The following is a 144,179-nucleotide window of genomic DNA, read 5'->3' on the forward strand; positions in this document are numbered from 1 at the left end:
ACAGGATATAATATAGCATGGAACAATAAAAAATTATAGATACGTTGGAGACGTATCAACCTCAAGAAAGGTTAAACCAAACAATGGAAAGGATAATAGGACTACCAAGTTAAATAGAGCAATGGAAAGGAAAATGTGTTTAAACACATATTTTAGGGGTATATCCTTCCCAAGGACAAGCAGAGCATTATATCCATGACAAGATATAACATAGAAAACCCTTTAGGAAAGGGGAGAGAAATTTCATGATATTACCCATACAACAGTGTTTGGATAATTGATAAAGAAAATTTAGCATTTTGAAGATCTGAGTACCACAGACATGCTTCGAGATAACATTGACAAGGCCTTCAAGAAAAGGTGAGACTTTGGATACACAAGGATCCATCAGGTACAACTTATAGAATAAGCCTTACAATTTCCTCATGAAAGAATGGCTAACCTTGCCAAAAATGAAACTATAACAATAGGTCCTCCGGCCAAGTGTGCTAGGCATGACATCACCTTACCAGGCTATATAAAGACCAATGTTATGACTCTTGGAAGATGCTCCAACCACCATATCTAACCGAGATTCAGATCTGATCGGTGTTAGGATACTTCAGACTCAGGTTGTCTGAGAAGAAAAGGTGCAACGCAAATTGACGAGATGACATTGCAAGATTCTCAGGAACTGAACTATGGAAGCAAGTTGCGAAACAAGAGTTCATCATTAAACCAAGGGGAGGATGAGGAGGTGGCTCATGGACTCGGCGACAACTCATCGAGATTTCCAAAAATATGGATTTCCTAAATCATGTGAACAAGGAGATAACATTTGTCAGATGAAATAATATAAAGATGTTTGCCCAAGGGAAACATACGCAATTAAACATTGCTTGAAATATGCACCCGAAATATGGCTTAGGTAGCACGATCAATGTTAGAATGGTGATCCAATAACCAATAGTTAAGAATGAACTGTTGTAAGTGCATCTAGTGCCCCTTAGTGATTTTGGTGTATTGAAGACTTATAGGTTAAGGGACTGATCCATTTGTGAGTGTACACATGTCTTTAAGTCTATGAGGAGTTTGATATTTACAGAGAAAGTCGACCCCTAGAAATGAAGTTCTTCGACCGAAGACTTTCTGAAGACTTTGAAAGTGAAGAAATTGGTGTGACCGTGAAGACTTGGTATTCATTCGAGGAACATGAAGCGTGAAGACTTTTGTTTTCGAAGTTTCATTTTCTCCTTCTTGAGTCATAGGAAACACCACACTGTTAAAGGGGGTCGAGGAAATACCAAGGAAAGGTTTCCAAGTGATGCTCAACTCAAAATCATACACCTACCAATCCCTTCGAGTGAAGCCATTAGAAATCTCATGCAGTTGAGTCAACTTCTTCAGTGACAGAGACGAAGTTCTTCTGATCTCTGAAGAATTTGTTCTAACTGAGGAGTTAGGAATTCGCCAGTGCGGATTTCCTACAAGTGAGGAACATGATATCCCTAAGGAATTTAATAGTCAAATTTCCGACCGTTGCTGTGCTATGCGCCAGCTGTCCCAAAATATCTTCCCACCTAACGGTCATATCATTGGAGGGCATTTATGTATTATCATGTCGGGCTACTCCCTAGGCTATAAATAGCCACCCCCTACAACCACTAGCTGGTTGGGTGCTCCGAGAGAAACTGACACTTGTCATTTGAGAGCATCCCATCCTCCGAGGACTTTGAGCGAAAATCATCAAGTGAGGAAAACCCAACTACAAACCCAAAGTGATTGAGCATCACTGAAGAGATTGATCCTGCGTGGATCCGACGCTTGTTACCTTTGAAGAATGTGCATCTTCCAAATGGTTAGGCGTCATGGTCTAGAGCATCCAAGAGGAAATTGTGGATCGCTGAGTGACTGAGTCTGTGAAGGTTTGGAAGTCACCTGAAGACTTACCACGAGTGATTGGGCGAGGTCTGTGTGACCTTAGATCAAGGGGAATACGGTGAGGACTAAGTGTCCTGAGCTGCGTGTTCAGGACTGGGTGTCCGGGACTGTGTGTCCTCAGGTTTGAATCCCTAGCTGCCCTAACCAGACGTACAACTGTCATAACAGTTGGAACTGGTCTACCAAATCATTGTCTTCACCAAGCCTACTGGTTCTATTTCCTCAACCCTTCCATTTCCTCATTACTGTGTTGTGTGCTTGTTCATATCTGTTTGAAGACCTTGACTGAAGACTTTCTCAATTTCCTCAGTTCAATTTCTTCAGTCTGTTTGTCTTCATTCTGTTTATCCTGTGTTTACGCCTTCTGTACTCTGTGCTTGTTTTTATTTCATCTTGATTACCATGATTAGGTTCTGTTATGTTTGCATCTGAGTACTTATTCCGCTGCAAGTAGTTCTTCGCTCAGGAATTTCCTCACCCTGAAATTCCTCAGTGAAGAATTCACAAAAATCGCCTATTCACCCCCTCTAGTCGACTTAACACACTTTCAACTGTCAACCATTAACTTCAAAGCAATAGGGTTGCTAGAAGTTTTGAATTCACACATTATAGTTAAATGGCTGGTATCCCGGTTAGAAACAACATGGGGACCAAGATATGAATGGAGATGGTGAGAAGTATTACTATATCAAGAATTCTAAAGAGGCGGTGAAATTCTCACAACATCCTTGATATAAAAGATGGTAATACTCCAAGGTAGAACATAACACAAACTGGATAAAAAGGAATGGAAGGTACTACACAAAACATGAACAAGTTGGTGTTGGAGGGAAGGCAATAAAGTTGCCAATGATAACACAAATCATCGAGGGGCAAGGATGGAATTTCTCATTAGGAACTCAATGTATGTCTTGGAAGAAGTTAAAATGTTGACGGTGATCACGACACATTTTCAGGAGGTTTGAAGATGTAATCAATCGGTGACGACATCAAGCCAAGGGAATGGTGAAGAAAAACGTAATTATAACCATAGATAAGATGCCATCTCAAAATCCATAGTTGACTCTCAAGACAAACAATATGATGTTGAAAGTTTGATGTAAGCTTAGAGCACTGCCGGGATTGTGTCTCGGGGATGAAGGACATAGGTAGAATGATCAAGTATTTAGCATGACGATGATGATGTAGCCAATCAGCTGGGAATGACATGATCGACTACAAACTCGTAAGCAATGAAGATTACTAAGAGTTCTTGAATTGCAGTGCAGACTCGATTCAGTTGTCGGTGTCCTTGAGGGGTTCCACTCAGAACCCGTGGAAAAATGGAATCGGTGAGAATATTAGTTGATGAAGAACTCATAAGAAGTTATGTAGTTCCATGATATTCTCGAGATACCAGATGGTAATACTCAAAGGTAGAGCAGAATAAAGGTTGAAGTGGTGTATTTATCTGCAGAAGACTAGTGCGTAAACTTGTCTAGGAAATGGAAGCGAAGGAGAACAATATGGTCGGAACCACATTTGTAAACGATCAAACCATAGATACAAGATGGACTTATAACAGAGGGGAAATAATTTTGTGAGAAGATTCAATGATAGGGTCTACAGCGTGTCCATGGGCATGAACACAAAGTTCAAGGTCGACTCCCACTTGTACAATGCATGACCATTCATTCAATGCTCTATTAAAAATGGTTTGAGTGTGTAAACCTACACGGTGAATTACCAGAGGGGTATAACCCGTGAAAGCTTTTGTGTTCAAAGAGATTAAGAAAGGAATAGGTTCAACCCATCGGGGCATCTTCGAAACATATAACACAAGCTTCAAGAGTAAATATCACCAGCTCGAAAGCAAAGCATAGTTGGACAATTCAGAGAATAGGATTTACCAAAGGCATTATGTATCAGGGAAGAACTTCTCGAGGTTTTTGTAGTGTCGGATGATAATTCAACTAAGGATCCGATGGTCCACCAGGGATCTGATGTGAGCATCGGTACTTAACTAGAAGAAGAAAGAATGCATGTGGATCATTTTACAGAAACATCTGACTAATTCCCAACTCAAATGCAAAGGAATTATGATTTCCAAAGCAGGGGACCAAAAGAAAACACTCTGATAAGGATGGGTAGGTTGAATAGACTTAGGGGTACAATCGACGACAATATAATTGGTCAAGATCCAGCTCATGTTAAGAGTGACGTTTGAGCAGGAAGGATGAATTCTAGGATCTGACTGAGGATTGCGAGCATTCGCAACATATTGAATCAACGGACTCAAAATGATAATGACAAGGGATGCCAATAAGATTACGAGACTTATGGGATCAACTATAATGCAAGCAAGCAAGAATTTCAAGATCAATAGGTTGCTCAGGATTTTCGGAAGGTAGAATGGTATTTTGAAGACTTATGTGAAACACATGAACAACTGGGAATGAGCGGATACTCGACAAGTGCAAGGAATTATCTGTAGGGTTTCCTTCTGGCAAAGAACTATAAGGTAGTAGGCACAAAGTATTCTCGGAACAATAGCGATAATTTTGGGGTATTAAGTAATAACAAGGGCAACTGGGAATGAAGGTATGAACGACAAGTGTAAGTAGTTATCCATAAGGATTTTATTGGTGCTCGGGAATAGCAAAAGCAGTGGGCACAAAGTCTCGAGAGAACATCAGAGAGTATCTTCGCAGTCTTCTGGTGCAGCAGGCGATCATCTGTAGTAAGGGGCTCTCCGAGTGGATGTGATCACGCGATCCTAATGTTAAAGTTCGTAAAACCATTTTAACCCGAATATAAGAGAGATCAGAGTCCCAGAGTATAGACGAGGAATAAATGATCCTACTACCACCCAATGGCGACGTGGGCCCGTAAGCCACACAACCATGTTCATAAAAGTTTCATAATGACTAGACTCGACTTCGGGCAAGGAGTTTGGAAGGGGGGTTCCTACAGGCAGTCGACTCTGATACCAATTTGTGACGCCCCTGATTTGACCGTACACTAATCATACACGCAAACGTGTACGACCAAGATCAAGGACTCACGAGAAGATATCACAACACAACTCTATACACAAATTAAAATAATACAAGCTTTATATTACAAGCCAGGGGCCTCGAGGGCTCGAATACATCAGCTCGAAAACACATCAGTCAGTGGAAGCAACAATATCTGAGTACAGACATAAGTTAAACAAGTCTGCCTTAAGAAGGCTAGCACAAAAGTAGCAACGATCGAAAAGGCAAGGCCTCCTGCCTGGGATCCTCCTAAACTACTCCTGGTCGTCGATGGCCTACACGTAGTAGTAGGCACCCTCGGTGTAGTAGGAGTCATCGTCAACGGTGGGCTCCAGCATCTGGTTGCAACATCCGAGAAGAATGGAAGGGGGGAAGGGGGGAGCAAAGCAACCATGAGTACTCATCCAAAGTACTCGCAACCAAGGATCTACACTACATATGCATTGGTATCAAGGAAATGGGTAGTATCTATGGACTGAACTGCAGAATGCCAGAATAAGAGAGGGAAAGCTAGTCCTGTCGAAGACTACTGAGGGAGTCCTGGATTAGGGGGTCTCGGGACAGCTGGACTATATCCTTTGGCCAGACTGTTAGACTATGAAGATACAAGATTGAAGACTTCGTCCCGTGTCCGGATGGGACTTTCCTTGGCGTAGAAGGCAGGCTTGGCAATACGGATATGTAGATCTCCTCCCTTGTAACCGACTCTGTGTAACCCTAGCCCCCTCCGGTGTCTATATAAACCGGAGGGTTTAGTCCGTAGGACAACACACAATCATACCATAGGCTAGCTTCTAGGGTTTAGCCTCTATGATCTCGTGGTAGATCAACTCTTGTAATACTCATATCATCAAGATCAATCAAGCAGGACATAGGGTTTTACCTCCATCAAGAGGGCCCAAACCTAGGTAAACATCGTGTCCCCTATCTCCTGTTACCATCCGCCTTAGACGCACAGTTCGGGACCCCCTACCCGAGATCCGCCGGTTTTGACACCGACATTGGTGCTTTCATTGAGAGTTCCACTGTGTCGTCACCATAAGGCTCGATGACCTCTTCGATCATCGGTAACGATGCGGTCTTGGGTGAGGTTTTCCTCCCCGGACAGATCTTCGTATTCGGCAGCTTCGCACTACGGGCCAATTCGCTTAGCCATCTGGAGCATATCGAGAGCTACGCCCCTGGCCATCAGGTCAGGTTCGGAAACCTAAACTACACTGTCGACATCTGTGGAGACTTGATCTTTGACGGATTCAAGCCCATGTCAGGTGCGCCGCACAATCACGACGAGCATGACGTAACTCTGTCGTCGGACAGTGTTCGGGAGATCGCATCTGCAACTACTCTGTCCTTCAATCCGGAGCAAATTGCGCCATCCAATGACGGAGGGATAGACCCCGCCATGGAGGCCGCATTCTCAGTGGCGATGGAGCCGGATACTGACTTCACCCCTTACGAGAGCCGTGTTGCCGAACCACTGGATTCGTCTCCAGCCACGGACTTCGAGCCGCCTTCATCCGTGCCTATCGAATCCGATTGGGCGCCGATCATGGAGTTCACCTCCGCGGATATCTTTCAGCACTCGCCTTTCGGCGATGTGCTAAATTCATTAAAGTCTCTCTCCTTGTCAGGGGAACCTTCGCCGAACTATGTCCGGCTAGAGTGGGATGCGGACGACGAAGAAATTCGTTGCCCACCCACTACCCACTTAGTAGCCTCTATCGATGACTTAACCGACATGCTCGATTTTGACTCCGCAAACATCGACGGCATGGATGACGATGCAGGAGAGGAACAGGAACTAGTGCCCACAGGGCACTGGACAACCACTTCATCACATGACATATACATGGTGGATACACCCAAAGAAATCGATGACGAGGAACGGGAGGAGACAGCGGAGGATGACCCCTCCAAGTAGCAAACAAAGCGTCGGCGTAGGCGCCGCTCCAAATCCCGCCTCGGCAAAAACAGCCATAACAGCGCAAGAGAAAATAACACTCCAGTTGACTCCAGAGGAAATGACGACCACATTGCCCCGGCGGCAGAGCACGATGAAGCTGCAAACGGCGAACACAGTACGGATCCGACGTCCAAACACGGCGATGCCGAGGATAAACCTGATCAAACCCCCTCTGGGGAGGAAAACTGTCCGGACGAAGATGAACACATCATCTAGGAAACGAACTTGGAGCAAGAGAACCTCCGCAGAAGGCTTATTGCCACAACGAGGAGTCTGAAGAAGCGGAAGCAAAGGCTTAAGGCCGAATAGAATACGCTCAACAGTAGGTGGAAAAAAGTGCTCGACAACGAAGAAAAGTATGGTGGAGGTTACCACACAAAGAGCTATCCAAAGCATAAGTTATTACCCAAATTCAACGATGAGGCCTTAGAGCCCATATAGCCGAAAAATAAAACGGCCAACCGACCGGATCAACCACCTTGTGACCGCGATAGAGCGGCTAACAAGGTCGCACATCAGTCAACACACGATCTACATGAGGACTTGCGCCAAAAATCCAGTATGACCAGATCCATCTATGGATCTAGGAAGCGCGCTCCGGCACAAAATCGAAATCGAACACTACAACTGTCCGAACACCATGATACATCCAAATACAGGGGTGCCGCACACCCCCTATGTTTCACCGATGAGGTGCTGGATCACGAATTCCCAGAAGGATTCAAGCCAGTGAACATAGAGGCGTACGACGGGACCATAGACCCTGGGGTCTGGATTGAGGACTTTATCCTCCATATCCATATGGCTCGTGGAGACAATCTCCATGCCATAAAGTACTTGCCCCACAAGCTTAAAGGACAAGCTCGGCACTGGCTGAAAAGCCTCCCCGGAAATTCATTTGGAAGTTGGGAGGAGCTCGAGGACGCTTTTCTGGCTAAATTTCAAGGGACCTATGTCCGACCTCCGGATGCAGACGATCTAAGTCATATAATTCAACAGCCCGGAGAGTCAGCCCGAAAGCTTTGGAACATGTTTCTCACTAAGAAGAACCAAATTATCGACTGTTCGGATGCCGAAGCCTTAGCATCTTTCAAACACAGCGTCCGGGACGAATGGCTCACCAGACACCTCGGCCAAGAAAAACCGTGAACAATGGAAGCCCTGACAAGCCTCATGACCCGCTTTTGCGCGGGGGAAGATAACTGGTTAGCCCGCAGTAGCACCGGCGACCCAAGCACATCCGAAGTCATGAATGGCAACGGAAAACCACGATGCAGTAAAAACAAGCGTTGAAATAAAGAAGACAGCCCAGATAATACGACGGTCAACGATGGATTCAGGGGCTCTAAACCAGGTCAGTGGAAAAAGCCTTTCAAAGGCAGCAGAGACGAACCGTCTAGCCTAAACAAGATTCTCGACAAACTATGTGAGATTCATGGCACCCTCGATAAACCTGCAAATCACACCCATAGAGAATGCTGGGTCTTCAAGCAGGCTAGTAAGCTAAACACCGAACACAAGGGGGGGGGGACACCAAGCGAAGACGAGGACGAACCTCGCGAGTAAAGCACTAGAGGACAGAAAAAATTCCCACCAGAGGTTAAAACAGTAAACATGATCCATGTGATGAAGAGGAGAAGCAAACATGCACTCCGAGACATACGCGCCATAGAGCCCGTCACCCCCAAGTTCAACCCCTGGTTGGCCGGCCCGGTCACTTTTGATCGCGGGGATCATGCGACAAGCATCCGGCATGAAGGATTGGCTACCTTCGTGTTAGACCCAATAATAAATGGATACCTCCTCACATGAGTCCTTATGGACGACGATAGTGGTCTAAATCTGATATATCAGGACACGGTCCGCAAAATGGGGATAGACCCGACAAAAATAAGCCACAGTAATACTACCTTCAAGGGAGTAATACCAGGCCCAGAGGCCCGCTGTACGGGCTCTCTATTACTAGAGGTTGTATTCGGTTCTCTCGACAACTTACGAAGCGAAAAGTTAACTTTCTACATCGCTCCATTCCGAAGTGGCTATCAAGCACTACTCAGAAGAGTGGCTTTCGCTCGTTTTAATGCAGTACCGCATTACGCTTCTCTCAAGCTTAAGATGCCCGGTCCACGTGGCACCATCACAGTTAGTGGAAATATTGAGCGTTCTCTACGCGTGGAAGAATGTGCGGCGGCCGTAACAGACGAGCACTAGACAGCCCCACCAAGCAGAATAAATGACAGGTCGTCAAGACCACGGACATGGTTAGACGAGTCCGGCACATCACTACATATACATGAGATTGGTTTGATGGTTAAACCGTCATCGACGGTACCAGGGGCTTCCTGCGTGTAATGAGGGCTAGTTCGGCTCAACTTGACTTATCTTGAATTTCAATGGTTTATTGATAAAACCAATTTTCTGGCACGACAACTTTCACCTAAGTTCTTCTTTTTATACAGATGACAATCGTGCTACACCCGTCCAGGACACGGCACAACGGAGACACATGCGCAGACGTGCAGCAGGGACCCGCTCAAAGGTTTCTTTTCAGATTAAGACCCTGCGTAAACCTTTTTTACTGTCTCTTGTTGTTCACATCCTCCAGATACTCAATACAACCGAGAAGGATGCTGACGTTATTGGCATGTGGCCACATCAGGATATTGCACGTACCTGGACACTCGAGGTTTATTATTAAGGGCATTGTTCAGCCCGACATATATTATAAAGACCGAATACCTTAGGGAGTGTTCGGCGTCGCGAGTTTGGCCTTATATGCATCAGCTCCGAATCATGTCTTTGGTCAAATGTTGGGTTTGCCTGGCTCCCGTGTTTTGCTACCTTATGTTCCGCTCTATCGGCTAAGGCGGCACCAGGAGAACTACTGCGATTGTGCCTTGGTTCATCCGGATGAGCACCTTAGTAGAGAAAGCCGAAAACTGACTGTCATGATAAAGCGTGAGACTGGAAAACCACTCGATGACTTAGCGGAATCTTCGGGATTCCTCCGCATTAACGAATGGCCGTTTCCCGGTCATGTATGTACGCGCCCCGTATTCGGACGAGCGCGGAAGTACCAGGGGCTATATAGTACTCCCACCGTCAAAATCCTATGGCTAAGTGAAAGTGTTAAAGCAATATAGTCCGATTGCCTCGTTCACTGCGCTACCACCTCCTTCAAGGACCAAGACGTTGGATCAAGTGTGAATACGCGTTTTTTGCAAACACCCCTGCATTATATGCGTGGGGGCTGAAGCCGACGACTGCAATCTTTCAGGTTATATACATATATACATAAACGGCCGCACATGAGGCATCATAATACTTTCAGGCAAAAGTATAAACACAGCCTTTATAAATCAAATAAAACATTGTTTTTACAATGGGAATACATGTCACTAGAACATAATATTCTTCGAGCACTGAGCCTCTATCGAACGAGCGCCTTCAAGGACTTCTTCAAAGTAGTGCTCGGCAGCTACTCGGCCTACGACCGAACCCTATGTTGCAATAGTGGTGGCCTCCATCTCTGTCCAGTATGTCTTGACATGGGAAAGTGCCATCCGCGCACCCTCTATGCACGCCGACCTCTTCACAGCGTCGATGTGCGGCACAACACCAAGGAATTGTTGCACTAAACTAAAGTAACTATTCGGCCTTGGCCCTTCCGGCCACAGATGATCCACAACAGACCTCATGGAAAGTCCGGACAACCTATGGAGCTTGGCCCACTCGGCCATTCGCTCATTCAACAGCAGCGGATGCACTGGAGCATGGAACTGTGACCAGAACAGCTTTTCCACTTCGCGATCTTTTTGATCCTTGAAGTACTCGGCCGCATCAGCAGCACTTACTGCCAAATCCACGTATGTGTCTACAGAACTCCATAGTTGATCAAGAGGGGCATATTCCGGATCTCTGAACTTCGTCCGCAACAAAAAGGGCTTCCTAGCTGCGATATCTCCAGCTTGATTGCTCGGCTTTCTTTTTCAAGAAGCTGGTATCGGTCGGCGGCATCTTTCAACTCAACGGCCATATTGGCTATTCTTTCCTTGCTTTGGCAATGCACGGCCTTTTCGGCCCTCAGCTCTTCGACCGCCTTTAGAGCGGCCGCATTGCTATTCCTGGCTTGTTCCTTGGCTCGGGCAAGTTCCGCCCGAAGGGTTTCAACGGCGGCATCTCCATCTACAGTCAACAACATATTAAAGATACTGGCATCATGCTCCTCTATGTGTTTATCATCGGAGAAATCACATACCCTGTGCCTCGTCGAGCCGCTTGTTGACAAGCACGATGTGGGCGTCTGCCGCATCAAATTGCCGCTTCAGCCAGGCAAACTCATCAGTCCGGCCAGCCACCAGACCTTCAGCCACCTGCACATGAAGGCGGTCTGATCATTACCTGGGACTATGATCCTCTATTCGCCGCCGTTCTCGACGGCAACCAGAGTCTGAGGGGCTACTATCTGCATAGGGCACACCTAACGTGTGCGGTACTATGAAAAACATACACTATTTCACGTACCTCAAAGCCTTTCAGCAGACTCATAAAAGCTTCATGCAACCCGCTTTCGGCGGATGAAATCCTTTCAATCACCGTACCCATTAGCGTATGATGCGCTTCTGAGATGGCCGCTTGCTCTAAAAGATCCTTCAGTGCGTCCGACCGCACACTGTACGGTTCCGGACTCTTTCTATTGCTCTCTTTAGGAGCCGAATACTGGGGACTGCGGGTGGGAAAAGGATTACCCTCTGGCCTTGGCGGATCAGGAGAAACCCTCCGCGACGACACTTCAGGGTCGCCCGCCTCATGAGGCGGGGTGGCAGGGGGAGGTGTTTCGCTCTCCATCATATCCGGAAGAAGATCCCCCGAAGACGAACTCTGTCGAGAAGGGCTACGATCCGAACTGCAAGATATATGTTTCGGTTATTATCTTCAGAAGCAATGTAAGATATTTTTACTATTAAGTACTTTTTGTTTACTTACATCTCGGTAGAGGGCTGATCCCCTTGCGGACACTGTGCGGCAAGAGTACCCTCCGAGGTAGGACCCTCTGGCGGAGATGTCTTCCCCCATTTGGAAACCTTTGTTTCCGGGTCTTCCGAGGTGGTCCTCTTCCTTCCTTGGAGAGAGGGAATTTCAGATTCTTCTCCCTGGCTATCCTCCTTCGCGGAGGCGCTAACTCCCCCGGTTTGGACAAATAGTGAGTGAGGCCTGCTTTCAGCCTCTTTATTCCCCCCTTTATCTTCCTTTGAGGGTGCTTGATAAGGCGCCGGCTCGAGCATTCTGTCTAGTACTGGATTGGCCAAGCCTTCGGGAAGGGGGGCCGAACACCTAATCATCTTCGCCTTTGTTATCCAGTCCTGATCAAAGAGCGACTTTTCATAACGATGTTATGATAAATAGAAAGACAACGTGTTCAGCCATGGGATTACTTACTTGGGTATCGGGGCGACTACAGCTCAGACCCGCATCCTCGGTGGTGTACGGACACTCTATTTGGGGTTCGAAGAACAATTTGTACATCTCTTCGAGCATCATGCCGAGGAAGTGCTGAATAGTTCGCGGTCCTTCCGGGTTGAATTCCCACATATGGAGGGGTCGATGTTTGCAAGGCTGGACTCGACGAACTAGCATGACCTGCATTACTATGACCAGGCTGGCATCTCTCTCAAGGAGATCTCGGATGCGACTCTGCAATATCGGCACATCATTTACTGGACCCCAGTTTAGCCCCTTGCTGATCCATGACGTCAGTTGTGGGGGGGGGGGGCCCGAGCGAAAGGCAGGGGCGGCTACCCACTTGGCACTTCGGGGAGCTGTGATATAAAACCACTCCCGCTGCCACAAACTGGACACCTCTGGGAAGGAACCCTCTGGCCATGGAGCATCAACGCTTTTGCTTATTACGGCACCTCCGCACTCTGTGTGTGTCTTGAGCCACAAGCCGAAGTGTGGGGTAATGCGGAGGAAGGCCTCACACACGACGATGAACGACGAGATGTGAAGGAGGGAATCCGGGGCCAGATCATGAAAATCCAGCCCATAATAGAACATGAGCTTCCCTAACAAAGGGATCCAGAGCGAGGCCTAGCCCTCGGAGGAAGTGAGAGATGAACACAACACTCTCGTTGGGTTTGGGAGTGGGGATGACCTGCCCTCGGGCAGGCAGCCTATGCGAGATTTCGGCGGTCAGATACCTGGCCTCTCTCAGCTTCTTGATGTCCTCCTCTGTGACAGAGGATGGCATCCACGACCTTGGAGGTTGGATCCGGACATGGTTGAAGGTCCAAAGCACTTGACCTGAGTTGTGGGTGTTGGAACTCGAGGCGGGGGAAGGATTTGACTGAGCATGAGAGGGAGAAAAGGACAGGCCTTGGCCTCTTTATAAAGAGGATGAATATCAAGCGTCCTCCTCGTGGTCGTTTGGGACTTGCCTAAAATCGAGGAGTAATACAAACAGGCACGATTGGGTTACCCACGTCCGTATTGATGAGAATCCCGTAATAAGGGGGACACAATCTCTGCTTTGACAAGACGTGTCAGGAAAACCGCCTTGTGATATGTGCAGTGCTGGTTGAGAAAAACGGTTCGAATAAAGACCGGGCCATGACATGATGTCATGCTGTCAAGACGTGTCAGCAGATTAGATTTGTGGAAATATTATTCTTTCTACGATGGTATGTGGAACTTGTTTTGCAGAGCCGGACACTATCCTTGTGTTCAAAATCTTCTGTGGAGTATTTGGAGGAGGAACTCGCCTTGAAATGCCGAAGACAAAACTGTGCGCCGGACTCATCGTCATTGAAGCTTGGTTTAGGGGCTACTGAGGGAGTCCTAGATTAGGGGGTCTCCGGATAGCCGGACTATATCCTTTGACTGGACTGTTGGACTATGAAGATACAAGATTGAAGACTTCATCCCGTGTCCAAATGGGACTTTCCTTGGCGTAGAAGGCAAGCTTGGCAATACGGATATGTAGATCTCCTCCCTTGTAACCGACTCTGTGTAACCCTAGCCCCCTCCGGTGTCTATATAAACCGGAGGGTTTAGTCCATAGGACAACACACAATCATACCATAGGCGAGCTTCTAGGGTTTTGCCTCTACGATCTCGTGGTACATCAACTCTTGTAATACTCATATCATCAAGATCAATCAAGCAGGACGTAGGGTTTTACGTCCATCGAGAGGGCCCGAACCTGGGTAAACATCGTGTCCCCTGCCTCCTGTTACCATCCGCCTTAGACGCACAGTTCGGGACCCCCTACCCGAGATCCGCCAGTTTTGACACCGACAACTACACTTCCGGTAGCCTCTATTTTGAAGCATATAGAAGAGAGTAGCTGGTAAGTTAACCAAGTGTCAACATATAGCATAATCCTAACCGGCGATCCTCCCCTCGTCGCCCTGTGGGAAAGCGATCACCGGGTTGTCTCTGGAACTTGTAAGAGGTGTGTTTTATTAAGTATCTAGTTCTAGTTGTCATAAGGTCAGAATACAACTCCAGGTCATCCTTTTACCGAGGGACATGACTATTCGAATAGATAAACTTCCCTGTAGGGGTGCACCACATTACCCAACACGCCCGATCCCTCTGGCCGGACACACTTTCCGGGGTCATGCCCGGCCTCGGAAGATCAACACGTCACAGCCCTACCTAGGTTCAACATAGAGGTCAGCACACCGGTCTAAATCCTAAGGGCGCAGGGGTCTGGGCATCGCCCGTTGCACACCTGCATGTTGCGTACGCGGCCGGTGAGCAGACCTAGCAACCTCCATTACAAAGGAAGTTGCGTTACGCGGTCCAACCCGGCGCGCACCGCTCAGTCGCTGGCATCAAGAAGGCTTCGGCTGATACCACGACGTCGAGTGCCCATAACTGTTCCCGCGTAGTTGGTTAGTGCGTATAGGCCAGTGGCCAGACTCAGATCAAATATCCATATCTCGTTAAGCGTGTTATTAGAAGTATCTGCAGACACCAACCAGGGACCAGGACCACCTGTCTCCTATTTGGTCACAACCTGCCCTGTCACTCCACCACAAAGTAAACATCAGGGGGTTGTCGAGAATCCAGTCCCATCACTACCTGGATGGAACCACCCGCCCATTCAGCCCCCCTCTCTGAACAGTAACATAATTATGCAAAAGTATATAGTATATGTACCCGTGATCACCTCCCGAAGTGATCACGACCCAGTAGTATAGCATGGCAGACGGACAAGAGTGTAAGGCCACTGATGATAAAGTAGCATCCTATACTAAGCATTTAGGATTGCAGGTAAAGGTAACAACAGAAGTAACAAGGACAGGCTATGCAGCAGAATAGGTTCATCCAAAAGCAGGAACTGCTACACTACTCTAATGCAAGCAGTAGAGGGAAAGAGTATGCGATATAGGGATGAACAAGGGGGGTTGGCTTGCCTGGTTGATTTGGCAAGGAGGGATCGTCGTTGATGTAGTCGATCACGGGGGTATTGGCAGCATCTCTGGGTCTACCGGAAAGAAGTAACGGAGGGGGAACACAATAAATAATAGAGCAATCAAAGCATCACAAAGCATAACATGGCAATACGCGGTGCTAGGGGTGACCTAACGCAGCACTAGGTGCTACTGAGGAAGGGGGAGAACATCCGGGGAAGTATTCCTGGTGTTTGACGTTTTTGGACAAATGAACTGGTGGTGGATTGTTTCATGTTCGCTATGCTAGGGACGTGTGGCAGACAAACGGACTGCGTATTTGGATTCGTCTCGTCGTTCTTAGCAACTTTCATGTACAAAGTATTTTCATCCTAGTTATGGTTTATTTTATATGAATTTACAAAGATTAAAACATTTTCTGAAATTATTTAATTTGAAAATTTAAGTAGAAAATCTTTTGTCACAAGGGGCTTTGCTAGACGATGTGAGTGGCTGTGGGGCCATAGGTTGGGTTTGTCCCAGTCAATTTGACTAGTCAACAGAGGGTCTGTGGCCCACATGTAATAGGAACATTAGTAACTAGGGATTAAACTAACAAGGTCCCACATGTCATTGAGTGGCCTTTGACTAAAAGGTTTTTAGTGCGTGAGACCACCTAACTAATCCTAACAGGTTAGGCTGAACTAAACCTAACTAATATAATTAGCACTAAGCAGTTTGGATAGGGCCGCCCTCTTGGACAGAGGCAATGAGGCAGCACCTACAGCCGCACAAGCCATGGGAGACAATAGCGATTAGCAGCTGCAGCGGCTACCAAGCAGACATTAGTGATGATTAGCAGCAACATCAATTTGCAGCAGCTAGCAAGCAGCGCAAGAGAGCAGCAGTAGGAAGCAGGCAACAACAGCAGGGCTTCAGCGATAGCAGCGGGCAGTGTTCATGTGCAACATCAGTTGCGGGCGCGCATGGCCAAGGGCGGCTGCGGGCACAACGCACAACGACGGAAGCAGCGGGGGTGCGATGATACGTCTCTGTCGTATCTACTTTTCCAAACACTTTTGCCCTTGTTTTGGACTCTAACTTGCATGATATGAATGGAACTAACCCGGACTGACGCTGTTTTCAGCAGAAATGCTATGGTGTTATTTATGTGCAGAAACAAAAGTTCTCGGAATGACCTGAAACTTCACGGAACATCTATTCGGAAATACTAAAAAATCCTTGCAAAAGATGAAGACCAGGGGGCCCACCACCTGTCCATGAGGGTGGGGGGCGCGCCTGCCCCCCTAGGGCACGCCCCTACCTCGCGAGCCCCTTGGAGCTCCTTCGACCTCAACTCCAACTCTATATATTTGCTTTCGGGGAGAAAAAAAATCAGAGAGAAGGATTCATTGCGTTTTACGATATGGAGCCGCCGCCAAGCCCTAAAACCTCTCGGGAGGGCTGATCTGGAGTCCGTTCGAGGCTTCGGAGAGGGGAATCCGTCACCATCATCATCATCAACCATCCTCCATCACCAATTTCATGATGCTCACCGCCGTGCGTGAGTAATTCCATCGTAGGCTTGCTGGACGGTGATGGGTTGGATGAGATCTATCATGTAATCGAGTTAGTTTTGTTAGGGTTTGATCCCTAGTAACCACTATGTTCTGAGACTGATGTTGCTATGACTTTTCTATGCTTAATGCTTGTCACTAGGGCCCGAGTGCCATGATTTCAGATATGAACCTATTATGTTTTCATCAATATATGAGAGTTCTAGATCCTATCTTGCAAGTCTATAGTCACCTATTATGTGTTATGATCCGTTAACCCCGAAGTGACAATAATCGGGATACTTACCGGTGATGACCGTAGTTTGAGGAGTTCATGTATTCACTATGTGTTAATGCTTTGGTCCGGTACTCTATTGAAAGGAGGACTTAATATCCCTTAGTTTCCATTAGGACCCTGCTGCCACGGGAGGGTAGGACAAAAGATGTCATGCAAGTTCTTTTCCATAAGCACACATGACTATATTCGGAATACATGCCTATATTACATTGATGAATTGGATCTAGTTCTGTGTCACCCTATGTTATGATTGTTACATGATGAACCGCATCCGGCATAATTCTCCATCACCGATCCATTCCCTATGAGCTTTCCATATATTGTTCCCTGCTTATTTACTTTTTTGTTGCTATTGCTATCATCACTACAAAATACCAAAAACATTACTTTTGCTACCGTTACCTTTTGCTACTGTTACCACTACCATCATATTACTTTGCTGCAGATATTAAGTTTCCAGGTGTGGTTGAATTGACAACTCAGTTGCTAATACTTGAGAATATTCTTTGGCTCCCCTTGTGTCGAATCAATAAATTTGGGTTGAATACTCTACCATCGAAAACTGTTGCGATCCCCTATACTTGTGGGATATCAAGACTATTTTCTGGCGCCGTTGCCGGGGAGCATAGCTCTATTCTTTGAGTCACTTGGGATTTATATCTGCTTATCATTATGAAGAACTTGAGAGATCCAAAAACCAAGATTTATCCCTCAACTACGAGGGGAGGTAAGGAACCGCCATCTAGCTCTGCACTTGATTCACCTTCTGTTTTGAGTAAGCTTGTGACACCTAAACCTGCTTCTGCTATTCGTTCTGATATGTCGCATGTTACTGATGATGCCACTTCTGCTATGCATGATACTTATGATGAAACTACTTCTATGCTTGATACTACTGTGCCACTTGGTGAATTTCTTGATGAATAACTTGCTAGGGTTAGACAGAATGAAAATATTGAATATGATAATATTGATGAAAGTGATAATGAAGACTTGCCCGTTATTCCTAAGGGTTATGTTTTTGATAAAGAAGCTTCTTTCGCTATTTTAGCTTGCAAAGATAGTTATGAACTTAAGAGGTTGTTAGCTAAATGGAATAAGAAATCTCTAAATGCCAGGATGAAACCTGACCCTGCTTTTGCTACTTCACCTATCTTTGTTACTGATAAGGATTATGAATTCTCTGTTGATCTTGATATAATTACTTTGGTTGAATCATATCCTTTTCATGGCTATGAATCTGAAACTGTTGTGGCACATCTTACTAAATTAAATGATATAGCCACCCTGTTCACTAATGATGAGAGAACTCGTTACTTTTATATCCTTAAAACATTTCTGTTCTCATTAAAGGGTGATGCTAAGATATGGTTTAATTCTCTTGATCCTAGTTGTGTGCGTAGTCCCCGGGATATGATTTATTACTTCTCTGCTAAATGTTTCCCTGCTCATAAGAAACAAGCTGCTTTAAGCGATATATATAATTTTGTGCAAATTGAAGAAGAGAGTCTCCCACAAGCTTGGGGGAGGCTTCTCCAATTACTTAATGCTTTGCCCAATCATCCTCTTAAGAAAAATGAAATACTTGATATCTTTTATAATGGACTAACCAATGCTTCCAGAGATTACCTGGATAGTTGTGCTAGTTCCGTTTTCAGGGAAAGAACACCGAATGAAGCTGAAATTCTATTGAATAATATGTTGACAAATGAAAATAATTGGACACTTCCTGAACCAGTTCCTGAACCAACTCCTGAGCCTATTCCTAAACCAACTCCGAAGAAGAGAGGTGTTCTATTTCTCAGTCTTGAAGATATGCAAGAGGCAAAGAAATCTATGAAAGAAAAAGGTATTAAAGCCGAAGATGTTAAGAATTTACCTCCTATTGAAGAAATACACAGTCTTAATTTACCATCTGTTGAAGAAACATATGACCTTAATCCATCTCCTATTGAAGAAACTCATGGTCTTGATAACCCGACACAGGTAGTAAAGGTAAATTCTCTCTATAGATATGATAAAGCTGAAATCCCATTTACGAAGTTTGCTAGCCCATGCTTAGATGAGTTTGATAAATTTATGGTTAAGCAAGAAGACTTCAATGCTTATTTTGGTAGACAATTGAAATAGAATTCAAATATGCTTGAACACTTGGGTAATTATATGGCTAATGTCAAAGGTGAACTTAAACTTATTAGTAAACATGCTTCTATGGTTACCACTCAAGTAGAACAAGTACTTAAAGCTCAAAATGATTTTCTCAATGAATTGAATAGTAAGAATAATGATTATGCTGTTAGAGTGGATACTAGAACTGGTAGAATGACTCAGGAACCTTTGTATCCTGAAGGCCGCCCTAAGAGAATTGAGCAAGATTCTCAGAGAAATAATATAGATGCACCTAGTCCTTCTAAAAGGAAGAAAAATAAAAACGATAGGACTTTGCATGCTTCTAGTGAACCTATTGCTCAACCACCTGAGAATCCAAATGATATTTCTATTTCTGATGCTGAAACACAATCTGGTAATGAACCTGAAACTAGTGATAATGTTAATGATAATGTTCATGATGATGCTCAACCTAGTAATGATAATGATATAGAAATTGAACCTGCTGTTGATCTTGATAACCCACAATCAAAGAATCAACGTTATGATAAGAAAGACTTTGTTGCTAGGAAACACGGCAAGGAAAGAGAGCCTTGGGTTCAGAAACCCATGCCTTTTCCTCCCAAACCATCCAAGAAAAAGGATGATGAGGATTTTGAGCGCTTTGCTGAAATGATTAGACCTATCTTTTTGCGTATGCGATTAACTGATATGCTCAAAATGAATCCTTATGCTAAGTATACGAAAGAAATCATTACAAATAAGATAAAGATACCGGAAGCTGAAATTTCCACCATGCTTGCTAATTATACTTTTAAAGGTGGAATACCTAAGAAACTAGGAGATCCTGGAGTACCAACTATACCATGCTCCATTAAAAGAAACTATGTTAAAACTGCTTTATGTGATCTTGGAGCCGGTGTTAGTGTTATGCCTCTCTATTTATATCGTAGACTTGATTTGAATAAGTTGACACCTACTGAAATATCTTTGCAAATGGCTGATAAATCAACTGCTATACCTGTCGGTATTTGTAAGGATGTGCCTGTTGTAGTTGCAAACGTTACTATTTTAACGGACTTTGTTATTCTTGATATTCCCGAGGACAATAGTATGTATATTATTCTTGGAAGACCCTTTTTGAATACTGCAGGGGCTGTTATTGATTGCACTAAAGGCAATGTCACTTTTCATGTTAATGGTAATGAGCATACGGTACACTTTTCGAGGAAACAACCTCAAGTTCATAGTATCAAATCTATTGGAAAAATTCCATCGATTATATTTGGAGGTTTTGAATTTCCTCTTCCTACTGTCAAGAAGAAATATGATATTCTTATTATTTGGGATGTGCATATCCCCGTTGGGGTAACATAGTGTTATTCGGAATTTCTCCGGTTCCATGTTATTCGGAATGAGTTCGTTAACAAGACTTGGTCAACCTTGTTAGTGGATTCCTTTTGATGAGCATGAGATGGATGAAACTAGAAGGCACAACCTTCTGTACCCTACTTTTACTTTCTGTTATTTATATTAAATAAAATAAAAATAAGTATGTTTCTGTCTGTTATCTGATTATCCATGCAATATAAAAATATCTCGAAAATAAAAGTTCTCCAAATGCCCTGAAATTTAAATATGATTTTTTCTGGAATATTTGGCACTGAGAACACAACAGGAGGAGCTGGCACCTGGCCATGAGGGTCAGGGGCGCGCCCTACCCCCCTGGGCGCCCCCCTGCCTCGTGGGCCCACGATGGACCTCCTCCACTTATTCCTGCACCCACACACTTCTTCTTCCTCCCACAAACACGAATATCCAGCTCAAGCACGAGTTCTAGCTCATTTTGCTGCGATTTTCGATCTCCTTGCTCAAAGCACCTCTCACAAAACTGCTTGGGGAGATTGTTCCTTGGTATGTGACTCCTCCATTGGTGCAATTAGTTTTTGTTCTAGTGCTTTATTCATTGCAAATTTGTGCTGCTTAGGTGACCCTATTCTTGAGCTTGCATGTCAAATTTATATGGTCAAAAGTAGTTTTGATGCATGATATAGGCTCTAGGCACTTGTAGGAGTGGTTGCTATCAATATTATTGAGCTTTGTTCACTTTTATTTTGAAGTTACTAAAAATTTCAGAATTTTTCAGAAAATAATGAAGAGATTTTTAGGGCCTCATCGAGCCGAAGCTCGAAGGAAAAGGCACAGAAGCCCAAATATAATCTGCCTCGCACCACGGAGGTTCGGTCGTGTGAATGGCCTTCCGATGATTTCTTGAGAGCAGCCGGGATTTATGAAGATTTTTATGAATTGGCTGAGAATGCATGCCTCACCGCTTTCCTACACGACCAACGCGACCAGTATCTCTTACTCACAAATATCTTTGTGCAAAACTTTTATTTCCATTCTAGGAGCTCACCACCTACGGTGGATTTTTATTTATATGATGAGCATAAGGACTTGTCACTTTATGATTTTTGTCGAGTTTGTTTGGTCCCTTTCGAGGGCACGACAAAGGAACCACATCGCGGTGATGTGGATGGGTTTATTGATACCATCACTGTAGGGGAAATGAGGAAGGTTTCTGATGCACGAATCACTAGCATACATTTTCCTATTTTACGCTACTTTGCAATATTTGCTAGTCGTTGCTTAATTGGTCGCGGAAACTGTGGAAACCTTAGTGTTCCTGATATTATTATTTTGTTCCACTGTTTATTCAGTGATAACTCTGTTAGTATGGGCGGTATTATTGCTAAACGGTTAAGTCTGAACCGTACAAAGGGCCCCATCTTTGGAGGCATCTATGCTTCACGCCTAGCTGCACATTTTAACATACCTATTAGGCATTATGAGAAGGAAGAAAAATTGCTGCCCGTGTTTATTTAGATTATAAGAGTATGGTGGAACACAATTTTATTGTTAAGAATAGGGAAGGGGAGCTTAAATACAAATTGTTCTTTGATAAAAATCATCCCGAGACTATTACCCCGCCTGCTCCTTCCTTGTTTGATTTATCTTCAGGCCAGTACCTTGTTCCATTAGAGGCTATTCACGCCTACCGGAACCCTACATCAGCCACAGAGCCAGAGTCAGAACCACAAGTTGATCCTCCACGACAGCCTAATTACCATTGGGATCCGGAGATGATTGCCAACCAGTGGCAATCAGAGTCTTCTTCATCGCAGTACGACCCCAACTATTATTATGGATATCTGCCAGGCCAACCGTGGCCATAGACCAACTTAGGCCAAAAGCCTAAGCTTGGAGGAGTACGTATTTCTCACCGACATTACATTTATGTTCACACACTCATTGCTAGATGTCGGTGCTCATACTTTTTCATTGTATCATCAATGCTAGTTTATTTTCCTTTTATGCTTTCTTCTTGTGTGTTTAATAAACCTTAAGAAAAACCAAAAAAATTAGTTGTAGCTTTTCATTAGTTTACTTTCCATGCTTGTAGTAGTAATTAAAAAGAAGACCCAAAAAGATTTCTTGTTCTTCTTTTGCTTGTTGGGAGCTTTCCCATGTAAACAATTTTATTTCTTTTCTTTTCTTTGGGGGTCGATAGGAGAAGACCATAATTAAATTGTTGAAGCGGCTCTTATATGCATTATTGTTGATCTGACAAATGAGCCCATATTGCCTTGTGTTCTCCTGTTTATTGAATTATTGCAGATTCCAGCTTAGTCCAATGCACGTGCACTCTTATTATTATTCACACTATTCGGTCGTGCAAGTGAAAGGCAATTATGATGATATATGATGGACTGACTGAGATGAGAAAAGCTGGTATGAACTCGACCTCTTTTGTTTTTGTAAATATGATTAGTTCATCATTCCTGATTCAGCCTATTATGAATAAACATGTTTGCAATGACAACTAGAGATCATAGTTTCTTGTGCCATGCTTGATTAGCTAGGAGCTTATAATGGTTTACCTTGCGTGCCAACATGCTATTAAAATGGTTGTGATGTGGTATGATAGGGTGGTATCCTCCTCTAAATGATTTAAGTGACTTGACTTGGCGCATGTTCACGCATGTAGTTGAAACAAAATCAACATAGCCTTCACGATATTTATGTTCATGGTGGATTATATCCTACACATGCTTGCATTCGGTGTTGATTAATTTTAATGCATGTGAATGACTGTTGTCGCTCTCTAGCTGGTCGCTTCCCAGTCTTTTGCTAGCCTTGACCTGTACAAAGCGGGAATACTGCTTGTGCATCCAACTCCATATGAGTCCACCATACCTACCTATATACGGTATCTACCTGCCGTTCCAAGTAAATTTGTATGTGCCAAACTCTAAACCTTCAAATAAATATCCTGTTTTGTATGCTCGAATAGCTCATGTATCAACTAGGGATGTCCGTATATTCCATGTTAGGCGGGTTATTCTCAAGAGGAGTGGACTCCGCTCCTCACTCAAGAGAAAGTGGCTAGTCACCGGGATGCCCAGTCACATGCTTTATGCAAATCAAATCAAAATAATTGCAAACAAAACTCCCCCTGGGACTCTTGTTAGTTGGAGGCACTCGTTGTTTCGAGAAAGCCATGGATTGATGCTTGTTGGTGGTGGGGGATTATAAACTTTACCATTCTGTTTGGGAACCGCCTATAATGTTTGTAGCGTGGAAGATATCACCATCTCTTGGTTGTTATGTTGACAATGAAAGTATGCCGCTCAAAATATTATTCACCTCTATTTCAAAACCAAGCTCTAGCACCCCTACAAATCCCTGCCTCCCTCTGCGAAGGGCCTATCTATTTACTTTCATGTTGAGGCATCATCCTCTTATTAAAAAGCACTAGTGAGAGAGCACCGCTGTCATTTGCATTCATTATTGTTAGTTTACATTGAGTATGACTTGACTGGATCTCTTATACCATGAATTACAATGTCTAGTCAGTCCTTGATCTTTAAAGGTGCTCTGCATTTATGTTTTGCGATCTCAGAAAGGGCTAGCGAGATACCATCTTGTTATATCATATTATGATTGTTTTGAGAAAGTGTTGTCATCCGAGATTTATTATTATTGCTCGCTTGGTGATTATGCCATTGATATGAGTAAACTTGAGACCTAAGCGTTATTGTGAATGTGGTTAGTCATAATCTTTGTTGAAAACTTGAATGCTGGCTTTACATATTTACAACAACAAGAGCAAACAGAGTTTGTAAAAGTTTTTCTTTATCACTTTCAGTTTATCAACTAAATTGCTTGAGGACAAGCAAAGGTTTAAGCTTGGGGGAGTTGATACGTCTCCGTCGTATCTATTTTTCCAAACACTTTTGCCCTTGTTTTGGACTCTAACTTGCATGATTTGAATGGAACTAACCCGGACTAACGCTGTTTTCAGCAGAATTGCTATGGTGTTATTTATGTGCACAAACAAAAGTCCCCGGAATGACCTGAAACTTCACGGAACATCTATTCGTAAATAATAAAAAAAATCCTTGCAAAAGATGAAGACCAGGGGGCCCATCACCAGTCCATGAGGGTGGGGGGCGCGCCCCCTACCTCGTGGGCCCCCTGAAGCTCCTCCGACCTCAACTCCAACTCTATATATTTTCTTTTGGGGAGAAAAAATCAGAGAGAAGGATTCATTGCATTTTACGATACGGAGCCGCCGCTAGGCCCTAAAACCTCTTGGGAGGGCTGATCTGGAGTCCGTTCGGGGCTCCGGTGAGGGGAATCCGTCGCCATCGTCATCATCAACCATCCTCCATCACCAATTTCATGATGCTCACCGCCGTGCATGAGTAATTCCATCGTAGGCTTGCTAGACGGTGATGGGTTGGATGAGATCTATCATGTAATCGAGTTAGTTTTGTTAGGGTTTGATCCCTAGTATCCACTATGTTCTGAGACTGATGTTGCTATGACTTTGCTATGCTTAATGCTTGTCACTAGGGCCCGAGTGCCAGGATTTCAGATCTGAACCTATTATGTTTTCATCAATATATGAGAGTTCTTGATCCTATCTTGCAAGTCCATAGTCACCTATTATGTGTTATGATCCGTTAACCCCAAAGTGACAATAATCGGGATACTTACCGGTGATGACCGTAGTTTGAGGAGTTCATGTATTCACTATGTGTTAATGCTTTGGTCCGGTACTCTATTAAAAGGAGGCCTTAATATCCCATAGTTTCCATTAGGACCCCGCTGCCACGGGAGGGTAGGACAAATGATGTCATGCAAGTTCTTTTCCATAAGCATGTATGACTATATTCAGAATACATGCCTATATTACATTGATGAATTGGAGCTAGTTCTGTGTCACCCTATGTTATGATTGTTACATGATGAACCACATCCGGCATAATTCTCCATCATCGATTTCCATATATTGTTCTCCGCTTATTTACTTTTCCGTTGCTATTGCTATCATCACTACAAAATACCAAAAACATTACTTTTGCTACCGTTATCTTTTGCTACTGTTACCACTACTATCATATTACTTTGCTACTAAATACTTTGCTGCAGATATTATGTTTCCAGGTGTGGTTGAATTGACAACTTAGTTGCTAATACTTGAGAATATTCTTTGGCTTCCCTTGTGTCGAATCAATAAATTTGGGTTGAATACTCTACCCTCGAAAACTGTTGCGATCCCCTATACTTGTGGGTTATCATGCGACCAGGGGACGGCCGGTGCGCGGCTGGTCGTGGCCTGATGCGGCCAGGGGGCGTGCACAGGGCATGGTGGCGCGAGGCACGGGCGCGGAACATGGCCAATGGCCGGAGCTTGGGTGGCGCGGGGCGGTGACCAACAACATCGGGGAGAGGGAAAGAAAGGGGGGCGGGTGGAGGCTCACCCCGAGGAGGCCGTGTACGAGCTCGGTGAGGTCGGGAGGCGCCGGTGGTGGAGATCGACGGCGATGGCCGCGACGGCTATGGGCGAAGAAGACGTGGGCATCATCGGTGTGGCTCCCGGGGTCGATCCGATGGTGGAGACGATGAAGTAGACAACGGAGAACCTCGTGGACATGGCGATGCAGCGATGGGGAGTCGGTGGCCGTGGGATCGACGAAAGCGCGACGATGACCGAGCTCGGGATCGAGGGGATAGGGCGTGGGGAAGGGGAGGATTGAGCTTGAGTTGTCTAGGGCATCGAGGGTGTCACCCTTATCCTCTCCCAAGCTTCCTGTAGCGCTAGACGTCGACAATCGGGCCATGGAGGCGGTGGATGGTCGACACGCCATGGCTCTGCCTCCTCTGTACGTGAGGCAAGAGATGGATGGTTAGGTGGGCTGGGCCTTTTCCTGTAGCAGTAGGCCTTAGTGCACAGTGTAGTAGTTTTCCTTTCCAATTCCTTTTCTATTTAGATTTTCCCTTTCTGTTTTCTTTTAGCTCTTAATTTATTTTAGTTTAATCAAAATACAACAATAGTCCCTAAATTAGTATTACTAAATATTTAACACCCACGAATAATTTGGCATGTTAAGTAAAGTATTTTTGAATTTGTTTATTATTTTCAAAGCGTCTTAAATAATTGTTTTATTATTGTTTTAATTAATTTAGTGCATTTAAATATTTTTTAAAAAATGTGGTTTCTCCACCAATATTATTTAAGATTTATTTGTCACAGTTTGTACTTTTCAGTTTTGACATTTGATAACTTTAATTATTTGACTTGCCTTTGAATTTGAATTTGAACGGGATTGGAATCATCACGAGATTAGCAACAATAGTCGTGGTGATGTGGCATGATTAGTAGAGGGTTACTGTAGCTTAATTATCCGGGGTTCACATCTTTGAAGAATGATACAAGTTTCAATACATCATCCAATCATCTTTCCTTGCATTCATGGCTTTCCTGCAAATTACATGCAAACATGCATTTGTTATTTTTGCTAGCAAAGGGTTGTGACATAGGATGCTATGTACATTTGCAGTACGTGCATGTTTCAATACTTACTGGTTTAGTAGGTCTCGTCCGGTCATGCTTAGGAAGTAGCTTCCATCTTCATTTTCAGATAGCATGGACATGATTGTTGTGTGCTTGACATCATGGTACTGCAGAAGCTTTACGTACTCCAAAATAGTGGGGTCATAATTCTTGTGTGAGTGCAAGAATACCAGCATGTCATCAGTTTGCATGAGTTGGTGATTATGATTGTACTCAATGTCCACTGCCACACATGTGTTATCCTCCTGCACCTTCACCCTCATTCTTGCATTGCAGCCTGTCCTCTGCGATGTTTTGTTTCGCTGCCTGTCATCCTTTGAAACAGAAGTTGTGTGTTTCCCTTGGAACACGCAAACAAAATACTTGTGATTGTCATTCCCCCATCTTCCTGATTCCAAACGAGCGTGTTTGGCGTATCTGTTATAAAATTCCCTGCTTTCTCTATATCTTGGAATCGCATCTTTAGTCTTGGTATTAGATAATCTGGGAGATCCGACATCTACAGAAAAAGAAAAAAAATCCAAACGGCACGTTAAAATGCAGTTTATGAACTTGTTATCCTGGAGGGAATAGAAATTTTGCAGATAATACAAGATGCGTATATAAATATTTTGTTTCACTTATGTGTGTGTAGGGTCGCAACTCCACCGGAGTCTGCTGCTATCCCTCTGGGATGGGGCATGGCGGAGTAATCATAGCAGGATGCAGAAGTGGATCACAAGGAGGAAGGAGGGCTGAAGATGGCCTCTCTCTTGTTTGCGTACTTTTTGCTTGAGGTGGTTGTGGAGGTATTGCGATCCTGGTATTGGTTTGCTCTTTTGTTTTGTGAAGCAATCCATCTACCTTATGCCTCGTACAATTCTGACTTGTAGCAGCAGCAGCAGGATCCAACGGTGGTAGTGTGCAGAGCACTCTCCTCCGTGTGTGTGTTCCTGTTGGATTTATCCTGGGATCCGGTTTAGTTGCTTCCCTTTGGCATTGACGAGGCACACCAGGATAACCTCCAGAGTTACACGCATGACTTGAGCTAACCTCCTCCTCCATCGGCGTGCTTGGGAGTCTGCTGGTGGATACAAATAATCCACAAGGGATTTCCGGCGTCACCCAATTAGGTGGACGCACAAAGTTGTGCAGATAGGGCTGTGACCTAGCATCTTGGAAGTCTCCATGTGTTTCGGGTGTCATCCATTTTTGGTCTGGAGCAGGTTGGTAATGCTGTTGGTGCGTTTGAGGTGTGACCCATTGAGGGGGTGGTGCAACGCATACATGCTTAGGATTGTGTACTTGCTGTTGGGAACTTCTAAGCTTCTTCATGCGTCTCTCGTCTTGCTGACATAAAAGAAAAAAATTTTTTATTAGCACACAAGTTACATCTGCCTATACCTTTGTAACTGAACTTAGCTTTATTCACAACCTGAACTTCTCATATAAAAGTGGTGTTCATGTACATATTTTCCCCCTATGAAAGGCATCACACTCTGCACTGTGCTGAGCATCTGCCAATACTTTTGTACCTAAACTAAGCACCCTTCACAGAATGAACCTCACATTCTGTTAAGTCTACACTGTTTGATTACTTATATGTACCTGAACTGAGCACTCACCACAAACTGAAGTTCTTGTTTTGCAAAGGGGAAATACTGTCTACAGTTAAAATACCTGAACCTTCATGAGTTTGAATGAGTGAACCACTAGTGCATACCAACCCGACCTTCATGTGATCACATGCATGCTCTACTTTCCTTTTATTTTTTGCACACAACTAGATACATACCAACCTGAACTCTAGCACACTTAATAGTTGAACTTCACACGGCTTTTCACATGTGAATGCAGGCAGATTTCCAAAAGTTTGCATCCTGGACTGAGGCTCACACACTACCTGAACTTCACATGGCTGTAAGAAAATAAAATACAGAAGGAAGTTCAACCATACCCTGGCTAGAAGTTCGACCAACCTTTTTCCAGCAGTAGATAGGCCACCTTGAGAGCAATTCGCTGGGGAGCTAGTAGAGGAATTATATGGCAATCCATGTCTTGCAGAGGGCACGAAGTTCATCTGCACGAAGCAAGAAGGTCAGGCAAGGCAAGATTGAAGGAGAAGGCAAGAAGAGTGAGGAAGTTCATCTACCGTTGGTAGATTTGAAGGCACTGCCGATGCAGCCTCCGCCGCCGAGATGCTTCCTTGGCCACGCCGTTCGCCATAGGTTGCGCCTTGGTCATCATGAGCTCTGCTAAGCCATTGGGCGGTGAAGATGGACCAAGGATGAGGCTTCCAGAAGTCCATGGCGGCCGTTCATCACAGAAATCCGGCAGCTTTGCCGAACGGCTCCAGGTGACGCAGGCTCCCTCGCGCCGGCGTCCGCCGTCGCTCACTCGCCCGTGCCGGCTGTCGGACAGGAGGTGGAGACGGAGGGGGCGGAGCTGGATCTGGTCGGTGAAGGTGGTAGAGAGGAGGACGACGGAGGAGCTAGATCCGGTCGCTGGCGGCGAGTCCCAGCAGAGGCATGGGATGGAAGCTGCTCGAGGGGAGGAGAGGGGAGGCGGCGGCGGCGGGGGGGGGGGGGGGGTGGGGGGTTCGTGATTCGTGTCTGCCACCTGTTCGGGAGGGGCAGTGAGCTTCGGGAAGTTCGGGAGGGGTCCATCAAGCCCTTATAAGGGCTACTATGATCCAAATAAATATTCTAATATTGGGATTAGAATAGTGTTGTCCTATATATATAGTCGCAACCACACGTGGATGTTAGCAAGATCATTTGTGTGTCGCTTTGCGAGTTTTCATTCATTGTCCAAGAAATGGGGAAAAACTTCAAACAGTTCAGCCGCAGGGTTCGGCCATAGGCGTAGCCTTGTTGGTATTTTAATTTCAGGAAATGCATATAGAGTCCGGAAAATAACGAAAATCATTGTGGCACTATGGTGTGCTCTCACGATCGCATGGAAATTTTTTGGTAAAGTTTGGCACAAGTTATGGTGCTCGCACCTTCCATACCGGAGCATCTCACAAGAAGGATCATGGTTTCCAAGAGGAGACACGACACTTCAAACTCCAAATCGTCAGTTACTACATCATTTTGCCTCGAAAAAATCATGGGAAACAATCGCGGATATACCTTTGGTTTGATTTTCTGGCCCATTTCAGGTCTCGTCTGCTATGTTTAAGTCATTCTTTGCACTTACCTTGCATTTTAGTGCATATAAAGTCAAAAACCTACTACAACTACATGTGGATATTTTAGTTAGGCTATACATAGGCTACTCATAGTGGAGAGTGTCATATATATATACTAGTATCATGCATATATATATATATATATATATGATACTAGTGTATCATACTACCTTTAATTATAGTGCATAGTACAATAGAGTAGTATCATAGATGATATATTTATTGCTATGCATGTCACAAATTAGCATCGCATTTAACGTGCTACGGTATCTATGTAAAACCCACAATGCGGCTATATCTCACACGTGTCGGGGCATGACTTAGAGGCATAGCCGCATGGTAGGTTTGTCGCAAGAGGGGTAATCTTCACACAATCCCATGTACTGAATAAGAAAGGGATAAAGAGTTGGCTTACAATCGCCACTTCACACAAATACAAGTTAAACATACATCATCCAGAATACAAACAAGGTCCGACTACGGAACCAAAATAAAAGAAGACAACCCCAATTGCTAGATCCCTAATCATCCCAACTGGGCTCCACTACTGATCAAAAGGAAACAAATCAAAACAACGACCAAGATCTTCATCGAGCTCCCACTTGAGCTGGGTTGCGCCACCTGCACTGGAATCATCAGCACCTGCAACTGTTTGGAAGTATCTGTGAGTCACGAGGACTCAGCAATCTCACACCCGCGAGATCAATACTATTTAAGCTTATGGGTAGGATAGGGTAATGAGGTGGAGCTGCAGCAAGCACTAAGCATATATGGTGGCTATCATACGCAAATAAGAGCGAGAAGAGAAGCAACGCAACGGTCGTGAACTAGAAGTGATCAAAAAGTGATCCTGAAACTACTTACGTTCAAGCATAACTCAAGAACCGCGTTCACTTCCCGGACTCCACCGAGAAGAGACCATCACGGCTACACACGCGGTTGATGCATTTTAATTAAGTTAAGTGTCAAGTTCTCTACAACCGGATATTAACAAATTCCCATCTTCCACATAACCATGGGCACGACTTTCGGAAGTTCAAAACCCTGCAGGGGTGTTCCGACTTAGCCCATCACAAGCTCTCACGGTCAACGAAGGATATTCCTTCTCCCGGGAAGACCCGATCAGTTTCGGAATCCCGATTACAAGACATTTCGACAATGGTAAAACAAGACCAGCAAGACCGCCCGATGCGCCGACATCGCGATAGGAGCTGCACATATCTTGTTCTCAGGGCAACACCGGATAGGTCAAGCTACGACTAAAACCAGCCCTCGAGTTGCTCTGAGGTGGCCCCGTAGGCTGCCCAGTTCGGACCAACACTTAGACAAGCACTGGCCCGGGGGGGTTAAAATAAAGATGACCCTCGAGAGCATGACTCCCATGGGAAAAATGTAGGTGGTGGTGAGGCAAATGGTAAAACCAAGGTTGGGCCTTGCTGGAGGAGTTTTATTCAAAGCAAACTGTCAAGGGGTTCCCATAACACCCAACCGCGTAAGGACCGCAAAATCAAGGAACATAACACCGGTATGACGGAAACTAGGGCGGCAAGAGTGGAACAAAACACCGGGCATAAGGCCGAGCCTTCCACCCTTTACCAAGTATATAGATGCATTAATTAGATAAGCGATATTGTGATATCCCAACAAAATCTATGTTCCAACATGGAACAAACTTCATCTTCACCTGCAACTAGCAACACTATAAGAGGGGCTGAGCAAAAGCGCTAACATAGCCAAACAACTTTTTGCTAGGAAAGGTGGGTTAGAAGCTTGACATGGCAATATGGGAGGCATGATATAGCAAGTGGTAGGAATCACGGCATGGCAATAGAGCGAACAACTAGCAAGCAAAGATAGAAGTGACTTCGAGGGTATGGTCATCTTGCCCAAGATCCCACAAGGAAGAAGAACGAGTCCATGAAGAAGACAAACAGACGAAGTCGAACGAATCCTCACAAACGCGACGTTATCGGAACTAACCCGAAGAAGCAACACCAGAAAGAAGCAAACAACATAGTAAACAACCATCACATAGGCATGGCATGATGCGCAACCAAGTATGATGCATGTCCGGTTTAATGAGGCATGGCATGGCAAGGTGCACAAGCAAAACTACAAGTTAAGTGGAGCTCAATATGCAATGAGTTGCATATTAATGAAACACCACAACGATTATTTAGTTCTCTCCCGTTTAGGTACCCAACAATATTAAATGTTCTTAAACATGGCAAGGGTGAAGCATATGAAAACTACCTATCTAGGCAAATTTAAATGAGGCCGGAACAACAAGCAACAATTCCGGAAAATCCCCATGTGCAATATTTGAATTTGGTACTGTTCTGCCCTAAACCATATTTTAGAGTTATTAAACATGCAAAGTAAAGTCACCATGTTAATCTATGCATTTTTTACCCCATTTAAATATAAAGATTATTAAGTTTGGAGCTATGGTTATTTAGTTATGAAATAAAGCATTTTAATATGGCAATATGCAAAATAAACACAAACAACATTTTAAACATTCATGAAAGTGGCATATTATGAAACTAGATGAAATTCTAGTCATATTTCATATATAATTCATTTTAAACCGATGCACGGATGATGAGTTATAATATGCATGAACATGAAGGTCTTTTCTGCAAAACTAACAACTCTGGAAATTAGACAAATCGCTGTACTAGGAAAAAACAGAGACATGCCGAAACTGACTAGCCCAACAAAGAAGGGGATATATGGGAGCGCTGCTCATCATGGGCGATGGCCCAGGCGTTGGAGGGAGGAGGCAGGCCGGCTGGGCGCTGGGGAGGCCGGCGCGCTGGGCCGACGGCTGGGCTTCGCGCAGGCGCGGCCCATGTCGAGTGGAGGCGGGCGCTCGCCGTCTCCCTCGACAAGAGGTCGAGTGAGGCCATGGCGATGGTGGGCGGTGGAGAGGCAGGGGATCGATGGGGACGACAGAACTGGAGTGGTAGAGGCCGGATCTGGCATCCGGAGACCCATTCCCGGCGACGGCGAGGGCCAGTGGAGCTCCGGCGACGAGTTCGAGGCTGCCTCGGGCTGTTGCGGCGGCGGCAGTTCCCTGGAGGTTTCTGGCGAGGCAAGGAAGTAGTGGAGTCGTGGGGCGGCGTAGGTCAACGCTCCGGTGAGCGGGTCACGAGGCTGCAGGCGCCAGGCGGCAGAGAGCGGGGCTGGTGCGGTGGTGCGGCGCCGGGTGCGGGAGCGCGGCGGCGGGGAGCGTGAGCCACAGGCGGCTGCGTGCGGGCTCGGGGACGGGCCCAGATGGGCTTGGTGGGCCGCGGATGGGCTCTGGAGGGCTGCGGCGGCGGGAGGTGGTGGTGAGCGACGCGGCAGTCTCCGGTTGGCCCGGGGCGCCGGCTGAGTGGTGGCTGACCGTTGGCGCGGCGCCATGTGGCGGCGCATGGCTTGCCGGCGCTGAAAATTACACTGGCGGTGGCTGGAGGCAGGTGGAGGCGCGGAAAAAGAGGATGGGAGGTAAGCTGCTGCCCAAAATGGCAAGGGGGAGGTTTAAATAGGAAAGGGAGGTTAGGATTAGGGTTAGGAGGGGTTTTGGACCGTGCGATCGCCATCGGACGGCTCCGGACACGAGAAGGGGTAGGTTGAGCCTAGTGGGCCGTGTAGAGGGCCATGGACTGAGAGGAGAGATGAGAAATGCAGCCCGGCAACAGTTTCCGAAGACCGAAAACGTCCGACGTAAGACCGGCTATAATGCCGCTATAGTTAACCGTTGGGGCGTCAAACGGACTCCGAATGCGATGAAACTTGGCAGGCGACCTACTAACAACAAAACAACACCACATGCCAACTTTCAACAAATTCCGAGAACATTTTGTGGCCACTTATAAAAATAATATTTCGGAGGTGCCGCGGGCGCATGCAAGTGTGGACGGGCTTAGAACGGACAACGGAAAGAACAGGGAGGCCGGGACGGATGCAAGTTTGAAAACATGCAGATGCAATGCGGATGATGACATGGCAAGATGCAACACGCATGTGAATGACATGGCAATGACGGTGCATAACTGGAAGACACCTGGCGCAAAAGTCTAGGGGCGTTACAACACTCCACCATTACAAGAGGATCTCATCCCGAGATCTAGGATGGCACCGGAGAGAAAATGGAAGAGAAAGAGGAGAGGTAAAACTAAGTTGCTTCTTTGACAAATGAGTGAAACCAAAGAACCTTGCGAGGTTTAACCATTTAGAGAAAGAATACAACGGAGATGAACGAAGTTGACAATCTCCGTAAGAAAAGATGAACAAGGAAGAACCAATTCAGACAGCACTCTGGTTGAAACGAGATGTACAAGGAACGATAAAGATCAATTACGACAACACTCTGGTTAGAAATGGAAGGCAAAGAATATGAACTTGGCAAAATGAAAGCACTTGGATGAGACTCCGGTTAGAAAAGGAATGATAGCCACAACACTCCGGTTGAAACAAGATAGAGAAGGAATAAGAATGATATAATTTGGACAGCACTCCGATTGAAAAGAGATGCAAGACTTGATAAGATGAAAAGAACTTGAGGAGATGACACAACGCTCCGGTTAAATGGATAAGCACAGGAAAGAACATGATCCTCCAAATACAAGATGATGAGTGAAGAGAGCAATATCACTATGCCTCCGGAAGAAATGAAAGAATGGAATTGGATGAACGGAGGGAAACACAATCTTGAGAGAGCACGCTTACAACAAATGCTAGAACGGAGTTGTTGGATTATCAACAACGAAAGGATAAACTTGATGTGGGCTTATGGACGACATCTCAAAACTATGAGGTGAAATTCTGCCAGTAACGGAAACGATAGACTGAATTGATATGAACAAGGAGACGAGAAACTTATTTCACCGGGAGGATAAATGAAGAACTTGGGTCATTTATAAGCACCACAATAGCAACATTCCTTAGGGAAGGCTTTAGGTGAAATATAACCCAAGATAACTCCAATGAATAGATTGATGGATTGAGAAGAGCTCATGTTCGAAGGAATTGATGGGTATAACTATCTCATTGTTGACACTGCTGAATCATGACACACGAAGGGAAATTGTCAAGAGTGACATAACACCACCTCAAAAGATAAGGTAGAATGAATTAAACTTCAAAATGCAAGATGAAGAATACTTGAGCTCATTTGAAAAGAATCTCGATGAACACTTCGAGAAGGAATTAAATCCTTGATGAGTCATCATGTAGAGCCTCCCTGAAGAACTCCGGTAATAAAAGGATGACGAAAGAAAGAGAAGTTGAAAACACAAAGTGAGGCCTTGCAATGATTTAGATGGAGCTTCGCGACGAGATAAAGCGGAAAACTTGAAACTTCGGAAAAGAAAAGATGAAGCAACTTGGCACCGAGAATGTGATTTGATGAACAACTCCGGAAAGAAGAAATTAGATCACTTGGATGAAACAATAATAAGAATTACGTTATGCGTATCCTTCACCAATTTAAATTGATGACAAGCAATGGATTTGGCATACTACTTATTCTCGTTGAAAGGATTAAGAGAGATATAGCACAAACTTGAGAAAGGTCTTCAACGATCCACCGGTAGGATTTGGAAAGAACGAATGAATTGATACAATAACAATGGAAGAGAATTCATGAATGCACCACCGTAAGAATTGAAAATGAAAGTAGCAAAGGCACAATTCACCGGGAAGAATTGGAAAAATGAAAGAAGATACTTGAGATAATTTAGATACAAGAGAACGAAGATATCATGAACTGATTGGAGGATATTTGAGCGATGCACCGATCACATTTGGAGAATGAGAGATGAAAGCTGAGAATGAATAAACCCGAAATGATGGCCTTCGGAGAATCAAACTGAAAAGAATCTTGAATTGCTTCGGATGGGTGAAAAGAATTCTCACAATCAAAAACAATTATGAGAGGAAGGCATCAAGCTAGAACCACGCATCTATGAGAGAACGGATAAGATTTGGAGCTACAACTCTTCTTCGGTCTTCAAATGTTTAGAATGACGATGAGAACCACCATGACAATTGATGATACACTCCGGGAGAATCCAAAAATGAAGAGTTTGAGCCAACGATGAAAAGAATTTGACCGATCTTGGAGAAATACATATGACTGATGATAATTCTTTCTTATGTTAAACTTGGAAAAATAATTTGAGAGTAACTCTAGGAAGATTAGAAGAGTCAGGTAAGATCCTGGGAAAAGACATGTGGGTTAGGCCCCACTCAAAATAAACATCGTTGAATGATTACTTGAAAAGGAGATTACGCCGGTTGAATTAAATGGCTTGAATAAGATAACAACCTCGAGATAGCTTAAGAGAATTAGCAATGGAAACGCGAATCTCCTAACATATCTTCAGCACTTCGGAACAATTGAATAGCAAGAAGTGGATGATTAAGAAGTGCATCGGCATGAGAAAACATTTAAAACAAGGAAATGATATGATCGACAAAGCTTGAATTTAATCCACCGGAGAAGAAAAGAGAATGAAGAATAATAAACTTGAAGCTCCGTTAGTATCTTTCTGAGAATCACCGAATAAGGACATTGGCGGAAAAGTATGGAGAGACTTCACATCAATAAAAAGGATACTTGATTAAGAAGTCTGAGTCCTTGAAGAAAAGGGTGGGAGGGCGGGAAAACAAAGGCAACTTGGAGACGGATGAAACAAACACCGTTGACGAAAACTAAGATTGGATCTTGCGAATGGCAAAAATGATAGGATTATCTTGAAGAGAATCACACCGGTTGGAAAGAATTGACATGGCAACCTCGATGATCAGGAATGATTGGTATTCACATAGAAGTATGAGAACACCACTTAGGGAAGGTATGGAATCAACACTTGACATTGAAGCAACTCGAATACCACAACTCAAAACAAAACAAAGGATTGGCTTGCAAAATAAACCGGAAACAAACATATGATAGATCCCATATCGTATCATGTGTGTGTTAGAAAGATATACTAGGAGCTTCTTGAATTCCCACTTATAAACTCCCGAAACTTTCTGGTTATGCAATCAGGTGTTGGGGATACAGGGGAAGCATAATATCTCACCCAAACTAACAATTCCTACATCTAGCTGTATCGATCCTTCAACACATAACCAAGAAACCTTCGGAAATCGTTTACCTCAACCTTCAAAAAGCATCTGTTATACGAGTTATGGCAATACTCTCGAACTCCCGCCCCAGTACTGGGTGGCGTCGAGGTTATCTCACCAACAACTGCATAAAAGAGATTTTCGATGTCGGCGAACTCAGGTATTCCAGAACTGCAACGATAAAATTGTGATGACAACACCTCGGAGCTCAAATCCCTAGGACACTGCCACAACCCCTAAATGTCAGGAGGCACCAAGAATAATGTTCTTGTCACAAAACCATCAAAACCATTCCAAGATACCCGCGTGATCCTAAATTTTTTTTCGTGAAATTTGAGGAGAGAAGAGTCAAAACTCTACGTCAGGAGGCCTCACCAGAGCGATGAAGGAAATGAGGAGTAAAAAGAATCCTACTCTCCGATATATATAATCCTAAGACTCAAAACATTTTGTTCTAGACTCAACAACGTCAGCGATTCGATCAAGCAGGGGGCTCCTAAGTCAGGGAAGGCTCTGATACCAACTTGTAACACCTACAATGCGGCTACATCTCACACGTGTCGGGGCACGACTTAGAGGCATAGCCGCATGGTAGGTTTGTCGCAAGAGGGGTAATCTTCACACAATCCCATGTACTGAATAAGAAAGGGATAAAGAGTTGGCTTACAATCGCCACCTCACACAAATACAAGTTAAACATACATCATCCAGAATACAAACAAGGTCCGACTACGGAACCAAAATAAAAGAAGACAACCCCAATTGCTAGATCCCTGATCTTCCCAACTAGGCTCCACTACTGATCAAAAGGAAAGAAATCAAAACAACGACCAAGATCTTCATCGAGCTCCCACTTGAGCTGGGTTGCGCCACCTGCACTGGAATCATCGGCACGCGCAACTGTTTGGAAGTATCTGTGAGTCACGAGGACTCAGCAATCTCACACCCGCAAGATCAAGACTATTTAAGCTTATGGGTAGGATAGGGTAATGAGGTGGAGCTGCAACAAGCACTAAGCATATATGGTGGCTATCATACGCAAATAAGAGCGAGAAGAGAAGCAACACAACGGTCGTGAACTAGAAGTGATCAAGAAGTGATCCTGAAACTACTTACATTCAAGCATAACACAAGAACCGTGTTCACTTCCCGGACTCTGCCAAGAAGAGACCATCATGGCTACACACGCGGTTGATGCATTTTAACTAAGTTAAGTGTCAAGTTCTCTACAACCAGATATTAACAAATTCCCATCTGCCACATAACCAGGGGCATGGCTTTCGACAGTTCAAAACCCTGCAGGGGTGTCCCAACTTAGCCCATCACAAGCTCTCACGGTCAACGAAGGATATTCCTTCTCCCGGGAAGACCCGATCAGTCTCGGAATCCCGATTACAAGACATTTCAACAATGGTAAAACAAGACCAACAAGACCGCCCGATCCGCCAACATCTAGATAGGAGTTGCACATATCTCGTTCTCAGGGCAACACCAGATAGGTGAAGCTATGAGTAAAACCAGCCATCGAGTTGCCCCGAGGTGGCCCCGCAGGCTGCCCGGTTCGGACCAACACTTAGACAAGCACTGGCCCGGGGGAGGGGGGGTTAAAATAAAGATGACCCTCAAGAGCACGACTCCCAAGGGAAAAATATAGGTGGTGGTGAGGCAAATGGTAAAACCAAGGTTGGGCCTTGCTGGAGGAGTTTTATTCAAAGCGAACTGTCAAGGGGTTCCCATAACACCCAACCGCGTAAGGAACGCAAAATCAAGGAAGATAACACCGGTATGACGGAAACTAGGGCGGCAAGAGTGGAACAAAACACCAGGCATAAGGCCGAGCCTTCCACCCTTTACCAAGTATATAGATGCATTAATTAAATAAGAGATATTGTGATATCCCAACAAAATCCATGTTCCAACATGGAACAAACTTCATCTTCACCTGCAACTAGCAACGTTATAAGAGGGGCTGAGCAAAAGCGGTAACATAACCAAACAACGGTTTGCTAGGAAAGGTGGGTTAGATGCTAGACATGGCAATATGGGAGGCATGATATAGCAAGTGGTAGGAATCGCGGCATGGAAATAGAGCGAACAACTAGCAAGCAAAGATAGAAGTGATTTCGTGGGTATGGTCATCTTGCCTGAGGTCCCGCAAGGAACAAGAACGAGTCCATGAAGAAGATAAACGGACGAAGTCGAACGAATTCTCACAAATGCGACGTTATCGGAACTAACCCAAAGAAGCAACACCATAAAGAAGCAAACAACATAGTAAACAACCGTCACATAGGCATGGCATGATGCGCAACCAAGTATGATGCATGTCCGGTTTAATGAGGCATGGCATGGCAAGGTGCACAAGCAAAACTACAAGTTAAGTGGAGCTCAATATACAACAAGTTGCATATTGACGAAAAACCACAACAATTATTTAGTTCTCTCCCGTTTAGGTACCTAACAATATTAAATGTTCTTAAACATGGCAAGGGTTAAGCATATGAAAACTACCTATCTAGGAAAATTTAAATGAGGCCGGAACAACAAGCATCAATTCTGGAAAATCCCCATGTGCAGTATTTGAATTTGGTACTGTTCTGCCCTAAACCATATTTTAGACTTGTTAAACATGCAAAGTAAAGTCACCATGTTAATCTATGCATTTTTTTACCCCATTTACATATAAAGATTATTAAGTTTGGAGCTACGGTTATTTAGTTATGAAATAAAGCATTTTAACATGGCAATATGCAAAATAAACACAAACAACATTTTAAACATTTTAAACATTCATGAAAGTGGCATATTATGAAACTAGATGAAACTGTAGTCATATTTCATATATAATTCATTTTAAACCGATGCACGGATGATGATTTATAACGAACATTAACGTCTATTCTGCAAAACTGACAACTCTGGAAATTAGACAAATCGCAGAACTGGGAAAAAACAGAGACGGGCCGAAACTGACTAGCCCAACAGAGAAGGAGAGGTATGGGAGCGCTGCTCACCATGGGCCACGGCCCAGGCGTTGGAGGGAGGAGGCAGGCCGGCTGGGCGCTGGGGAGGGCGGCGCGCTGGGCCGGCGGTTGGGCTTCGCGCAGGCGCGACCCACGTCGGGTGGAGGCGTGAGCTCACCGTCTCCCTCGACAGGAGGTCGAGCGAGGCCATGTCAGGGGTGCCAGCGGTGATCCATGGCGATGGTGGGCGGTGGAGAGGCAGGGGATTGACGGGGACGATGGATCTGGAGTGGTAGAGGGCGGATCAGGCATCCGGAGACCCATTCCCGGCGACGGCGAGGGTCGGTGGAGCTCCGGCGACGAGTTCGAGGCTGCCTCGGGCTGTTGCGGCGGCGGCGGTTCCCTGGAGGTTTCCGGCGAGGCAACGGAGTAGTGGAGCTGTGGGGCGGCGCGGGTCAACGCTTCGGTGAGCGGGCGGCGACGCTGCAGGCGCCAGGCGGCGGAGAGCGGGGCTGGCATGGTGGTGCGGCGCCAGGTGCGGGAGCGCGACGGTGGGGAGCAGGAGCCATGGGCGGCTGCGTGCGGGCTCGGGGACGGGCCCCGATGGGCTTGGCAGGCCGTAGATGGGCTCTGGAGGGCTGCGGTGGTGGGAGGTGGTGGTGAGCGACGTGGCGGCCTCCGGTTGGCCCGGGGCGCTGGCTGAGTGGCGGCTGATTGTTGGCGCGACGCCAAGTGGTGGCGCATGGCTTGCCGACGCTGAAAACGACGCTGGCGGTGGCTGGAGGCAGGTGGAGGCGCAGAAAAAGAGGAGGGAAAGTTAGCTGCTGCCCAAAATGGCAAGGGGGAGGTTTAAATAGGAAAGGGAGGTTAGGAATAGGGTTAGGAGGGGTTTTGGACCGTGCGGTCGCCATCAGACGGCTCCGGACGCGACAAGGGGTAGGTTAAGCCTAGTGGGCTGTGTAGAGGGCCATGGACTGAGAGGAGAGAAGAGAAGTGCAGCCCAGCAACAATTTCCGAAGACCGAAAATGTCCGACGTAAGACCGGCTATAATGCCACTATAGTTAACCGTTGGGTCGTCAAACGGACTCCGAATGCGATGAAACATGGTAGTCGACCTACTAACAACAAAACAACACCGCATGCCAACTTTCAACCCATTCCGAGAACATTTTATGGCCACTTATAAAAATAATATGTCAGAGGTGCCGCGGGCGCGTGCAAGTGTGGACGGGCTTAGAACGGACAACCGAAAGAATGGGGAGGCCGGGACAGATGCAAGTTTTGAAAACATGCAGATGCAATGCGGATGATGACGTGGCAAGATGCAACACGCAAGAGAATGACATGGCAATGACGGCGCATAACTAGAAGACACCTGGCGCAAAAGTCTCGGGGCGTTACAATCTACCTATATGTTACTCTAACCCTCTCTATCTTATTTAATTCCTTTCCCACATCAGCATACTTGCTATTTTTGAGTGCATGATCTCGGCTATGATACCACCACTATGACCAGCCTTATAGTGGGGAGTATCATATAACTATAGTATCATGCATATGATACTAGTGTATGATACTACGTACGTACCTTCATAGTGCATAGTATCATAGAGTAGTATCATAGATGGCCGTATTTATGGCCATGCATGACACAAAGTAGTATAGCATATTTATTATGTTATGGTATCTACCTATGTTACTTCTTTGCCACATCATCATATTTGCTATTCCTGAGTGCATGATACCTGCTATGATACCCCCACCATGGCCACCCTAATGCTCGTCGTAATGGGAGTATCATAAGCGGTATCATGCATGCCAACTACTAGACTTTTTGGATGATATAGTGGCACACAGTTAAATGAGGAAAGAGAGGAAGTGATATCATATCATGATACCCGTATCATATTAAATGGTGTACTACTTTGTGTCATGCATGGCAATTAATAAGGCAACCTAAGATACTAACTTATGATACTAACTTATGATACCCGCCATGCAATGCCGAAGACTATCAGCGCGCTGGACACATCATCATTGAAGCCTGGTTCGGGGGCTACTGATGGAGTCTTGGATTAAGGGGTCCTCGGGCGTCTGGCCTGTGTGACGTGGACCGGACTATTGGGCCATAAAGATACAAGAGAGAAGACTTCCTCCCGTGTCTGGATGGGACTCTCCTTTGCGTGGAAGGCAAGCTAGGTGGCTGGATGTATTATTTCCTTTCTATGTAACCGACTTTGTACAACCTTAGGCCCCTCCGGTGTCTGTATAAACCGGAGGGTTTAGTCTGTAGAGGCGATCATAATCATACAAGCTCGACTTCTAGGGTTTAGCCACAACGATCTTGTGGTAGATCAACTCTTGTAATCTTCATACTCATCAATATCAATCAAGCAGGACATAGGGTATTACCTCCATCAAGAGGGCCCGAACCTGGGTAAACATTGTGTCCCTTGTCTCCTGTTACCATTGATCCTAGACGCACAGTTCGGGACCCCCTACCCGAGATCCGCCGGTTTTAACACCGATAGTTTTCATGTCTTTGTTGCTCTCAAGTAAGCAACTGTTTCCGTTAGTGGTCGGTTGTCACCTCATAATTTTGAGATGTCTCCATAAGCCCACAAGGATCATATCCTTTCATATTGAACTTCCAACAACTCCGTTCAATCCTTCTATTAAGGATGCTCTCTCAAATTCATTTGAGGTAGAACATGTTGTTTTCTTTTCCGTTCTTTTGATCCCATTCTTACATTTGTTCCGGAGGCATTATGATGTTGCTCTCTTCGACCCATCATCTCATTTTGTAAATATCACGTTCTTTTCCTTGCTTATCCATTTAACATGAGTGTTGTGTCCTATATTTAAGTTCTTTTCAACTTACCAAGTTTTCCTTCTCTTTTCTACCAGAGTGTTGTCCAAATTATGTCATTCTTGTTCCTTGGCTATCTCATTATACCAGTGTGGTCATATTCTTTTGGTTCGTGAAGCTCTTATTTCATATCTTCGCAACCCCAAGGTTTTCGCAATGTTTCTTGTTCCTCTTTTCCAACGAAGTGTTTTCAAAATCGTTCATCTTTGTTGTATTCTTTTCTCGAAAGTGTTTAACCTCTCGAGATTCACTGGTTTCACTTGTTTGTCAAAGAAGCAAATTTTTCTTACCTCTTTCTTTTCTGCTTCTCTCCGGCGCCATACTTAGATCTCGGGACGAGATCTCTTATAAGTGGAGGAGTGTTGTGATGACCTGAGACCGACGCTCCAGACGCCTTCCACGTTCTTCGTGATCGCTGTGTGTTTTATTTGGTTGTTGCATTCATCATGGCATCATGAGCATTGCATCATCATGTTTTCATAAAGCTTGCATCCGTTCATAGTTGCCGCTTCTCCTCATTGTCTTTGTTGTTCGGTCTGACACCAACCGGGGTTTTCGAGTCCCTCTTGTCTGGCCACCTAACCTCTATGCACAGTGCGCACCCCCCTCGTGTGCGTGTCTGAAACTTACCCGAACCCGACCCGCTCAGTCATCAACGTTGGGTCCGGATCATCCCCAAACATCCCTAACATATCATCGTTTTATTTATTGGACACCCTAGCCTATTTATTTATCGGATCGTCCAATTACGATCGGAGAGATCCGATAGCCCCTACCCAATCCTACCTGCTATATAAAGGAGACAAAACCCTAGAATCTAGGAGAGTTGTCCCTTCCTCCTCGTCCCTGCTGCCACTCCACCTCCCACCTCAGGGATCCCCTCTCGATTCAAAAATCCACCCACTTTCCTCTTGTTCCTCGCCCGAGCCCCTCTGCCTCAATTCAACAGGAGCCAACCTGCGCCAACCACCGGCCATCCCCTCAATCCATCCATCTAGTCGATCCACCCTCCATCCACCTCCTCGATTTGCAAACCCAGCCAACCTTTGTTCGAACCCCGACCTCGAGCTCTCGCACAGCCAGCCGTGCCTCCCTGCCGGTGACGAATAGCAACACCAACATTGTTGGAGCCGATCGCCAGCTCCTCTTCTTCTTCTTCCTCTAGCTACCTCTCAAAGCTCACGGAAGAACAAAAGAACACAGATATTTGGTGGCCGCTGTATCACACAGCCGACCCTTTTCTCTTCTCTGTATTTCTCTTCTGAAAGCAAATATGCATACAAGTGCTTAAGTAGACTCACGCTCACGTAGCCGGGCCACACACTCGCCCACTAACTGCATGCACGCACCCACGCACACCACTAACTAATGACTTGATCTTCTCCTAGAATCACTCTAGGAACCACACGACCTGGCCACTCATGCAGCAGCAGCTAACAACCTCGGACATGCATACACAGCAGCCTCTCGCCACCGTTCGGCATCTCGCCATGCGCCATATCTCACGGCGCCTCGCATCTCACCTCCTGCATGTTCTCCAAGGCTTCACCTACTACAACTGCCTATATGCATGGACAAGCAAACTAATATGCAGATACATGTGAATCAAGATTAAAAAAGCTAACAATCACCCCCCTAATCTTGATTCCCAATTCTTCATGGAGCTTCAAAGGAGAGCTGGCTCGTCGTCGACGTACTGTCCCAGCAGCGCCTTCTCCTCCTCGTTCTCCTTCTTCTTCTCGGGACACTCCCAAGCGAAGTGACCAAGTTTGCAGCAATTGTAACACTGTACCTCACTTTTGTCTCTGCGCCCTCCACTGCGTCCACGGCCACGACCCCGTCCTCGCGACGAGTCGTGTCCTCTCGCCATGAGGAGCTGCTCTTCTTTGCGTCCCGTCTCACGCCCCTTCACGAGTTCCTCGTGTGCCTTGAGTGAACCAATGGCCTCCTCCATGGCCATCTTGTTGGTGTCGCCGAACAACGCAATTGACGACGCAACATGGATGAACTTGTTGGAGACGGCTCGGAGCAGATTCTTCACGACGTACTTCTCCTCCATCGCATCACCAAGCTCACGGATGCGCCCCACGAGCATCGTGAACCTCGCCGCGAAGTCATCCACGGACTCTGCATCACCCATCTTGAGGCCGTCAAACTCCGAGCGCAAGGACTGAATCCTCGCCTCTCGGACGCGCTCGACGCCCACGTGCATGGAGCGTAGCGCCGCCCACACATCGGCGGCGGTCTCCTTCTCCGCAACTCGCAGCAACGTTGTGTCGTCGATCGACTGGGAGATGATCGTCATGGCCATCTCCTCCTTACCCTTGTCAACCTCCGTGGACGACGCCTCGCGATCAACGGCAGCCCATGCGCCGTTGGCACGCAGGAGGTACTTCATCCTCATCGCCCACGCCGCGTAGTTCGTCCTCGTGAGCAGCAGGAATGGGAGTTTCCCCGCCGCCGCCGTCGCGGCAGCCGCCATCGCCGCCGAGTCGCTCGACACCAATGCTCCACTCGCTGAAGAGTCACGCGGCATCGTCTTCGTCATCACCTAGCTCCGATACCAATTGTTGGAGCCGATCGCCAGCTCCTCTTCTTCTTCCTCTAGCTACCTCTCAAAGCTCACGGAAGAACAAAAGAACACAGATATTTGGTGGCCGCTGTATCACACAGCCGACCCTTTTCTGTTCTCTGTATTTCTCTTCTGAAAGCAAATATGCATACAAGTGCTTAAGTAGACTCACGCTCACGTAGCCGGGCCACACACTCGCCCACTAACTGCATGCACGCACCCACGCACACCACTAACTAATGACTTGATCTTCTCCTAGAATCACTCTAGGAACCACACGACTCGGCCACTCATGCAGCAGCAGCTAACAACCTCGGACATGCATACACAGCAGCCTCTCGCCACCGTTCGGCATCTCGCCATGCGCCATATCTCACGGCGCCTCGCATCTCACCTCCTGCATGTTCTCCAAGGCTTCACCTGCTACAACTACCTATATGCATGGACAATCAAACTAATATGCAGATACATGTGAATCAAGATTAAAAAAGCTAACAAACATGACTCTCCTGCAGCTCGAGTTCCTTCATCCACGCCTGAGCTTGACCTCCTCTGCTGCCTCCCCATCGTCTTCCTCGAGCAAGAGCTCATGCCCGAGCTCCTCCACCACTAGTAGCTCCACGACGCCGCCTTCCTGCCAGCCCCGACCTTGCCTCACTGCTCCGGCGAGTCCCCGATGAGCAGACGAGTGCCCCGCCTGCCCTTGCTTCCTTCTCCTCCCTGCCCTCCTCTTTCCTTCTCCTTCCTCATCTCCCTCCTTCCCGCGGCTCACCTCGTTCCTGTCTCTCTCCATTGGCCAGGAGCTCTAGGAGCCCATGGACGCTGTCGAGTCCTCAAGCTCGCCGCCCAAGAAAGCCCTGCCGCCGCTGGTCGCGGACGTCACCAGGTTCGGTCAGGAGCCGCCAGATCCGCCCGTCGGAGACCTTCCCTGCTGCCTGCAAGCCGCACCCCCGCTGCTGCCTTTTTGTCCAGCGCTACCGTTGCCCTGCTACCTATCAAGGAGAGGACCGCACCCGCTTCCGTGCCTCTGTGCTGTCCAGATCGAGCGAGAGGAGCTCGCCCGGTCCAGCAACGCGTCGGCCCAGCCCCGTCAAGGCCCACCTCCAGATCTGGCCTGCTGCTTCCTCCTCCACCCACCGGGCCAAGCCCATGGGTGAGCTGACCCCAGCGTCCCTCCTTTTTTTATTACTGTTGGGCGAGCCTGCCAGATTCAACACGTATAGGTTTTTTAGGCTCTGCGAATTTCTGTAATTATCTAGAGTTTACTGTTTTGCAGAAAACCCCTCCATCTTCATGCATATAATAACTTAATAACCATGCATAATTTGTAAACACATTATATATGTAAAATGCTTAGAATTTCATCTAGTTTAATAATATGCAACTTTCATTCATGTTTAAAATGTTGTTTGCATATAATTTGCTAAATGTCATGCTAAAATGGTTTATTTCATAACTAAATAATCGTAGGTCCGAATTTAATAAACTTTATATGTAGATGGGGTAGAAAAATGCATATATTAACATGGTGCACTTATTTTGTATGTTTAATAAATCTAAAATTGTGTATAGGGCAGAACAGTAACAAATTCAAATATGGACATGAGGATTTTCCGGAATTGTTATTTTTTGTTCTGGCACATTTAAACTTGCCTAAATAGTTAGTTTACTTATGTTCCACCTCTTGCCATGTTAACCAACATTTAATATTATCTTGTTCATAAACAAGGGTGAACTAAATAATTGAACGTGGCTGTCGGTGTCAAAACTGGCGGATCTCGGGTAGGGGGTCCCGAACTGTGCGTCTAGGACGGATGGTAACAGGAGGCAGGGGACACGATATTTTACCCAGGTTCGGGCCCTCTCGATGGAGGTAAAACCCTACGTCCTACTTGATTAATATTGATGATATGGGTAGTACAAGAGTAGATCTACCACGAGATCAGAGAGGCTAAACCCTAGAAGCTAGCCTATGGTAAGATTGTTGTTCGTCCTACGGACTAAAACTCTCCAGTTTATATAGACACTGGAGAGGGCTAGGGTTACACAGAGTCGGTTACAATGGTAGGAGATCTACATATCCGTATCGCCAAGCTTGCCTTCCACGCCAAGGAGAGTCCCTTCCGGACACGGGACGAAGTCTTCAATCTTGTATCTTCATAGTCCAGGAGTCCGGCCGAAGGTATAGTCCGGCCGTCCGGACACCCCCTAATCCAGGACTCCCTCAGTAGCCCCTGAACCAGGCTTCAATGACGATGAGTCCGGCGCACAGATTGTCTTCAGCATTGCAAGGCGAGTTCCTCCTCCAAGTACATCATAGAAGATTTTGAACACAAAGGTAGTGCCCTGCTCTGCAAAATAAGTTTCCACATATTGCCATAGCGAGAATAATATTTACACAAATCTAATCTGCTGACGTATTCCGTAGCGTGACATCACACCACGGCCAAGTCTTTATTCGAATTGTTTCATCGTCCCACCTCAGCGCGTTTAGCGAGGCAGTTTCCTTGGCACGTCTTGTTAAAGCAGAGATCGTGTCCCCTTATTCCGGGATTCTCATCAATACTGGTGTGGGTAACCCAACCGCACCATTGACTACGGCGCTTGGGAGATAATCGAGTTTTACCAGGTGGTGGGGGCGCATAGTCGCGTCCGCCCATATAAGGGGATAAGGATCCACCTTTTCATCCATGCCTTCTTCCTCCTTTGCCTATCCATTTCCGCGCACTCGAGCTCCAGCGCCCAAGTCCGCACACCCCACCTCAACCTTCTCCAGCCATGTCCGGAGCGGGAGGCAAGTGGATGGTCTCCTCCGTCACAGAGGGACACATCAAAAGACTGAGGAAGGCTGGATACTTGTCTAACGACATTGCGCACCGGCTTCCCAAAGAGGGGCAGTTCATCCCCACCCCTAGGCGCCATGAGAGGGTGGTGTTCCTCCCCCATTTCCTCCGTGAACTGGGCTTCCCTCTCCACCCATTTATCCGGGGGCTCATGTTCTACTATGGCCTGGATTTCCACGATCTGGCCCCGAATTTTGTCCTCAACATCTCGGCGTTTATCGTCGTGTGCGAGGCTTTCTTCCGCATCCGCCCCCATTTCGGCCTATGGCTCAAGACTTTCAATGTCAAGCTGAAGGTGGTGCGCGGCACCCAAGCGGAGTGCGGAGGTGCCATGGTGGGCAAGATGCCCAATGTCCTATGGTTTGAGGGCTCCTTCGTGGAGTGCCTAAAGGGGTGGCAGTCGGGGTGGTTTTACATCACCAAGCTGCGCGACCCTGAATGGGTCGCAGCCCCCGAGTTCCGATCCGGACCCCCCTACGCGGATCGCCTCCTGGAAAGAGATGGGCCTGTCGTGGGGTAAAAAAGGAGAGCTGACCGGACTCCAAACATGCGTCCAAACCCTGGTGGACAGGAATCTCAAACTTGTCAGCGTAGTACAGGTTATGCTCATTCATCGGATCCTCCCGTGTCAACAACGGGCTTTTAACCTGTGGGAGTTCGACCCGGTGCGACACCGAACTCTGAGAAGGATCTTCGACACGACATACGAAGATGCCTGGAAGGTGCTTTTCAAGGGCATCGAGGCCCCCGCATCCGCTACCGAGGATCACGGATTCAGCACGCAGCGTCATGCTCGTGCGGTAAGCTGTTTTCACCTTTTACAGGGCATTAGTTTTTCATAGTTTGACTCCATGCGGGATCTAAGTTCCCTTACCTTTGACAGGATTGGCAGGAGACGTCCGGACAGATCAACTGTCTGGCTCCTTTGCCCGAAGGCCCAGCGGACGCTCGCTTGGCGAAGCTGCTGGTTCCGGCACCTTACGTGGTGCCGGAGAAGAAGGCCAAGAAGAAGGCCACGGGGACTCAAAAGAGTGCACGGCGCCAGGAGGTGTCGGATTCACCATCCGATGACTCCAAGGCGCACTCCTCCCATGAAGACGAGGAGGAGGAAGAAGAGACCTCTCCCCCAAGTGGGGGTAGGGAAGAAAAGGAAGGCCGCCCCAACTGGGGAGGCCTAAGGGTCCAAGAGGGGGAAGACCCCTCCTCCGGACTACTCCACCAACGCCGATGACGGCGAAGAGGAGTGGACGCACAGGGCCAAGCCCCTGGCGAAATCGTAAGTATCTGGATACCAGAGTGATTCATAGTATTCCCACATTGCACAACTTTTCCTTACGTCGAACATGATTGTGCAGTCCGCCCAAGGCCGGGCTCGACGAGTCATCGAGCGGCTCCCTGGACTCGTCGGATGTGAATTCGCTTCCGACGGCTTCCTCCCCCCACCCTACGATGGTGCCGAGGTGGCGTCCCAACAGGTTCCAAGCCAGGAGGAGGTGGTCCTGGAGGCGCCGCCAGGCAACCTCCCGGACTCCAGGCGTAAAGGGGATAGAACCCCCAAGGGATCCAAGTCCGGCCTTGAGCCGGACACCGCGCCGGAACCTTCAACGGTTCCGGACTCCGGTAGGCAGCCTCCTTCCAAGAGGAGCAAGCCTACCGAGCCGGTGACCTCCGTCCAACCGGAGGCACCGGACAATTTGCTGGAGACGCTTAACGGTGCCTCCATCGACGAGGAGCACCGCACTGTTATGAGTGTGGTGATCTAGAAGGTTCGGTCTGCCAAGAGCGGACTGACTGAAGCCCGTGCCAGCCTTCTAACAGGCTTTGATGTAAGTAAAGAATATGTAAAAATATTACCGCATAGACAGTAGCCCCTGATGCTCTGTTCGGCGTTCGAAAAGAAAAGCCGAATAGAGGATCTAATAATCGCAGGAGTCTAACATAATCAAGTCAATATGCGTATGCAGGCTTCGCTACTGGCCTCCGCCGCACTGACTGCGGAGGTGGATACGCTGAAGCAGAACCTCGAGTGGTCCGAGCAAGAGCTCGGCCTAGCCAAGCAGCAGCTCGAGGAGAAGGAAGGTAAGAAATACCTTATTGAAATATGTGAAAGGTGCAATTGCAAAAAGTAACAGGATTAACGCGGCTATTGTAGGGGCCACAACTGAGGTGGCGACCCTTAAGCAAGCGCTGTCTGAGGACGAAAAGAGGGCGGCCACGGAGCGCACCGAGCGGGAGAAGCATGGGACGCAAGTTGGCGAGGTGCGGCAAGAGCTCCAGGCTCTCGTGAAAAAACATGAGAGTTTGGAGCTTGACTCGAAGACGCGAGAGTCTGAGCTCGCGGCGGCCATTGAAGATGCCAAGTCTGCCAAGGCCGAAGCCCAGAAGGCCCTCTAGGAGGTTGAGGCAATAAAAAAGATAGCGGCGGGTAAGGCATTCTTTATGCAAAGCAAGCACGTAAAAGTGAATTACTTGTTACTTACCTGAATCCGGAGCTCTCCAGGAGCATTCGCAGACTTGCCCCGTAGCGTGTCGGATGCCGCCGCCTTCTACCGCGCCGAGGAGGGAAGCTCGACGGTGAAGGTGTTCTGGTCTCAGTATGCTGAGGCCGAACACCCGGCGCCCTTAAGGGACCAGCTGAAACAGCTGGTCGAGCTCCATAAGGTGGCCGAACAGGCCATGAAGGGCCTCATAGTCCGGTTGTGGCCTGGAGAGGCCATGCCTGGGAGCTACTTCGGGCTGGTGAGGTGGCTGGTGGAGGCCTGTCCAAGGCTCGAAGTCATCAAGCGCTTCGTATGCATCGAGGGTGCCCGTAGGGCGCTTGCCCGTGCAAAGGTACACTGGGGCAAGCTGGATGCTGAGAAGCTTGCGAAGGACGGGCCACCGCCGGGCAAGGAGCATCGCAAGCCTGGGATGTATTATGAGGGCGTTCTGAAGGGTGCCCGCCTTGTGGTGGATGAATGTTCCATGAATGTAATTTTTCAGTGAACTCGCTCGTTTTGTCCTGTGCGCTGAAAACTTGTTCATGTGCGCTAAGCAATGCTTTTTGAATTTAAAATATTACCTTCTGTGCGGCCGTTTATCAAATTTGAGAGATGGCGAGTCATCGGCTTCTGCCCCCATGGCACGAGTGCTGGGGTGTTCGGGATAAACATGAGCGCTCTTTTTCCCATTCTTGGGTCCTTCGAGGGAGGCGCTCAACACAATGAACAAGGCAATCGGACTATAATGCTTGAACACTCTCACTTAGCCATAGAATTCTATAATTTTAAATTTCGGCGAAGCCCCAAGTGTTCGGAAGACCGAGTTCGGGGCGCTATCCACGCCTAGGCCGAACAAAGTCGACTCCTCGCTCTAAGCGGCATAAGTCTTTAGGGACTCGAAAACCTCTCGAACAGCGACCAGCTCTCGCCTCATCATGATGGTCAGTTTTAGTTTTCTCTACTGAGGTGCTTAGCCCAGCTCAATTGGGGCACAATCGCAGTAGTTCTCCTAGTGCTACCTTAGCCGATATAACGGAACGTAAGGTACCAAAACATAGGAGCCGGGCAAACCCAACATTTGACCCAAGACATGATTCGGAGCCGATGCATATAATGCTATAAGTTCGGGGTGCCGCACTTGTGAAAGTGTACGGACTTCTCACGCCATATTTTGGGGCACTTGAGCCCCTGGCATATTGGCCGTACCAAAGTGTACGGGTGCAACATGTCATTAATGAACATATATTCATAAAAAAAGGGTAATGCAATAATAGACGGAACCTATGCATTGTTTATTTAAAAAAGCTGCGATCAAAGCAGAACGATACAAATAGTGCGATAAGCAAAAGATGGGACTATCACATATGTCCTTTCCAGGGGCGAGCTGCGGAATGTTATGCGAAACAGGTATACTGCTCGTTATAGAGACCACCTTAGAGTTCCGTTGTGCGGCGTAGCTTTCTGCTTCCCTAGTTGTATCGTTTGTGCGGCAATTGTACTGCCAGACAAGCCTTCCGAAGAATGGAGTCCTCAAAATAATAGGAAATTAAGAAATCGGCAGCCCCTAGTGCGGTTTAAGCCGCGTTTCGGGCGTGCTGTGATGGTGCCCCTCCCCCTGTGCCCATGGTATTTCCAGAGCGTAGTTATGTATGCGCAGCACTGGTTTCGCAAGTTCGCGAAGGCTGGGGTTGGGGCCGCATTGCTATGCTTGCTCTGAACGTGCTGGGTGGTCTTGGTGTAGGTTACTCCGGGCGCGCTTGACGGTGTCCGGACGTTTAATGGCCGGACTGGAGAATTGCCTTGAGAGGCTGCTTTGTACTTCCGCTGCGATATCCGTCGTATGCTTCTCCGTTCGGAGAGAGAGTTCGGTATTTCCATTGACCGTGATGACGCCTCGAGGGCCTGGCATCTTGAGCTTGAGGTATGCGTAGTGCGGCACCGCATTGAACTTGGAAAATGCGGTTCGCCCGAGCAGTGCGTGATAGCCACTGCGGAACGGGACTATGTCGAAGATTAACTCCTCACTTCGGAAATTATTCGGAGATCCGAAGACCACTTCAAGTGTAACTGAGCCTGTACAATTGGCTTCTACACCTGGTATGACGCCTTTAAATGTCGTTCCGGTGGGTTTAATCCTCGAGGGATCGATGCCCATTTTCTGCACTGTATCCTGATAAAGCAGGTTCAGGCTACTGCCGCCGTCCATAAGGACTCTAGTGAGGTGAAATCCGTTAATAATTGGGTCTAGAACCAATGCGGCGAATCCGCCATGAAGGATGCTAGTGGGGTGGTCCCTTCGATCAAAAGTGATTGGACAGGAAGACCATGGGTTGAACTTTGGGGCGATTGGCTCCATCGCGTATACGTCCCTTAGCACACGCTTCCGCTCCCTCCTGGGGACGTGGGTTGCGTATATCATGTTCACCATCCGCACTTGTGGAGGAAAACCTTTCTGTCCACTATTGTTCGGCGGCCGGGGCTCCTCCTCGTCATCGCTATGCAGCCCCTTGTCTCTGCTTTCAGTGTTTAACTTGCCTGCCTGCTTGAACACCCAACAATCCCTGTTGGTGTGATTGGCTGGTTTTTCATGGGTGCCATGTATCTGGCATGAGCGGTCGAGTATTCGGTCCAAACTGGATGGGCCCAGAGTGTTTCTTTTGAATGGCTTTTTCCGCTGACCGGATTTAGAGCCTTTGAATCCGGCATTAACTGTCGTATCCTCAGTATTGTCGCCGTTAATGCGGCACTTTTGCTTGTTGCGACGCGACCTGCCACTGTTGTCCTTAGTTTCCGAATTACCAGGGCTCTTGGTCATGTTATTGCTGCGAGCTAGCCAGCTGTCTTCTCCCGCGCAAAAGCGGGTCATAAGCGTCGTGAGGGCTGCCATAGATCGGCTTTTCATGTCCTAGGTGTCGTGCAAGCCACTCGTCGTGGATGTTATGCTTGAAGGCTGCTAGGGCCTCTGCGTCCGGACAGTCGACGATTTGATTTTTCTTGGTTAGGAACCGTGTCCAGAATTGTCTGGCCGATTCCTCTGGCTGCTGAATTATGTGGCTTAGGTCATCGGCGTCTGGTGGTCGCACATAAGTGCCCTGGAAATTGTCGAGGAATGCGGCTTCCAGGTCCTCCCAACAACCAATTGATTCTGCCGGCAAGCTGTTAAGCCAATGCCGAGCTGGTCCTTTAAGCTTGAGTGGTAGGTATTTGATGGCGTGTAAGTCATCACCGTGGGCCATGTGGATATGAAGGAGATAGTCCTCGATCCATACCGCAGGATCTGTTGTGCCATCATATGATTCGATGTTCACGGGTTTGAAACCCTCGGGGATTTGATGTTCCATTACTTCATCTGTTAAGCATAGTGGGTGTGCGGCGCCTCTCTACTGGGCTATATCACGACGCAGCTCAAACGAGCTTTGTCTACTGTGTTCGGCCCGGCCGAATTTACTATATCCGGCGTGACGAATACCGTCTCGTGCCATGGGGCGCCCACGTGATCCGTAGATCGATCTTGTTTGCCTTGCCTTGTCCTCCAATATGTCTCGCAGGTCTGGCGCATTTTCCCATGCCTTGGTATTTTTTGAGCGGCACCGGGGTGCGGCTTGAGTGGAGGGCCGAGAGGCCTCTCTGTCGCGGCCACGGGGTGGCCGGTCGGCCGCATCATGCGCTGATGATTTAGGTGCTTCCTCCTCTAATTGGGGTAGCAACCTGTGCTTTGGGTAACTCTTGGAGGGGCGTTCGAGTTCATACTCTTCGGCTGCAAGGACTTGAGTCCATCTGTTGGCTAGCAAATCTTGATCAGCTCTAAGCTGTTGCTGTTTTTTCTTGAGGCTGCTCGCCGTGGCCATAAGCCTGCGTTTGAAACGCTCTTGTTCGACGGGATCCTTCGGTACGACAAATTCGTCGTCGTCGAGGCTTGCCTCGTCTTCGGAGGGAGGCATATAATTATCGTCCTCGACCTCTCTGTCTGCCGCTCTCTCATGAGGGCTGGCTTCTCTATGCTCCTATGCCGAATCTTGCTGGAGGTGGTTGTCTTCGGCACTATCCGGGGTGTTATTATCCCCCGTGCCGGAATCACCATTTTTGTTTTGGCAGGATTTAGAGCGGCGCCGCTGACGCCGGTGCTTAGGCTGCTTCTTGGAGGGGTCATCCTCCGCTGTTCCATCACCATTGCCTTCTTTTGGGGTGTCCACCATGTATATATCATACGACGAGGTGGCTTTCCAGTGCCCTATAGGTGCTGGTTCTTGATCGTCTCCTGCATCGGCGTCCATACCGTCGATGTCTTCGGAGTCAAAGTCGAGCATGTCGGTTAAATCATCGATAGTGGCTACGAAGTGGGTGGTGGGTGGGCTTTGAATTCCTTCATCATCCGCATCCCAACCTTGCCGACCGTAGTCCGGCCAGGGCTCTCCTGACAAAGAGCGAGACTTTAGTGAATTCAGAATATCGCCGAAGGGCGAGTGCTGAAAGATGTCTGCGGCGGTGAACTCCATGATCGGCGCCCAATCGGGTTTGATCGGTCGGGGCGCAGAGGGCTCGGAGTCCGGAGAGGAGTCCAGCTCCTTGGAGTCACGGGCTTCGCAGAGAATAGGGCTGGTGTTCGGCTCGATCGCCATAGAGAATGCAGCCCCTGAGGCGGTGTCTAACCACCCATCCTCGGTTGGTGTGATCGGCTCCTAGCTAGGGGTTGGAGCAGACACAGGTGCGGCCTCCTGGGCACTGTTCGGTGGCAGAGCTAAATCATGCCCATCATGACAGTGCGGCGCGCTTGACTGTGGCTCGAATCCATTGAAGATCAAGTCTCTGCGGATGTCGGTCGTGTAGTTCAAACTTCCAAATCTGACCTGATGGGCAGGGGCGTTGCTTTCGATCTGCTCCAGATGACCAGGCGAATTGGCCTGCAGTGCAAAGCCGCCGAATACAAAGATCTGTCCGGGGAGAAAAGTCTCACCCTGGATCGCATCGCTGTTGATGATCGGAGAAGCCATCGGGCCTAAAAGCGATGACACAGAGGAACTCTCAATGAAAGCACCAATGTCGGTGTCAAAACCGGCGGATCTCGGTGTCACACCCTAGCCAGCTCAAGCATTAGAGTGTGCATCATGTTTAATTTTCCCTTAAATTTGAAATGGGGATGACAGAACCCCCCAGCACCCCCTGGAACAACTAGGGTTTACTAAAAACTTTTTCAATGAACCTAAAATGCCCTTCTAAAAAGCCCACCCTTTTTGTTTTGGGTTAAAACCTTGGAGAAAAATGGTGCACATTTTTCTAGGACATCTTAAGGTCATTGAATTAATTCTTATAGTATTTGCATTTGGGCATTTAAATGCTATAAAATATTTTAAATGCTCAAATAATCATAAACCAAAATGTTTGCTGTTGGATATTTTCTAAGCAGTGGCCATGATTAATTTTATGATTTATGGAAATGCCCTGGAATTTTTAATAAAGCCCTGAAGCTACAGAAATAATAGAATAAATAAAAAACAGAAAGAAAGTGAGAGAGAGAGGAACTTACCTGGCGTAGCCCACCTAACCCACCAGCCGGCCCACCTGGCGGCCTAGCACTGTGCTGGCCCGCGCCAGCCAGCTGCTTCTTCCCCGCCAGGCAGGCAGGGAGGTGACGCCGGCGTGCCTGAGCTCGCCACGGCGCCACCTGCTTGCCGCCCACGCCCCTGGACGCCTGGACGCCTCCATGTCGCACACCGAAGCCCCTGGACACGCCATTCCCCCTGCCTCTCTCCCTTCGCCGTTCCCCACCATGTCCGACGCCCTTCTCGCCGCACCGTCATCGTAGCCGCGCCCTCCGTCGTCCTCGTGCCGCGCCATCGTGTCCACGAGCTCCGCCGTCGTCGATTACATCAAGTAGGTCGAGCCCTGAGCGCTCGCTCGCCCCGGAGATGCTGCACCGAGCTCGTCCTCAACTCCGGCCACCCAATGGCCGCGCCACCCTGTCCACTAGCCCTACCGCACCCTCAGGAGCTTAACGCACCAAACCACGCGCCTCCCCGTGCACCCTAGCGACTAGTTCAACCTTACCCAAGCTCCGGCTGCCGCCAAACTCGTCACCGGCGACGTTTCCGGCCACCCCAGCTCCACCTACTGCCACCACTCGACGCGGCTCACTCCCCGCAACACGTAGATGGTCGCCGCCGTCCTTTTGGTCGCCGGAGCGTAAAACCCGAGCCCTCCGCCGCGTCTGGCCTCGCCGGCGGCTAAACGCCGGTGAGTTTGACTCTGTTTGACCCCGTGTGGGCCTAGGTTGACCTCCCCCCTGAGTCTATGACAGGTAGGGCCGGCCCGCTAATTAGTTTAGGATTAGTTTTAACTAATTTTAATTAGTTTAGTCACTGACATGTGGGCCCAGGACCCACTGACAGTTAATTAGCACTAATATAATTCTGATAATTAGCTGAGACACTGACAGACAGGGCCCACCAGTCAGGTTTGACCTGGCGGACCCAGTTGACCTGCTGACGTCACACCTATGTCATGCTGACGCATTAATTCAATTACTGGAATTATTCTTATATAGGAAATTCTAGAAAATAACCAAAACTTCCAAAAATCATAGAAAATCAACCATAGCTCCAAATCAAACAATTTATATATGAAAAATGATCAGAAAAATTCAATCTATCCATCTGTAGTGGTTTCATGCATGACAAAACAAGTTAACCTTGCTGTTTAAGCAAAATGAGATAATGCACTAATAAGGCTATGTTAAATGAACTAACATTTGAATCTTTGATTCAAATGAGTTCATTCCTTTCTGTTTTAGGTTGCATTAGGCCAAGACACATTCACCTTGCCATGTCATAGCATGCATCATATTGTTGCATATTGTCATGTGTTGATTATGTTTCGGTGTGTCTTTCGTGGTAGGTTCTGCCTCCGAGGATAACCCCGAGTATCCGTCTGAAGGGCAGTACCCTACTACCACTACATCAGGCAAGCAACCCATTGATCATTCTAATACAATCCCATGTTCTCGCTTCTGCTCTTGTTTACTGCATTAAGACAACGCGATTCAAACTATTGTGTGCTACGGTAGTTGAACCCTTATCCTCTGCATGACCTGTCATTGCCACAGTAACTAGATGAAATCCACTAGCATGTGTAGGAGTTGATTGAGCCATGTATGTGTTTCCTACCTTGCTATGCCTGCTATGCTTAGAGTTGTGTCAAGTCTGGTTCATCTGGGTGATGGGCTAGAGTGAAATGATTATGTCGGTAATGTGAGGGATGTGATGAACCTGTTTTGGTAAAGGTATCGATGAGAGGCCATGTAGGAGTACATGGTGGGTTGTCTCATTGAGGCCGTCCCTAAGAACTGAGATCTGTATGTGTGATTTAAGATTCAGTTACTACCATACATTGGGCCCGAAACCAATGGACCCTCTCGGCTTCTTAATCACCCTAGTACTCTATTTAGGAGTTGCAATTAGTTTCTGGTGTTTGTAGGTTATGTGTTGGCGGCCGTGCGTAGCGCTGACCCTAGGGGTGGGCTATGTTGCGGTAGATACACCGTGGCCGGGTATGCCGGGCGCTCGTTTGGCGTCTCGGGACCCTGTTCACATCGTTCGGGGCCGTATGTGGAAACCTCGGCCGGACTCCCTGCGGATAGAACCTGGATAGGCGATAAACCTGGACTAGAGACTTAAGTGTTTAGGTAGGCCGTGGCCGACACCCTCGTTGGGCTTCCGCTTGAAGGTTGCCGAGTACATGTCATGTAAACGGTGGTAAGTGGTGAAAGGGTGTATGAAGAAGTACACCCCTGCAGGGTATAAAACTATTCGAATAGCCGCGTCCGCGGTAAAGGACTACTTGGTTGCCTATACAGTTCATAGACAAGTTAATTGATACTGCTAAAAGAATCAAGATAAGTGTGATTACCGAGGATGGCCCTCTCGTAGGATGACGAGGGAGGATCCCCGGTGGAGTATTGTGTTGGTGAGTAGTGGACTCATGTGCGAAAACTATTTTACTAGTGGAGTCTCGTAGGATAGCTTAGCCAAGAGTCAAAGCTAGCTTGCTGCAATAACTCCACCACCTTCTTGAGAATGAGCATGTATAGTAGGCTCTGTTGTAAGACTTGCTGAGTACCTTTGTACTCATGTTTGCTTAATTACTGTTTTCAGACGACACACCGCCCCCTCCGATGGGTTCTACATAGACCTTGATGTCGACGAGTGACTAGCCACCCAGGTGGTGATCCTGGCCATGGATGGCCCTATGTAGATAGACAGGCTTCGAGAAGCCTTCTTTCTTTCTAGTGTCTGTACTCAGACTAGTTGCTTCCGCTTGTGCTTGTATGATTGTATGACTTGAGTGTCGGGTCGTGTGACCCCTACCTATATGAACATATTATGTATGGCTCTCCGGAGCCTTTAAATAAAGTACTTGAGTTGTAGAGTTTTGTTGTGATGCCATGTTGTATGTACTCATATCGAGCATATTGTGTGTATGATTGAACTGCTTGGTATGAGTGGGATCCGACAATCTAGTTGGTTATCCTTGGCAGCCTTCCTTATGGGGAAATGTAGTCTAGTGTTCCTCGAGCCATAGTAGTCCGCTACAGCCCGGTTCACCGGAGTCCTGCTAGCCCAGCATTACTGCTCAGGACACTTGACTGGCCGGCATGTGTTTCACTTCGTTCCTATGTCTGTCCCTTCGGGGAAATGTCACGCGGTGACATCCGGAGTCCTGTTAGCCCAGTGCTACAGCCTGGATTCACTCACTGATGACCGACATGCTCGATGTGATTCATGTATGCCTGTCTCCATAGGTCTGCGCCGCTTTGGGTTCACGACTAGCCATGTCGGCCCGGGTTCTCTGTCATATGGATGCTAGCGACACTATCATATACGTGAGCCAAAAGGCGCAAACGGTCCCGGGCCATGATAAGGCGACACCCGTGGGAATACCGTGTGTGAGGCCGCAATGTGATATGAGGTGTTACCGGCTAGATCGATGTGACTTGGAATCGGGGTCCTGACAGCGTTGGCATCAGAGCCGGACTGCCTGTAGGTTCGTTGAGCCAAACTGGTCGATGTCGAGTCTAGAAATGCTTTAGTTATGTGTAGGGGAATTGATTGTGGGAGGGAACGTAAGGCTTTTTTACTCCTTTATCTTATGCCCTCTGATCTGAGTCATTCTCTTCTCATTCAACGTGGGTTAAGGACTAGGCTCTCTTCTTCTATCAGGTTCACGTGTTACTAATCCATAGTAACTTATAGGATTGTTGTTACAAGCCTCAGTACAGTTTCTACTACTTTTAGTGTGTTGCCAGTTGAATCAAAACCTTGATATGATGTTGTTGAGTGGTATTGCAAACTGTTGTGGATGTCTCAAATCTTTTTCTGATCATTTACAGTTGTTATGCTGTCCAATTTTCCCTAGAAATTCTAATGTCTTTGCATTGTGGTTGTGCTTTCAGATGGCCACTCATGCTCAAAACCAAGTGGTTCGCCTGATCCGGTGCCTTGATGTGCCTGGTCATACTGCTATGTTAGTCCTGGTAATGATCGAGACGGGTTACCGTTGGTATCCCGAATACACTGTCGAAGAGCAGTTCCGAGACTTTAATCAAAGCCAATATTTCTGCACCGTCAGGATATTTCCTTCTTATCCTGGATCTACCGAGCCCCTCCACTGTTGAGATGGCTGTGCAGGATGCTGCCTATTCCATGATGACCATCATGCGAGTCCGGACTGGCCTGCTTCGGAACACCGACTTCCGTTACATGCCAGCTTCACTTCCGGGAGCGCAAGGGTATCTCCAGGCTATCTATGCTGACTCCACTCAGGAGGACTCACTAACTCATACCACTGCCGAGATGCTCGAGGATAAGGACCGAGAGAATCGGGCCTTGAGGCTCGAGCTTTTCAACACCCGTGCTGATCATTGGGCCACTTTGACTCGGTTTGCACCTGCGGTGCAAGCTAGATGTATGGATACAAGGGATCTGTATCCTGTGAGATCTGCTCTGCCAGACATGGTGGATTGGCGTGATGTGGGAGGCATCACCCCACCCCGTGGTCCCCCTCAGGCCACCGTTTGTTGGTCCAAGATCTCATCCTAGCCCCTTTGGTCCACAAGCTCCTCAGGACCGTCTGTTCCCGGATGACCACGTTGAACTTCTGGGCTATGGAGGTGACTTCTATGAGGACTACTACGGAGCTGTCTGAGTTAGTAGTAGTATCACTAGTATTGTAATAGTTGTATCTCCACTGTCCTGCGTGACTTGTGGAATATGACTTTGTGTGTAATCAATACCGGAGGTGTAGACAAATAATGTATAGGAGCTTGGAATGCCTCCGATGAGATGTAACGTCTTTCATCATAGTTGAACTGTAGCCTGGGCTTGTACTAAACTATGTATGGTATGTATGACCGTTGGTATATATATGGCAGTTCTATATTACCATGACATACGGATGAACATCTCTGCATTCCGTGTTATCCATTACATTCTGCACTTCCTTGCTAAGTTTGTGCCATCCTTATCTAAATCGTTGTCTTGTTTTCCCCTTGGATGGTCAACACCCGCAGCAACCTTGCTGCCCCGGAGCAGGGGGAAGCCGGTGCAGTTAGGGGTGAAAATCTGCCTCACCCGCCTTCTCTGGTCGAAGTGATGCTGGAGGCGGAAAGAAACAAGCGTGAGACTAACCGCTTGTTGGAGCGGATTGAGCAGAACACTGCACGCCATCAGCGAAATGACTTGGTGTCAATCAATGACTTTATCAAGCTGTACCCCCCAAAGTTTAACCATTCCGTCGAGCCCCTCGACACGGATGACTGGCTTCGCAGCATCACCCACAAGCTACATTCCGCCAATGTAGCCAAAGCTGATAAGGTTACTTAGTTCATGAGTATGATGAAATTTTGAAAAAATATTTCAAACTTCCCGGTCATATTACGGATCATATTTTGAAAAATTATTCAATTTTTTTTCGAAACCAATTTTTTTGTGTTACCAGTGGCGCACCTAGCATACGGTGCGCCACTAGTCAGTTTGAAGTTTTTTGAATTTTTTTGCCTCCGGATCTTAAAAGCCCCGTAACTTTTTTTCTGTTAGGTTTTTGGGGATTTTGAAAATGTTTAACGGGGTTCCCTTGTGGCTTGTGGTGCCGACTGATGAAGTGTTTCCTTGTGGCTTGTGGGGCTACGATGGAGTGTCGTGTGGCCGTGCAAGGAGCACAAGGGGCTCGACAACATGGATCTGCCGTCATGGTGTCAGGTGATGGCACACTGAGGGACTACAACTCGGGCGCACTGGGCCATGGGGCGGTCTAGTGTAATTGGGATTTGAGTCCTAGCGCCTAGATCTGGCTGTTGCGGCAGCAGACGTCGCATACACGGTATCGGCCGGTGTCATGCGCTTGAGTAGGTTGTACTCTGATGTGCTCCGACGTGCTGTCCAAAAGATATGGTGGCAGCCACAGACTACAGATGTGGTGGCACGGCAGACCATGATGTGGCCTAACGTGTGGAGACCTCTGGCTATAGTTGTCGTAGTTCTGGTCTCCAGAGACCACGGTCAGCGCATCTAATGCATGGTTGCGGCTCGGAACCAAGTTGGTTCTTAGCGTTGGGTAGCAATCTATTGTTTCTTGCGCTTGATAGGTGACAACTCGCGCTGCGTTTGGTGGCTATGCGCTGGACGACCGTTGGTGGATCTAGCACCTCGTGATGGAGGTTAGCCGTCGGTGGTCTTCGCAAGGTACGGATGGCTGTTGCAGATCTTGGGGCTTCTTTATCTGTGGTAGCTTCGATGGTTCTAGTAATTGCTGGGCTTGCCGTATCCTGTGAGAAATCATGTGTGGCTGAGGTAGTGTGGGAGTTTGGGTGAAGACCTTGCCTCGGCTTATGTGTTGTGACCAGTTATGGCGGTGGCTGTGACCATCATTGACCTTCCTCGAGGTATAACTATTTTGTTGTCGCACCACTCCCACGTGGTTTCGGCCATCACGACCTCTCCGGGCAAAACCCTTGATCTTGTGTGACTATGGCGATGCCTTGGTGTTGTATTCTGCTCAGGGGCTTCCTCTTGGGAGTTCGGCATCCGCAAGCGGGACCGACGGATGACGAGGTTGTGGCATCCAGGTTTATGTTGCAACGATGATGGAGGTAGAGATGTTAATGACGCAACAATTGTTGCTGTAGTTGACTCTTCTCTGACGTGTCCACGGGATAGCCTTAGTTTGTTTTTCATCCTGAAGTCAAAGTTGCGGTGGTGGGTCCATTTGGTGTGCCTGGTTTGTCCTTCGTAGCTCTCTGTCAAGTTTGGAGTTGTGTCTCGAATCGTCAGAGGGTGTGCGAAGTTGTATCTTTGTTGGATCTCGCGGGACTTAGTCGGTGGTAGTTTTGGTGAATCTGTTTGGATCCGGTGTTCGGTTGTATTTGTTTGGGTGTTTACTGATTTGATCCTTCTGATCTACGACTTTCTTCATCGGCGATTGTTGCTGCTCGGGTGTGCTGGTCCTATGGACCTTGACACGACGACTTCCCAACTGTTGACTACAACAAAATTTGTCCAGCTCCAGTGAGGAGGCCCAGTGACGGCGGTGCTCCTTCGGATCGCTCCAGTGCTTGTAGTTGTCGCTAGGTGGTTCATAGACCTAGTTCTAATTTTTTACCTCTGTTGTTCTTTGTACTATCATGATTGAAGATGAATGGATTGATAGTTTCTCATGCAAAAAATTTTGGATTTGTGTTTCTGGTTGACACAATTACATTTTATGGGAAGCTAAAAATAATTACTCTCGTTATACTATTTTTTTAATGAATACGTGTGGTATGCATAGTATTTTTTTTTATAAAAATCTTTTTTCTTTTTTCAAGCAGGACCCGTCATTGTTTCCCTCTTTTTGTGCGGGGAAAAACAATTATTTCCCTCTTGCCCCTTAGACTACCCACAGTGAGAGTAACATAGGTGGTAACATCACATTTATCTAGGCAAAATAGATGATGTGCCATGTAGTTAAGAAAGAGAGGCATGTGGTAACATAGCTAGTTAACGTAACATCACACATATCAAGAAAAGATGAGTCTACAACCTAATAAATGAAGTGATGCATGGCATAACACATATGTTACTACCCAGTGTGGAGGTAGTAACATATAGACTAGTAACATATGCATGTTACTACTCTAAATTACTCCCCACTATGACTAGTCTTAGCAAATTTTACAACCCATCTTGTATAGGCCACGTGCCCACGTGCCCACGTCCTTACATACCTCACCGCTTTTCCCTCTGTGGCCAAACTTCCCAGAAGGTCAGCCATCCTCACACTACTCCAGCCCGAGCACGCTTAACTTCATAGTTCCATCCAACCCCAGCACCACCTCACTTCACAGGCACTTTTAGATATATCTATCATATCAATCCTATTAAACCTTGCTGATGTCTAGGACTTAGTTCATGAGTATGATGACATTTTGAAAAATATTTCAAACTTCCCGGTCATATTATGTATCATATTTTGAAAAATAATTCAAAAAAAATTTCGAAACCAATTTTTTTCTGTTACTAGTGGCGCACCTAGCATACGGTGCGCCACTAGTAAGTTTGAATTTCTTTGCCTCCGGATCTTAAAAGCCTCGTAACTTTTTTTCTGCTAGGTTTTTGGGGATTTTGAAAATGTTTAACGGGGTTCCCTTGTGGCTTGTGGTGTCGACTAATGTGGTGTTTCCTTGTGGCTTGTGGTGCTACGATGGAGTGTCGTGTGGCCGTGCAGGAGCACAAGGGGCTCGACAACATGGATCTGCCGTCGTGGTGTCACGCGATGGCACACTGAGGGACTACAACTCGGGCGCACTGGGCCATGGGGTGGTCTAGTGTAATTGGGATTTGAGTCCTAGGGCCTAGATCTGGCTGTTGCGGCAGCAGCCGTCGCATACACGGTATCGGCCGGTGCCATGCGCTTGAGTAGGTTGTACTCTGATGTGCTCTGATGTGCTGTCCAAAAGATATGGTGGCAGCCACAGACTACAGATGTGGTGGCATGGCAGACCGTGATGTGGCCTAATGTGTGGAGACCTCTGGCTACAGTTGTCGCAGTTCAGGTCTCCAGAGACCACGGTCAGCGCATCTGATCCATGGTTGCGGCTCTGAACCAAGTTGGTTCTTAGCGTTGGGTAGCACTCTATTGTTTCTTGCGTTCGACAGGTGACAACTCGCGCTGCGTTCGGTGGCTATGCGCTGGGCGACCGTTGGTGGATCTGGCACCTCGTGATGGAGGTTAGCCGTCAGTGGTCTCCACAAGGTACTGATGGCTGTTGCGGATCTTGGGGCTTCTTTATCTGTGGCAACTTCGATGGTTCTAGTAATTGCCGGGCTTGCCGTATCCTGTGAGAAATCATGTGTGGCTGAGGTAGTGTGGGAGTTTGGGTGAAGACCTTGCCTCGGCTTATGTGTTGTGACCAGTTATGGCGGTGGTTGTGTCCATCATTGACCTTCCTCGAGGTATAACTATTTTGTTGTCGCACCACTCCCACGTGGATTCGGCCAGCACGACCTCTCCGGGAAAAACCCTTGATCTTGTGTGACTATGGCGATGCCTTGGTGTTGTATTCTGCTCAGGGGCTTCGTCTTGGGAGTTCGGCATCCGCAAGCAGGACCGGCGGATGACGAGGTTGTGGCATCCAGGTTTATGTGGCAACGATGATAGAGGTAGAGATGTTAATGACGCAACAATTGTGGCTGTAGTCGACTCTTCTCTAACATGTCCACGGGATAGCCTTAGTTTGTTTTTCATCCTGATGTCAAAGTTGCGGTGGTGGGTCCATTTGGTGTGCCTGGTTTGTCCTTCGTAGTTCTCTGTCAAGTTCGGAGTTTTGTCTCGAATCGTCGGAGGGTGTGCGAAGTTGTATCTTCGTTGGATCTCGCGGGACTCAGTCGGTGGTAGTTTTCGTGAATCTGTTTGGATCCGGTCTTCGGTCGTATTTGTTAGGGTGTTTACTGATTTGATCCTTCTGATCTATGACTTTCTTCATCGGTGATTGTTGCTGCTCGGGTGTGCTGGTCCTATGGACCTTGACACGACGACTTCCCAACTATTGACTACAACAAAATTTGTCCAGCTCCAGCGAGGAGGCCCAGTGACGGCGGCGCTCCTTCGGATTGCTCCAGTGCTAGTCGTCGCTAGGTGGTTCATAGACCTAGTTCTAATTTTTACCTCTGTTGTTCTTTGTACTATCATGATAGAAGATGAATGGATTGATAGTTTCTCATGCAAAAAAGTTTGGATTTGTGTTTCTGGTTGCCACAATTACATTTTATGGGAAGCTAAAAATAATTACTCTCGTTATACTATTTTTTAATGAATACGTGTGGTATGCATAGTATTTTTTTATAAAAATCTTTTTCCATGCAAGACCCGTCATTGTTTCCCTCTTTTTCTGCGGGGAAAAACAATTATTTCCCTCTTGCCCCTTAGACTACCCACAGTGAGAGTAACATAGGTGGTAACATCACACTTATCTAGGCAAAATAGATGATGTGGCATGTAGTTAAGAAAGAGAGGCATGTGGTAACATAACTAGTTAACTTAACATCACACATATCAAGAAAAGATGAGTCTACAACCTAATAAATGAAGTGATGCATGGCATAACACATATGTTACTACCCAGTGTGGAGGTAGTAACATATAGACTAGTAACATATGCATGTTACTACTCTAAATTACTCCCCACTATGACTAGTCTTAGCAAATTTTACAACCCATCTTGTATAGGCCACATGCCCACGTGCCCACGTCATTGCATCCCTCACCCCTTTTCCCTCTGTTGTCAAACTTCCCGGAAGGTCACCCATCCTCACACTACTCTAGCCCGAGCACGCTTAACTTCATAGTTCTATCCTACCCCAGCACCACCTCACTTCACAGGCACTTGTTGATATATCTATCATATCAATCCTATTTAACCTTGCTGATGTCTAGGACTTAGTTCATGAGTATGATGAAATTTTGAAAAAATATTTCAAACTTCCCGGTCATCTTACGTATCATATTTTGAAAAATAATTCAATTTTTTTTCGAAACCAATTGTTTTCTGTTACTAGTGGCGCACCTAGCATACGGTGCGCCACTAGTAAGTTTGAAGTTTTTTGAATTTTTTTGCCTCAGGATCTTAAAAGCCCCGTAACTTTTTTTCTGTTAGGTTTTTGGGGATTTTGAAAATGTTTAACGGGGTTCCCTTGTGGCTTGTGGTGCCGACTGATGCGGTGTTTCCTTGTGGCTTGGGGTGCTATGATGGAGTGTCGTGTGGCCGTGAAGGAGCATAAGGGGCTCGACAACATGGATCTGCCGTCGTGGTGTTACGCGATGGCACACTGAGGGACTACAACTCGGGAGCACTGGGCCATGGGGCAGTCTAGTGTAATTGGGATTTGAGTCCTAGCGCCTAGATCTGGCTGTTGCAGCAGCAGACGTCGCATACACGGTATCGGCCGGTGCCATGCGCTTGAGTAGGTTGTACTCTGATGTGCTCCGATGTGCTGTCCAAAAGATATGGTGGCAGCCACAGACTATAGATGTGGTGGCATGGCAGACCGTGATGTGGCCTAACGTGTGGAGACCTCTGGCTATAGTTGTCACAGTTCTGGTCTCTAGAGACCACGGTCAGCGCATCTGATGCATGGTTGCGGCTCGGAACCAAGTTGGTTCTTAGCGTTGGGTAGCACTCTATTGTTTCTTGCGCTCGACAGGTGACAACTCGCGCTGCGTTTGGTGGCTATGCGCTGGACAACCGGTGGTGGATCTGGCACCTCGTGATGGAGGTTAGCCGTCGGTGGTCTCCGCAAGGTACTGATGGCTATTGCGGATCTTGGGGCTTCTTTATCTGTGCCAGCTTCGATGGTTCTAGTAATTGCTGGGCTTGCCGTATCTTGTGAGAAATCATGTGTGGCTGAGATAGTGTGGGAGTTTGGGTGAAGACCTTGCGTCGGCTTATGTGTTGTGACCAGTTATGGCGGTGGCTGTGACCATCATTGACCTTCTTCGAGGTATAACTGTTTTGTTGTCGCACCACTCCCACGTCGATTCGGCCATAACGACCTCTCCGGGCAAAACCCTTGATCTTGTGTGATTATGGCGATGCCTTGGTGTTGTATTCTGCTCAGGGGCTTCGTCTTGGGATTCGGCATCCGCAAGCGGGACCGGCGGATGATGAGGTTGTGGCATCCAGGTTTATGTGGCAACGATGATGGAGGTAGAGATGTTAATGACACAACAATTGTTGCTGTAGTCGACTCTTCTCTGACGTGTCCACGGGATAGCCTTAGTTTGTTTTTCATCCTGAAGTCAAAGTTGTGGTGGTGGGTCCATTTGGTGTGCCTGGTTTGTCCTTCATAGTTCTCTGTCAAGTTTGGAGTTGTGTCTCGAATCGTCGGAGGGTGTGCGAAGTTGTATCTTCGTTGGATCTCGTGGGACTCAGTCGGTGGTAGTTTTGCTGAATCTGTTTGGATCCGGTCTTCGGTCATATTTGTTTGGGTGTTTACTGATTTGATCCTTCTGATCTACGACTTTCTTCATTGGCGATTGTTGCTGCTCGGGTGTGCTGGTCCTATGGACCTTGACACGACGACTTCCCAACTGTTGACTACAACAAAATTTGTCCGGCTCCAGCGTGGAGGCCCAGTGACGGTGGCGCTCTTTCGGATCACTCCAGTGCTTGTAGTCATCGCTAGGTGGTTCATAGACCTAGTTCTACTTTTTACCTTTGTTGTTCTTTGTACTATCATAATTGAAGATGAATGGATTGATAGTTTCTCATGCAAAAAAGTTTGGATTTGTGTTTCTGGTTGCCACAATTACATTTTATGGGAAGCTAAAAATAATTACTCTCGTTATACTATTTTTTTAATGAATACGTGTGGTATGCATAGTATTTTTTTTATAAAAATCTTTTTTCAAGCAGAACCCGTCATTGTTTCCCTCTTTTTCTGCGGGGAAAAACAATTATTTCCCTCTTACCCCTTAGACTACCCACAGTGAGAGTAACATAGGTGGTAACATCACACTTATCTAGGCAAAATAGATGATGTGGCATGTAGTTAAGAAAGAGAGGCATGTGGTAACATACCTAGTTAACGTAACATCACACATATCAAGAAAAGATGAGTCTACAACCTACTAAATGAAGTGATGCATGGCATAACACATATGTTACTACCTAGTGTGGAGGTAGTAACATATAGACTAGTAACATATGCATGTTACTACTCTAAATTACTCCCCACTATGACTAGTCTTAGCAAATTTTACAACCCATCTTGTGTAGGCCACGTGCCCACGTCCTTGCATCTCTCACCCCTTTTCCCTCTGTGGTCAAACTTCCCGAAAGGTCACCCATCCTCACACTACTCCAGCCCGAGCACGCTTAACTTCGTAGTTCTATCCAACCCTAGCACCACCTCACTTCACAGGCACTTGTTGATATATCTATCATATCAATCCTATTAAACCTTGCTGATGTCTAGGACTTAGTTCATGAGTATGATGAAATTTTGAAAAAATATTTCAAACTTCCCGGCCATATTCCATATCATATTTTGAAAAATAATTCAATTTTTTTTCGAAACCAATTTTTTTCTGTTACTAGTGGCGCACCTAGCATACGGTGCGCCACTAGTAAGTTTGAAGTTTTTTGAATTTTTTTGCCTCCGGATCATAAAAGCCCCGTAACTTTTTCTCTGTTAGCTTTTTGGGGATTTTGAAAATGTTTAACGGGGTTCCCTTGTGGCTTGTGGTGCCGACTAATGCGGTGTTTCCTTGTGGCTTGTGGTGCTACGATGGAGTGTCGTGTGGCCGTGCAGGAGCACAAGGGGCTCGACAACATGGATCTGCCGTCGTGGTGTCACGCGATGGCACACTGAGGGACTACAACTCAGGCGCACTGGCCCATGGGGCAGTCTAGTGTAATTGGGATTTGAGTCCTAGCGCCTAGATCTGGCTGTTGCGGTAGCAGAAGTCGCATACATGGTATTGGCCAGTGCCATGCGCTTGAGTAGGTTGTACTCTGATGTGCTCCGACGTGCTGTCCAAAAGATATGGTGGCAGGCACAGACTAAAGATGTGGTGGCACGGCAGACCGTGATGTGGCCTAACGTGTGGAGACCTCTGGCTACAGTTGTCGCAGTTCTGGTCTCTAGAGACCACGGTCAGCGCATCTGATGCATGGTTGCGGCTCGGAACAAAGTTGGTTCTTAGCGTTGGGTAGCACTCTATTGTTTCTTGCGCTCGACAGGTGACAACTCGCGCTGCGTTCAATGGCTATGCGCTGGACGACCGTTGGTGGATCTGGCACCTCGTGATGGAGGTTAGCCGTCGGTGGTCTCCGCAAGGTACTGATGGCTATTGCGGATCTTGGGGCTTCTTTATCTGTGCCAGCTTCGATGGTTCTAGTAATTGCCGGGCTTGCCGTATCCTGTGAGAAATCATGTGTGGCTGAGGTAGTGTGGGAGTTTGGGTGAAGACCTTGCCTCGGCTGATGTGTTGTGACCAGTTATGGCAGTGGCTGTGACCATCATTGACCTTCCTCGAGGTATAACTATTTTGTTGTCGCACCACTCCCACGTGGATTCGGCCATCACGACCTCTCCGGGCAAAACCCTTGATCTTGTGTGACTATGGCGATGCCTTGGTGTCGTATTTTGCTCAGGGGCTTCGTCTTGGGAGTTCGGCATCCGCAAGCGGGACCGGCGGATGACGAGGTTGTGGCATCCAGGTATATGTGGCAACGACGATGGAGGTAGAGATGTGAATGACGCAACAATTGTGGCTGTAGTCGACTCTTCTCTGACGTGTCCACGGGATAGCCTTAGTTTGTTTTTCATCCTGAAGTCAAAGTTGCGGTGGTGGGTCCATTTGGTGTGCCTGGTTTGTCCTTCGTAGTTCTCTGTCAAGTTTGGAGTTGTGTCTCGAATCGTCGGAGGGTGTGCGAAGTTGTATCTTCGTTGGATCTCGCGGGGCTCAGTCGGTGGTAGTTTTGGTGAATCTGTGTGGATCCGGTCTTCAGTCATATTTGTTTGGGTGTTTACTGATTTGATCCTTCTGATCTACGACTTTCTTCATCGACGATTGTTGCTGCTCGGGCGTGCTGGTCCTATGGACCTTGACACGACGACTTCCCAACTGTTGACTACAACAAAATTTGTCCGGCTCCAGCGAGGAGGCCCAGTGACGGCGGCGCTCCTTTGGATCGCTCCAGTGCTTGTAGTCGTCGCTAGGTGGTTCATAGACCTAGTTATAATTTTTTCCCTCAGTTGTTCTTTGTACTATCATGATTCAAGATGAATGGATTGATAGTTTCTCATGCAAAAAAGTTTGGATTTGTGTTTCTGGTTGCCACAATTACATTTTATGGGAAGCTAAAAATAATTACTCTCGTTATACTATTTTTTAAATGAATACGTGTGGTATGCATAGTATTTTTTTATAAAAATCTTTTTTCAAGTAGGACTCGTCATTGTTTCCCTCTTTTTGTGCGGGGAAAACAATTATTTCCCTCTTGCCCCTTAGACTACCCACATTGAGAGTAACTGTGACGCCCCCGATTTGACCGTACACTAATCATACATGCAAACGTATACGATCAAGATCAGGGACTCACGGGAAGATATCACAACACAACTCTACAAATAAAATAAGTCATACAAGCATCATATTACATGCCAGGGGCCTCGAAGGCTCGAATACAAGAGCTCGATCATAGACGAGTCAGCGGAAACAACAATATCTGAGTACAGACATAAGTTAAACAAGTTTGCCTTAAGAAGGCTAACACAAACTGGGATACAGATCGAAAGAGGCGCAGGCCTCCTGCCTGGCATCCTCCTAAACCACTCCTGGTCGCCGTCAGCGGGCTGCACGTAGTAGTAGGCACCTCCCGAGTAGTAGTAGTCGTCATCAACGGTGGCGTCTAGCTCCTGGACTCCAGCATCTGGTTGCGATAACCAGAAAGAAAGGAAAGGGGGAAAAAGGGGGAGAAAGCAACCGTGAGTACTCATCCAAAGTACTCACAAGCAAGGAGCTACACTACATATGCATGTGTATCAAATAGAATAAGGGTATCATATGTGGACTGAACTGCAGAATGCCAGAATAAGAGGGGGATAACTAATCCTGTCGAAGACTACGCTTCTGGCCACCTCCATCTTGCAGCATGTAGGAGAGAGTAGATGGTAAGTTTACCAAGTAGCATCAAGTAGTATCGTATAGCATAATCCTAACCGATGATCCTCCCCTCGTCGCCCTGTGAGAGAGCGACCACCAGTTGTATCTGGCACTTGGAAGGGTGTGTTTTATTAAGTATCCGGTTCTAGTTGTCATAAGGTCAAGGTACAACTCCAAGTCGTCCTGTTACCAAAGATCACGGCTATTCGAATAGTTTAAGTTCCCTGCAGGGGTGCACCACATAACCCAACACGCTCGATCCCATTTGGTCGGACACACTTTCCTGGGTCATGCCCGGCCTCGGAAGATCAACACATTGCAGCCCTACCTAGGCACAACAGAGAGGTCAGCACGCCGGTCTAAATCCTATAGCGCAGGGGTCTGGGCCCATCGCCCTTTGCACACATGCACGTTGCGAACGCGGCCGGAAGCAGAACTAGCCCCCTTAATACAAGAGCAGGCTTACGGTCCAATCCGGCGCGCGCCACTCAGTCGCTGACGTCACGAAGGCTTCGGCTGATACCACGACGTCGAGTGCCCATAACTGTCCCCGCGTAGATGGTTAGTGCGTATAGGCTAGTAGCCAGACTCAGATCAAATACCAAGATCTCGTTAAACGTGTTATTATGAAATAACCACGGATGCCGACCAGGGCCAGGCCCACCTCTCTCCTAGGTGATCTAAACCTGCCCTGTCGCTCCGCTCAAAGTAACAGTCGGGGGCCGTCGGGAACCCAGGCCCACCTCTACCGGGATGGAGCCACCTGCCCCTTCAGCCCCCATCTCCAAACAGTATCATAAGTAATGTAACTGTGTAAAGTATATAGTATATGCCCGTGATCACCTCCCGAAGTGATCACGGCCCAGTAGTATAGCATGGCAGACGGGCAAGAGTGTAGGGCCACTGATGGAACACTAGCATCCTATACTAAGCAGTAGGATAGCAGATAATGGTAACAACAGTAGTAGCAAGGATAGGCTATGCATCAGGATAGGAATATCGGAAAGTAGTAACATGCTACACTACTCTAATGCAAGCAGTATAGAGAAGAGTAGGCGATATCTGGTGATCAAAGGGGGGCTTGCCTAGTTGCTCTGGCAAGAGAGAGGGGTCGTCAACACCGTAGTCGTACTGGGTAGCAGCGGCGTCGGTCTCGATGTCTAGCCAGAGAAGAGGGGGAAGAAACAATAAATATAATGCAAACAAATGCATGACGATGCATGACATGACAAAGCGTGATGCTAGGTGTGCCCTAACGCGGTACGAGGTGGTACCGGTGAAGGGGAGGAACATCCGGGAAAGTATCCCCGATGTTTTGCGTTTTCGGTCAGAGGAGTCGGAGGGGAAAAGTTGCGTGTTCTCTATGCTAGGGATGCGTGGCGGACGAACGGGTTGCGTATCCGGGTTCGTCTCGTCGTTCTGAGCAACTTTCATGTACAAAGTTTTTCCATCCGAGTTACGGATTATTTTATATTAATTTTAAAGATTTAATTCATTTTTAGATTTAACAGAATTAATTTAATTAGAAAATGTAATTATGATGTCAGTGTGATGTCATTAGTCAACTGTCTGTTGACTGGGTCAACAGACGTGTGGGTCCCATTCGTCATTGACTAAGACTAATTAACAGTAGTTAGGTTATCTTAGTAGGTTAATTAGGTTTAATTAGTTAATTAACAGAATTATTTTAAGTTAATTATTAATTAATTAATATTATTATTATTCCTTTTATTATTTTCCTTTTACGTTCTGGGGTGTGGGGCCCCTAGTCAGTGGCCCAGAGGGCCACAGCGATTCGGGCACCGCTGGTATGCGGGCGCGCAGGTTACGGGCGCAGGAACCCGGCCCGATTGGGCAAATGCCCAGATCGACAAGGGGGGCGCCGGCCATGGGCATGGAAAGCCCGGCCGCCTGGGACGACAGCGGCAGCGGCCAGGCCACGTCGGGGTGGCGCCGGGGCGGGGAGCGAAGGCGCGGCGCGGGCAAATGGCGGGACGGCGAGCGACGACGGACGCAATAGCGATCGGGGCGAGGGGAGCATCGCGAGCATGGGGGCGGACACGCGCAAGCCGTGGACGGCGCGGGCGGCCGGTGGGTGAGCACGGCGTGCGCGGAGCCTCAGCACGGGGCGGCGGCGAGTGTGCACGTGCATAGGGCACGGCCGGGCGTGAGGAGCGGGTCGAGCAGGCAGGTGCGGCCTTGCGCACGCAGTCGACGCCGACATCACACAGGGGCGGGGCTTGGCGGCGCGGTGGCCGGAATGGCAACGGGGACGGGGAGAGAGGGGGGGGGTGCTCACGGAAGGTGTAGGGAATGGGGCAGCGGTTGTTGGGGAGGACGACGGCGACGACGAGCGTGGCGGAGACGGGATACAGGCCGGCGAGGAAGAGGTGGCAGGCCGGCGAGGTAGTGGAGGCAGGCCGGCGAGGTGGCGCGGGCTCCGGGCGGCGGCGTCCAACGGCGAGGGGCGGCGCGGTCGTCGTGGCGGGGTTCGTTCCCCCGATCCGATCGGGATCGGGGAGGAGTGGGAGAGCGAGTGGGGGGGGGCGAGTCGGGCGTTAGGGTTTCGGTCGGGGTGGGGTGGCCTATAGGCCACGGGGGTGAAGGGGCCTGGTGGGCCGGCCTGGTCGGCCAGCTGGGCCGTTTGGCCCGGGGGGGGGGGGCTCTTTCTTTTTATTAGTTTTCTGTTTTTGTTTTTTTCTTTTTATTTATCTTATATCTTTTCGGTTTTCTTAAATCTTTAATTTATTTCAATTTTATAGAATGTGAGAACAACACCTAAATGTAGTATGTTAAATATACCACTGCCACAATAATTTGGAAAGCTAAATAAAATAGTTTAATATTTTACAAAATACAAAAGGCATTTAATTAATTTATTTTGCTGATGTTTTATTCATTTTTGAGTATTTACACATTTTATACAAGTGTGGTCTCTTCACCATTATTACTTAGGATTTATTTGTCCCATTTTGAACATTTTCGTTTGAACGTTTGAAAACTTTTATTGTTTGCCCTGATTTTGAATTTTGAATTCGAAATGGTTTCGAACTAACGTGAGATTAACAACAGTAACAGTGGTGACAAGGCATCATTACTAGAGGGTTACTGTAGCTTGATTATCCGGGCGTCACAATTCTCCTCCACTACAAGAAATCTCGTCCCAAGATTTAAGAGGTAGTGAAAGGGGAAAAGGTTTGGTAACGAATCTAGCGGGTCTTCTCATTCTGACTTGCTCTTCTCGAAGAGGTCTATCCACTACGTTGATGTCTTCACTTCTCTGTTTCAGGTCATCATGATGAAGCCGGCATCCTTTCTTCAGGATCTCCATCGTACTTACGAAAGAATAAAGGGTGGTTATTCTGTAAGAACGGACCTCTGCAAGGTTGACTACCTGGTAGTTAACATCGGGGAAGGTGGCAGAAAGTAACTCTCGAATTTAAACTTAAGAAAATATCGAGAGCAAAGTAAGGAGGCATCATGGGAAGTTTCGAGCGGGCAGGCAATCGTTCGATGCCTGAAACGAAGTGTTGAATGGGTTTAGAGCAATGTGATTAAGCATTACATCTGTTACCTGAATAGATCAACAGGCAGGTGGCCCGTGAATTACATACCAAGTCAAGCACGAGGAATAACTTTGACAACAGCGTGTACAGGAGAGTCAGGTTTCGATCCTGTGGAACTGTGGGTTATGGGCCCACCATGTGGGTTAAAAGTAGGAAGGGCGGTGACATCTTGCCCGATCATGTAAGCAAGGCCTGTCAGAGGATAATCGGTCTGTTATGTCGGCAACAACATCGGTACCAAGGGCTAGGGACGAAGAGAACCCTTTTCCTGCTCGTTGAACGAGGCGGGCCAATAGGCAAGGTTCTCGTCCATCGGCGGTTACTGGAATGTCAACAACAATAGTAATAGGGTCTTACTAACAGAATTGTACACCGAGGTGTTTACCTAAGTAGGAGAAAACTACTGCTTAGATTATATAGATCACAAGAGAGGTCAAACAAACCAATGAAAGAGGAAAACGTGATCATCAGGTTAAACAGAACAATGGAAAGGGAAATGTGTTTAAACACATATTCCACGGATATATCTTTCCCAAGGACGAGGAGAGCATGATATCCATGACATGATAGAAAGCAGAAAACCCTTTAGGTAAGGGGAGAGAAATTTCATGACATTACCCATACAGCGGTGTTTGGATAACTGAGAAAGAAACATTTAGCATTGGGCTTCAAACGTTCTTGTTGAAAATCGGAGTACCACAGACATGCTTCGAGATAGCATTGACTTGGTCTTCAAACAAAGATCGAACTTGGATACACAAATGATTCATCAAGAACAACATATAGAATAAGTCTTACGATTTCCTCATGGAAGAATGATTAACCTTGCTAAAAAGGAAAACTATAACGATGGGTGCTCCGGCCCGGTGCGCTAGGCATGACATCACCTTACCGGTCACATAAAGACCATTGTTATAACTCTTGGAAATATATCCCAACCATCATATCTGACTGAGATTCAGATCTGATTGGTGTTAGGATATGTCGGACTCAGGATGTCTGAGAAGAAAAGGTGTAACACAATTGACGGGATGACATTGTAAGATTCTCGGGAAATGAACTATAGAAGTAAGTTTCGAAACAATAGTTCATCATTAACCAAGGAGAAGATGAGGATGTGGATGATGGACTCAGCGACCATTCATCGAGAATTCCAAAAAGATGGATTTCCACATTTATGTGAACAAGGAGATAATCATTTGGCGGATCAAATGATATAATGATGTATGCTCGAGGGAAACATACACAACTGAACAATGATAGAAGGGTGCACCCAGGAATCTGGACTTGGTAGCACGATCAATGTTCGAATGATGATTCAAAAGCAATAAACTTAGAATGAAATTGTAGACCAATAACTTCAAAGCAATAGGGTTGCTAGAAGTTTAGAATTTACACCTCATAGACCATTTGTCGGTTTTTCAGTTAGAAACAACACGAGGACCAAGGAAAGAATGGTGATGTTAATAAGTATCACTTGTGTCAAGAATTCTTAAGGGTGGTGAATTTCTTGCCACACTCTTGACATGTAAAGGGTAATACTCCAAGGTAAAGAAGAATAGATGCTGGATAGCAAGGAACTCAAGGTATAACACAAAACACGACAAGTTTGTGTTGAAGGGAAGTCAATAAAGTGGTCGATGATAATAAAGATCATCGAGGGCAAGGATGGTATTTCTCATCATGAACTCAATTGACATCCTGGAAGAGCTCAGAATGCCGATGATGATCACGACACAATTGTTGAGAGATTTCATGAAGATGTAATCGGACGGCGATGACATCAAGCCAAAGGAACGATGAAGCGAAAGGTTACTGAAACCAAGGGTATGACACAAACTCGAAACAAGCTCGTAGTTCAAGGCGAAGTGTTATGACGAGGAAGACCGACGTAAGCTTAGCTCATCATCAAAAATTTTTGCTCCGGGAAGAAGGACCAGGTAGCACAGTTAAATTTTTGCACGATAATGATATGGCCAATCAGGCTAGGAATGACTTGAAGGGTTATTAAACTTGTAAGCAATGAAAATTACTTAGGAGTTATTGAATCGGAGTACAGACTCGATTCACTATTCGGTGTTCTCAGTTGATGACAACCCAGAACCCAAGAAAAATTGGATTAGGGGAGAAATAACATTTGATGAAGAACCCATAAGAAGTTATGTAGTACCATGACATTATCAAGATATCATAGTGTAATACTCGACGGTAGATCAAAGTAAAGGTTGGACAAGTGCAATGATCTGCACAAGACAAGTACTTCAACTTGTCCGAGAAATGGTATTAAGGAGAAACTATGGTCGGAACCATGATTGTAAAGGACCAAACATAGATACAGGACGAACTTATAACAAGGGGATTATTATCATTTACAAGAAGCTTCAAAGAAAAGTTCCACATTGGGTCCATGGGCATGAACGCAAGGGCTCAAGGTCAACTCCCACTTCTTCAATGCATAACCTTTCATTTTACTTCTCGCTTTTGATGAGGCTGTAGTGTAGAAATTCTATCTGGCGGAGCAACAGAAGAGTATGAGTCGCGAAAACTTTCGGGTTCATACCGTTTGGGGAAGGCATAGGTTCAATCCATCAGGGAATCTTAGGAGTATTTACCACAAATTTCAAGAATAAATAACACAAGCTCGATAGTAGAGCATGCTTGAGAAAGCAGGGGATACAATTTACCAAAGGCATTATGTATCCAAGGAAAGGCTCACACACTTATTGAATATGAAGGACGCTGTCGGATAAAATCCAACAAAGGATCTGGTGGTCCTCAAGGGATCTGGTGTGAGCATCGGTACTCAACCAGAGAGAGAAACAATGCAAGGAGATCAGACTTTAGAAACAACTGACTAATTCAAGCCTCAAATGCAAAGGAATTATCAATTCCAAGACAAGGGATCAGAACCAATGCTCTGATCAGGGATGGATAAGTTGAATAGCCTTAGAGGTACGATCGATGGTCAATTGATTGGTCGAGATCCAGCTCATGTTTAAACTGGCGTCTGAGCCGGAAGGATGAATTCTAGGATCCGACTGATGATTGCGTGCATTCCCACTCATGTTGAATCAATAGGATCAAAATGACGGTGGCAAAGAATGCCAATAAGATTACTATACTTATGGGATTAACCATAATGCAAGCAAGCAAAGAATTTCAAAAGCAATAAGTTGCTTAGGATTTTCGGAAGATCGAATAGTATTTCGAAGACCATCGTGAAACACATGAACAATTGGGGGTGAGCGGATACTCGATAAGTGCGAGAATTATCAATAGGGGTATTCAGGTGACAAGGAACAGCAAGGCAGTAAGCTCAAAGGATTATCAAAACAACGACAAGTATTACGGGGTATCTTGTAATATCAAGACCAACTGGGGATGAATGTAAGAATAACAACTGCAAGTAGTTATCCATAAGGGTTGACGGTGGAAGGGGAATTGCAAACGCGATGAACACAAGTTCTCGGGTTAACAGCGGAGAGTATCTTCAGAGTCTTCACGTACAGCAGACGATCATCAGTAATAAGGGGCTCTCCGGGTGAAAGTGATAACGAGATCCTAATGTTAGATTTAGCAAAATTCATTTAACCCGAATAGAAGAGAGTTCAGAGTCCCAGAGTAAGGATCGAGGAGTAAAAGATTCTAATACCACCCGGATGGCGACGTGGGCCCGTAAGGCACACAGCCATGTTAGTAAAAGTTTTGCAATGTCTAGACTCGACTCCGGCCAAGGAGTGTGGAAGGGGGATTCCTACAGGCAGTCGGCTCTGATACCAACTTGTGACGCCCCCGATTTGACTGTACACTAATCATACACGCAAACGTATACGATCAAGATCAGGGACTCACGGGAAGATATCACAACACAACTCTACAAATAAAATAAGTCATACAAGCATCATATTACAAGCCAGGGGCCTCGAAGGCTCAAATACAAGAGCTCGATCATAGAAGAGTCAGCGAAAGCAACAATATCTGAGTACAGACATAAGTTAAACAAGTTTTCCTTAAGAAGGCTAACATAAACTGGGATACAGATCGAAAGAGGCGCAGGCCTCCTGCCTGGGATCCTCCTAAACTACTCCTGGTCGCCGTCAGCGGGCTGCACGTAGTAGTAGGCACCTCCCGAGTAGTAGTAGTCGTCGTCAACGGTGGCGTCTGGCTCCTGGACTCCAGCATCTGGTTGCGATAACCAGAAAGAAAGGAAAGGGGGAAAAAGGGGGAGAAAGAAACCGTGAGTACTCATCCAAAGTACTCGCAAGCAAGGAGCTACACTACATATGCATGGGTATCAAATAGAATAAGGGTATCATATGTGGACTGAACTGCAGAATGCCAGAATAAGAGGGGGATAACTAATCCTGTCGAAGACTACGCTTCTGGCCACCTCCATCTTGCAGCATGTAGGAGAGAGTAGATGGTAAGTTTACCAAGTAGCATCAAGTAGCATCGTATAGCATAATCCTAACCGATGATCCTCCCCTCGTCGCCCTGTGAGAGAGCGACCACCGGTTGTATCTGGCACTTGGAAGGGTGTGTTTTATTAAGTATCCGGTTCTAGTTGTCATAAGGTCAAGGTACAACTCCAAGTCGTCCTGTTACCGAAGATCACGGCTATTCGAATAGTTTAACTTCCCTGCAGGGGTGCACCACATAACCCAACACGCTCGATCCCATTTGGCCGGACACACTTTCCTGGGTCATGCCCGGCCTCGGAAGATCAACACATCGCAGCCCCACCTAGGCACAACAGAGAGGTCAGCACGCCGGTCTTAATCCTATGGCGCAGGGGTCTAGGCCCATCGCCCTTTGCACACCTGCATGTTGCGAACGCGGCCGGAAGCAGAACTAGCCCCCTTAATACAAGAGCAGGCTTACGGTCCAATCCGGCGCGCGCCACTCATTCGCTGACGTCACGAAGGCTTCGGCTGATACCACGACGTCGAGCGCCCATAACTGTCCCCGCGTAGATGGTTAGTGTGTATAGGCCAGTAGCCAGACTCAGATCAAATACCAAGATCTCGTTAAATGTGTTATTCTGAAATAACCACGAATGCCGACCAGGGCCAGGCCCACCTCTCTCCTAGGTGATCTCAACCTGCCCTGTCGCTCCGCCTCAAAGTAACAGTCGGGGGCCGTCGGGAACCCAGGCCCACCTCTACCGGGATGGAGCCACCTGCCCCTTCAGCCCCCATCTCCAAACAGTATCATAAGTAATGTAACTGTGTAAAGTATATAGTATATGCCCGTGATCACCTCCCGAAGTGATCACGGCCCAGTAGTATAGCATGGCAGATGGACAAGAGTGTAGGGCCACTGATGGAACACTAGCATCCTATACTAAGCAGTAGGATAGCAGATAATGGTAACAACAGTAGTAGCAAGGACAGGCTATGCATCAGGATAGGAATATCGGAAAGTAGTAACATGCTACACTACTCTAATGCAAGCAGTATAGAGAAGAGTAGGCGATATCTGGTGATCAAAGGGGGGCTTGCCTGGTTGCTCTGGCAAGAGAGAGGGGTCGTCAACACCGTAGTCGTACTGGGTAGCAGCGGCGTCAGTCTCGATGTCTAGCGAGAGAAGAGGGGGAAGAAACAATAAATATAATGCAAACAAATGCATGACGATGCATGACATGACAAAGCGTGATGCTAGGTGTGCCCTAACGCGGTACGAGGTGGTACCGGTGAAGGGGAGGAACATCCGGGAAATTATCCCCGGTGTTACGCGTTTTCGGTCAGAGGAGTCGGAGGGGAAAAGTTGCATGTTCGCTATGCTAGGGATGCGTGGCGGACGAACGGGTTGCGTATCCGGGCTTGTCTCATCGTTCTGAGCAACTTTCATGTAAAAAGTTTTTGTATCCGAGTTACGGATTAGCTTATATTAATTTTAAAGATTTAATTCATTTTTAGAATTAACAGAATTAATTTAATTAGAAAATGTAATTATGATGTCAGCGTGATGTCATTAGTCAACTGTCTATTGACTGGGTCAACAGACGTGTGGGTCCCATTCATCATTGACTAAGACTAATTAACAGTAGTTAGGTTATCTTAGTAGGTTAATTAGGTTTAATTAGTTAATTAACAGAATTATTTTAAGTTAATAATTAATTAATTAATATTATTATTCCTTTTATTATTTTCCTTTTACGTTCTGGGGCATGGGGCCCCCTAGTCAGTGGCCTAGAGGGCCACAGCGATTCGGGCACCGCTGGTATGCGGGCGCGCAGGTTACGGGCGCAGGAACCCGGCCCGATTGGGCAAATGCCCATATCGACAGGGGGCGCCGGCCATGGGCATGGCAAGCCCGGCCGCCTGGGACGACAGCGGCAGCGGCCAGGCCACGTCGGGGTGGCGCCGGGGCGGGGAGCGAAGGCGCGGCGCGGGCAAATGGCGGGACGGCGAGCGACGACGGACGCAATAGTGATCGGGGCGAGGGGAGCATCTCGCGAGCATGGGGGCGGACACGCGCAAGCCGTGGACGGCGCGGGCGGCCGATGGGTGAGCACGGCGCGCGCGGAGCCTCAGCACAGGGCGGCGGCGAGTGTGCACGTGCATAGGGCATGGCCGGGCGTGAGGAGCGGGTCGAGCAGGCAGGTGCGGCCTTGCGCACGCAATCGACGCCGACATCACACAGGGGCGGGGCTTGGCGGCGCGGTGGCCGGAACGGCAACGGGGACGGGGAGAGAGGGGGGGTGCTCACGGAAGGTGTAGGGAATGGGGCAGCGGTTGTTGGGGAGGACGACGGCGACGACGAGCGTGGTGGAGACGGGATACAGGCCGGCGAGGAAGGGGAGGCAGGCCGGCGAGGTAGTGGAGGTAGGCCGGCGAGGTGGCGCGGGCTCCGGGCGGCAGCGTCCAACGGCGAGGGGCGGCGCGGTCGTCGCGGCGGGGTTCGTTCCCCCGATCCGATCTGGATCGGGGAGGAGGGGGAGAGCGAGTGGGGGCGAGTGGGGCGTTAGGGTTTCGGTCGGTGTGGGGTGGCCTATAGGCCACGGGGGTGAAGGGGCCGCGTGGGCCGGCCTGGTGGGCGGCCTGGTCGGCCAGCTGGGCCGTTTGGCCCGGGGGGGGGCTCTTTCTTTTTATTAGTTTTCTGTTTTTCTTTTTTTTCTTTTTATTTATCTTATATCTTTTCGGTTTTCTTAAATCTTTAATTTATTTCAATTTATAGAATGTGAGAACAACAGCTAAATGTAGTATGTTAAATATACCACTGCCACAATAATTTGGACAGCTAAATAAAATAGTTTAATATTTTACAAAATACAAAAGGCATTTAATTAATTTATTTTGCTGATGTTTTATTCATTCTTGAGTATTTACACATTTTATATAAGTGTGGTCTCTTCACCATTATTACTTAGGATTTATTTGTCCCATTTTGAACATTTTAGTTTGAACGTTTGAAAACTTTTATTGTTTGCCCTGATTTTGAATTTTGAATTCAAAATGGTTTCGAACTAATGCGAGATTGGGCGTCACAGTAACATAGGTGGTAACATCACATTTATCTAGGCAAAATAGATGATGTGCCATGTAGTTAAGAAAGAGAGGCATGTGGTAACATAGCTAGTTCACACATATCAAGAAAAGATGAGTCTACAACCTAATAAATGAAGTGATGCATGGCATAACACATATGTTACTACCCAGTGTGGAGGTAGTAACATATATACTAGTAACATATGCATGTTACTACTCTAAATTACTCCCCACTATGACTAGTCTTAGCAAATTTTACAACCCATCTTGTATAGGCCACGTGCCCACGTGCCCACGTCCTTGCATCTCTCCCCCCTTTTCCCTCTGTGGTCAAACTTCCCGAAAGGTCACCCATCCTCACACTACTCCAGCCCGAGCACGCTTAACTTCATAGTTCTATCCAACCCCAGCACCACCTCACTTCACAGGCACTTGTTGATATATCTATTATATCAATCCTATTAAACCTTGCTGATGTCTAGGACTTAGTTCATGAGTATGATGACATTTTGAAAAAATATTTCAAACTTCCCTGTCATATTACGTATCATATTTTGAAAAATAATTCAAATTTTTTTTTGAAACCAATTTTTTTCTGTTACTAGTGGCGCACCTAGCATACGGTGCGCCACTAGCAAGTTTGTATTTTTTGGCCTCTGGATCTTAAAAGCCCCATAACTTTTTTTCTGTTAGGTTTTTGGGGATTTCAAAAATGTTTAACGGGGTTCCCTTATGGCTTGTGGTGTTGACTGATGCGGTGTTTCCTTGTGGCTTGTGGTGCTACGATGGAGTGTCGTGTGGCCGTGTAGGAGCACAAGGGGCTCGACAACATGGATCTGCCGTCGTGGTGTAACGCGATGGCACACTGAGGGACTATAACTCGAGCGCACTGGGCCATGGGGCGGTCTAGTGTAATTGGGATTTGAGTTCTAGTGCCTAGATCTGGCTGTTGCGGCAGCAGACGTCGCATACACGGTATCGGCCGGTGCCATGCGCTTGAGTAGGTTGTACTCTGATGTGCTCTGACGTGCTGTCCAAAAGATATGGTGGCAGCCACACACTACAGATGTGGTGGCACGGCAGACCGTGATGTGGCCTAACGTGTGGAGACCTCTGGCTACAGTTGTCGCAGTTCTGGTCTCCAGAGACCACGGTCAGCGCATCTGATGCATGGTTGCGGCTCGGAACCAAGTTGGTTCTTAGCGTTGGGTAGCACTCTATTGTTTCTTACGCTTGACAGGTGACAACTCGCGCTGCGTTTGGTGGCTATGCGCTGGACGACCGTTGGTGGATCTGGCACCTCGTGATGGAGGTTAGCCGTCGGTGGTCTCCGTAAGGTACTGATGGCTGTTGCGGATCTTGGGGCTTCTTTATCTATGGCAACTTCGATGGTTCTAGTAATTGCTGGGCTTGCCGTATCCTGTGAGAAATCATGTGTGGCTGAGGTAGTGTGGGAGTTTGGGTGAAGACCTTGCCTCGGCTGATGTGTTGTGACCAGTTATGGCGGTGGCTGTGACCATCATTGACCTTCCTTGAGGTATAACTGTTTTGTTGTCGCACCACTCCCACGTGGATTCGGCCATCACGACCTCTCCAAGCAAAACCCTTGATCTTGTGTGACTATGGCGATGCCTTGGTGTTGTATTCTACTCAGGGGCTTCGTCTTGGGAGTTCGGCATCCGCAAGCGGGGCCGGCGGATGACGAGGTTGTGGCATCTAGGTTTATGTGGCAACGATGATGGAGGTAGAGATGTTAATGACGCAACAATTGGTGTTGTAGTCGACTCTTCGCTGACGTGTCCACGGGATAGCCTTAGTTTGTTTTTCATCCTGAAGTCAAAGTTGCGGTGGTGGGTCCATTTGGTGTGCCTGGTTTGTCCTTCGTAGTTCTCTGTCAAGTTTGGAGTTGTGTCTCGAATCGTCGGAGGGTGTGCGAAGTTGTATCTTCGTTGGATCTCGCGGGACTCAGTCGGTGGTGGTTTTGGTGAATCTGTTTGGATCCAGTCTTCAGTCGTATTTGTTTGGGTGTTTACTGATTTGATCCTTCTGATCTACGACTTTTTCATCGGCGATTGTTGCTGCTCGGGTGTGCTAGTACTATGGACCTTGACACGACGACTTCCCAACTGTTGACCTTGACACGACGACTTCCCAACTGTCGATTAAGCAGGGGGGCTCTTAAGTCGGGGAAGGCTCTGATTACAACTTGTAACGCCCTCGATGCGGCTATATCTCCCACGTGTCGAAGGACGACATAGAGGCATAACCGCATTGAAAGCAATGTCGCAAGTGAGGTAATCTTCACACAACCCATGTAATACATAAGGGAAAAGAGTTACATAGTTGGCTTACAATCGCCACTTCACACAAATACATGAATAAAACATTACATCAACCAGATACAATCAAGGTCCGACTACGGAACCCAAAATAAAAGAAGACTACCCCAAATGCTACACAGATCCCCGATCGTCCCGACTGGGCTCCACTACAGATGAACTAGAACGAAACAACACAAAGGACAAGATCTTCATCGAGCTCCTCCTTGAGCTTGGTTGCGTCATCTGCTCGGTTCAACGGCACCTGCAAGCTGGTTTTGGAAGTATCTGTGAGTCACGGGGACTTAGCAATCTCACACCATCGCGATCAAGACTATTTAAGCTTATACGTAAGGTAAAAGGTATGAGGTGGAGCTGCAGCAAGCGACTAGCATATTTGGTGGCTAACATATACGCAAAAGAGAGCGAGAAGAGAAGGCAAAGCACGGTCAAGAAACTATGATCAAGAAGTGATCCTAGAACAACCTACGTCAAGCATAACTCCAACACCGTGTTCACTTCCCGGACTCTGCCGAGAAGACACCATCACGGTTACACATGCGGTTGATGTATTTTAATTAAGATAAACTTCAGGTTTTCTACAACCGGACATTAACAAATTCCCATCTGCCCATAACCGAGGGAACGTCTTTCGAAAGTTCGAATCCCTACAGGGGTGTTCCAACTTAGCCCATCACAAGCTCTCACGGTCAACGAAGGATATTCCTTCTCCCAAGACAATCTGATCAGGCTCGGCATCCAGGTTACAAGACATCCTTGACAATGGTAAAACAAGTCCAGCAACACCGCCCAAATGTGTCGACAAATCCCGATAGGATTTGCACATATCTCATTCTCAGGGCACACTCAGATGAGCTCTCCATACAACTAAAACCAAACCTCGAGTTTCCCCGAGGGGGCGCTGCACATGGCTCTAGTTTGGACCAACACTCAGAGGAGCACTGGCCCGGGGCGGTTTAAATAAAGATGACCCTTGAGTCTGCAGAACCCAAGGGGAAGAAAAGGCTAGGTGGCTAATGGTAAAACCAATGTTCGGCATAGCTGGAGCAGTTTTATTCAAGGCGAACTGTCAAGGGGTTCCCATTATAACCTAACCGCGTAAGGAACGCAAAATCCGGGAACATAACACCGATATGACAGAAACTAGGGCGGCAAGAGTGGAACAAAACACCAGGCATAAGGCCAAGCCTTCCACCCTTTACCAAGTATATAGATGCATTAATTAAATAAGCGATATTGTGATATCCCAACAAGTAAACCTGCTCCAACAAGGAACAATATCTCCATGTTCCAACAGGGAACAAACTTCAACCTTCACCTGCAACTAACAACGCTTTAAGAGGGGCTGAGCAAAGCGGTAACATAGCCAAACAACGGTTTGCTAGGACAAGGTGGGTTAGAGGCTTGGTTCAACAATATGGGAGGCATGATAAGCAAGTGGTAGGTATCGCAGCATAGGCATAGCAAAAGAGCGAGCAACTAGCAAGCAAAGATAGAAGTGATTTCGAGGGTATGGTCATCTTGCCTGAGGTCCCGCAAGGAAGAAGAACGAGTCCATGAAGAAGACAAACGGGCGTAGTCGAACGAACCCTCACAACACGACGTTATCGGAACTAAGCCGAAGAAGCAACACTGGAAAGAAGCAAACAATCATGGTAAACAACCAACACATAATCATGGCATGATGCACAATCAAGTATGATGCATGTCCAGTTAATGAAGCATGGCATGGCAAAGGGCACAAACAAAACTACAAGTTAAGTGGAGCTCAATAGGCAACGAGTTGCATATTGACGGAACACCACATCGATTATTTAGTTCTCTCTCGTTTAGGTACCCAACAATATTAAATGTTGTTAAACATGGCAAGAGGTGAGGAATACCAAAACTACACCATCTAAAACATTTAAATGGGGCCGGATATAACAAATAACGAATCCCGTAAATCCCCATATGCCTTAGTAATTTAATGCAACAACAATTTAAACATTTTTAATTGTTGTTATCATGATGCAGATGACAAGAACAAGTTTTATGCAATTTTTATTAAAAGTTGACAAGAGCATTATGAAGCACTTGTCACCGTGGTGGAAAGAAAAAGGGGTGCCACGGCAACGAATCCGAAAATGATTCCGCGGCAACATATCGGTTCCGGTAACTCGATTGAGATCCCTGTGCAAAAGAAAGTGCGACGGGAGCGTGAAATGCGATAGAAGGTGGGGTGCTCCCGGTTACCGGGTTCCCACATGACGGTGAAAAGGTAAAAGAGGGCAACGTGCACCGACAAATCAAGCACGGTGCAAGAACGAGCATCTCATACATAGCAAGCATTCGTTCAAGGACGTCGTCTCGGGGTTATACCTTCGAAGCGTGCAAACGAGACGGTTCGGGTTCGATGGGACGTAGTGGAAGTAGGCGTTCTCGCGGCGGTAGAGGAAGTAGTGGTACACGTCTCGGAGAAGGACTTGACGCAGTCGATGTTTCTGAGGGGACGGTAGGGGAACTTGGCGTTAGTGCTACACGGGTCTTCGGTGACGGTCGATGTACATGGCAAACGTAGAGGTACTATGCTTTGATCATCGTGGTACTTGGAGATAGTAGTGGTACAAGGGTTGTAGCCGGCCTTTGCGGTTCATCGTGTAATCGTAAACGTTCCGCAGATGTTCATGTCGTCGTAGCCGTTCGGATCTTGGAGCGATGGTAGTCATTCACTTGACGGTCTTGAAGGATTCGAAGGGGTACTTGGCGGTCTTCGGACTTGTCGGTCTCGTCCTTGTGACGGTAGTCGAACTTGAAGTTTTAGGTTCATAGCTCTTCGGAGATGGTAGTTGTTCACGGCGCTTGTGACCCGCGGTTCTACGGCAACGATAGTCGTAAACATCCGTAGATGTTCGGGATCGTCACCGTTCGTAGTCAAAGTAGTTGAACGTGACGGTCGTCGACGTCGTGGTACTTGGCGAATCCGCATGGTCGTACACGTTCCAACATCAAACTTGGAGGGGCTCCGACGGCATTGTACTTGGCGAATCCTCGACGGTCCTGGCGGTCTTCGGTGAAGGTGTTGCGTTCGTTTGATAGAGTGAAAACAACGACAGCAGCAGGCACGGGGCTCGTCTGGTTCCCGGCCAGATCTGTGCCGATGGAACTCCATGGGGCGGCAGCAAGGAAGAGCTAGGCGTTGGGGAGGTTCCGTAGCGATGGCAGCGGCCTCCCAAGGGGCGGCGACGTCCATGGCCTCTGATGCATGCGGTTCAGTCGCCGGCAGCGAGGTCGCTGGGGCAGCAGGGTTGTGAGGAGGCGAAACAGAGGACATGGAGGCCAGAGGTGGTCCTCGTCGATGATGGAGGGACGCAGGCGCGAGCGGGAGGTTGGGCATGCGGCGCATGGTGGTGGAGCGCTCCAGCGAGAACGATGCAGGGGAGGCCCAGCAGGCTGTGGTGCCCGGCATCCGCGGCGACGCGGCAGGGCGGAGAGCTCGGCCCTCGCGTCCATGGAGGCAAGGAAGGAAAGCCATGGCAGGAGGCGCGGCGCGGGGTAGAGCAGAGGGAGGCGACAGCAGTGGGCTGTTGCGATCGAGAAGAGAGATCGAGGGAAAGATGGGATCGGCCAGAGGAGAGTCGAAGGGAGGATGAGGATGGGATCGGGGCTCCTCGCCCCTGTGTGGCGGCGCGAGGGAACGAGGGAAGGGAGAGGGATCGAACGGGATGTAGCCTCGCTCGGGCCTAGGGTTAGGTTAAGTGGGGCGGCTGGGCCTTAGAGGCCCAGGAGAAGCAGCGAGCTGGTTGGGCCTTGAGGAAGCAGGCCGGCCTGGCTGCTAGCTCTCTCTCCCACCAAATTCCTTCCTTTTTTTAATTTATTGTTTATATAAATAAACAACCAACAAAGGGGGAAATCCAGGGGTTTTTGGTTAGAAAAATGAGATATATAAAAATATATCTAGAACCCTGGATTTATGTAGGGTTTCAACAAATTGCTCTGGCATTTTTAGAAGGTAGAAAAATAATTAGAGTTTGAATTTTCCTCAAACTCCAATCATTTTTGAACCTGACCAAAACAACTTCGAATGGGATGAAATCTGACAGAGAGGGTGTAGGGAAAAGGCAAGATTTATAGGGAAAAGATGAACATTAATGGAGGAGGAATAAGGTTGCTTGCAAAGACATGAAAGAAGAAGGAAGTGAGAGGGATGATGCATGGGTATGGCTTGAGAGAGAGATGACAAGGAAAAATATATGAAGTTAAGTCAGATACAAGAAGAGTTGAGGAGTAATGCAATTCTGTGATGGGTGATTCCAAGTTATTGGAATATAATTTGTATAGCTCCCTAAAATATTGGGAGAATATGTTTTAAAGAGAAATCACCATACTGAATATCCCTCGATTTAAATGGACCAAAGATCCATGCAATTTATTTAGTTGAGTTAAGAAAAGAAATGACATGATGGCATGATGACAAGATGCAATGCACGTGATGCAAAGATGAAGGCGATGTACCAAACAAATCACACGGTGAAACCCGAAAACCCTGGAAGGAAACTGAAGCTCCGGTCTTGGGGTGTCACAACACTCCACCACTACGAGAGGATCTCGTCCCGAGATCTAGGATGGCACCGGAGGGGAAAATGGAAGATAAAGAGAAGAGGTAAAACTAAGTTGCTTCTTTGACAAACGTGTGAAACCAAAGAACCTTGAGAGGTTGAACAAATTGAAAAGAAGAAAACAACGGAGATGAACCAAGTTGAAAACACTCCGGTTAAATGGATAAACCAAGAAAAGAACACAAACCTGACAACATAAGAAGATGGGTTGAAGAGAGCAACAACATAATGCCTCTGGAAGAAAGAAATAGAAGAATTGAATGGGATGGACGGAGGGGAACAAGATCTTGAGGGAGCATGCTTACAACAAAAGCTGGAATGGAGTTGTTGGATATCAACAACGAAAAGCATAAACTTGATATGGTCTTATGGAATACATCTCAAATTGTTAGGTGACAACCTGCCACTTGCGGAATAGATTGGATTGATAAGAACAAGGAGACGAGAAACTTATTTCACCGGGAGGATAAAAGAAGAACTTGGGTCATTTATAAACACCATAAATAGCAACAATCCTTATGAAAGGTTTTAGGTGAAATATAACCCAAGATAACTCCAATGAAGAGATTGATGGATTTAAGATATCTCATTCTTGACCACATGTGAATCGTGAAACATGAACTCAAATTATCAAGAATGACATAATACCACCTCCAATGATATGGCAGAAAGAATTGTACTCTGGATTGCAAGATGAAGAATGCTTGAGCTCCTCTGAAAAGAATGTTGGTGAACCCTTCGAGAAGGAATTAAATCTTTGATGAACCATCATGTTGAGCCTCCATAAGAACTCCGGAAAACAAAAGGAAGATCAAACAAAAGGAAAGAGAAGTTAAAAACACAAGGTGAAACCTTGCAATGATTAGATGGACCTTCGTGACGATATATTTGAGAGAGCTTGGAACTCCGGAAAAGAAAAGATGAAACAATAGAAACCGAGAATTTGGTGAACCTCCGGAATAAGGAATTAAACAGTTGGATGAAGCAAGAACAAGAATTACGTTATGCGTATCCTTCACCAATTTAAATTGATGACAAGCAACGGATTGCAAACAACTTATTCCCATTGGAAGGATTAAGAGAGATATAGCGCAAACTTGAGAAGGTATTGAACGAACCACCGGAAGGGTTGAAACAACGAATAAATTGATATGGTGACCAAGGAAAAGAACTCTTGAACGGACCATCGTAAGAATTGAAAATGACCGAAGTAGTGGTGAATCACCGGTAAGAATTAGCAAATGAGCGAAGGTGCTTGAGACAAACTAGATACATGAGAACGAAGAGATCACGAACTGAATAGAGAATATTTGAATGATGCACCGGTAAGATTTGGAGAAAGATAAGTGAAAACTGGAATGGATAAATCTTAATTGATGAACTCCGGATAATCAAACTGGGAAGACTCTTGAATTGCTCTGGATAGATGAAAAAAATTCTCACAACCGAAGACAATTATGAGATGATGGCAACAAGCTAGAATCACGAATCTTTGAAGAGAATGGAGCAAGATTAAAGAGAAACTCTTCTTCGGTCTTCAAATCCGAGAATGACGAGAACAACATCACCAAAAATCGTTGAGATCTCCGGGATTAAAATTGGAAAGGTTGAACCAACGATGAAAAGAATTATAAGATCTTGGAGAAAGGCATTTGACTGATGACAATTCATTCTTACGTCAAACTTCGAAAAGAATTTTACGGATATCTCCGGGAGAATTAGAAGAGTCGGGTAAGCTCCTGGAAAAGACCTGTGGGTTAGGGCCCACTCAAAAGAAACACCGTAGAATGATTTGAAAGAGATATTGCACCGGTTGAATTAAAAGACTTGAATAAGATAACAACCTCGAAATAGGTTGAACGGATCTTGAATGAAAAGACGAGCCTTCCGAGATATCGTCAGCACTCCAGAACAAATGAATGGCGAGAAGTGGATGATTATGAGGTGCACAGGCATGGAAAACATTTGAAACGAGTTAAAGGATATGATCAACACCAAAAGCTTGAATTGAATCCACCGTAGAAGAAAACAAGTGAAGAGTGACGAACTTGAAGCTCCGTTAGAATCTTCATGAGAATCACCGGGTAAGAACATGCAGGAAAAGAATGGAGAGACTTCGCATGAATCAAAGGATACTTGATTAAGAAATCCGAATCCTTGAAGAAAAAGGGTGGGTGGGTGGGAAAAACAAAGACAACTAGGGATGGATGAGACGAACAACATTGAGAAAGCTGATATTGAATCTTGCAGATGTTGAAAATGAACGGATCCGCTTGAAGAGAAAACACACCGGTTGAACAGGATTTACATGACAATCTCGATTATCAAGAAGGATTAGTATTCACATAGGCATATGAGAACACCACTTAGGAATGGTACGGAATCAACATTTGACTTCGAAGCAACTCGAATACCACAATCCAAAACAAAACAAAGGATTGGCTTGCAAAATAAGCCGGAACAAACATATGATAGAGATTTCGTCCGAAGTTTTCATGGTGGGCCTACACGGGCTCGATCGTATAGCACCATCATGTACAAGGCAGTGCACATGACAAACAAAGCATCTCCGAGTCGGCATAGCGAAGGACTCTTTCAGACACAACGAGACCACTGTAAAACCAACCGTGGATAGGCGGACCACTAGACGTCGAACCCCAATTTCATAACATACATCTGTCGGAAAGATATCCTAAGAGCTACTTGAATTGCCACTTATAAACTCTCGAAGCTTTCCGGTTATGCAATCAGGTGTTGGGGATACAGGGGAAGCATAATATCTCACCCAAAACTAGCAAATCCTACATCCAGCTGTATCCATCCTTCAACACATAACCAAGAAACCTTCGGAAATCGTTTACCTCAACCTTCGAAAAGCATCCGTTATACGAGTTATGGCAATACTCCCGAACTCCCGCCCCAGTACTGGGTGGCGTCGAGGTTATCTCACCAACAACTGCATAAAAGAGATTTTTGATGTCGGTGAAACTAAACTCAGGTATTCCAGAACTGCAACGATGAAATTGTGACGACAACACCTCGGAGCTCAACTCCCCGGGACACTACCACAACCCCTAAATGACAGGAGGCACCAAGAACAATGTTCTCGTCACAAAACCATCGGAACGATTCCAAGAAACCCGCGTGATCCTAATTTTTTTTAGTGAAATTTGAGAAGAGAAGAGTCAAAACTCTACGTCAGGATGCCTCACCAGAGCGACGAAGGGACTGAGGAGTAAAAAGAAGTCCTAACTCTCCGATATATATAATTCCTAAATGACTCAAAACATTTCTAGACTCAATAACGCCAGCGATTCGATCAAGCAGGGGGGCTCCTAAGTCGGGGAAGACTCTGATTACCAACTTGTAACGCCCTCTATGCGGCTATATCTCCCACGTGTCGAAGCACGACTTGGAGGCATAACCGCATTGAAAGCAATGTCGCAACTGAGGTAATCTTCACACAACCCATGTAATACATAAGGTAAAAGAGTTACATAGTTGACTTACAATCGCCACTTCACACAAATACATGAATAAAACATTACATCAACCAGATACAATCAAGGTCCGACTACGGAACCCAAAATAAAAGAAGACTACCCCAAATGCTAGACAGATCCCCGATCGTCCCAACTGGGCTCCACTACTGATCAACTAGAACGAAACAACACAAAGGACAAGATCTTCATCGAGCTCCTCCTTGAGCTTGGTTGCGTCATCTGCTTGGTTCAACGGCACCTGCAAGCTGGTTTTGGAAGTATCTATGAGTCACGGGGACTCAGCAATCTCACACCCTCGCGATCAAGACTATTTAAGCTTATAGGTAAGGTAAAAGGTATGAGGTGGAGCTACAGCAAGCGACTAGCATATTTGGTGGCTAACATATACACAAAAGAGAGCGAGAAGAGAAGGCAAAGCACGGTCGAGAAACTATGATCAAGAAGTGATCCTATAACAACCTACGTCAAGCATAACTCCAACACCGTGTTCACTTCCCGGACTCCGCCGAGAAGAGACCATCACGGTTACACACGCGGTTGATGTATTTTAATTAAGATAAACTTCAAGTTTTCTACGATCGGACATTAACAAATTCCCATCTGCCCATAACCGCGGGCATGACTTTCGAAAGTTCAAATCCCTGCAGGGGTGTCCCAACTTAGCCCATCACAAGCTCTCATGGTCAACGAAGGATATTCCTTCTCCCAAGACAATCCGATCAGGCTCAGCATCCAGGTTACAAGACATCCTCGACAATGGTAAAACAAGTCCAGCAACACTGCCCGAATGTGCCGACAAACCCCGATAGGAGCTGCACATATCTCGTTCTCAGGGCACACTCAGATGAGCTCTCCATACAACTAAAACCAAACCTCGAGTTTCCCCGAGGGGGCGCTGCACAGGGCTCTAGTTTGGACCAACACTCAGAGGAGCACTGGCCCGGGGGGGGGGGTTACATAAAGATGACCCTTGAGTCTGCAGAACCCAAGGGGAAGAAAAGGCTAGGTGGCGAATGGTAAAACCAATGTTGGGCATAGCTGGAGGAGTTTTATTCAAGGCGAACTGTCAAGGGGTTCCCATTATAACCCAACCGCGTAAGGAACGCAAAATCCGGGAACTTAACACCAATATGACAGAAACTAGGGCGGCAAGAGTGGAACAAAACACCAGGCATAAGGCCGAGCCTTCCACCCTTTACCAAGTATATAGATGCATTAATTAAATAAGCGATATTGTGATATCCCAACAAGTAAACCTGCTCCAACAAGGAACAATATCTCCATGTTCCAATAGGGAACAAACTTCAACCTTCACCTGCAACTAACAACGCTATAAGAGGGGCTGAGCAAAGCGGTAACATAGCCAAACAACGGTTTGCTAGGACAAGGTGGGTTAGAGGCTTGGTTCAACAATATGGGAGGCATGATAAGCAAGTGGTAGGTATCGCAGCATAGGCATAGCAAAAGAGCGAGCAACTAGCAAGCAAAGATAGAAGTGATTTTGAGGGTATGGTCATCTTGCCTGAGGTCCCGCAAGGAAGAAGAACGAGTCCATGAAGAAGACAAACGGGCGTAGTCGAACGAACCCTCACAACACGACATTATCGGAACTAAGCCGAAGAAGCAACACTGGAAAGAAGCAAACAATCATGGTAAACAACCAACACATAATCATGGCATGATGCACAATCAAGTATGATGCATGTCCGGTTAATGAAGCATGGCATGGCAAAGGGCACAAACAAAACTACAAGTTAAGTGGAGCTCAATATGCAACGAGTTGCATATTGACGGAACACCACATCGATTATTTAGTTCTCTCTCGTTTAGGTACCCAACAATATTAAATGTTGTTAAACATGGCAAGAGGTGAGGAATAACAAAACTACACCATCTAAAACATTTAAATGGGGCCGGATATAACAAATAACGAATCCCGTAAATCCCCATATGCCTTAGTAATTTAATGCAACAACAATTTAAACATTTTTAATTGTTGTTATCATGATGCGGATGACAAGAACAAGTTTTATGCAATTTTTATTAAAAGTTGACAAGAGCATTATGAAGCACTTGTCACCGTGGTGGAAAGAAAAAGGGGTGCCACGGCAACGAATCCGAAAATGATGCCATGGCAACATATCGGCTCCGGTAACTCGATTGAGATCCCGGTGCAAAAGAAAGTGCGACGGGAGCGTGACATGCGATAGAAGGTGGGGTGCTCCCGGTTACCGGGTTCCCACATGACGGTTACAAGGTAAAAGAGGGCAACGTGCATCGACAAATCGAGCACGGTGCAAGCACGAGCATCTCATACATAGCAAGCATTCGTTCAAGGACGTCGTCTCGGGGTTATACCTTCGAAGCATGCAAATGAGACGGTTCGGGTTCGATGGGACGTAGTGGAAGTAGGCGTTCTCACGACGGTAGAGGAAGTAGTGGTACACGTCTCAAAGAAGGACATGACACATTCGATGTTTCCGAGGGGACGGTAGGGGAACTTGGCGTTAGTGCTACACGGGTCTTCGGTGACGGTCGATGTACATGGCAAACGTAGAGGTACTATGCTTCGGTCGTCGTGCTACTTGGCGATAGTAGTGGTACAAGGGTTGTAGCCGGCCTTGGCTGTTCATCATGTAATCGTAAACGTTCCGCAGATGTACATGTCGTCGTATCCGTTCAGATCTTGGAGCGATGGTAGTCGTTCACTTGACGGTCTAGAAGGATTCGAAGGGGTACTTGGCGGTCTTCGGACTTGTCGCTCTCGTCCTTGTGACGGTAGTCAAACTTGAAGTTTTAGGTTCATAGGTCTTCAGTGACGGTAGTTGTTCACGGCTCTTGTGACCTGCGGTTCTACGGCAACGATAGTCGTACACGTCCGTAGATGTTCGGGATCGTCACCGTTCGTAGTCAAAGTAGTTGAACTTGACGATCGTCGACGTCGTGGTACTTGGCGAATTCGCATGGTCGTACACGTTCCAACATCAAACTTGGAGGGGCTCCGACGGTGTTGTACTTGGCGAATCCTCGACAGTCCTGGCGATCTCTGGTGAAGGTGTTGCGTTCATTTGACAGAGTGAAAACAGCGACAGCAGCAGGCACGGGGCTCGTCTGGTTCCCGGCCAGATCTGGGCCAATGGAACTCCATGGGGCGGTAGCAAGGAAGAGCTAGGCGTTGGGGAGGTTCCGTAGCGACAGCAGCGGCCTCCCAAGGGGCGGTGACGTCCATGGCCTCTGATGCATGCGGTTCAGTCGCTGGCGGCGAGGTAGCTGGGGCGGCAGGGTTGTGAGGAGGTGAAACATAGGACGTGGAGGCCAGAGGTGGTCCTCGTCGATGATGGAGGGACACAGGCGCGAGCGGGAGGTTGGGTGTGCGGCGCATGGTGGGGGAGCGCTCCGGCAAGAACGATGCAGGGGAGGCCCAGCAGGCTGTGGTGCCCGGCGTCCCCGGCATCATGGCAGGGCGGCGAGCTCGGCCCTCGCGTCCATGGAGGCAAGGAAAGAAGGCCATGGCAGGAGGCGCGGCGCGGGGTAGAGCAGAGGGAGGCGACGGTAGTGGGCTGCTGCGATCGAGAAGAGAGATCGAGGGAAAGATGGGAACGGCCTGAGGAGAGTCGAAGGGAGGATGAGGATGGGATCGAGGCTCCTCGACCCTGTGTGGCGGCGCGAGGGAACGAGGGAAGGGAGAGGGATCGAACGGGATGTAGCCTCGCTCGGTCCTAGGGTTAGGTTAAGTGGGGCGACTGGGCCTTAGAGGCCCAGGAGAAGGAGCGAGCTGGTTGGGCCTCAAGGAAGCAGGCCGGCCTGGCTGCTAGCTCTCTCTCCCACCAAATTCCTTCCTTTTTTTAATTTATTGTTTATATAAATAAACAACCCACAAAGGGGGAAATCCAGGGGTTTTTGGTTAGAAAAATGAGATATATAAAAATATATCTGGAACCCTGGATTTATGTAGGTTTCAATAAATTGCTCTGGCATTTTTAGAAGGTAGAAAAATAATTAGAGTTTGAATTATCCTCAAACTCCAATCATTTTTGAACCTGAACAAAACAACTTCGAATGGGATGAAATCTGACAGAGAGGGTGTAGGGAAAAGGCAAGATTTATAGGGAAAAGATGAACATTAATGGAGGAGGAATAAGGTTGCTTGCAAAGACATGAAAGAAGAAGGAAGTGAGAGGGATGATGCATGGGTATGGCTTGAGAGAGAGATGACAAGGAAAAATATATGAAGTTAAGTCGGATACAAGAAGAGTTGAGGAGTAATGCAATTCTGTGATGGGTGATTCCAAGTTATTGGAATATAATTTGTATAGCTCCCTAAAATATTGGGAGAATATGTTTTCAAGAGAAATCACCATAGTGAATATCCCTCGATTTAAATGGACCGAAGATCCATGCAATTTATTTAGTTGAGTTAAGAAAAGAAATGACATGATGGCATGATGAGAAGATGCAATGCATAAGATGCAAAGATGAAAGCGATGAACCAAACAAATCACACGATGAAACCCGAAAACCCTGGAAGGCAACTGAAGCTCCGGTCTTGGGGCGTCAGATTGCCTTAGTTTGTTTTTCATCCTGAAGTCAAAGTTGCGGTGGTGGGTCCATTTGGTGTGCCTGGTTTGTCCTTCGTAGTTCTTTGTCAAGTTTGGAGTTGTGTCTCGAATCGTCGGAGGGTGTGCGAAGTTGTATCTTCGTTGGATCTCGCGGGACTCAGTCGGTGGTAGTTTTGGTGAATCTGTTTGGATCCGGTCTTTGGTCGTATTTGTTTGGGTGTTTACTGATTTGATCCTTCTGATCTACGACTTTCTTCATCGGCGATTGTTGTTGCTCGGGTGTGCTGGTCCTATGGACCTTGACACGACGACTTCCGAACTGTTGACTACAACAAAATTTGTCCGGCTCCAGCGAGGAAGCACAGTGACGGTGGCGCTCCTTCAGATCGCTCCAGTGCTTGTAGTCGTCGCTAGGTGGTTCATAGACCTAGTTCTAATTTTTTTACCTCTGTTGTTCTTTGTACTATCATGATTGAAGATGAATGGATTGATAATTTCTCATGCAAAAAAGTTTGGATTTGTGTTTCTTGTTGTCACAATTACATTTTATGGGAAGCTAAAAATAATTACTCTCGTTATACTAATTTTTTTAATGAATACGTGTGGTATGCATAGTATTTTTTTTATAAAAATCTTTTTTCAAGCAGGACCCATCATTGTTTCCCTCTTTTTGTGCGGGGAAAACAATTATTTCCCTCTTGCCCCTTAGACTACCCACAGTGAGAGTAACATAGGTGGTAACATCACACTTATCTAGGCAAAATAGATGATGTAGCATGTAGTTAAGAAAGAGAGGCATGTGGTAACATAGCTAGTTAACGTAACATCACATATATCAAGAAAAGATGAGTCTACAACCTAATAAATGAAGTGATGCATGGCATAACACATATGTTACTATCCAGTGTGGAGGTAGTAACATATAGACTAGTAACATATGCATGTTACTACTCTAAATTACTCCCCACTATGACTAGTCTTAGCAAATTTTACAACCCATCTTGTATAGGCCACGTGCCCACGTCCTTGCATCCCTCACCCCTTTTCCCTCTGTGATCAAACTTCCCGGAAGGTCACCCATCCTCACACTACTCCAGCCCAAGCACGCTTAACTTCGTAGTTCTATCCAACCCCAGCACCACCTCACTTCACAGGCACTTGTTGATATATCTATCATATCAATCCTATTAAACCTTGCTGATGTCTAGGACTTAGTTCATGAGTATGATGAAATTTTGAAAAAATATTTCAAACTTCCCAGTCATATTACGTATCATATTTTGAAAAATAATTCAATTTTTTTTTCGAAACCAATTTTTTTCTGTTACTAGTGGCGCACCTAGCATACGGTGCGCCACTAGTAAGTTTGAAATTTTTTGAATTTTTTTGCCTCCGGGTCTTAAAAGCCCCGTAACCTTTTTCTGTTAGGTTTTTGGGGATTTTGAAAATGTTTAACCGGGTTGCCCCCGTTAAATTTGGATGTAACTTTTCGAGTAGATGATTTTTCATATAGAAAACTTTTTAATCCGAGTTCGTATGCAAAAGTTATGCCCATTTTACAAATTCCAGAGAGATTTTGCAAATAAAGTCGAAATTCATATTTGTAAATTTTCCCCACAACTAGACCACATATCACATGGGAAACTTATTTTCTTTTATTTTTTTTGACATTTCCATCAATTTCTTTTATTTTTTTAAACTGAAAAGGCGGTCCACCGGGGGGGGTGCATTCGGTGGAAGTTTTGGTCCATGTTAGTAATGGCGCACCGTGGGAGTGGTGCGCCATTACTAGTTAAACTAGTAATGGCGCACCACACCCACGGTGTGCCATTACTAGTTTTGAAAAATAAAATAAAAAAAATTCTGATTTTTTTAAAAAAAAACTTAGTAATGACGCACCAGTTGACAGTGCGCCATTACTAGTTTTAACTAGTAATGACGCACTGTCCACTGGTGCGACATTACTAGTTTTGAAAAAATAAATAAAAAAATTTGAAAAAAAAATTAAAAAAATGTACTAGTGGCGCACCGTGGATGTGGTGCGCCATTACTAGTTTAACTAGTAATGGCGCACTATCCACTGGTGCGCCATTACTAGTTTTGAAAAAAAATGAATTTTTTTTGTTACTAATGCCGCACCATGGATGTGGTGCGCCATTAGTATTTGGACACTAAAGGTGCACCTACACATGGTGCGCCATTAGTATATACTAATGGCGCACCACATGTTTGGTACGCCATTAGTGGCCATATCATCTATAGCCCTTTTCCTAGTAGTGTTTTGTACAGAGAGCAACGTGTAGTACTGTCTATCATTTGGAGTGTGTTCATTCTGATTGACATTACCTTCAAAATTGCATGTGAAGGATCAAAAGATGAATTCTTAGTTATACTGTTATAGATAGAAGCTAACCAGTCAATTAGAACATCTAAGTTTTTTAACTGTATCGACAATTAAATTTCAACTGTATTGCATCATATTTAATCTCCCTTACAACTTATCTGATCATTTCTTCGGAATTGGAAATAGTACTAGAGGAATTGTTATCTATGGCAAGGGTGATGCTGTCTATGGAAATGATTGTCGAGCATTATGATACATATGGTGATGAAGGGTGACGAGTCTAATGTCCTTTGTCAAGACATGCAACAAAGTGAAGTTATGAGTTATGGTCAATTTAGCTTATGCATAATGGTTGGACCCTTAGATCTTAGTTACTATTTTGTTTTGCATTTCAAACTTCCTACATAGATCACGGTGATCAATGTAATTTTGATGTAACTCTTCTGATATTCTAAAATGTGTGCTAAATATAATAGTATATGTTATTTGGTCATCTGTGGGTTGTGCAATTATGAGATATATTTGAAATGGAAAGAAAATCCTTGAAGGGTGAGTAACGTCCTACCATGGAACAAGCATCACAGCTACCCAATATGACAATGGAAACTTCACACCATCGATGAATATATGTATTGAGGGTGTCGTTTGGCCCGTCAACTAAAGGAATCCCCGTAGGGGTGTACACATAGTCATCGGTCATACTAGTTGATAGTTTGGTCCTCCTCTAGGCTATAATGATCCCCGAGGGTCAAATATATACCATCAACTATTACAAAAGTCGAAGGCAAGTCATAACTCTCGGAAAATAGATAACCGACGGGAAACCGTCAGCTATAAGTGTCGTCAAGTTTCTGTGAGCCGGCTGGTGACCAAAACATGTCCGACGGCTCACCGTCGGCTAATTACCGTTGGAGAAGGTATTACCCTACAGTACCATCGGCTATTACGGTAATGGCCGACCAAGCATAGCCGAAGGGATATTGCCGATGGTGTACCAACAGTTATACAGAAATCTGACGGTGAGAAAAAATATCCGACGGTAATTTGACCCTCGGTTATAGTGGGAAATTTAGTAGTGATATATACTTGGTAATGGGTGGAAGGCTCGGCCTTATGCCTGGTGTTTTGTTCCACTCTTGCCGCCCTAGTTTCCGTCATACCGGTGTTATGTTCCTTGATTTTGCGTCCCTAACACGGTGAGGGTTTATGAGCCCCTCTTGATAGCTCGCTTTGAATAAAACTCCTCCAGCAAGGCCCAACTTTGGTTTTACCATTTGCCTAATAACAACTAAAACTTGCATAGGGACCGGCTAGCACCCGAGGACTCTTAATCAACCCCCGGTCCAAAGCTCCTCATGAGTGTTGGTCCAAACCTGTCAACTGTCGGTGACCTCCAGGGGCAACTCTGGATTTGGCCTACTGGAAGTTTGGACAATCCGATCGTGGCCTAAGACGAGATACGCGTAGCTACTATCAGGGTGTCGGCACGTCGGGAGGTCTTGCTGGATTTGTTTTACCATTGTCGAAATATTTTGTGCACGGGGATTCCGAGTCTGATCGGAGGGTCCCGCGATGGAGGATTGTCTCCGCGGATCGTGAGCTTGTCATGGGCTAAGTTGGGACACCCCTGCAGGGTTTAAACTTTCAAGAGCCGTGCCCGCCGTTATGTGGCAGATGGAAATTTGTTAATATCCGGTTGTAGTGGACTTGAAGTAAACTCAACTAAGATACACCAACCGCGTGCGTATCTGTGACTGTCTCTTTTCGGGTTCTTTCGAGAAGAGCACACGGTTGTGTTATGTTTGAACGTAAGTAGTTCAGGATCACTTCTTGATCATCATTAGTTTGCGACCATTTGCGTAGTTTCTCATCTTACTCTTGTACTCATAAGTTAGCCACCATACATTGCTTAGCCGTTGCTGCAACCTCACCACTTATCCTTTCCATACCCATTAAGCTTTGCCAGTCTTGATACCCATGGTAATGGGATTGCTGAGTCCTCGTGGCTCACAAATTATTACAACAACAGTTGCAGGTGCAGGTTATGCGGAGCTTTGACGTGAGAGCGTTGCTTGCTTGCTTTCGGAGTTCTTCTTCTTTTTCTTCGATCAAGGTATAAGTTCCGGGTCGGGGAACCTGGGATTAGCAGGGTGGATGTCGTTCTTCTTTTTCGTTTGATTTCATCCGTAGTCGGATCCTACTCTTCTGTATGATGGTTGCTATGTATTGATGTATTGTTGTATGAATGTTGTAACTTGTGGCGAGTGTAAGCCTTTATCTTGTATTCTCATCAATTCAGTACATGGTATGTTGTAATTATATCCACCTTGCTATGCGCTCGAAATGCAGTTATGCCCCAATCATGAGTTCCTCACGTGATTGGGATAGAATCGCATCTTGGGTGCTACATGTGTTTAAGCCCACTTTTCAGGAGCTGGCTCTGCAGCCCAAGCGCAACAAGGCCAAGGCCAAGCCCATCTTTGCTGAAATGCCAGATGACCCAGCATATGCAGATATTCCCCAGCAACTCCAGTCAGTCGCCTACAGGCAATTGGGAAGGAACTTGAAATTGATGCAAAGCTCCTCACTCTGGATGCACTTATGGTGGATCCACTAAATGCTGGAAACACTACTCCTAATGAATAGTGTAATCATGTCTTTATGGGTCTGGCAAGCCTCTAAATGTGCTGTTGATATTCTGTGGTTATGGTCTTTATATTTTGGAAAACTTTTATGTAATAATGGTGGAATAGAGCTGTTTAAGTTCTGTGGACATGTGGCATTGTGTGTCATGTGGTTTGTGGTCTTTATGTTTTGCTTTCTTAATGAGTAATCATTGTAGAAATTGGAATGTTCTTTGCTGGAATGTAAGGGGCCTAAATGCTGAGACTAGGCAGAGGGTTGTGAGGCAAAAAATTGATGAGAGCCAATGTACTGTTGCTTGCTTATAGGAAACTAAGTGCTCCTCTTTTGATTCTAGGACAATTAAAATCTTCTGTCCAAAGAGGTTTGACTCTTTTGCATACTCCCCTTCCAAGGGTGCCTCAGGAGGAACCCTTGTGGTTTGGAATTCCTCTGTTTTTGTTGGGACTTTATTAGAAGTTCAACAGTATGCTGTGGTTATCAAATTTGTTTCCACACAGAATAATGAAAAGTGGACTTTGGTTTCTGTATATGGGACTTGCCAGGGTGAAGCCAGCAATAATTTTGGTACTTGGCTTTATAACTTGCATGTTCCTTTGGAAGAAAATTGGCTCCTATTAGGGGATTTTAACTTCATGAGGTCTCTGGAGAATAGAATTTTGCCTGGAGGGGATTTGAATGATATCTTCATTTTTAGTGAGATAATTGGGCATTTGGGTCTATTAGAGTTGCCTATAAAGCGTAGATCTTTCACATGGTAAAAAATGCAAGACACACCACTTCTTGAACAATTGGATTGGTTTTTCACCTCTGTGGAATGGATCACTGACTACCCTATGATTGAGGTGCTCCCTCTAGCTAGAACAACTTCTGACCATGTCCCATGTGTTGTTACCATTAAAACTTCCATCCCAAAATCAAATCTCTTTAGGTTTGAGAATTATTGGTTAGAATTGGAGGGTTTTATGGAGTGTGTGGAGAAATCTTGGCAGAAACCTTCCTGGAAGGGACACATTACTGCTAGGATTGCAGATAAGTTTAAAACCTTGAGAATGTGCCTCAAGAGGTGGCAACTGAGTGTTTCTAAACTAAAAAACTTGATCACTAAATGCAATCATGTAATCTTGCTATTGGATGAGCTTGAAGAGTTTAGGTCTCTATTTAGGTAGGAGTCTAATTTTAGGAGAATTGTTAAAGCCCATGTGGAAAACTTATTCCATTTCGAATTTATCTACTGGAAGAAAATATGTACCATAAGGTACATTAAAGTGGTTGGAGAAAATACTAATTTCTTTCATGCAATGGCCACTGAGAGGCATAGGAGGAATTCAATTGCTAGTCTGAAATTGATAGATGGAACAGTGGTCACTGAGCATTCTCAAATGGAGGGAGTGATTTGGATTTTTTTAAAAAAACAAAATGGGTACTTAAAGAGGAATTAGGATGGGATTTGACCTATCTACTCTCATTAATCCTGTGGAGGGACTTGATGTGCTCACCCAGCATTTTGAGAAGGAAGAAATGGACAATGTTGTGAAACATATGCCAGTGCATAAAGCCCTAGGGCCAGATGGTTTCAATGGTTTATTCTTTAAGAAATGTTGGCACATAATCTCTAATGATTTTTATGAGTTATCCTAGGCTTTTTATGATGGTTCTGCTGTCCTGGAAAATATTAATGGCTCCTACATTACACTGGTGCCTAAAAAGCTCTCACCTGAGGAAGTGGGGGATTTCAGACCCATTTCATTAACTGGGATGGGCCTGAAGTTTCTTTCTAAGATGGCAGCTAACAGATTTTAGAATTTGATTATGCAGTGTATACACAAGAACCAGTATGATTTTATCAAAAGTAGGACAATTCAGGATTGCATTGGCTGGACGTTTGAGTATTTGCATCAGTGCCATCAATCCAAGAGGCCCATTGTTATTCTTAAACTAGACTTTGAGAAGTCTGGAGCATGAGGCTATTGTTCAAATTTTGAGGCACAAAGGTTTCAATGATAATTGGATATTATGGATGAAGCAGCCGCTATCTACTAGAACATCTTCTGTACTCCTTAATGGTGTTCCTAGAAGAAAGTTTATCTGCAAGAAGGGAGCGAGGCAGGGGGTCATGTCTCTCCTGTTCTTTTTGTTATAGCTGTTGATCTTCTGCAAACAGTAATCAATGATATGTTCATAAAGGGGATTCTTTAGCTACCTATTCCTTGCCATGACCAGGATTATCCACTTATCTAATATACAAATGACACTTTGATCATCCTACCCGCTGACAAGGCTTTGCTTTGAAGGATATGCTTAAGGTTTTCTCATAGTCCATTGGTCTTGATGTGAATTATCATAAGTCCTTCATCATCCCAATTAATGTTGACCCTTCTCACATGTCTTACCTAGCTACTGCTTTTGGTTGCCAAATTGGAAAAAATGCCTTTCACCTATCTTGGGTTTCCAGTGGGTACCACAAGGCCAAATATGGTTCATTTTATGCCCTTGGTCGACTGTATGGAGAGAAGAGTGACTGCCAGTTCCTCTTTTCTAAATCAAGGAGAAAGATTGCAGTGTCTAAACTCTGCATTATCTTCTATGCCCATTTTCTTTCTCTATAGTTTGGCTGTTCCTGCTGGGATTTTGAACCAGCTGGAGAGAATATAGAGACAATGCCTCTGGAGAAAACAAAGGGATGAGCCTGCTCCCTCCCTTGCTGCTTGGGAGCTGATTTGTAGGCCCAAAAATAGAGGAGGACTTGGTATCCTAAATTTTGGGGTGCAAAATGTTGCTCTTATTTTAAAGCATGCACATAATTTCCTGAATAAGAAAGATCTTCCTTGGGTGTCTTTAATTTGGGACATATACTACCATGGCAGGGTGCCCCAAGGAACTTCAGACTGTGGCTCTTTCTAGTGGAGGGATGTGTCCAAAACAATGCAGAGCAACAGAGATTGTTCATGGGTTCGGATTAATGAGGGATACACTGCTCTGTTTTGGTCTGACCATTGGAAGCTAGGTCAAGAAGTTAATACTTTACAGTCCAGATATCCTAGGCTCTTTTCTTATGCCAAGGATCCTTGGGTTACTGTCAAAGAGCTTTTTGAGACGCATGACATCTTTCAAAACTTCCACCTTCCTCTCTCAGCACAGGCCTATGAGGAGATGATCAATATGTAATCTCTGATGGAGAGCCATAATAGAGTACCTGGGTCCAAAGATGTCTGGCTTTTGCAAGGCTCTACCAAAGAGTACAAACCAAAGATGTTTTACTCTCACACTTTTGTATCTAAATATTTTAATCCATTGACCACTTCGATAAGGAAATCCTCTTGCACCATGAAAATCAAAGTGTTTGCCTGGATGCTCATAATGGATAGATTAAACACTAAAGATATGGTGGAGAAGAGAAATTGGCATTTGGATGATGGGGTGACCTGTGTGCTATGCCCATTGCATGCAAGAGAAACTAGAGACCATCTCTTTTTTAACCGCAATTTCAGTGTGAGAGTGTGGAATTATCTTCAGATTGATTGGTCTGCAGGGGATTCAATGACTGATTTGGTTATTCAGGCTAGGAGAAGTTTTGATAAACCTTTATTCACTAAAGTGGTATTCATTTCCTGTTAGAATATTTGGATCATTCGAAATGCCAAAGTCTTCAGGAGTGAAAGGGCTAGTTTCAACAAATGGAGAGGTGCTTTCATCCATGACATCAGCCTCATGCAATGCAGAATCAAATATGCCTACAAGGATGATCTGTCAAGATGGGTGTCTTTTTTTCCTCCCTGAGGCCTTGTTTTGCCGCTCTTGTTTATTTGTCTTCTATAGACTAGATTGCTCGATTACCACTTGTAATCCATGTTATGTTCTTGTATCTCCTTCTCTTTATTAATAAAGCTCATGATAGGTTGTGGGGGTTTTGCCCACAGTTCCCAGTCAAAAAAACCCGGAGCATCTCACATGAAGGATCATGCTTTCCAAAAGGAGACGTGTCAATTCAAACTCTAGTGGCTGGTGACTTCATTGTTTGGCCTCATAAAATGGTATCGTTAGCTATATTTAAGACATTTTTTGAGTTTAACATGCATTTTGTGCATAAAAATAAAATTACAACCAGAACTGCATGTGATGTCGAAAGGGATGATGATCGCCATTTGATCTGGGAGCATCCAATGGTGCAGACGTACGGTCCGTGGGGTTTGGGTTCCGGCCAATAACAAAGCACGACTCAGATCTTGGGCAGGGTTTGGTTGGCACACGACTTTCATCAACGAACCGTTGCTATTCGCAAACTAGATTGCATATTTTTGTACACAGATACTGTACTGAGGTCAATCGAGTGTGCTACCTCTACGATATAATAATAATAACAAAAAATAGTTCATATTCATTTCCTGAGCTGACAGCATATTGATAACCCACAAGTATAGGGGATCGCAGCAGTTTTTGAGGGTAGAGTATTCAACCCAAATTTATTGATTCAACACAAGGGGAGCCAAAGAATATTCTCAAGTATTAGCAGCTGAGTTGTCAGTTCAACCACACCTGGAAACATAATATCCGCGACAAAGTATGTAGTGGCAAAGTAATATGATAGTAGTCGTAACGGTGGCAAAAGTAATATTTTTGGTTTCATAGTGATTGTAACAATAGCAACGGAAAAGTAAATAAGCGAAGAACAATATGTTAAAAGCTCGTAGGCATTGGATGGGTGATGGAGAATTATGTCGGATGCGATCAATCATGCAACAGTTATAACAAGGGTGACACAGAACTAGCTCCATTTCATCAATGTAATGTAGGCATGTATTCCGAATATAGTCATATGTGCTTATGGAAAAGAACTTGCCCTCCCGTGGCAGCGGGGTCCTATTGGAAACTAAGGGATATTAAGGCCTCCTTTTAGTAGAGTACCGGACCAAAGCATTAACTCATAGTGAATACATGAACTCCTCAAACTACGGTCATCACGGTAAGTATCCCGATTATTGTCACTTCGGGGTTAATGGATCATAACACATAATAGGTGACTATAGACTTGCAAGATAGGATCAAGAACTCACATATATTCATGAAAACATAATAGGTTCAAATCTGAAATCATGGCACTCGGGCCCTAGTGACAAGCATTAAGCATAGCAAAGTCATAGAAACATCAATCTCAGAACATAGTGGATACTAGGGATCAAACCCTAACAAAACTAACTCGATTACATGATAAATCTCATCCAACCCATCACCGTCCAGCAAGCCTACGATGGAATTACTCACGCACGGCAGTGATCATCATGATTGGTGATGGAGGAAGGTTGATGATGACGATGGCGACGGATTCCTCTCTCCGGAGCCCTGAACAGACTCCAGATCAGCCCCCCGAGAGATTTTAGGGCTTGGCACTGGCTCCGTATCGTAAAACGCGATGAATCCTTCTCTTTGATTTTTTCTCCCCAAACATGAATATATGGAGTTGGAGTTGAGGTCGATGGAGCGTCAGGGGGCCCACGAGGTAGGGGGCGCGCCCAGGGGGGTAGGCGCCCCCCACCCTCGTGGATAGGGTGTGGGCCCCCTGACGTGGATCTTTTCGCTATTATTTTTTATATATTCCAAAAATAATCTCCGTTGATTTTCAGGTCATTCTGAGAACTTTTATTTCTGCACAAAAATAACACCATGGTGATTCTACTGAAAACAGCGTCAGTCCGGGCTAGTTCCATTCAAATCATGCAAGTTAGAGTCCAAAATAAGGTCAAAAGTGTTTGGAAAAATAGATATGATGGAGACATATCAACTCCCCCAAGCTTAAACCTTTGCTTGTCCTCAAGAAATTCAGTTGATAAACTGAAAGTGATAAAGAAAAACTTTTACAAACTCTGTTTGCTCTTGTTGTTGGAAATATGTAAAGCCAGCATTCAAGTTTTCAGCAAAGATTATGAACTAACCATATTCACAATAACATTTAGGTCTCGTGTTTTCTTATATCAATGGCATAATCAACTAGCGAGCAATAATAATACTTCTCGGATGACAACACTTCCTCAAAATAATCATAATATGATATAACAAGATGGTATCTCGCTAGCCCTTTTTGATACCGCAAAACATAAATGCAGAGCACCTTTAAAGATCAAGGGCTGACTGGAAATTGTAATTCATGGTAAAAGAGATCCAGTCAAGTCATACTCAATGTAAACTAACAATAATACATGCAAATGACAGCGGTGCTCCCCAATTGGTGCTTTTTAATAAGAGGATGATGACTCATAAAAGTAAATGGATAGGCCCTTCGCAGAGGGAAGCAGGGATTTGTAGAGGTGCCAGAGCATGGTTTTGAAATAGAGATGAATAATATTTTGAGCGGTATACTTTCATTGTCAACATAACAACCGAGAGATCTCGATATCTTCCATGCTACACACATTATAGGCGGTTCCCAAGCAGAATGGTGCAGTTTATACTCCCCCACCACCAACAAGCATCAATCCATGGCTTGCCCGAAACAAAGGGTGCCTCCAAATAACAACAATCCTGGGGGAGTTTTGTTTGCAATTATTTTGATTTGATTTGAGCATGGGATTGGGCATCCTGGTGACAAGCCATTTTCTCGTGAGTGAGGAGTGGAGTCCACTCCTCTTGAGAATAACCCACCTAGCATGGAAGATACAGACAGCCCTAGTTGATACATGATCTATTCGAGCATACAAAAAAAATGTTTATTTGAAGGTTTAGAGTTTGGCACATACAAATTTACTTGGAACGGCAGGTAGATACCGTATATAGGAAGGTATGGTGTACTCATATGGATTAACTTTGGGGTTTATGGAATTGGATGCACAAGCAGTATTCCCGCTTAGTACAAGTGTAGGCTAGAAAGAGACTGGGAAGCGACCAACTAGAGAGCGACAACAGTCATGAAGATGCATTAAAATTAATCAACACCGAATGCAAGCATGAGTAGGATATAATTCACCATGAACATAAATATCGTAGAGGCTATGTTGATTTTTTTTCAACTACATGCGTGAACATGTGCCAAGTCAAGCCACTCGAATCGTTTAAAGGAGGACACCACCCTATCATACCACATCACAACCATTTGAATAGCATGTTGACATGCAAGGTAAACCATTATAAACTCCTAGCTAATTAAGCATGCCATAAGCAACTATAAGCTCTAATTGTCATTTCAAACATGTTTTGATTCATAATAGGCTGAACCAGGAACGATGAACTAATCATATTTACAAAAACAAGAGAGGTCGAGTTCATACCAGCTTTTCTCATCTCAACCAGTTCATCATATATCGTCATTATTGCCTTTCACTTGCACGACCAAATAGTGTGGACAATAATAATAATGCACATACATTGGACTAAGCTGGAATCTGCAAGCATTCAATTCAAGAGAGAAGACAAGGTAATATGGGCTCTTTGTTAGATCAACAATAATGCATATGAGAGCTACTTAACATTTTCATTATGGTCTTCTCCTTTCGACCCCCAAAGAAAAGAAATAAAACTATTTACACGGGAAAGCTCCCAACAAGCAAAAGAAGAACGAGAAATCTTTTTTAGTTTTCTTTTTAATTACTACTACTACAAGCATGGAAAGTAAACTAGCTAAAAGCTACAAATATTTTTTTGGTTTTTCTTAAGGTTTTTCAAGAACACAAGAAGAAAGCTTAAAAAGAAATTAAACTAGCATGGATGATACAATGAAAAAGTATGAGCACCAACAACTGGCATGAGTGTGTGAACATGAATGTAATGTCGGTGAGAGATACATACTCCCCCAAGCTTAGGTTTTTGGCCTAAGTTGGTCTATGCCCATGGATGGCCTGGTGGATATCCGAAGTTGAAGCTGGGGTCGTACTGAGATGCATCAGCTACTACCTGAAGGGCTGCAGCTTGGAGGCGGGCTGCCTACATCCTCCTCTCGTACTCGTTCGCCTCCTCTCTGGTTATAACATATCTCCCTTTTACCTGAAAGTCAAAGAAAGTAGGAGCAGGGAGAGCGACATGATAGGTACGTCGTTTGTCAAAGATTAGTTGGTACCGGAGGGACTGATCGTTCCTCTCAACAAACTGATGACGAACCATAGCATTATAATCTAAATAAGTAGGAGGCAACTCAATATCATCTCCACGTATGGGTATCTCAAGAAAATCAGCTAAACATGTTGCATAAATTCCATCAAAGAAATCTCCATTAATACTATTATTATGCAACCTACGTGCAACAATGGCCCCCAAGTTATATTGTCTATCTCCTAATACAACACTCTTGAGAAAACTAAGATCGGGAACACACATGTGACATGCCTTGTCCTTACCGTTAATGCATCTACCTATAAAGAGAGCAAAATAATGTATGGTAGGAAAATGAATGCTCCCTATGGTAGCTTGCGTGATCTGCCTAGATTCCCCCACAGTTATACTAGCAAGAAAGTCTTTATTTTCAGATTTGCGAGGCTCACTAGCACTACCCCACTATGGGAGTTTACAAGTAGTATTAAAATCTTCTAAGTCCATGGTATAAGATTTATCATAAAGATCAAACAGGACAGTTTGAGAATTGCGTGATGATGTAAATTTAAACCTTCTCACAAATGATTCAGTTAAATAGAGGTACTGACGACACTTATCTGTCTCGAAGCTCTCAAGATCAGCATTATGCACATATGCGACAAATTCTTCCTGGATTCCTTCTTGAACCATAAAATCTTCGGACGGCCATTCACAAGGCCGCACTTGAGCATCCCTTGGTAGTTCATTGTCTGGCTCGCGTATTGCGGTCCTGGCTCTTTGCTTCCTTGAGGAACCACCTTGGTACATTTTCCTAAACATATTTCTTCCTCTGAAAAATTTCTGAAATTTTTAGTGACTCAAAATAAAAGTGAACCAAACTCAACAAAATTGATAGCAACTACTCCTACAAGTGCCTAGAGGCTATATCATGCATTAAAACTACTTTTGACACCATAAATTTGACATGCAAGCTCAAGAACAGGGTCACCTAAGCAGCAAAATTTTGCAATAAATAAAGCACTAGAACAAAAACTAATTGGACCATTGGAGGAGTCACATACCAAAGAACAATCCCCCAAAGCAGTTTTGTGAATGGAGCATTGAGTAGGGAGATCGAAAATGGCAGCAAGATGAGCAAGAACTCGGGTTTGAGCTGGTGGACGATTTTTTCTGGAGCAAGACGAAGTTTGTGGGTGCAAGGATAAGTGGAGGGGACCCACGTGGGGTCGACGAGGCAGTGGGCGCACCCAGGGGGTGGGCGTGCCCTCCACCCTCATGGACACATGGTGGGTCCCCCTGGTGTGTTCTCAGCGCTAGATATTCTCAAATATTCTAGAAAAAATCATATTTAATGTTCAGGGCATTTGGAGAACTTTTATTTTCGAGGTATTTTTTATTACACGGATAATTCAAAAAACAGACAGAAAATACTATTTTTGCTTTATTTAATATAAATAATAGAAAGTAAAAATAGGGTACAGAGAGTTGTGTTTTCTAAATTCATCCATCTCATGCTCATCGAAAGGAATCCACTAACAAGGTTGATCAAGTCTTATTAACAAACTCTTTTCGAATAACATGAAATCGGAGAATTTTCGAATAACAGTAGGTTACCTCAACGGGGATATGCATGTCACCAACAATAAGAATATCATATTTTTTCTTGACAGTAGGAATAGGAAATTCAAAACCTCCAATAGTAATTGTTGAATTTTTTCCAATAGAATTGATACTATGGACTTGAGGTTGTTTCCTTGGAAAGTGTACCGTATGCTCATTACCATTAACATGAAAAGTGACATTGCCTTTGTTGCAATCAATAATAGCCCCTGCAGTATTCAAAAAGGGTCTACCAAGGATAATCGACACACTATCGTCCTCGGGAATATCAAGAATAACAAAGTCTATTAAAATAGTAACGTTTGCAACCACAACAGGCACATCGTCACAAATACTGACAGGTATAACAGTTGATTTATCAGCCATTTGCTAAGATATTTCAGTGGGTGTCAACTTATTGAACTCAAGTCTACGATATAAAGAGAGAGGCCTAACACTAACGCCGTCTCCAAGATCACATAAAGCAGTTTTAACATAGTTTCTTTTAATGGAGCATGGTATAGTTGGCACTCCGGGATCTCCTAATTTCTTTGGTATTCCACCCTTAAAAGTGTAATTAGCAAGCATGGTGGAAATTTCATCTTTCGGTATCTTCCTTTTATTAGTAACAATATCTTTCATGTACTTAGCATAAGGATTCATTTTAAGCATATCAGTCAAACGCATACGCAAAAAGATAGGTCTAATCATTTCAGCAAAGCGCTCAAAATCCTCATCATCGTTTTTCTTGGATGGTTTAGGAGGAAAAGGCATGGGTTTCTGAACCCATGGTTCTCTTTCCTTACCGTGCTTCCTAGAAACAAAGTCCCTCTTATCATAACGTTGATTCTTTGGTTGTGGGTTATCAAGATCAACAACAAGTTCAATTTCTACATCATTATCACTGCTAGGTTGAGCATCAACATGAACTTTATCATTAACATTATCACTAGGTTCATGTTCATTACCAAATTGTGTTTCAGCATCATAAATAGAAATATCATTGGGATTCTCAGGTGTGTCAACAATAGGTTCACTAGAAGCATGCAACGTCCTATCATTTTTCTTTTTCTTCCTCTTAAAAGGACTTGGTGCATATACATTAGTTCTCTAGGAATCCTGCTCAATTCTCTTAGGGTGGCCCTCAGGGTACAAAGGTTCCTGAGTCATCTTACCCCTTCTAGTCATAACTTTAACTTCATTATCATTTCTCTTATTATTTAATTCATTGAGCAAATCATTCTGAGCCTTAAGTACTTGTTCTACTTGAGTGGTAACCATAGAAGCATGTTTACTAATAAGTTTAAGTTCACCTTTAACACTAGCTATATAATCACTCAAGTGTTCAAGCATATCAGCATTGCGTTTCAATTGTCTACCAACATAAGCATTAAAGTCTTCTTGTTTAACCATAAAGTCGTCAAACTCATCCAAGCATTGGCTAGCGAACTTAGTAAATGGGATTTCACATTTATCAAATCTATAGAGAGAATTTTCCTTTACTACCTGTGTCGGGTTATCAAGACCATGCATTTCTTCAATAGGTGGTAAATTCTTAACATCTTCAGCTTTAATACCTTTTTCTTTCATAGATTGTTTTGCCTCTTGCATATCTTCAGGACTGAGAAATAGAATACCCCTTTTCCTCGGAGTTGGCTTAGGAGTTGGTTCAGGAAGTGTCCAACTATTTTCATTAGTCAACATATTATTTAATAGCAATTCAGCTTGATCAACAGTTCTTTCCCTGAAAACGCAACCAGCACAACTATCCAGGTAGTCTCTGGAAGCATCGGTTAGTCCATTATAAAATATATCAAGTATTTCATTTTTCTTGAGAGGATGATCAGGCAAAGCATTAAGTAATCGGAGAAGCCTCCCCCAAGCTTGTGGGAGACTCTCTTCTTCAATTTGCAGAAAATTATATATTTCTTTAAGGCAGCTTGTTTCTTATGAGCGGGGAAATATTTAGCAGAGAAGTAATAAATCATATCCTGGGGACTACGCACACAACCAGGATCAAGAGAATTAAACCATGTTTTAGCATCACCCTTTAATGAGAACGTAAAAAACTTAAGGATAAAGTAATAGTGAGTTTTCTCATCATTAGTGAACAGGGTGGCTATATCATTTAATTTAGTAAGATGTGCCACAATAGTTTCCGATTCGCAGCCATAGAAAGGATCAGATTCAACCAAAGTAATTAACTCAGGGTCGACAGAGAAATCATAATCCTTATCAGTAATAAAGATTGGTGAAGTAGCAAAAGCAGGGTCATATTTCATTCTAGCATTCAAAGACTTTTCTTTAAGCTTAGCTAATAATTTCTTAAGATCAGATCTATCATTGCAAGCTAAGAAGTCTCTAGTTGTTTCTTCATCCATAACATAACCCTCACGCACAACAGGCAATTCATATCTAGGGGGAGAATTTCGTCATCACTTTCATCAATATTATCAGTTTCAATAATTTCATTCTCTCTAACCCTAGCCAGTTGTTCATCATGAAATTCACCTAGTGGCACAGTATTATCAAGCATAGAAGTAGTTTCATCATAAGTATCATGCAAAGCAGAAGTGGAATCATCAATAACATGCGACATATCATAATGAATAGCAGGTGTAGGTGTCACAAGTTTAGTCAAAATAGAAGGTGAATCAAGTGCAGAGCTAGATGGCAGTTCCTTACCTCCCCTCATAGTTGAGGGAAAAATCTTAGTTCTTTGATCTTTCAATTTCTTCATAGTGATCAGCAGATATAAATCCCAAGTGACTCAAAGAATAGAGCTATGCTCCTGGCATGTAGCGACCAGACCTCAAACAGTCTGATCTCTATGCTCCAGTGTCATCCATGGATCAGTAATGCTAACACCACACAGTACTCGGAGGATTTATAGCAGAGTAGCAATCACACACTTATTACACCGAGTGTCTCAAAAGAGAACTTATTACAATAAATATGGCTTAAGGCCATCTAATAACGATAACAGCGGAAGGCTTGGAAGATAAGTGTGTCTATCAACTCCAACGGCATCACTCAGTATAGAACCACGACCTATAACTCCTTAATCGTCGTCTGTAAAGTCTGCAACATTAACGTTGCAGCCCGAAATGGGTCAGCACATGGAATATGCTGGCAAGGTAACACACAGAGAGTAATGGAATGAAACAGCTATACTATAAGCATATTTGGCTGGTGGAAAGCTCTATGGTTATAGTTTTGCGTAAAGCCAGTTTTTCCCTACTTTAAAGGAATAAAGTTTATTTAACTATCATGGTAGTTGTTAAACAGTGAGAATGGTTGACACCATTCTCAATCCCAATTACTCATCATCATTAAACATAACCCAACAAAGTTAATTTAGAGTAACATGTTGAGATTCACATGATAATCCAAGTACTAGATACTCAAGATGTCCATAACCAGGGACACGGCTAACCATGATTAGTTTATTACACTCCGCAGAGGTTTGCGCACTTTTCCCCACAAGACTTGATCGCCTCTGTTTGGTTTCTCGCACTACATGGTGTTTGAGAAGACGGATGACTGAGACATAGTCTTTCAGAAGCGCTACCACCTTACGATCGGGTAGACCGTACCACCTACATCCCCTACATCTGCTAGTCTACCACTGTAAGAGTTCGCACAACTTAGTCAACTATGCTAGAGCCCATAATAGCTTGTGGCTGCACACGGAAGTTTCTAGTATGAATAGTCTCATGATCCCTTTGAGCCTGGGTGGCGGTCCAAAAGAAAATAGGCAAGTCCTGGAATACCCAGGTGCCTCAATCCACCCAGATGTGTGTTTAAGTTGCCACCTTAGATAAACCATTAATTAACAAAACTCACATCTGTCATGGATATCACTCACCCAATCCACGTCTGCTAGCATAGCATGGCATAATAAGCAAACGTAGAAGTAACTCCCAAAGGTTTGATAATAAACAGGTAATAGGTTCTACCTCAACTACTTCCCATCCCACAATTTAATTAGATCCTAACCATGCAATGTGTGAGGATTGATCTAATGCAATAAAACTGGGTAGTAGTAAAGGTATGATCAAAGTGTTACTTGTCTTGCTGATGATCCGCGAAACCTAGAGATTCGAAGTAACAGGCGGCGCACTCCGGGTATTCTATCACAGACAAACAACAAGCATACAATAAGTACTCATCTAATGCACAGGTAAAACTCAAATAAGAGATCTAACCAGAAGGTTCAACTTAATAACTCCGGTTGGCAAAAAGAATCAAATCCAACAAAGCAACGAAAGTCAAACGGCGAAAGAAAACAACTTCGTTCTACAAATCTGGATCTAGGGCAAATTTTACAGTAGCAAAATCTTGTTTAAGTTGGTTAAACGGATAGAGGGTTTCGAGACGAAACTCTAGGCGCTTGAATCGCCTGATTCCGATAAACGAGCGAAAAGTTATACTAAAAACAAAATCGGATAAGGAATTGCGATCAGAAAAACCGCGGATTTAATCCGAGAAAAGGAAAAAACGACGAACGCTCACTAGAACGAACGAACAGAGGAACGCTCGCTATTTAAATAAACCGGAAAAACCAATCTATTTAAAAAAACCGAATCTAAAAAAACAATCTAAATTAAAAAAAACCTGATGGCACGGAAGTCGAGGCGGCGGCGAACCTCGGCGGCGGCGGCGGCGCGGGGCGGTGGCGCGACGGGGCGGCGGCGCGGGCGGCAGCGCGGGTGGCGGGGCTGGCTAGGGTTTTCTCCCGAGGGGCTGGGCCGGCTTATATTGCCTAGTCGGGCCAGAGTCCTAGTCGGACACGGCCCGTTAGGTCGGTTCGTTTTTTTAAATAATTACGCTCGGAAGAAAAATAAAAAGAAATACTAAACGGACTCCAAAATTCCGAAATAAATTTTCATGGGCTTCTAAAATCAAGCCGCACAAGGTGAACATTTATTTGGGACCTAAATGCAATTTTGAAGAACGCACTTTTTTTCCTAAATTCAAATAAAACACCGAAAAACTCCGAAATAAAATCTTATTTGATTTTATTATTAAATCCTCAATATTTATTTATTTTGGGAAAGTCATTTTATTCCCTCTCTCATATTTTTGTAATATAAATAATTGATGATAAAATAAATAAAATCAAATGATCCCATTCTCAAAATTTGAGAGAACTCAAATATGAAAATAACGAAATCCCCAACTCTCTCCGTGGGTCCTTGAGTTGCGTAGAATTTCTAGGATCAACCAAAATGCAAAATAAAATATGATATGCAATGATGATCTAATGTATAACATTCAAAATTGAAAATTTGGGATGTTACATGGCAACGGCGCCAGAAAGTAGTCTTGATAACCCACAAGTATAGGGGATCACAACCGTTTTCGAGGGTAGACTTCTCCAATGCGTCCCATGGCGATGTGAGCTGCCATGCTCTTTCCTAGACTCCAAGTTGGTGCATCAAAAGAAAACTCTATGGGTTCATTGACTGGCATGAACGTCCTTCCTGGAACTTGAACTTGAATCATCCAGCGCTCTTCTTCAGGTAAAGTGGCGTTGTAGGTTCCGGTGAAACTTGGTACTCCTATGTTTAGGTATCTAGTGACTTCCTTCAAGTGACGTCCAAAGGGTGTATCTTCATCTGGTTGCGTGAACTTGTTCCTTGCATCCACCATCCTAAAGGGTAGAAAAGATGAGAGGTCAGAAGAGAAGAGAGTGAATAGTGATCTAGGTCTTTAGCTTAATGGTCGTGTCCTACAGTCAGCGTGTGCTCTGATACCATCTCTGTAGCGACCAGACCTCAAACAGTCTGATCTCTGTGCTCCGGTGTCATCCCTGGATCAGTAATGCTGACACCACACAGTACTCGGAGGATTTATAGCAGAGTAGCAATCACACACTTATTACATCGAGTGTCTCAAAAGAGAACTTATTACAATAAATATGGCTTAAGGCCATCTAATAACGATAACAGCGGAAGGCTTGGAAGATAAGTGTGTCTATCAACTCCAACGGCATCACTGAGTATAGAACCACGACCTAAAACTCCTTAATCGTCGTCTGAAAAGTCTGCAACATTAACGTTGCAGCCCGAAACGGGTCAGCACATGGAATATGCTGGCAAGGTAACACACAGAGAGTAATGGAATGAAACAGCTATACTATATGCATATTTGGCTGGTGGAAAGCTCTATGGTTATAGTTTTGCGTAAAGCCAATTTTTCCCTACTTCAAAGGAATAAAATTTATTTAACTATCATGGTAGTTGTTAAACATTGAGAATGGTTGACAGCATTCTCAATCCCAATTACTCATCATCATTAAACATAACCCAACAAAGTTAATTTAGAGTAACATGTTGAGATTCACATGATAATCCAAGTACTAGATACTCAAGATGTCCATAACCGGGGACACGGCTAACCATGATTAGTTTATTACACTCTGCAGAGGTTTGCGCACTTTTCCCCACAAGACTCGATCGCCTCTGTTTGGTTTCTCGCACTACATGGTGTTTGAGAAGACGGATGACCGAGACATAGTCTTTCAGAAGCGCTAGCACCTTACGATCGGGTAGACCGTACCACCTACATCCCCTACATCTGCTAGTCTACCACTGTAAGAGTTCGCACAACTTAGTCAACTATGCTAGAGCCCATAATAGCTTGTGGCTGCACACGGAAGTTTCTAGTATGAATAGTCTCATGATCCCTTTGAGCCTGGGTGGCGGTCCAAAAGAAAACAGGCAAGTCCTGGAATACCCAGGTGCCTCAATCCACCCAGATGTGTGTTTAAGTTGCCACCTTAGATAAACAATTAATTAACAAAACTCACATCTGTCATGGATATCACTCACCCAATCCACGTCTGCTAGCATAGCATGGCATAATAAGCAAACGTAGAAGTAACTCCCAAAGGTTTGATAATAAACAGGTAATAGGTTCTACCTCAACTACTTCCCATCCCACAATTTAATTAGATCCTAACCATGCAATGTGTGAGGATTGATCTAATGCAATAAAACTGGGTAGTAGGAAAGGTATGATCAAAGTGTTACTTGTCTTGCTGATGATCCGCGAAACCTAGAGATTCGAAGTAACAGGCGGCGCACTCCGGGTATTCTATCACAGACAAACAACAAGCATACAATAAGTACTCATCTGATGCATAGGCAAAACTCAAATAAGAGATCTAACCATAAGGTTCAACTTAAGAACTCCGGTTGGCAAAAAGAATCAAATCGAACAAAGCAACGAAAGTCAAACGGCGAAAGAAAACAACTTCGTTCTACAAATCTGGATCTAGGGAAAATTTTATAGTAGCAAAATCTTGTTTAAGTTGGTTAAACAGATAAAGGGTTTCGAGAAGAAACTCTAGGCACTTGAATCGCCTGATTCCGATAAACGAGCGAAAAGTTATACTAAAAAGAAAATCGGATCAGGAATCACGATCAGAAAAATCGCGGATTTAATCCGAGAAAAATACAAAACAACGAACGCTCGCTAGAACGAACGAACGGACGAACGCTCGCTATTTAAATAAACTGGAAAACCGATCTATTTAAAAAAAACCGAATCTAAAAAAACGATCTAAATTTTTTTTTAAAAAAACCGATGGCACGGAAGTCGAGGCGGCGGCGAACCTCGGCGGCGGCGGCGTCCGGCGGCGGCGGCGGCGCGGGACGGCAGCGTGGGCGGCGGCGCGGGTGGCGAGGCTGGCTAGGGTTTTCTCCCGGGGGGCTGGGCCGGCTTATATTGCCTAGTCGGGCCAGAGTCCTAGTCGGACACGGCCCGTTAGGCCGGTTCGTTTTTTTAAACAATTATGCTTGGAAGAAAAATAAAAAGAAATACTAAACGGACTCCAAAAATTCCGAAATAAATTTTTACGGGCTTCTAAAATCAAGCCGCACAAGGTGAGCATTTATTTGGGACCTAAATGCAATTTTGAAAAACGCACTTTTTTCCTAAAGTCAAATAAAACACCGAAAAACTCCGAAATAAAATCTTATTTGATTTTATTATTAAATCCTCAATATTTCTTTATTTTGGGAAAGTCATTTTATTCCCTCTCTCATATTTTTGTAATAGAAATAATTGATGATAAAATAAATAAAATCAAATGATCCTATTCTCAAAATTTGAGAGAACTCAAATATGAATATAACGAAATCCCCAACTCTCTCCGTGGGTCCTTGAGTTGCGTAGAATTTCTAGGATCAACCAAAATGCAAAATAAAATATGATATGCAATGATGATCTAATGTATAACATTCCAAATTGAAAATTTGGGATGTTACAAACCTACCCCCCTTAAGATGAATCTCGCCCTCGAGATTCGGGTTGGCTAGAAAATAGGTGAGTGTGGTCCTTGAGCAAATCTTCCTCTTGTTCCCAGGTGGCTTCATCCTCCGTGTGGTGGCTCCACTGAACTTTGCAAAACTTGATAACCTTGCTACGGGTAGCTCGACTGGCATACTCAAGAATCTTAATTGGTTTCTCCTCGTACGTCAAATCGTTATCCAACTGAATAGTTTCCAAAGGCACTGTATCTCTCAACGGTATGTCAGCCATCTCTGCATGACATTTCTTTAACTGAGAAACGTGGAACACATCATGAACTCCTGACAATCCTTCAGGCAATTCCAACTTGTAGGCCACTTCTCCCATACGCTCCAAAACTCGATACGGTCCTACAAATCGTGGTGCTAACTTCCCTTTTACTCCAAAACGCTTTGTTCCCCGAAGTGGAGATACTCGAAGATAAGCTCTATCTCCAACTTCGTAAACTGTCTCCTTGCATTTAGAATCTGCATAACTTTTCTGTCTGGACTGGGCTACCTTAAGCCTATCGCGAATCAACTTCACCTTCTGTTCAGACTCTTTAATCAAGTCAGGTCCAAACAATTGGCGGTCTCCAACTTCGTCCCATGACAACGGTGTCCTGCACCTCCTTCCGTACAGGGCTTCGAAAGGGGCCATCTTTAAACTGGTTTGGTAACTGTTGTTGTAAGAGAACTCTGCATATGGCAAATTGTCGTCCCAACTAGATCCGTAATCTAGCGCACAAGCTCTGAGCATATCCTCCAAAATCTGATTGACTCTCTCGGTCTGTCCATCTGTCTGTGGATGAAAAGCTGTACTGAATTCTAGCCTAGTTCCCAAAGTTTCGTGCAACTGCTTTCAGAACTTTGAGGTGAACTGGGTTCCTCTATCTGATACGATACTCCTCGGAACTCCACGCAAACATACGATCCTTGTCATGTATATCTTGGCCAACTTAGCACTGGTGTAAGTGGTCTTTACTGGGATGAAATGAGCTACTTTTGTCAATCGATCAACTACAACCCAAATTGAGTCATAGCCTGAACGAGTCCTGGGTAATCCCGTGATAAAATCCATGCCTAGCTTATCCCACTTCCATTCGGGTATCGGCAATGGTTGTAACAATCCTGCTGGCTTCTGATGCTCTGCCTTTACTCTCTGACATACATCACAAACTGCTACATACTCCGCAATATCCTTCTTCATTCCAGTCCACCAGAAAATATCCTTCAAATCCAAATACATCTTGGTATTTCCTAGGTGAATTGAATACGGTGAATCATGTGCCTCTTGCAGAATCAACTTCCTGATCTCCAGGTCATTGGGCACATAAACACGGTCTTCAAACCATAGGGTGTCGTGCTCATCCTCACGAAATCCTTTAGCTTTTCCTTTGCTCAGTTTCTCCTTTATAGCGGCAATCTCTTTGTCAGTTTTCTGAGCTTCCCTGATTCTATCCATCAAAGTTGATTGAATCTCCAATGCTGCTACATAGCCTCTCGGAACTATTTCTAAACATAGTTCACAAAGATTTTCTGGTAACTCCTTGGGTATTTCTCCCGTCATTAACGTATTGACATGGCTCTTACGGCTTAATGCGTCAGCTACTACATTAGCCTTTCCGGGGTGATAATGCAATTTCATATCATAATCCTTGATAAGCTTCAACCATCTCCTTTGTCTGAGATTCAACTCCTTCTGTGTGAAAATGTACTTCAAGCTCTTATGATCCGTGTACACCTCACAATGGTTTCCGATGAGGAAATGCCTCCATGTTTTCAAAACATGCACTATGGCTGCTAACTCCAAATCATGCGTAGCATAATTCAACTCATGAGGCTTCAGTTGTCTTGAGGCATATGAAACAACTCTCCCTTCCTGCATAAGCACTGCTCCATGTCCTCGACGTGAAGCGTCGCAATACACCTCATAATCTTTGGTCTGATCTGGCAAAATCAACACTGGTGAAGTAACCAAATGTTTCTTCAACTCCTGGAAACTAGCCTCACATTCCTCCGTCCATATGAACTTGGTATCCTTCTTCAAAAACTCAGTCATAGGCTTCACAATCTTTGATAAATTCTCAATAAATCTCTGGTAGTATCCTGCGAGTCCAAGAAAACTCCAGATCTCTCCAACTGTGGTTGGGGCTTCCCACTTGGTCACGGTATCAACTTTAGCAGGATCAACTGCTATACCTTCTCCAGATATAACGTGTCCGAGGAATCCTACTTCTTTCAACCAAAACTCACATTTGCTGAACTTGGCATATAATTGATGTTCTCTGAGCTTTCCAAGTACCAAACGCAAATGCTCCTTATGCTCCTCCTCATTCTTCGAATAAACCAGGATATCATCAATGAACACTACGACAAACTTATCCAGAAACTCCATAAACACTTTGTTCATCATGTTCATAAAATAGGCAGGTGCATTAGTCAGACCAAATGACATAACGGTATACTCGTACAGCCCATACCTGGTGGTAAAAGCTGTCTTCGGAATATCCTGTTCTTGAATCTTCAACTGGTGGTATCCTGATCACAGATCGATCTTGGAAAATACCTTAGCTCCTTGCAATCGATCAAACAGATCATTGATCATTGGTAGTGGGTACTTGTTCTTGATCGTTACTTCATTCAATCCCCGATAATCTACAACCATCCTTAACGATCCATCCTTCTTCTCCACTAGAAGTACTGGCGATCCCCAAGGCGAAGAACTTGGGCGAATATATCCCTTATCCAGTAACTCCTTAATCTGCTTCTTAATTTCCACCAAATCCTTTGCTGGCATCCTATATGGTCTCTTTGATATTGGCCTCGTGCCTGGCAATAGCTCAATCAAAAACTCAATATCTCTATCCGGCGGCATGCCTGGCAACTCCTCTAGAAATACTTTAGGGAAATCCCTTACCACTAGTACTTCCTTCTGCACAACTCCTGTTAAGCAATTTACTTGAGTCCTCTTCGGCACATGTCGGGATGCATACTTGATCCTTCTCCCTTCTGGGGTGGTAAGCAAAATTGACTTACTAGCGCATTCAATATTCCCTTCATACTTTGATAACCAATCCATGCCTAATATCACATCCAATCCTTGGGATTCCAATACTATTAGGTCTGAGGGAAAAACATAGTTACCAATCCTTAATGGTAACCGATCACACCATAGACTAGCCACATACTCTGCTCCAGGCGAGGTTACTAACATGGGTGACCTAAGGGCTTGGGTTGATAGGTTATACTTATCCACAAATCCCCTTGAGATGTATGAATGCGATGCACCAGTATCAAAAAGAACAAGTGCAGTAAATGACTTAACCAAAAACTTACCTATTACTGCATCGGGCTGAGCTTCAACCTCCTCCACGCTAACGTGTTTCACTTGTCCCCTGTTTAAAGGGTTCGGCTTCTTCCCAGAACTTCCATTACCATTTTGGCCTTCAGGACATTCATTGGCATAATGTCCGGTCTTCGAACACTTAAAGAAAGTGACTTGGCTCAGGTCCTTCTTGGCTGGGGTTGATGGGTTGGTGCGGTTCTGGCCGTTGCTTCCTCCATTCCCATTACCATTTTTAGTGCCATTGTGATTGTGCGTGTTACCTCCTCCATGGGTATGCTGAAAATGTCCTCCCGGTCTAGGGGTAAAACGTGGCTTCTGCTGAGCTCCAGAATTGTACTTCCCTTGTCCATACTTCCTCTTGCGATTCTCAATTTGCTGCTGCTTCCCTTCAATCATAAGAGCATGATCTACCAACTCCTGGTAGTTGTTGAAGGTTGCTACCATCAACTGCATGCTCAACTCATCATCCAGTCCTTCCAGAAACTTCTCCTGCTTAGCTGCATCCGTAGCAACGTCATCTGGGGCATAACGTGCTAACTTACTAAATTCCTCCACATACTGGCCAACTGTCCGTCCTCCTTGGCGTAAGTTGCGAAACTCACGCTTCTTCATGGCCATAGTTCCTGCTGAAACATGTGCAGTACGAAAAGCTTGCTGAAACTGGTCCCATGTGACAGTGTCGACTGGGAAAGTGGCTGTGAAATTCTCCCACCATGATGCTGCGGGTCCTTCTAACTGATGTGCGGCAAACTTCACCTTCTCCGCATTTGTGCATCCTGCTGTGGTCAACTCCCTAGCGGTCTTGCGGAGCCAATCATCTGCTACTATCAGCTCGGTGCTACTGGAAAACACCGGCGGATTTAGCCTAAGAAAACAGGCTAAGTGATCAACAGGTGGTGGTGGTGGTGGGTTGTTGTTGTTGTTCCCTTGATTCTGATTCTGGACTAGCAACTGCATCAATGTGTTCTGCTGCTGGATCAACTGGGTGAGCTCCAGTGGAAAGGCAAATCCGGGGTCACGTCTCGGAGGCATCTGAGGGTTTAGAAAAGATGAGATGTAAGAATAGAGGAGGTCTAAAGAGAAAACACTACCCTTATGCACATGAGGCAAAAGCAAACAATTCACTTCATTCAATCAAACAAGGGCATACAATCGATCTATCTATCGCAAAAGTGCTGGGACTACTATATTTACATGGTGGACTACTACTACTGATGAGGTGGTCTACTAGAAATATTCTTCGGTTGCAGACTCCATGATATCTGCTCCAGCTTCATCAACATAGTCATCATCGCTACTATCTAGTTCCGAATCGGTGCCGTCGATGATGATGTAGTCTTCTGGGCTAATCTCCTTGGGTTCTTCGTCTTCATCTACTGGTGTAGGGCCTCCCATAAATATTCCAATCTTCTTGATCAGGTCGTCATTCTTCTCCACCAATACTTCAATTTCTTCTTCATAATCTTCACGTGTAGCCTTGAGTTCTTCCTCCAGTTCCTTGATTCTAGTCTTAGCCTTCTTCAGATCTATCATGTCGGCGCACATCCGGTTCTGCTGTCGTCGAAGGTGCTGGTTTAGCTCCTGGATAAAGGCTGCGATTAATCTATCTTTCCTGGTGCTGATCATCTCCCAGTGTTCATCTCGGCGCCCACAAATCTGGTAGATAGTATCCTTGAGATCCTTGCGGTAGAATTCTCCAATGCGTCCCATGGCGATGTGAGCTGCCATGCTCTTTCCTAGACTCCAAGTTGGTGCATCAAAAGAAAACTCTATGGGTTCAGTGACTGGCATGAACGTCCTCCCTGGAACTTGAACTTGAATCATCCAGCGCTCTTCTTCAGGTAAAGTGGCATTGTAGGTTCCGGTGAAACTTGGTACTCCTATGTTCAGGTATCTAGTGACTTCCTTCAAGCGACGTCCAAAGGGTGTATCTTCATCTGGTTGCGTGAACTTGTTCCTTTTATCCACCATCCTAAAGGGTAGAAAAGATGAGAGGTCAGAAGAGAAGAGAGTGAATAGTGATCTAGGTCTTTAGCTTAATGGTCGTGTCCTACAGTCAGCGTGTGCTCTGATACCATCTCTGTAGCGACCAGACCTCAAACAGTCTGATCTCTGTGCTCCGGTGTCATCCCTGGATCAGTAATGCTGACACCACACAGTACTCGGAGGATTTATAGCAGAGTAGCAATCACACACTTATTACATTGAGTGTCTCAAAAGAGAACTTATTACAATAAATATGGCTTAAGGCCATCTAATAACGATAACAGCGGAAGGCTTGGAAGATAAGTGTGTCTATCAACTCCAACGGCATCACTGAGTATAGAACCACGACCTAAAACTCCTTAATCGTCGTCTGAAAAGTCTGCAACATTAACGTTGCAGCCCGAAATGGGTCAGCACATGGAATATGCTGGCAAGGTAACACACAGAGAGTAATGGAATGAAACAGCTATACTATATGCATATTTGGCTGGTGGAAAGCTCTATGGTTATAGTTTTGCGTAAAGCCAATTTTTCCCTACTTCAAAGGAATAAAATTTATTTAACTATCATGGTAGTTGTTAAACATTGAGAATGGTTGACAGCATTCTCAATCCCAATTACTCATCATCATTAAACATAACCCAACAAAGTTAATTTAGAGTAACATGTTGAGATTCACATGATAATCCAAGTACTAGATACTCAAGATGTCCATAACCGGGGACACGGCTAACCATGATTAGTTTATTACACTCCGCAGAGGTTTGCGCTCTTTTCCCCACAAGACTTGATCGCCTCTGTTTGGTTTCTCGCACTACATGGTGTTTGAGAAGACGGATGACCGAGACATAGTCTTTCAGAAGCGCTAGCACCTTACGATCGGGTAGACCGTACCACCTACATCCCCTACATCTGCTAGTCTACCACTGTAAGAGTTCGCACAACTTAGTCAACTATGCTAGAGCCCATAATAGCTTGTGGCTGCACACGGAAGTTTCTAGTATGAATAGTCTCATGATCCCTTTGAGCCTGGGTGGCGGTCCAAAAGAAAATAGGCAAGTCCTGGAATACCCAGGTGCCTCAATCCACCCAGATGTGTGTTTAAGTTGCCACCTTAGATAAACCATTAATTAACAAAACTCACATCTGTCATGGATATCACTCACCCAATCCACGTCTGCTAGCATAGCATGGCATAATAAGCAAACGTAGAAGTAACTCCCAAAGGTTTGATAATAAACAGGTAATAGGTTCTACCTCAACTACTTCCCATCCCACAATTTAATTAGATCCTAACCATGCAATGTGTGAGGATTGATCTAATGCAATAAAACTGGGTAGTAGTAAAGGTATGATCAAAGTGTTACTTGTCTTGCTGATGATCCGCGAAACCTAGAGATTCGAAGTAACAGGCGGCGCACTCCGGGTATTCTATCACAGACAAACAACAAGCATACAATAAGTACTCATCTAATGCACAGGTAAAACTCAAATAAGAGATCTAACCAGAAGGTTCAACTTAATAACTCCGGTTGGCAAAAAGAATCAAATCCAACAAAGCAACGAAAGTCAAACGGCGAAAGAAAACAACTTCGTTCTACAAATCTGGATCTAGGGCAAATTTTACAGTAGCAAAATCTTGTTTAAGTTGGTTAAACGGATAGAGGGTTTCGAGACGAAACTCTAGGCGCTTGAATCGCCTGATTCCGATAAACGAGCGAAAAGTTATACTAAAAACAAAATCGGATTAGGAATTGCGACCAGAAAAACCGCGGATTTAATCCGAGAAAAGGAAAAAATGACGAACGCTCGCTAGAACGAACGAACAGAGGAACGCTCGCTATTTAAATAAACCGGAAAAACCGATCTATTTAAAAAAACTGAATCTAAAAAAAGATCTAAATTAAAAAAAACCAATGGCACGGAAGTCGAGGCGGCGGCGAACCTCGGCGGCGGCGGCGGCGCGGGGCGGTGGCGCGGTGGGGCGGCGGCGCGGGCGGCAGCGCGGGTGGCGGGGCTGGCTAGGGTTTTCTCCCGGGGGGCTGGGCCGGCTTATATTGCCTAGTCGGGCCAGAGTCCTAGTCGGACACGGCCCTTTAGGTCGGTTCGTTTTTTTAAATAATTACGCTCGGAAGAAAAATAAAAAGAAATACTAAACGGACTCCAAAATTCCGAAATAAATTTTCATGGGCTTCTAAAATCAAGCTGCACAAGCTGAACATTTATTTGGGACCTAAATGCAATTTTGAAAACCGCACTTTTTTCCTAAATTCAAATAAAACACCGAAAAACTCCGAAATAAAATCTTATTTGATTTTATTATTAAATCCTCAATATTTATTTATTTTGGGAAAGTCATTTTATTCCCTCTCTCATATTTTTGTAATAGAAATAATTGATGATAAAATAAATAAAATCAAATGATCCTATTCTCAAAATTTGAGAGAACTCAAATATGAAGATAACGAAATCCCCAACTCTCTCCGTGGGTCCTTGAGTTGCGTAGAATTTCTAGGATCAACCAAAATGCAAAATAAAATATGATATGCAATGATGATCTAATGTATAACATTCAAAATTGAAAATTTGGGATGTTACATGGCAACGGCGCCAGAAAGTAGTCTTGATAACCCACAAGTATAGGGGATCACAACCGTTTTCGAGGGTAGAGTATTGAACCCAAATTTATTGATTCGACACAAGGGGAGCCAAAGAATATTATTGAGTATTAGTAGCTGAGTTGTCAATTCAACCACACCTGGAAACTTAATATCTGCAGCAAAGTATTTAGTAGCAAAGTAATATGATAGTAGTGGTAACGGTGGCAAAAGTATTTTTTGGTTTTATAGTGATTGTAACAACAGCAACGGAAAAGTAAATAAGCGAAGAACAATATGTGAAAAGCTCGTAGGCATTGGATCGGTGATGGAGAATTATGTCGGATATGACCAATCATGCAACAGTTATAACATAGGGTGACACAAGACTAGCTCCAGTTCATCAATGTAATGTTGGCATGTATTCCGAATATAGTCATACGTGCTTTTGGAAAAGAACTTGCATGACATATTTTGTCCTACCCTCCCATGGCAACGGGGTCCTATTGGAAACTAAGGGATATTAAGGCCTCCTTTTAATAGAGTACCGAACCAAAGCACTAACACATAGTGGATACATGAGCTCCTCAAACTACGGTCATCACGGTAAGTATCCCGATTATTGTCACTTCGGGGTTAACGGATCATAACACATAATAGGTGACTATAGACTTGCAAGATAGGATCAAGAACTCACATATATTCATGAAAACATAATAGGTTCAGATCTGAAATCATGGCACTCGGGCCCTAGTGACAAGCATTAAGCGTAGCAAAGTCATAGCAACATCAATCTCAAAAACATAGTGGATACTAACAAAACTAACTCGATTACATGATAAATCTCATTCAAACCATCACCGTCTAGCAAGCCTACGATGAAATTACTCATGCACGGCGGTGAGCATCATGAAATTGGTGATGGAGGGAGGTTGATGATGATGGTGGCGACGGATTCCCCTCTCCGGAGCCCCGAAAGGACTCCAGATTAGCCCTCCTGAGAGAGTTTAGGGCTTGGCGGCGTGTCCGTATCATAAAACGCGATGAATCCTTCTCTCTGATTTTTTCCTCCCCGAACACGAATATATGGAGTTGGAGTTGAGGTCCGTGGAGCGTCAGGGGGCCCATGAGGTAGGGGGCGTGCCCTGGGGGGGGGGGTAGGCGCTCCCCGACCCTCGTGGACAGGGTGTGGGCCCCCTGACGTGGATCTTTTCGCACGTATTTTTTATATATTCCAAAAATAATCTCTGTTGATTTTCAGGTCATTCCGAGAACTTTTATTTCTGCAAAAAATAACACCATGGCAATTCTGCTAAAAACAGCGTCAGTCCATGTTAGTTCCATTCAAATCATGCAAGTTAGAGTCCAAAACAAGGGCAAAAGTGTTTGGAAAAGTAGGTACAACGGAGACGTATCACATATCAAGGTCAACATATTAACGGTTTCAACAGAAAACCGGGCATAACTCAAAAATTTAGTACACACGACAGTTCTAAATTGAACGAATTAAGTTGTTGGGTAGGCATAAAAGACTAGTCTTACAGCTTATTAATTCCCATGTACATGGGGGAACTGGGATCATTACGTTGACCCCGAATGAACTTGGGTTTTCTGATGATTTTATGCTGCTCTATTACACGGGTGTGTGATCCCTTGGCTGGCAACTCAGCAAATTCATCGTACTCGTCCTCATCGGCAACATCCTCGACACCAAGTACCCTCCTCTTCCCATGCATCACTACATGGTTGTTCTTATGAAAGGGGTCTTCCGCAAAGAAAATCTAGGTAGCATCGCTGGCAATAATGAATGGGTCCGCATGATATGCCATCGTTGTCCTGTTAACACATGTCTTCCTATAATCATCAACCCTTACATGACCAAGACGCATCCATGCGCACCTGAATAATGCCACCTTAACTTTCACATAGTCAAGCTCCCAAATCTCTTTGATGGTTCCATCGTATACCCTTTTATTAGCTTCATCTACAGTCATGCATTTTATTTGAACAACATTGTTCTGATGTGAGGTCTTCTGATCATGTTCCTTAGTGTAGAACATGTATCCATTTATGTCATATGCTTGGTACGTCAACACCATATATAGGTGATGGCTTTTGTGCCAACCATGTAGCAATGTCATCGATGGATCCTTGTGCCAAACGATTCTTCAGCCATTCAACGTAGTTCTTAGTGTGCTCCTTCATCTCCACATCTGATGAAGGCACCATTGGTAAGAAGCTTTGGCGTATCTCCGCCAAGTGTTCTTCGACGTAAGCACTGAGAACTAGGCTGTTAAGCAGTGCCGTCAAATGGGATTTCTCTGCCAATTCTCCAGGTGCAGCAATTTGTGTGCCAGCAAGGACTGGCTTACCTTTCAGCCTTCCCTCGTGGCGAGAGAGGGGTAAACCTATAGGTCTTTGTTTCATGTATTCGGTGCACAACTCAACCACCTCCTCCGTAGTATAACCTTGTAGGATGCTTGCCTCTGGATGGTTTCGGTTCCGACAAAAGCGCTTCAGTATTCCCATGAACGGCTCGAAGGGATACATGTTGTGAAGAAACGCAGGACCGCAATACTTTATCTCGTCAACAAGGTGCATAGTGAGATGGACCATGACATCAAAGAATGATGGTGGGAAAAACATCTCTAGGTTGGACAATATTCTGGCAATATCATCTTGCAGAGGATCCAACTCTTCAGGATCTACAACTTTCTACCATAGTTGGTTAAAGAAATCATAGAGCTCAATGAGTGTGTTTCTTATATCTTTGTCCATCAGATTCCTGATGGCCACCGAGAGGATTTGTGTCAAAATTAAGTGGCAATCATGTGACTTCATGTGTCCCAACTTCATTTTACCTGAGCTCACATCCACGAGACTTTTGATGTTTGCGGGGTAGGAAGAGGGTGTCTTAACTGACAATAAATAGGTGAATAACTGTGTTGCTTCTTCTCTACTGAAATTGTAACTCTAGCGAGCTTTGATGAATTTGTCATCATCTTCTACTTCACTCTTGCGTTTTGATTGATTAGCAAGCATATCGAGTCGTAAGCCGTCACCATCCTTTCTTTTATCTTTAATCTTGAGCAAAGTACCAAGGATGCTTTCACATATGTTCTTCTCTACGTGCATGACATCGATGCAGTGATGTACACACAGAATCTCCTTGTAAGGTAATTTCCAGAACACCGATTTCTTCATAAACACATGACCCTTGGGTGTTTGTTTCACCATCAAAGGGTAGTTCTTGCCAAGCACAACATTAATTTGTTTAGCCACATTGTGGACCACCTCCACATCATAGGGTCTTAGGCCCACACCTACCTCTCCCGTACCATCAAATTCAGCTTTCATCTTTCGGTATTGGTGATTTTTCCATAAGAACCTACGATGACACAAATAGATGGTTTTGCTCAAGTTGGGAAGTCTTCTCCTAGCTGTCTTATCCATGCATGTGACACACCCTACATCTCTCTTTGTTTTTTGCCCTGATGTGTTGCCTAATGCCGCCATATCTTGAATGGTGTGCACCAGCATCACATGTAGATCAAAAATCTCCTTTCTGTAAGCATCATAGCATTTTACAGCAGGTGCATCTATCCACACTGTCAGCAGTTCTTCTACGAGTAGCTGAAAGTAAATGTCAATGTCATTTCCAGGTTGCTTCGGGCCTTGGATAATCATTGACATCGTAATGTATTTTTCTTCATACAGAACCAAGGATCTAGGTTATATATGCATAGAAGCACCGGCCATGTGCTGTGATTGGTGCTCATATCGCGAAAAGGATTCATCCCGTCATTACACTCCCCAAGCCTTATACTTCTAGGATCCTTAGAAAAGTCCTCAAACTTGTTGTCGATTAATTCCCACTGAGCCCCATCTTTCGGCTGCCTGATAACCCACAAGTATAGGGGATCGCAATAGTTTTCGATAAGTAAGAGTGTCGAACCCAACGAGGAGCTAAAGGTAGAAACAATATTCCCTCAAGTTCTATCAACCACCGATACAACTCTACGCACGCTTGACGTTCGCTTTACCTAGAACAAGTATGAAACTAGAAGTACTTTGTAGGTGTTGTTGGATAGGTTTGCAAGATAATAAAGATTACGTAAATAAAAAGTAGGGGCTTTTTAGGTAAAGAAACAATAAAATAAATATAGCGAGTGTGGAAAAGTGGTGGTAGGAGTTGCGAAATTGCCCCTTAAGCAATTGACTACTTTACTAGACCGATAGCAAGTATTATGTGGGAGAGGCCACTGCTAGCATGTCATCCCTGACTTGGAATTCTATGCACTTATGATTGGAACTATTAGCAAGCATTCGCAACTACTAATGTTCATTAAGGTAAAACCCAACCATAGCATTAAGATATAGTGGTCCCCCTTCAATGCTGTATGCATCAAATTCTATGCTAGGTTGAAGCTTCTGTCACTCTTGCCCTCCAATACATAGTCCGATAAACATACAACTAACCCTAGGGTGTGATCCACATGCGCAATCATATGATGGGAACCAAAGGACAGCAACATAACCACAAGCAAATTAAATCAATCATAGCAATTCACCAACCACCGATAGGACAACGAAAATCTACTCAAACATCATAGGATGGCAACACATCAATGGATAATAATATGAAGCATAAAGCACCATGTTCAAGTAGAGGGTACAACGGGTTGTGGGAGAGTGTACCGCTGTAGATAGAGGGCGGAAGGTGATGGAGATGTTGGTGAAGATGGTGGAGGTGTTGGTGTAGATCGTGGTGATGATGATGGCCCCCGGTGGCGTTCCGGCGCAACCGGAAGCGAGGGGGAGAGAGCCCCCCTCCTTCTTATTCTTCCTTGACCTCCTCCCTAGATGGGGGAAGGGTTTCCCCTCTGGTCCATGGCCTCCATGGCATGGGAGGGGCGAGAGCCCCTCCGAGATTGGATCTGTCTCTCTGTCTCTCTCTGTTTCTGCGTTCTCAGATTCTTCCCTTTCACCGTTTCTTATATTCCCGGAGATCCATAACTCCGATTGGGCTGAAATTTTAACACGATCTCTATTCAGATATTAGCTTTCTTGCGGCGAAAGAAGGGCTCCAACCGCCTTACGGGGTGGCCACAAGGGTCAGGGGCGCGCCTGACACCCTGGGGCGCGCCCCCCTACCTCATGCCCCCCTCGGGCACCGTCTCGCGATTATTCCACTTCCAAAAATTCATAAATATTCCAAAATAAATCTCCGTCAGTTTTTATTCCGTTTGGACTCCGTTTGGTATGGGTTTTCTGCGAAACAAAAAACATGCAACAAACAGGAACTGGCACTGGGCACTAGATCAATATGTTAGTCCCAAAAATAGTATAAAAAGTTGCCAAAAGTATATGAAAGTTGTAGAATATTGGCATGGAACAATCAAAAATTATAAATACGACAGGGGCGTATCAGCATCCCCAAGCTTAAATCCTGCTCGTCCTCAAGTAGGTAAATGATAAAAAAGATAATTTTTGATGTGGAATGCTACCTAGCATAATCTTGATCAAGTAATCTAATCATGGCATGAATATTAAGATACGAGTGATTCAAAGCAATAGTCTATCATTTGACATAAAAACAATAATACTTCAAGCCTACTAATAAAGCAATCATGTCTTTTCAAAATAACATGGCCAAAGAAAGTTATCCCTACAAAATTATATAGTCTGGCTATGCTCCATCTTCACCACACAAAATATGCACATCATGCACAACCCCGATGACAAGCCAAGCAATTGTTTCATACTTTTGATGTTCTCAAACATTTTCAACTTTCACGCAATACATGAGTGTGAGCCATGGACATAGCACTATAGGTGGAATAGAATATGATGGTGGAGAAGACAAAAAGGAGAAGATAGTCTCACATCAACTAGGCATATCAACGGGCTATGAAGATGCCCATCAATAGATATCAATGTGAGTGAGTAGGGATTGCCATGCAACGGATGCACTAGAGCTATAAGTGTATGAAAGCTCTAACTGAAACTAAGTGGGTGTGCATCCAACTTGCTTGCTCATGAAGACCTTGGCATTTGAGGAAGCCCATCATCGGAATATACAAGCCAAGTTCTATAATGTAAATTCCCACTAGTATATGAAAGTGATAACTCAAGAGACTCTCTATATGAAGAACATGGTGCTACTTTGAAGCACAAGTGTGGAAAAAGGATAGTAGCACTGCCCCTTCTCTCTTTTTCTCTCATTTTTTATTTTTTTTATTTTTTATTTTTTGGTGGGCTTCTTTGGCCTCTTTTTTTATTTGGGCTTCTTTGGCCTCTTTTATTTTTTTTGTAAAGTCCGGAGTCTCATCCCGACTTATGGGGGAATCATAGTCTCCACCATCCTTTCCTCACTGGGGCAATGCTCTAATAATGATGATCATCACACTTTTATTTACTTACAACTCAATGTCTAGAACAAAGTATGACTCTATATGGATGCCTCCGGCGGTGTACCAGGGTGTGCAATGATCTAGCGTAGCAATGACATCAAAAAAACGGACAAGCCATGAAAACATCATGCTAGCTATCTTACGATCATGCAAAACAATATGAGAATGAATGCTCAAGTCATGAATATGATGATGATGGAAGTTCCATGGCAATATATCTCGGAATGGCTATGGAAATGCCATGATAGGTAGGTATGGTGGATGTTTTGAGGAAGGTATATGGTGGGTTTAAGGTACCGGCGAAAGTTGCACGGTACTACAGAGGCTAGCAATGGTGGAAGGGCGAGAGCGCGTATAATCCATGGACTCAACATTAGTCATAAAGAACTCACATACTTATTGCAAAAATCTATTAGTCATCAAAACAAAGTACTACGCGCATGCTCCTAGGGGGATAGATTGGTAGGAAAAGACCATCGCTCGTCCCCGACCGCCATTCATAAGGAAGACAATCAATAAATAAATCATGCTCCGACTTCGTTACATAACGGTTCACCATACGTGCATGCTACGGGAATCACAAACCTCAACACAAGTATTTCTACAATCCACAACTACCCACTAGCATGACTCTAATATCACCATCTTTATATCGCAAAACTATTGCAAGGAATCAAACATATCATATTCAGTGATCTACAAGTTTTATGTAGGATTTTATGACTAACCATGTGAATGACCAATTCCCATCATCTCTCTAAATAGATATAAGTGAAGCAAGAGAGTTCAATTATTTCTACAAAAGATATGCCCACGCTCTAACAAATATAAGTGAAGCAAAAGAGCATTCTACAAATGGTGGTTTTCTATGTAAAGAGAAACAGGCAATCCAAACTTCAAATGATATAAGTGAAGCACATGAAGCATTCTATAAGGCCATACTCAAAAGATATAAGTGAAGTGCAAAGAGCATTCTATAAATCAACCAAGTACTATCTCATACCAGCATGGTGCATACAAGAAAAGTAAAAACCTAAATGCAAAAGACGCTCCAAGACTTGAACATATCGCATGAACGAAACGAATCCGAAAACATACCGATATTTGTTGAAGAAAGAGGGGATGCCTCCCCAGCATCCCCAAGCTTAGACGCTTGAGTCTCCTTGAATATTTACTTGGGGTGCCTTGGGCATCCCCAAGCTTGAGCTCTTGCCTCTCTTCCTTCTTCTCACATCGAGACCTTCTCGATCATCGAATACTTCATCCACACAAAACTTCAACAGAAAACTCGGTAAGATCCGTTAGTATAATAAAGCAAATCACTACTCTAAGTACTGTTGCAAACCAATTCATATTTTGTTTTTGCATTTTGTCTACTGTAATATAACTTTTTCATGGCTTATCCACTGATATAAATTGACAGTTTCATCAAAACAAGCAAACTATGCATCAAAAACAGAATCTGTCTAAAATAGAACAGTCTGTAATAATCTGAACATTCACCATACTTCTGATACTTGAAACATTCTACCAAAATTAGGAAAAATAAACAATTTGTATAGTAAGACAGTGCAAAAATAATCAGAACCATTTGACGTTCCAGCTAAAAATGTAAAATCGCGCACTACAGCCAAAGTTTCTGTCCTGCACCGTACAAACCATCAAGCAAATGTAATCATCCTAAAGGCAAATCTTGGCACATTATTTTTATAATACAATGGAATTGTACAAGGGGATAATTATTTTTGTTGAAAAGTTTCTATAATCAAGATTCACAAAGTTGCTGTGAGCATGAACAAAGTTCAAGGAGCTCTCCCACTTCAACAGTGCTTGTCTTTCTCACTTTCACTTTCCTTTTCGAAAAGTTTTTTGGGTTCCCCTCTTTAATTTTGTTGTTTTTAAACTATATGAAAGCACTCAACAGAAATAAATGACTCTCTAAAACTTCCGGGTTGTCTCCCTGGCAGCGCTTTCTGTAAAGCCATTAAGCTAGGCATATAGTGCTCAAGTAGTGAATCCACCCGGATCCCAAGGTATATCAATGCCAATTTTAATTAACAATGATTTGTAATTTAGTAGTGAGCACAAAGTAACATAGATCAAGCAATGATGAAGTCTAACTCTCTTCCTATGCATCGGCATGTCATAAAAGAACAATTCATGAACACATGGTAAAGGCCAATGCATAGTATAAACAGTTTCTTGCAATTTTATCATGTTGGAAACATAGAGAGGTGGAGATATAGTTCCTCTCTCATAATAATTGCAAGTAGGAGCAGCAAGCACATGCATATTATATCTATCAAAATCATCATGTGCAACGGTAAAAGGCAACCCATCAATATATTCCTTAATAAGTGCAAACTTCTCCGATATAGTGTAGTTTGGAGAATTCAAAAAGATAATAGGACTATCATGCGTGGGTGCAATAGAAACAATTTCATGTCTAACATAAGGAACTATAGCAAGTTCATCTCCATAAGCATAATTCATATTGGCATCTTGGCCAAAAGCATAGCAAGCATCATCAAAAAGGGATATTTCAAAAGAATCCAAGGGATCATAACAGTCATCATAGCAATCATCCTTCGGTAAGCACGAAGGGGAATTAAACAATGTATGAGTTGAAGAGTTACTCTCATTAGAAGGTGGGCACAGGTGATCAATCCGCTCTTCCTCCTTTTGTTCTTCGCTCTCCTCATCATCTTTTTCATCCAATGAGCTCACAGTTTCATCAATTTCTTCTTCCCATAGACTCCTGCAAAATATTAGTCTCTTCTTGGACAGCGGAGTATTCCTCAATATATTGTTTAACATAGGTATTATAAGCATACTTATCATAGCAATATTTAAGCATAGAAAAATTTTCAGATTTGTGAAAAGTAGCATCATACTTTTCAATCAAAGAAGCAATTTCATAAGCACCCTCAAAAGCAACAAATTCTTCAATTTGTTGAACATCATAGTAACTATAAACACCTTTAGCATAAGAAGATAAGATTCCATTATCAATAAACTCACATTGGTAGGGAAGGTGTTTCTTAGGGTTTTCAGAACAACAAGCAAAATCATATAATTCACATAAATTCCAAGAATAGCATTGCAAACATTGAATTTGGCTCCATAATAATTTCCCTTTTTCAGATATACGGTGTTGCACATAACAAGCATGCTCATCTAAAGATTTGCCCTCAACTAAGCAAGTTGGGGTTTCAGCACGAGCACATAGGGATCGAAGATGATCCAAGTGATAAGCTTCAGCAGTGTGATAGATTTTGAGTGGTTCTTCAACCATTGTTTCAGTAGGTACAACTAATTTTTTTGGTATTTTGCGTTTCCTACCCATAACTGAAGATAGTAAACAACTTAAGAACAACAAATAAAAATTACTTAGTGATAAAGCAAACAATCACACACGAGAATATTCACCCCACGCTATTGCTCCCCGGCAACGGCGCTAGAAAAAGGTCTTGATAACCCACAAGTATAGGGGATCGCAACAGTTTTCGATAAGCAAGAGTGTCAAACCCAACGAGGAGCTAAAGGTAGAACAAATATTCCCTCAAGTTCTATCGACCACCGATACAACTCGACGCACGCTTGACGTTCGCTTTACCTAGAACAATTATGAAACTAGAAGTACTTTGTAGGTGTTGTTGGATAGGTTTGCAAGATACTAAAGATTACGTAAATAAAAAGTAGGGGCTATTTAGGTAAAGAAACAATAAAGTAAATATAGCGAGTGTGGAAAAGTGGTGGTAGGAGTTGCGAAATTGCCCCTTAAGCAATTGACTACTTTACTAGACCGATAGCAAGTATTATGTGGGAGAGGCCACTGCTAGCATGTCATCCCTGACTTGGAATTCTATGCACTTATGATTGGAACTATTAGCAAGCATCCGCAACTACTAATGTTCATTAAGGTAAAACCCAACCATAGCATTAAGATATATTGGCCCCCCTTCAATCCCGTACGCATCAAATTCTATGCTAGGTTGAAGCTTCTGTCACTCTTGCCCTCCAATACATAGTCCTATCAACATACAACTAACCCTAGGGTGTGATCCACGCGCAATCATATGATGGGCACCAAAGGACAGCAACATAACCACAAGCAAATTTAATCAATCATAGCAATTCATCAACCACCGATAGGACAACGAAAATCTACTCAAACATCATAGGATGGCAACACATCATTGGATAATAATATGAAGCATAAAGCACCATGTTCAAGTAGAGGGTATAGCGGGTTGCGGGAGAGTGGACCACTGTAGATAGAGGGGGGAAGGTGATGGAGATGTTGGTGAAGATGGCGGAGGTGTTGGTGTAGATCACGGTGATGATGATGGCCCCCGGTGGCGTTCCGGCGCCACCGGAAGCGAGGGGGAGAGAGCCCCCTCCTTCTTATTCTTCCTTGACCTCCTCCCTAGATGGGAGAAGGGTTTCCCCTCTGGTCCATGGATCTGTCTCTCTGTCTCTCTCTGTTTCTGCGTTCTCAGATTCTTCCCTTTCACCGTTTCTTATATTCCCGGAGATCCGTAACTCCGATTGGGCTGAAATTTTAACATGATCTCTATCCGGATATTAGCTTTCTTGCGGCGTAAGAAGGGCTCCAACTTCCTTATGGGGTGGCCACAAGGGTCAGGGGCGCGCCTGACACCCTGGGGCGCGCCCCCTACCTCGTGCCCCCCTCGGGCACCGTCTCGCGATGATTCCACTTCCCAAAATTCATAAATATTCCAAAATAAATCTCCATCAGTTTTTATTCCGTTTGGACTCCGTTTGGTATGGGTTTCTGTGAAACAAAAAACATGCAACAAACAGGAACTGGCACTGGGCACTGGATCAATATGTTAGTCCCAAAAATAGTATAAAAATTTGCCAAAAGTATATGAAAGTTGTAGAATATTGGCATGGAACAATAAAAAAATTTAGATACGACGGAGACGTATCAGTGCCTCATAAACTTGTCCGCAATTCGCTCATCATGATGCCACCGCAACCTCTTTGCCTCTCTAGGGTTTGCAAACAAACGCCTCAACCTTGGAATTAAAGGCAAGTACCAAACAACCTTGAACGGGATTCTTGTCTTGATCTCGCCGTCCAATTTGTACTTGTCCTTTGCTCTCCTGCGCTTGTATCGTGCATGCTTGCATGTGGGACATGCACACAAATCTTTGTACTCACCACGGTACAATATACAATCATTCACACAAATGTGCACCTTTTGTACTTCAAGTTCCAATGGGCAAACAATTTTCTTCGCTTCATTCGTGCTTCTGGGGAGCACATTATCTTCTAGAAGAATTTCTTTGAAAAGACCTAACATATCTGTGAAGCCCTTGTTTGATAGACCGTTTGCTGCTTCAAATCTGAGAAGGGCCAGGATGGCACTCAACCTGGAATATTTCTTTTTGCAACCTGGAAACAATTCTTTCTTGGAGTATGCATCAATGGTTGGCAGATCCTTGTACACAATCATATCCTTTTTGGGGCCCTCGAAATCTGCAATCATACCAACAAAATCTGGCATATAAAGATCATCCTCATCTGCCTCGATGTCTTGGTTTTCTAGTGGGCATTTCAGCTTTCTGGTGTTCCATTGGTAGCTTGACGCCTCTGCCCTGATGTTAGATTCAACATCCATGTGACACTGATCGGGGTTTGGCCTCTTGCAGCCCTGGGTATCTCCATCCATGACCTCCTCTTCACTGTGTCTGGTCCAACGTGTATATCCATCCATGATTCCCTGAGAGACTAAGTGCCACTGGACATTTCCAACTTCATGTGACTCTGTATTGGCACAATCAGTACATGGACACAGGATGTAATCCTGTAACATCCCAAAATTCTAAATCTTGGAATGTTATAATAAATAGATAGATTTGATTGATTGTTTGATTGATTGACTGAAAGTGAGTGAAAATTCGAAACTTTTTGAAAGTTAAATGAGAGGGAATAAAAGGACTTTCCCAAACTTTCATTTTGCATTTATGATCTCCGGGAATTCAAATTCTTTTCACCATGAAACCCTGGAGAGAAGATGACATGACTTCTTCCATTTATTTAAATGACAAGGGGTGTTGAAAATATTTGAATTTCATTTGAGAATATTTCCAATTCTGAAACTTTATGCAACTCAATGATTTTCATGAGAGAAGATAAAATGACTTCTTCAAATTATATGAAATATGAGTTGGGAGTTTCAAAGAATTAAATTCAAAGTTCTTTTGAATTTATTTTCAATTTGGAGTTATTTGAGTTTTATTCAAATTAATTTTCTCTAAAAATAAAATATATGGAAATTAGGGTAACATGATTCCCTACAACAGAAAATTGGAGAGAAATAAATTTGAAATCATTTTGATATTTTTAAAATGTTTTTTGTTGGATCTTATTAGAGCAGGAGCACTGTTGGAATTATTAGAATTGGTGTGTATTTTATTTAATGCTAGAAAAATGTTCATGTCGTAAAAAATCTTTTTCTGAAAATTTTGATATATTATATGCCTATTTAATTTTTTTATTTGTTTTGTTTTGTTTATTTTTATTCGTATGGAAAATCTTAAAAAAAGAACTTCGTTCTCTTTTGGACCGAACTGGGCCGCGGCCCAGCCAGCCAGCCCAGCCGGCCCACCTCCTCGCCCCGTCCTCGAGCGGACTCCGCTCGGGAATCCGGCTGGCGCACGCCATCGCCGCCGTGGCCGACTCGGTCGCCGCCCGCGGCTTGCCCCTTCTGCAAGTCGCCGCCTCTCCTCTCCCTCCTATAAATTCGGAGCCCCGGGCCCCGCCTCCTCTCCTCCCCTCACGCCGCATCCCACCGGAGCCCGCATCCACCCCGCCGCCGCCGCTGCGCTTCGCTGCCTCGCCGCCGCAGTCGCTGCCCCATCGCGCCGCTCGCCTGCTTCGCCGCACCAACCCGCCGACCGCGCCGCCGCTCGCCGCTGCCCGCGTCGCCGTTGTCCGCCGCACCGGAGCACGCCGCACTCGCCGGAGCCGCCGCTCCGCCGATCCAAAACCACCGCCGCCGTTTTACTTCGTTGAACCAGTGCAAAAATCTTTAACCCGGCCGGTTTTATTTATTAGGTTGGTTTTTACTTATTAGATCGGTTTATATTTCTAGGTTAATCTAATTAGTAAACGTTCGCTATGTTAGCTTCTGCAGTGAACGAGTTCATTCTTTAGTTCACCGTAACGAACGTTCGCTTCTTAGTTTTTTTCTTTTTCTGTTAATTTTTCGTCAGGGACCTATTTGTGATGATTTTATTTACAAATTAGTCCCTATGTTTCAAACAACCACATCTTTTTGCTCGTTTGTCCAAATCCAACGAAACCAACGCTCACTTATTCGTTACGATCCCCTCTATCCATTAATCCAACTCAAACATGTTTTTGAAAAGTTTAAAATTTGAATTAGATCAGAATTGAATTCAAACTTCGTTTGATCATAACTTGAGTTTCGTAGCTCCGTTTGAGTTGATTCTTTTTGCAAATCGAAGCTCTTGACCTAAACATTCTGATAAGGCCAAATTCACATAATTTTGGTACTGTTAGGAATTGTTTTATATTGCAAAAGTTATTTGCTTGGTTTTGTTATTTTCTGAATCGTCTTCTTTGTTCTTTCTGATCTTTTGAGTGATTGCTTATGTGTGGTTACTATTGCTTGCTTACGATAGATTGACCGGAGTGTGACGAGTAGAGCTATCAAGAGTTTTGAGTGCGAATCATCTTCATCAACATTGCAGGCAAGTTCACACTTTGATCATACCTTTTTCATACCCAGTTTTTATTGCATTAGATCAAACCTCAAACATTGCATGATTAGGATCTAATTAAATTGTGGGTATTGGGAAGTAGTTGATGAGGTAGGAACCTATTGCCCTGCATTCAAACCTTGGGAGTTACTATTATGTTATGCTTATAAGTGCCATGCTATGCTCGTAGACGTGCATTGGGTTTTGAGAGTATCCATGACAGATGTGAGATTATTAATTAATGGTTTACTTAAGGTGGCAACTTAAACACACATCTGGGTGGATTGCTAGGAGCACCCTGGGGATATACCAGTGGACTTGCCCGGACACCTGGGGATATACCAGTGTTGTCCTAGGAGATCCCGGGGATATACCGTGTGATCATCCTACGGTCCGCCACCCAGGCTCAAAGGGATCATAAGATTATTCATGCTAGAAACTTCTGTGTGCAGCTACAAGCTATTATGGGCTCTAGCATAGTTGATTAAGTCGTGTGAACTCTTACAGTGGTAGACTAGCAGATGTAGGGGTTGTAGGTGGTACGGTCTACCCATCGTAAGGTGCAAACACTTCTGAAAGACTATGTCTCGGTCATCCGTTTCTCAAACACCATGTAGTGCGAGAAATCCAACGGAGGAGATCGAGTCTTGTGGGGAAAAGTGTGCAAACCTCTACAGAGTGTAATAAACTAATCATGGTTAGCCGTGTCCCCGGTTATGG

General features: G+C 45.1%; 1 pseudogene; it reads right to left on the reverse strand.

Moving 5' to 3' along the window:
* Positions 1-45,106: 45,106 nt before the first annotated feature.
* On the reverse strand, positions 45,107-46,866 carry LOC147984720 (uncharacterized; annotated as a pseudogene).
* Between the last annotated feature and the right edge of the window lie 97,313 nt (positions 46,867-144,179).

The sequence above is a fragment of the Triticum urartu genome, chromosome 2A, assembly GCF_056163025.1.
Source record: "Triticum urartu cultivar PI428250 chromosome 2A, HENAU_Tu73, whole genome shotgun sequence".
NCBI lineage: Eukaryota > Viridiplantae > Streptophyta > Magnoliopsida > Poales > Poaceae > Triticum > Triticum urartu.